The following is a 111,030-nucleotide window of genomic DNA, read 5'->3' as shown; positions in this document are numbered from 1 at the left end:
TGGCACTTTGAGCCACTGGGTCAAACTCCATCTGAGCTTGTTGTCCTCCATGATGACATCGGGGGAGGGACCAAGGGATTTGCCCCACTCCATCCATCCATTCGTCCATCTGTCCATCCGTCATGCACAATATCTCTGCATCATTTGGTGGTTTTTGTTTACTTGTTTTCTGAGAGTTTTTCAGTCTTTCCTCTAGATGCTGGCTGGTATCACAGGCAGGACCTCAGTAACTTGGAGTGTCTACTTCCATAGGCACCTGAGCCATGGAGCAAGTGGAGCAAATGCATCCCCATTATTCAATTAGGGGGAACAAAGTTATGGTTTTGCTATATGGGTTCAAATCAGAGCCAATATGTTTGAGTTGAAAAAGAAAAAGTTGTAAATGAAACAAAAATTATTGTAACCAAAAAGTAGTCATTGTAAGTTAAAATCAAGAACCAAAACCATGATGAACAAAATTATGAGTTGAGAGCAAAACAATCAATTCTAAACCTATAAAATATTAAGTTAATTAAAAATACTGTTGACCAAATACATAAATATTTTTATGTTGCTACCCCACTTTTTGTCTTTTTAAAAATAAACTTATCATCATACAGTCCCCGCAATCAGGTGATTATATTTAAGCAGCCTATATCAATGATCATTTTACTATTTTCAGCAACTGACAAAAACAAGTTATAAAAAAAATCACACATTTTTGGACCACCCTTTGAGTTGGTTCAGTCGAAGCCCGTCGCTCATCGTTTGCCACAGCATGCTTTGGCTGTCAATCACAGTCTGTCAGTGAATCCACACGGGAGTCTGTTACTAAGGTAAGAAACATGCCGTTTAGCTTAACTGCGATCATTGACTGAAAATAGAACATAGGAAAAGATAGGCTAGCGTATGTTGAATGAACCTGCTTGGCCCACTGACTCCAGCCAAACTTTAAACTAGCTAAAAGTAGGATTGTACCGTCGCCGAAATGCCGAACCGATTTGCGAGTCAACGTTAGCTAACTTTTCCAATCAAACATGTTTAATATTATCGGAAGGTAGGTGCGCTCTCTCCAGCACCAAACAGGAAGCAGCAAACCGGGTAGTCAGCTTCTGAACCTGTTATCTGAAAGAGCCTGTATGGTATAGTGGCTCTCAAAAAAAGAAAATAATTTAAAGTTAGAACTGGGGTTGTGGACTACAATCTCAGTCGGCTCTTGGAGCAGTTTATTCCTCTGAGCTGCTGAATGAAACTCCAGTTTACCTTTTCTGAGATCAATTCAATTTCCTCTTAGTGCTGGATCAAATATTTACACCAGGGGACTGAAACATACAATCTGCTGACTTCTGACTATTTGACTATAATGTCAAGAGATGGATTTTAAAGACAGAGTAAAAGTGCACATATATAAGTACTAGACATGGTCAGATCTATAACTAAATCCCATCCATTAATTAGCCAACAATGAGCTCTAATATCATCCTATGTAGAATTACTCCAATTTATTGTTTAGGAGCATGATAGGTGACTATGTTAGTAGTGTCAGTGTTTTACACCTCGAACCCACTGTGCAAATGGACGACCACTTTTATCAAATTCTTATAAAATTTGTATAGTGTGAAGCCTATAATGAACTGCAACTACTGATAGCAAATTCTGCAAAATGAGATGCAAAAAGATTATTGATTGATATAGCTGTAAATATTCCTTTTGGCAGCATTGTGTTTGCATCTGTGCACTGAAAATATTCCAAGTAACAGACCCAGAAAAAAAAACACAAGACACAAGTTTTGGGGTTTAAGCATCAATCCCTTCATGTGAGTGCACAGCACAGAACAATATCTTCAAATTTCAATACAAGAAAAAAAGCAATGTAAAGACAGTGTAGGCCACTCAAGACAGACCTGCCATAAATCAATGTTGAACCAATGGTGCCTTTTCCATGAAAAAGCAAGCAATTATCCACATTGATTTGATATAAATTTAATATTGAATTTTCAACCGCAACCAAAACAATGATTCTGATATAAATTGTGACATCTAATACAGTGTGCAATAATTTAAAAAAAAATGTGTGCTTGTGAAAGGATAGTAAGTAACTTAGGTCCTTGGCTGACAAAATTATACATTTTTACATAATTTATTGCTGACATGACATGACATAACATGACATAATTCATATATTATAAATTATATTTAATACATTTCAGTTATTAATGATGTTTTTTTCCAAAATGGTTATATAATCTTTTAGAGGAGAACTCTTCAATACTGTAGTGATTTTACAAAGTCACAAAGTACTATGAAATAAGCAACAAAACAAACAAAGAAACAATCACCTACAATAAAGGGAGGCATTGCTCTTCTGGCTCCGTTAAAACCAACAGAGCAGAAAGACCACAAGACCAAGTCATGGTAATACAAACATAAATAAGATAAAATAACACTATGGGCCACTTAGCAGATCAGGAACCACTAACTGCACCATCAAACTGAAAGCAGAAGGACAACTAATATTGCTGGCTCATTAATGCCCATTCAGCAAAATTAAGAAGCCATATTGGACTCCTGGAAAATAAATTAACAAACCTACTGCTGCATAAAGACAGCAATAAGAAAGTTTATGAAAATGAATTTCCACTTACACGGTAAAAGACTATACAGAGTTTGTTAATTATTCTTCCTTTAGCAGGTTGTTAGAAATATGTGTGTGTGTGTGTGTGTGTGTGTGTGTGTGTGTGTGTGTGTGTGTGTGTTACCCTCCAGCTCCCCCAGGTCAGTCCTAGGGTTCCCACAGATTTCCATTTTTAAATTCCATAATTTTGGTCGGTGCTCAGCATGAATTATAGTGGTAGTAGTGACATTCAGCTACAGTAAGTCATATCTCATATAACTGAAGATAAATCTTCATAACAACTAATATCAAGTGACAGCAGGTCTACATAAAACTCTATGTTTTATGTATCAGCACTAGACCAGTTTTACTTTCCAGACTTTTTGTCCAATTCCAAAAATTTTCAATTCTTCTTTCTGGAATTATCAGTCCTGTTTTCCATCATTTTGTGTTTTGCTTTGTGTAGGAACACTGCAGTTCAGTTTGGGATAAAATGGATCAATATTTCATATATGAAACCTCTCATCTTCAATACATACATACCCTACATACCCTAAAAGTCTGAACATCAATCAACGCACGGTAGGTGTCATGGTGCCATTTTGGGCCAATCAGTTTTGAAACATCAAAAATTAGATTCATTAAAATGAAATCATTAAAAAACTGATCAAGACATTGAACCAGCAACCTTCCTATATCAAAACCCTTACACCGACTTCAACACATTCACCATTCACCAAACACATACATGTGTTTGCCCCCGAAAGTTCACTGGTGACACACTGTATATGGAGTCCACTTCTTCTATTTGCCACTGACATAAAACAACACTCTGCTCACCTCTTCAGCTGCCGCGACACTGCTAGTGCAGGCCAACACATGAGGTAATGGAGACCAATAATGGATCTATACCCATGTATGGTTGCAAGCAAACAAAAACACACAACCATCCAACATACACACACCAAGCGGTGCCTTTGAGACCAAATTATGGCTTCTTACCAGAAAGCAAAACAAGCAGCTATTGTGGTTAATGGCTGTGAGGTGCGTCTCACTAGGAGCCTGTTCACACCTCCTGTATAGTGATTGTAAAAAATAACACTTCTAAACCACTGAGGCATCATGCCAAACAGAGGTGTTAAAAAAGATAAAATCTCCAGAGATAGCAACCCAAAACAAACAAGTCAAATGCAGCTTTTCATTCAGTAGAATTACTTTCAGCAGTTTTGAGAGTCTGCCCAGTGCTTTCCCAATCCATGCAGCTCTCTCTTTCTCTATTTGTGTCGTGGAGAAAATCTTTTCATCAGCTTTTGCATATAATAAATGCATTCCTTTGTAAAGACAGAATAGCGTGAATAAAGGCTAACCCAGAGTGTGAAATAGACAGCGTCTGGCAGTCCAATTGGTTTTACACTGCCAGACAGAAATCAATTCCACAAAATACAACAAAATTAATTCTAAGTGATCATTCAACCCAAGTCAGATATGAAAAGTCACTCTCAAGCAAATCATAATCAAAGCACAGACAAAGCACAGACTACGCCTCTTTCAGAGTTCCACTTTAAATCTTGACAGTAGTCAGGAAATGGGGAATTTCATCCATAATTTGTTTGAACTCTATTTGGTCCTAGATGGTGTAACGGATTGATGCGGAGAGATTTTTGTAACTTTGATTAATTGTGTTTGAAGCTCTTGTTGCATTTTACACGGTTTATTTTGATTCTCTTCTCCCATGCCAATTTACATAGAGGTAGAGAATGGGATGTTTTTTTGCCCCAAACTTACTACGTGGCATTCAGGGACTAGCCCATGTCAGATGAACACCACGGCCGACATTAAGTAATGAACTGGCAATAGTCCGTGGCATATCATAATATTGGTCATAACGCCAAGTTTTATAATCTTCAACAAATTTGGTCATTTAAAAAAAAAAAACGATGCCACAAATAATAAAAAGTCATATTTCTAAATCTGGATAACCAAGTGTCACAAAATCTGGGACAAAGGTTATAGTGGACCCGGCACCAGCCCAAATAACAGTCACAACACTCAGAAAAGTGTTGAAAACTATTCATTGTCCATTAAAAACACTCAGGGACAGAGGCTAAATAAATGGTTATAGCTCACTGGAGAACACCTGTATGTAACTCACTGCATTGTCAAAAAATAAATCCTCAAGTTGATTTTGGCTTCATCCAACTAAACACACTGTTTTACCTGAAGCTTTTATGTATTTTTTTTTTTTTTCTTAGTCAATTTGTCATTCCCACACAACAGTGATGCATAATTGTGACAGTTTATGGTAACAGCAAGAAAGCTGAGGTTCTCTTCTCTAAAAAAGAAAAATGCCACCTTGCACTTGATGCTTACTGTCAGAATGAGCTCACGATGAGCTGCTAAGCACAGCAATACACAGGCTGGCAGACTCAGGTGAACATTATGGATGATGTTACCATGGCATTCTGTAGGTGATGAGCCGAACATTCCTTCGCCAGGTTTTGTGCCCAAAGTTCAACTATATTGAACTTTGACCTCCAGATACGCTGACCTCTACGAGGCAGGTCCAGTGGCATTCGGCATTTACAGGAGACGGAGGTTTTGTTGGCCCCGGATCACCAAGGAGTTATAACTCCACATTAAAACTAGGGCTGGGCGATAAAACGATCTCGATAATTTTCATGATAAAATCTTCCACGATAACGATGATAAATTTATGAGATTTATTTTCGATACAGTTATTTTTGAGTCCGTTTTACTCTACCTACAAAACACTACACGAACAGCCAATCATACAGCAGAGAAACAAACGCATGTGGTCGACGCATGTTCCCGGCCCCTCCCACTCACAACAACTCAGAATGACCACCTGTGTGTAGCCTACTCAGAAGAAAATGAGCGGTCCGACTAGCGAAACCGAGTGCGATGAAACTGAGAAAGACGACGAAATTGTACCGAAGAAAGGTTATACCACTTCGGTTATTTGGAAATGGTTCGGCTACATGAAGTCTGACAAAGCACAGACCAGCATTAGGTGCAAACTATGTCGGCGACCAGTCCTCAGCAGAACGGGAAACACCACCAACCTCTTCCACCATCTCAAAAGGTACCATCCCAAAGAGCACTCTGAAAGCATGAGTTTGCGCTATCAAGCTAGCGCCAGCCTCCCCTCAAGTAGCCAACAGTCCAGCAGCCCTTCTACTTCCAGTCAAACTTCAGTTCGACAATCAACAATTGTGTCTGCTTTTTCAGCTATTACCCCATACGACAAGAAATCGAAGCGACACAAAGAAATAACCAGTGCAATTACGTACTGTATCGCCAAAGATATGATGCCTATAAGCACGGTTGAAAAACAGGGCTTCAAGAAGCTAATGACTGTCATGGATGCTAAGTACACGCTGCCTGGGCGAAAATATTTTTCCCGAACATCACTCCCTCAGCTCTACGCAGAGTGTAGAGGAAAGTTGGAAGAGCAGCTCAGAAATGTCACGCACTTCGCTACCACCACTGATATGTGGTCTAGTCGCACGTCCGAACCATACATGAGTCTCACGATACACTACGTGGACAAGGAATGGAATCTTCAAAGCAGATGCCTGCAAACGGCATATTTTCCAGACGACCACACCGCGGAGATAATTGCCCAGGGGCTTGTGGAGGCACTCGCGTCATGGGGACTCAGCGAGGACCGCCAGGTGTGCATTACAACTGACAGTGGTGCAAACATCGTGAAGGCCGCTTCATTAAACAACTGGACTCGACTGCAGTGTTTTGGCCACCGGCTCCATCTAGCCATTGGTAAGCTAAGCTATTAACTCAAACATTTGTACATGTATCTTATAATTATTTATGGTGTTGCACACTTTGAATGATGACACGGTTCAGGATTCAGGTGTCCATATTTTAATAAAAGATTCTGCAAGCAACAAATGGGATATTGTTTTAGGTGACCGTAGCCACAAGCAGTTGCTACTGTGCTAGCTATACTTTATTTCACACTGTCGCGGCTTACGTCTATGCAAGGCTTATGAATGATTTCCCTGTAAGGCTACTGCCACCTACTGGCTAAAATTGGTGTATCCAAAGAAGAGCAGTGAGCTTGCAGGCAATCTGTATAAGTCACAAAATACTGTTCAAATAACCAAAGAAATATTCAAATAACACCAAAAAATATATTATGGGGGGTGTCATAGATAGCAATACCAATTCTGAACAAAATGATAAACTGTACCACATCCATGGCGCCACAATGGCCTACTATCTTATTATTCATTAAGGTGTCAATAGGTTAAAGGATAACGCTGGTGTTATTTAATCTTTACCTTAATGACATTGTATGCATTTAGTAAGTGTCAACCAACCTGTTAATTGGCAGCATTCATCAGCTGTAATGGTAGATACCCAAGTCTGTGTTGTTTAGATTACAGATCCCATTGTGTTCAGAGTTTCAAAAGCCATTTCATGTTATCAACTATTTTACCTCTGCCCAGTATTCTAAAATGCTATTAGTTTTATTTAATTGTAGTGTTGGCTATTCTAGTGTAGTGTTGTGATATTTTTTTTTATTCATGTCACCAGTGACTGTTGCTGAGTCGTTTTTAACATATTTTCTATATTGCCTTTCTGTGTATCTTCAGAGAGAAGTGGGAGAGACAAGAGGATCGAAAGAGCAGTTGGAGTATGTAAAAGAGTGGTCAGTGCCTTCTCCTACTCATGGAAAAAGAAGAGAGACCTGGCAGCAGCTCAAGAGGAGCTCAAACTACCCCAGCACAAGATGGTCACAGAGTCGCCTACAAGATGGGGGTCACGTCAAAAGATGGTAGAGAGAGTGCTGGAACAAGAGAAGGCCATCGCACAGGTCTTGTCAGCTGACAAAAAGACCAGGCATTTGGTTCCCACGTGGCAGGATATTGATGTCCTTGAGTCATTCCACAAGGCACTGAATCCACTTCTAGACTTTACCGATGCCCTCTCTGGGGAAGAATATGTCAGTATATCTTACCTCAAACCAGTCCTGCAACTTTTCAATGAGGAGGTGTTAAAGCATGACAATGATGACAGTGAGCTAACCAAAACCATCAAGACAGCGGTCATTAAATATTTAAACGAGAAATATGATGACACGATCACTGATGACCTCCTGGACATGGCATCACTGGTAGATCCTAGATTCAAGACCAAGTACATAAAGCAGGAGAAGATTGACACCATAAAAGCCAGAGCCATGACTGAGATGTTGGAAGAGGGAGGAGCGGCAGGAGCCGCAGAAGCAGGAGCTGAGGGAGGAGCTGCTGCACCTACACCTACACCAGCAAAGAAGCAGAAGAAGACGACACTGGGTAGTTTTTTCAAAAAATCCTACACCAGCACCACATCAGGTCTTACAGAACAGCAGGCTATTGAAGCTGAACTGAACAACTACCTGCTAGCTCCCGATGCAGACAGTGAGACCAATCCCCTGGCATGGTGGAAGATCCATGTAACATCCTTTCCCAGAGTGAGCTGCCTGGCAAAACGCTACCTTTGCATACCTGCCACCAGTTCCCCCTCAGAGCGTGTTTTTAGCACAGGTGGCAACATTGTGTCCTGCCATAGGGCAACTTTAAAGCCTGAGACAGTTGACAGATTAGTCTTTCTTGCAAGAAACCTGCAGTGAAGTTGCCAAGACTGTGCAATATTCAAAGAATACAGTAGCATAATCATCCTCAACATTTAAGTTTTTCTTTTCTTTTCTTTAATCAATGTTCAGTTCAGTATACTACCTCTAAAATGTTTGAGAGATGTTTGAAACAAGGCACTTGATGTGCAATATTCAAAGAATACAGTAGCATAATCATCCTCAACATTTAAGTTTTTATTTTATTTAATCAATGTTCAGTTCAGTATACTACCTCTAAAATGTTTGAGAGATGTTTGAAACAAGGCACTTGATGTGCAATATTCAAAGAATACAGTAGCATAATCATCCTCAACATTTAAGTTTTTATTTTATTTAATCAATGTTCAGTTCAATATACTACCTCTAAAATGTTTGAGAGACGCTTGAAACAAGGCACTTGATGTGATGGGAATCGTTGTTTACATATTTATTATTTTATTTAATCAATGTTCAGTATACTATCTCTAAAATGTTTGAGAGACGTTTGAAACAAGGCATTTGTTTACATATTTATTATTTTATTATTTTATTTTATTTATTCAGTGTTAAACGTAAAGCCATGTTGGTTCTGTTGAATGTTTGTCACCTATTCGTTCTGATAATAAATAATTATATATTATAAACCATAATTGACCTCCTGGTTTCTTTAGGGTTCTGTCCTAAGGAGAACAATCTTAAAACTGTAAATTGAATATTATTATTATGAAATATATATCGTGATAATTATCGACATCGATCAATATAAAAAAACATATCGTGATAACATTTTTGGCCATATCGTCCAGCCCTAATTAAAACCTTTCAAAACCTTGCCAAAAAGTCACAGGCATGGCAGATAATATCCGAAAGGATGGGGATACCAGATTAGGAAAATGATATTGCGTTATTTACATATTCCACATTCTGATTCAAAAGAAGCCCGGATAGCATCATTGTTGAACCTGAAAGCATTAACTTAGCACTATTCATGCCATTATAAATGTATCTACACCATTTAAAACAGACTGTTTACAGAAAACTAACCGATAGGCTGTTGAAATGCTGCTGGTGACCCCGCTAGTGCATATCCATTCAGGCTCACATTTCTGGAAAGGTGGAATATGTTTCTGTAGCCTACCGAGATTCCAGCTTGCGCTTGCCTCACGCAAACTATGTGCACTGTCGCTTTTGGCTGCGTTCATATTCAAAACTCAAAACTCAACTTGAGCGGATAAGATCCGCCGCGTCATGCGAACATCTCAGCGCTACTTTGGTTGCCTGGCAACAAACTGAGCATTCTGCTCCGTTTGTGCCACTCTTTTCAAAAGCGAGGCGGACTTCAAGCCGTTCTGCGGTTTCTAGCTACTTGAAATCCGCGGTCGCCTCGCATTTAAAAAAAAGTGGCAGAAACAAAGCGGAGTGGTAACGTGTTGTTTGTTGCCAGGCAACCAAATCAGGGCTGAGTTGTTCTCCATGGAGGGTACGGTAGTTGTTCTCTTTCCTATAAGGGTGAAATAATGGTGTTTAGAGTGGAAACTGCTCCGCAATGTGAATGCAGCCAGGTGCGTTCAGACTACGGGCTACAAAGGCTACAGAACGGTCTGGCGTACCAACCACTGTTGCTAACGGAGCAGAAAATGTTGCCCGGGTGGCTGCTGACGGTTCATGTCGTCGTCACGCTGGGTGCACCAAAATGTCAGATTGTCATAGCGTTGCATTTGTCTCGTTTTTATTATATTTGGCAAATACTTGTTCTTCTAATTCATCAAGTAAACAATAATAACGTATAACTACCCTACAGTACCTTGATTTGTTCGCGCTTCACCGCATCATCAGAGAGTGGAAAAAAGTTGAAGCCAGCTGAACTTCAGTTTGTAGCCTAGCTCGTCCGACGCGCTGCTACATTTTACACTCTGGTGTTTGTAGCTTCGTGTCGCCGGCTTCTATTGAAAACGAATTCCTGTCGCTTTGTAGCCTGTAATCTGAATGCACCGTTATTTTGACTCAATTTTTTATAGACTTACTTACTGGTTATTTTTAGCTGTGTATACACAAAATCCTCATAGGCTAATGTGGGTTATTGATGTACACTAGTAATATAGGCTACTATCACATACAGTAATATAGCATTACAATATATACAGTACATGTTATGTTTGTGAGACATGGAGATGAAATGAAATGACAGTTAACCATTTCTCTTCTTCTGCTCTTCTCTTCTCCCAGATTATACTGAGCAAGGACTCCGTTTGGAGGGCCCTGAAAGGGGCGTTCTCACAGGAAGGTCACGGCCACCTATAAGAACGCAAGCTAGTTGGGAGCAGGCTAGCCAGTGTGATTGAAAACCTTAAGGTTACCAATCCATGACCATGATCTATGCTTCACCGACGACCCAAAAGAGGCCACACTGCGTCTCCATGTTGAGAATGCAGTCTGTATGTTGTGAGAGATGACAATACAGGAAATGCTGGACGGTGCCCCCAAGGCAACCGGTGCCCCCCAAGCCCCCCCGTGCCTCCCAGGTCTCCCGTACCCACCAGGCCTCCGGTAGCACCAAGGCCTCCCGTAACCTCCAGACCCCCCGTACCTCTCAGGCCCCCCGTACCACCCAGGTCCCCTGTAACCCCCAAGGCCTCCGGTACCCCCAAGGCCTCCGGTACCCCCCAGACTTCCCAGATGATACTGAGCAAGGACTCCATTAGAAGGGTCCTCAGAGGGGCAACCACATGTGAGAAGTCCCAATACGGCCGCCAATATCAACCGAGATATGACCCCAGAACGGTTGAGAGTTGCCTAGCAAATTTGGTTAAAGACTTAAAGTCACCAACCCGCGGCTACGCTGCACTGACGACCCAGAGAAGGCCACAGTGCTTCTCAATTTTGAGAATGCACTGTGGATGTTGGAAAATGAATCTATGACCATGCAGGATATGCTGCAGTATGCATCCAACACCACATCGGCACTTTGGGAGACACTGTTCACTGAGGTGTCTTCCTGTACCCCCCGGCCCTCCCAGCCCACCCTGAATGCCTGGTTACCAGCCGTTCGCCAGCCCATCCAAACAGCCCTGGCTGAAAATGTGGAGGTTCCCTCTGCTCAGGACGGAGGTGACTTGACTTCTTCTGCGGCTGTGGCAGAGGAGGCTTCTGTTACGGAGGATCTCGGTGTCAAATCCCACTGTGCCCCGGCTCCAGCTGACCTGACCGCTGAATGTCCAGCTTCTGCTTTGCAGACTGACATTGTTGTGGTTAAAGATGACCTGGCCCCAAAGGTGGAGGGCCCCTCTGATGCCATTGAAACAGCCACAGCCATTGCGGAACAGGACAATGAGTCCAAAATGAAGACTCACTGTGCCATAGACAGTGTGGATCAGCACCTTACTGCTGAGGAGTCCGCTCTTGATACTGCTCAGTGCAGCCTGGCCATAAATGAGTTGGTCAAAGCAGCACTGGCATTGGTTAATTTCACAAAGAGCAAATTGTGAAGGCCCACAGTGACTTGACTCCAGCTGACATGAACGCAGCACAGGAACATGGCACAGGTAAACCCACAAGGGAAGAGGAACCTGGTGAACTGGCTTCAGCTGACACCAGCAGCCTGGAGATGAAGATGGAGATGAAGTCACTTATGGCCTCAGCCAACTTGGCTCTAAATGAGGCAGCAGATGCGACCATGGACTGCAATCACCTGACTCACCCTAACCCAAGTGACGCAGTTCAAACTGTGCAAGCCTCCAGTGAGCTGGCTGAGTGTTCCCTGACTGTCAGTGAGGTTGTGGAGACCCAGAAGACATCAGATGTCTCCAAAATGACATCAAGTGTGTCTGCTACCCCCGACCTTCCTCCAAATACCACAAACTGCCTGGGCAAAACCAACAACAAGGCAGTAAGGTGGGATGACATCCTAGTGAAACCAAAGGCAAAAAAAGAGAAGAGGAGAAGATTTTCCAGAGGACGGTGGGACGTCACTGCGAAAAAGAAGAAGGAAGAGGATGATGCTGAAGTCCACAGCAAGAGGGCAAAAAAAAAAGCTGTATCAGAAGATTTTTCAGAGGCATCTGGAAATTTCTGTCGTGCAAGCCTGACAAACAGAAAGACGATAGTGACGTTTTCTTCACTGAGGACTTCGCTTGGGACGTCACTGTTAAAGCTCCCAGCCAGATGGAGACAAAAAAGACGTGCAAAGAGGAAGAGGACAGCAAGGAGGGGAAAAAAAGAAGAAGGGTATCAGAAGATACGGGGGGACTCTGTAAACTTCTGTCCTGCACGTCTGGCAAAGAATAAGAAGAGGATGATAACACCAACAGTGGACATTAACATCATAGAACCATCATATTTACGTCCACGTGTTTTCCTCTTCACAATAAAAAAAATTAAATATACATATTTTATTGGTTATTTATTGCTATTTGATGTTTAATTTACAATCTAGTGCACTATGACGTATCAATGAGACACCATCTTAAAGAGTGATGTTCTTATCTATGTCCTCTTCCAGGGAGGCAGGGAGGTCGATAAAAAGATGCCAGTGGTCAATGGCTACTGTATGTAAATGGTTGTTATGTTTGCATCGTATGTAAATAGTTACTTGTTTGCAATTATTACTGCCTGTTTGCACTTCTCGTTTATGTGTGCAATAGCCTAAACCAAGCATTGAATTTCAGAGGTTGTGTGGTTGTTTGCCTGTATAGTAAGATGCCCTTTGCCAAGGAGGCAGGGATGATAAAAATGGACCGAGGCTATATGTTAATGTATATGTTAATAGTTAGCCTACTTGCAATTATCACTGTTCCTATAGTTATTTTTTTGTTGTGTGAGTTAAGGATGGAGAGTCGACTCCAAAAGAGTTGATTCTCAATTCCATCACGTCGATTCTGAGAATCGATTCTACTAATAAACAGAATCGGAGTCGACTCCTGACTCTGGAATCGTAGAAACTGTTTCATTTAAATGAATTTGTAATGAATTAATTCTGATTTAGGCCTATCTATACTAATCTGTGTTCGACTGCCTTGGTCTGTTCCATTTCACAACAAGTGGGGAGGGGAGAGGGAGAAATTTAAGGCTCATTGGTTGAATGACAACCGGTGTAAAACCTAAATTTTTGTGTTGCTTTTCATTTGGAATTGGAATTGATTTAGAATCGTTTCCATCAATTCCAGGAGTCAGAATCGACTCCAAAAAATATAGAATCATCCATGCCTAGAAAACTGAATAAAATAAACTCAAAAAGTAACTATCCAACCAATAAACTTTGCTGTAGTAGTTTTATGTCTATCAGAAAATAAATTAACAGATCAATAAGAAAAAATTTTCACAGCACTGAAAAAACTCTAAATTAATCATCATGGCTGAAATATGCCATACTACTTAATATTATTAAGTAGTAAGTATTAAGAGTGAAAAGAAAAATCAAGATGAGGTGGAGGCAGCTGATTTGGATAACAGAAAGGAAGTGAGAGCAAAACACAACGTAGAGGAAAACTGTATACAAGCAAAATGCTTAAAAGATAATTCAGATAAATTAAATGTTAGGGAAGTGAGATTGTGGTCAGAGAGTCTATATGTCTTCAAATCAAAACATGGCAGTTATGTCTTATTATTATTTTTGTCTTACTGCTGTATTTTGTACTTGCTTTGTGAAGCACTTTGTAACACTGTTCAGAAAGGTGCTGTACAAATAAAGTTGATTATTATTATAGTTAGTTCTAGTTAGGCTCATTAACACGTGATAAAGAGCTATATATAAACTTGAACTTGACCCCTTATGTGTTCTCCTGCCTGCTCTCTGCCTCCATGGACAACTATAACTATATTGGTAGACCGCTATGTGGCTGCTGTGACCTGCTGCTCTACTCTTCTAGAGAGATCACCCAAACTAGAGTTAAAATCCTTATCTGTCTCTGTTGGCCCGGTTCTGTTGTCTACAACAGATTCATTCTAATGGGACACTTTCAAAGCAGCCGGACAGGTTCAGCTCCTGCCGTGGCGAGAGCATGGTCGTCATCAGCCACATCTCAGGAACAGTCGACCTCTTCTTCACCGGCATCAGACCCTGTATCGTCATGACGGCCCTCTATACGAGGGTGTTTGTGGCTGCCGTGTCTCAGTCGCACCTCACATCTTCTGTCCGTATTTCTATCCCTCTCCTGCAGGTCAGGACATCAACATCTTGTCCTACTTTTGGTCTGCTGTCTTGGATCGTGCTGATCAACTCCTGTGTGAACCTGCTGATCGATGCCCTGTTGTACTCCTGGTTTAGGAAAAGCCATCAAATACATCTTAACCCTCAGAATACTGCAGCTCTACTCCCGCAAGGTCAAGATACTGCAGACAGGGTGAAATTAATCTGTGAGCTTGGTCGTTTTTCAGGTTTTGGAATTTTAAGTCAGCCATTGTTATCACTTTCTCTACTTACTTTATTCTGTTATCTTTTCTATTTTTTCAGTGACAAACAGCAAACCACATCACCCCAGTGTCATGCACCCTAGGGACCGGCCCGGAGGCGAGGCTGAAGACGTCCAAACTTTGTCAGACTCTCCACTTGAAAACGGCCCTGCTCATGGCTACCAATACTCCTGTGCAAACACACCTCATTACTGAGGGAACAATATTAAGCATCGCTCCATGTGTCTGTATTAGTAAATCTGACCATTTCTTGAACCGGGAGTTCTCACACTTCTCAAATGCTTGTTAGCTGATTATTTGGTTACTGGTATGTACATTAAACATTGTGCGTCTGACAGCCAAATGATATAAGATTAAAGTCACATCTTGTTTCCCTGATTTAGAGAAATGTATCTTTTTAATTTGAATCATTGAATTTTAATGTATTTTTTTTCTTTGCTGCCTCATGCATGTCTTTGCCTCACTGTCATTAACACCATGAAATCATATCAAACAAACTAGGATGTTGTCGGGGCCGACAGCAAGGGTATATCCCCGAAATTCCCCAATCCTCGAAGGCCCCATTAAGTCAAATGTAATAAAAAGGCATTCAATAATCACACAATAAGACTCCAGGGTTAATCTTCCCAATTATATTGGTTGTATGTCCAAACTATTTTTATTTAGCCAAATAATAAAATTTTTCCTTCTGGGCTAATCTAAAGTTAATTATATTATTACTCATAAACACTCCAAAATGAATGGATATAATCCTCTAGGGGTTGTCTCCCCAATAATAAAGGATAGCCTATGTACTTTAACTATTTTTAACACTCAATAATAAATTTAACTAATTAAATATAGCAGAGTAAAGAGGCAGACGACAAGAGAGAGAATCATTAACATCTAGATTAGTAATAGTTAATTCAGGGGGCAAGTGCCGTAATTTTTTTTAATCAATGGAGCTGATTTGAGTAGTATTCTATCTTATGTTTTATGATAATATGCATATGTTAATAGCCCCCCACCCCCACTTCTATCCTTTGTATTATAATATTGTAAATCCTCAGTTCACACTCCAGATCAGTGGGCGGCGGTACTGCATCCGTAAATTATTTGCCAACCGTCAATAAAGCCAAAGAAGAAGAAGAAGGCGGAAGCCCTAACCCATTGGTTCTGAGATTATGTTCAACCTTCAAAATTAGATATATTTTAAACATTTAAAGTATGTTACGAACATTGTGTCGGGCCGGCGGTGCCCTTTTGAAGGTAAAGTGTTTTTACCTCAGGCAATATTGGCACCAACACAGGCTTTCTCAGCTAGTAGAACGCTAGCCGGCTAGCTAGCATATACTTGCTAACTTGCATGTTACTTAAGCTAGCTAGCTAGCTTAATTGGTAGCACTTGTCACTCAGGGAGAAGTTTCCTTGGTTTCCATCTATTAGCATTAGTGTGGTTATCATGTGTTCGTCACGTCCGCGACATAAGCCTTAAGCCTTATATTTGTATCAATTGCTATTTATTTCAAACATTACCAAGTAACTTTACACGAGGTAAAAGACAATGTAGCTAACATTAGCTATTGCTGTCAAGCTGGCCTTTCTGATTTCAATGCATGCGTTTTATTCATATCACAGAATTGATATAGGCTACCACCTACAATTACCTCATGATATACCCCGGTCATTTTATATTTGTGATAATGTCGGATATCCATATATGCATGGCTGTCGACATTGATGGTCCTTTTGATATATCATACCTATTCACGTGTAGTAATCATAACGCATACGTTTTTCAATGATACTCTTATGAAATGTTAACAAATGAATTCATTTCCCCTACACGCTTAAACCAATTCAGGGCTGGTGCCTATCCCAGCATGCATTCGCTGGAGACACCCTGGACAGGTCACCAGTCCACTGCAGATAGACAGTCACTTACATTCATACCTGTGGGCAATTTAGAGTCTCCAATCCACTTGCCATCGACTTGCATGTGTTTGGACATACAAACTCCACACAGACAGGGCTGGGGACTGAACCCAGGTGTTTCTTGCTGTGAGGCGACAGTGCTAACCAACGAGCCACTGTGCTGCGTCCTATATACTGATATGTAACTTATATACTGACTGACACATTGTATGTTTTCCTGTCTGTGTAGAATCCCCAGCGGACGGTGCCCAGGTTGTGGGTGACTCCCGCCCAGCAGCGATGGGCCTCCAGCTTACCCATGAACACTGTGGTTCTGTTTGTGCCACAACAGGAAGCCTGGGTGGTGGAGAGGATGGGTCGCTTTCACCGGATCTTAGAACCGGTAACGCCTTTTGTCCTAACAAGTTAGGATAGGAATTGGTTACTCTGTCTCACTATCTACATATCTATTTATCAATATGAAGATATAGAAAGATGGAGCAACACCCTCCTTCAGGTTCAGTTATACGTGTTTACGTCCCTTTTAACCCTTTTCGCCCTTTCACTTCTTGTAGGGATTGAACTTCCTCATTCCCATTCTGGACCGAATTCGTTACGTGCAAAGCCTTAAAGAGATTGTTATTGATGTCCCCGAACAGTCCGCAGTATCTCTAGGTGAGTGTTTCTTCCATTACATATCTCTGTTGGAATATATAAGTGAATGTTGTGAAAGTAAAATATTATGTATCTATTTTGGGGGGAAAATACTTGAAACATAGGTGATAGCATTCTCTAAAATATTACTGTTTTGTAAGTAAAAGGTCAGATAGGACAACCAATAACATAACATTAAAGTTTTACGTTCATTAATATTAAAGTAATGAATTGAACAGTCACTTATGATTATGCATTTTATAAATTTCCATATAAACACGCTCTTCTATTTCCCCTGTACACAGAAAGCACTAGTAAATTACATTTTCTCAGTATCTTGCTCTGTTTCAATAAAGGTTGAATGAATGACTCTGATGGCTGGACCAACTGATGTTTGTTTGTGCTTTACACAGATAACGTGACACTACAGATTGATGGAGTCCTTTATCTAAGGATCTTGGATCCTTTTAAGGTATGTGGTAAGAATGATAACTGCTTAAAATTCTGAATGTAATATGCTCTCTATTCTCCCATCAGTTATATAAGGGATGATGCAGAGTCATTATCTGCTTCGCATTGAGATCTTGAAACACTGTTGCGGCTTATTTTACAATAATGTCTAACTCGCTGTACATTATCCTGCCTATTACATGGCTACTTACCAAAGACATTCATCATTTGACACGCAATAATTATTTAAATTATTTTATTACAAGCTAAATTTGAAGGTTGCGCCAAAAAGTAGTTCAGCAGGACTGCAGCCATAGAAACCTTAACAAATCCGATAAGATTGCTGTTCATCCTTTAACCAGCAAAGTTTTGTGCTCTTTGAATATATTAGGAATAATATTGGAAAAATCCTCCATGTGTCTAACCTGGGTTAGCTGAGTTTTTGTCTGCAGTAACGTCTTTTTGCCACAAGGTAGCGCCAGTTAATTTGATTAGAAATCAATAAAATTGACCAGACTTCTTGACTGCAGACTGAAATGAATAAATGTGAAACAGCGGTCTGATATTCAGAATTAACAGACCTCACAATGCTTTCATGGGCCAATCAGAATTTAGTATTCAACAAAGCTGTGTAATAATTTGATGTAATGCAGTTAATAGAGACTGAACAGCTGTGTCTCTCTCCAGGCTAGTTACGGTGTTGAGGATCCAGAATATGCCGTGACACAGCTGGCACAGACCACAATGCGTTCAGAACTGGGCAAACTCACGCTGGATAAAGTCTTCAGGGTAAGAAACAACCATGCTGCTTAATGTGTATCACATTGCAACATACATAATAATGACAAGTACCTTAAACCTGCTGTCCTGCACCTCTCTGGTTTCCAAGGAAAGGGAGTCTCTTAATTCCAACATAGTCCACTCCATCAACCAGGCTTCAGACGAGTGGGGAATCCGCTGCCTGCGTTATGAAATCAAAGATATACAAGTTCCACCTCGTGTTAAAGAGTCAATGCAGATGCAGGTAAGATACATATGCCAGCTTTGTGTTTGGGATTGTCCCCCCAGTCCTCTGTTGGAAAAAGTCACTTAGAATCAAGATCACAGTCAGAACTTCAATAGCCACAATACTTTCTCTGTAACAGTCACAGTCTCCCCAATTTTTTTATTCTTGTAGTATCAAGTTCCCATTTGGTCCGTATGGTTCAGGAGTAATCGCTGTTGTTTTGGCTACAATCTTGTTTTCAGCTAACCTAAGTACTATTTGTACTGCTTGCAGAATTTGTATTTTCAGTGGTATATAACGGTAAATACAAACAGAAAGATCACTTTACGTAACAATTTCACCAGTTTATGAAAATAACAGCACACAACCTACAAGTGTTTTAGCATTTATTTAATTTTTTTATACCTGGAGGGGAAATGTGTCTTTGGCTTCCCCTCTCTATAGAGAGGTCAGAGGTCAGGGTCAGCTACAGAACACCTGTCCCTGGAGCTGGTAGGGATTCAGAGTCTTGCTAAAAAACACTTCAGCAGGGCGAATGCTAGCTGACACGAGGGCTTGAACCCAGGCTTTCCATAACAGCAACTGCCCGCCCTGCTGATGAAAAGATTAACACTACTCATTCACTGCATTGCCAATGATGTAGGTTGTAGTTTATCACACGGGGAAAGCTTTGTCAGTGTGTTTGCTCTTTATCGACTCTGTAGGTGGAGGCGGAGCGCAGGAAGAGAGCCACGGTGTTGGAGTCTGAAGGCACGAGGGAATCAGCCATCAATGTCGCTGAGGGCCGCAAGCAAGCTCAGATCCTGGCCTCCGAGGGAGAGAAGGCCGAGCAGATTAACAAAGCAGCCGGTAGGTGCATTGTTTTTCAGAAGCACATGATGTACAGAAAGAATGATTTTGAATTTGACTCAGTTGTATGCACGATTCATATGTTCAGATGATCATATATCTGATTGAAGGTCTTGTCCACTTACGCTCTCCCAGATCAGTGTTTCTGATCCACTCTGGGATTACACTACAATGGGATTACACTTAATCCACAAAGCATTTCATCATGTGTCTGCAGACTGTGCAGAATTCAACGCAAGGATCCCATTGCTCAAACATGAAACAATCATACATGGTTATTGATTGCAGTAATACATAACATACATTTTTGTCACAACTCAACTCTGAGTCTCTTAATTGTACGTTCAGACGGGAAGAGAGGCAAAAGGTGTCCTTAAGGGGCTTCACTTAATTGCACAAGCTTGTTGAATTGACTTGAAAAATAAGCAATTAGTGTGATGACATGCAAGCACGTTTGATCACACCACTTCACACAAGTCCTGCTTGAAGCTGATTGGCTTTTGCTCTACTGCATTAGGTATTTCTTGCTCAAGCTGAAAAATGTCAACTCATGCAAATGCTGATTCGCTTCAGTTCATGCTAATTTTAATTGCTAATTTCATTCCACCTAAAGCAAAGCTGTGTCCATTTCGCTTTCCCCCTGTGTTCGGTCTGAACGCACAGAGATTTAATACTGTCATGCACTGAAGGCACGTTAGTCAACTACAACAACCGTATTCATTACGCCTATGATGCAGCATGTGATGGTGCAAACAGTCAGTGCTCCCTCCAGTTGAGCTCTGTCTGTGCTGACAAAAAAAAGAATAGAGAATATAGCTAAAATAAAAATGTACTTGTGTGGCTGTTAATTTATAATATAATAAATATTGGAAAACCCTGGTGATCCTGGCCTGGCTGTGTTCCCTCTAGGTGAGGCCCAAGCTGTCTTGGCCAAAGCAGAAGCCAAAGCCAAGGCCATTCGTCTGCTGTCAGATGCTCTGGCCGAACAGGTAAAACAGATTTTATGGCTTCATTTATTATTATAGAATTACAATATTATCATAAGCCCTGTGTTATCTGGAAATGTTATCCAGAGTATTCAGAATAACAAGGACATTTTGACTGTGTTGTGGACAGAATGGAAACGCAGCGGCCTCGCTGAGTGTTGCCGAACAGTACGTCTCTGCTTTCTCCAACCTTGCCAAAGAGTCCAACACCGTCCTGCTGCCCTCCAACACTGGGGACGTTACCGGAATGGTCACACAGGTACGTGTGTTTATCTGCATGTGTATATGCATCTCCCTCTGCTTTGGGATCTATTTTAGGGATGGAACGGTTCACAAATGTCAGGGTACGTCATAGCACATGTCTCGGTATTGGGGCCATGGTTTGGTATGGTTTCAGTACAGTCAGAGAAAAACTGCAACTAGCATCTCTAAATTTGTGTTTTTGTGTGTTTGAGAAATCATATATATTGCATTTTCTTTTTACAGTTAGAATTAGGTGTTATGAAATCATTTCTGAATTTGTAAGCTAGCAATGAAGCTGGTTGCACTCAGATAACCTAGGTAACATACTGTATATACAGCTTACGGAATTATTTTTACTAGTTTATGAAGAAAATAATCACACAACCTACAAGTGCTTCAGCTCTTAGGCTCAAGTTACTGAAATGATTAATCCTACAGTTGTTTTATGTGCACATTGAACTAAAGATGGTGCGATGGAAATGTTATCTCCATACAAAAGCTTCTTTCAATACAGTTAACTACTGCTGCATATCTCAGCGGCTTTCCTCCTCTTGATCTACAATGATAACAGTTCCTATCCTGTTCTCCTGCACCTCAGGCCATGACTATTTACAGCACGTTGGCCAAGCCGAGGCCGAGAGCTGAGAGCGTGAAGATGGAGTCGGAGGAGGAAAAGAATGAAGAGCTTGAAGCCCAGTCAACGTTAACCCAATAGCGGAGGACACTGAACTGTAATAAGACACAGAAAACAGAGGAAGCAGTTTTTCAAAATCACAAGGTACAACGGCAGCGCTGTGTGAGCTCCGTCTGGTGCAAAGGACACACTTTATCTACTGCAGGGCACAGGATGTTGAGACAGAAGAAGAGGAAGAAATAACACTCTATAAACAGAGGGAATGCCTAGCCTTGGAGGGCTGGCAACAACATCTTCAAGAGAGGAACTGTACTATTCATGCCGTTTTTTTTTATGTCGGTCAGGTGTTGTCCCTGACCTAAATTCACTGTTATGAGTAATCACATCCGTGGTGAGTCATAATTGCTCTACAAATATGGCGTGATATGGTGTTAGAGTTACACACAGACAAAACAGGGGATCTGCAGCTTCTGAATTGCCTCTCCCGATTTGAATGGACGTTCTCTGTGAGTGAAATTACATACCAATGTGACGAAACATGTTTTCAGGTCCACATATGTTTTACATGAGTCAAATTTCAACGATGATTCACATGTTCTGGCTGGTGAAAAAACAGATCATGATTGAATAGAATTTCAAGAGCAGTTATTCCTGTTTATTTTGTATTTTTCTATTTTACATAAGACCCTTTAAAACTGAAGTGACTTTACCAGAGATATGGTTTGGAATATGGTTCAACTGAATCTCAAAGCACTTGTGTAAGTTGTGTGTATGGGGAACCTATTGTTTTAGGAAGATGGGATGAAACAAGATACTGCGAAGTAATGACGTATTTTGGGTGTTGACTGGGAAATAGGAAATGACTGGCTGAGGGAAAGATAGCCACATTGTAAGAAAAAGAGAAAAATAAAGTGGTTGTAAAAGGCGAGTTTCGTCTGTTAATGGGTCCGTTTTTTTTGGCCACCCAGTATTACTTGGGATATTACAGAGGAGCTGTAGTGAAGTAGATTTACCACATCTGCTTAAACAAGACTGCAGCACCATAAAACACAAGTGGTTGAAGCGGAGGGATTCAAAGAAAGAAAGAAGAAGAATCTGCATGACTCTTGCCCATTAAGTCCAATTATCAGAATAATACCTGGTTCAAAAACCACACAAAACAGAACAATGTTGTAGTAGTCAGTGGACTGGGGCCATTGTGGTCAAAACTACCACATGTTATGAGATCAAAGTGTTTGATTCCTGTCTTCTGCAAACTACAACTTCAAGCACCTACCGTTACAGACTTTTTTTATTGACTTTTTTTTTTTTTTGGACAAAACAAGAGCGCCCAGACAGTAGAAAGTAAAATTATTCCTGTATCCCTAGAATATTCATGCTTCATCAGTGAGGTGATGGCTTTCCAGACGGGCAAGAGTCATTCAATAGTTTAACTTATTTAAGTCAATTGTTTTCTTAGCTGAAAAAAAAAAAGACTCAACTCTATAATAGAAATGTTTACAGCACACTGAGTTCTGTACTGTGTTGTTTGTCTTCTCTACACATAGAGCCTCAGAGAGCAATAAGAACAAAGTTGGTTCCAAACATTGCAACAGTATGGTTTCTCCACTGTGTGAATTGTCATGTAGATGAGTTTATTTCCAGATAAAATGATATATATTTAAACAAGAGGAAAAACACAGTGTGAAAGCAAGATAAAACAAGGGACTTATCTTAAGTGAAGGGACGCATCTCACCCAAAAAAGAAGAGTCAAGATGACAAACCGGGACACCGGTGAATTGAATTAAGCTTCACAAGATCTCACTTAACTCTGAAATTTCTTCTGTGACCAGAGCAGCAATGTTATATGTGATCTTGGCTGTGTGAACAGGGGCCAGGAAAGGAGTGTTTTAGAAGCCAAATGTTGAGAAAAAAATCTTGATAGAGTATTTGGGATATTTGATTTTGGTGGCCTCGCCCAACACGCACTAATGCAAATCCAAACACTAATGTTCTAAGTTTTAAAATTCAGCTATAATCTGTACATTTGATCCTTTTGGGGGTTTAATGTTTCATTGTTTGAATTATATCCAATATTTCAAAACCATGCAGTGGACCATAATTCACTGTTTTTCCTGCCATCTTGGGCCAAACTAGCTGAGCCAGGATCATAAGCTAATATTTAATGGGTGCTGTGTGTGCCTAGTAATAGTAATAGAAATATTGGTAAAAATTACTTATAAGGTAAATAAACATTATGAACAATCATAGAATATTTTCCATTGCTAATTCACTCTTATAGCCTTTATCAACACAGTCATTGAGAAATCTGCAAAGATGAAATATAGAAAAATTAATTTGTAGGGTTGGTGCAATATGGCAGATTTGAGAAAACAATTATGTTGCTGTGATATTGAGGCACCTACATGACTTAATGTGAATTGGTAAATAAATTCACTACATTTTGGCTAAATGCTTATGCTGTTTAGCTCTGCGTTTTCTGTAGCATAATCTGACTAGTGGAGCTGAATACAAGGCTTGACTTCAGTGTTACGGTGCTTATGGTCGGCTCTTTGAGACTCACACACCCAAAATGCCACAAATGTCACAGGAACAAGGAAGAGCAGAGTGGCTTTGAGAACACGGAAAATAGTAAAGAAAATGTGTCTTTTGGAATCAACGACAGAATCTGCATTGATTTCTTTAGTGTGTGTGAACCCGAATACGACATTCTTTCAAAAATGGAGTGGTTCTGAATAAATCCTTTAAAGGAAACGCTGCAACTGTCTGGTGTCTCCCCAGAATTTAACCCTTAACATCTTGTTATAATTACTGCAATTGTCTGGTTTCCTTCTTTTATGAGGGAATGCTTGGCAATTTTCTATGATTCATGGAACACTTTAACACAAACTGTGCAGCTATTTGGTTTCACTGCTGTGTGGATTCTTATATGGGCCTTCATATGTCAACTGATTGGATCCTTTACCATAAATATTACAACTGTAACAGACCTGCCAACCCTGTACAACTTGTGAGATTCACAGCAGTAGCATAAGCCGGTTATGACCACAAACACGACTGCTGTGTGCACAAAACATTAAGTAACTAGTTGGGCATGTAAATACAAATCTATAAATAATAAAGAAGTAGAATTAATTTTATATATATATATATATATATATATATATATATATAATGTATATATAAATATAAAGCAATGTTGACCTAAAAAAACACATATTTAAACAGAAATTTACATTTTCTGACACAGCTCTGTGTGCTTCAAGTAATAGTCTACATTCTTCATAGCTGAAAAATTATACAGAATTGCTTCTTAGTTATGTAGTCTTTTTTAAAATCTTTAACGTAAAACTTTTAGCGATAATTGCATTAATATCACTAATTAGAAGTCTAATTTAAGATTTTTGTGTGCCCTTGAAATCACCTTCCATTCTGTTAGTTGTATTAATTCTCTTTTAAGAAAAGTAGCCTGCTCCTGTGTGACACCATGTTCATGGGAATGAAATAATTTTGTTATATTTTATTGTATTTTCCTAGCCTGATATTCAGACTGAATGGCCGTTTCTTTACCAATCCATTATTCAGGCTGAGATTTCCTCCTCGTTAGCCGTTTTCTTTGTGGGGGGGTTGATTTTCCCTGAACCAATCACTAGTGACTGACATAGCTCTGACGTTATTTTCAGTCACACTAACGCTGGACATATTTACTAACTTCACCAAGAATGACTTTCAACAAATCTATTCCGCCGAAACGTCAATGAAAACTTTAGTCCTGCCAACAAAGGCGTTGATTGGCTTGATTGTTTCTCTGAGTGAGAACAAGACATTGACTAGAGCAACACCAGACTGAATCGCTTGGCAAAATCTGAAGACAAGATGCAATTCAGAGCCTGGAACCAGGCTACATAATCTACTGTCATTGTAAAAGGAAACAGGGTCCAAGTGGGGTTCCACAGGTAGCACACGTTTCACATAATAACCATGAGTTTATAATTACTATTTTACTAAAGAATGTAATACAGAAAGTGATACTTGATATCTTAGAAGAAGTCTGTATATACAGTACAGTATATGTCTGTACTTGAATTAATTTTTGAGTTGTTGGGCAATGTACCTGATCAAACAGATGATGCAAGAGATGTGACTCCACCAACCATGATTCCTGTAAATGTGTGAAGTGTGTCTCACCCAACCTGCACTCAGGCATGTAACAATATAATGTAATATAATATCTCTAAGTGAGTGTAAGTTGGTGTGCTGGGGGGTTTTTTCCCAATAAAGTGTCTTTACAAAGTTCATCTTTGTCACAGATAAGCCTGCTGGCTACTTCAAAAAGTGCGTGATTCCAGTAAATCACAGCAAGTATGGTGGTAAAAAGCATATGACTACAATCATATTACACTGCTTCTTTGATTTTTATTTTTACCACATCCTCAATTAAAGTGTAATAAACTGCTGCTGTTGGGCATTTGGCTAGCACTCTCAGCGCAATGCATGGGAAAATGTTTTTTTTAAAGGTTGAACCTGTACTTTGTTTCCCAAAGGATAAGAGTTTCAAAAAGCACCGCATACCAGGAACGACTCATCCAATGACTATTTAAAGAGAAGAATGATATTTGATGCATCATGACAGTGAGGAATGCTACAGCCTTGTCATTTTGTGCAAAACACTGTATAACCTACAATTTATATACAGCCTACAGTTCTAAAAACAAAACATTTCTAAGAGGTGCACATGTGTTAGTAGACACTGTAATATTTCTTATTGGCTTGTGGCAGAATCATTTTATAAGATGAACACATTATGGGCTCTCTGTTTTGCAAAAACACTCACCAGACAGATTTTTTAAATATTCATCAAGTTCAGAGCAAGATGGATTTGTTAATGTTGCTAAATGAGGGTAATAACCAAAAAATTCTCATTCTCCCATACTATCATAGGTGATTTCACCAGCATTATGAGGCAGACCTGTTAGGCTGTTGGTACAAACTGGTGCAGGAATGTCTCATTTTCCCATTGTATTACTTTGATCCAAACCATGCTGTCAGGACATTTTGGTCTGGGGTGGGACCATTCAGTGTTTTTTTACATGACTTTACATGACTTGACTTTGGTTTTGGTTTGGTTTGTTTGTTGTAAGCCTTCAATTACAATGGAAAAGTATTTTTTGCATGAGGGTCACCAAAGGTTTTATCAGAGCGGTCCAAATTCTTCCTTATAAGGGAAAAAACTTTGTTCCTTTCCTCTGAGAGAGACAGATTTCAAAGGAAATGTCATTACACATTCGCTGGCGGAAATTTGTAGCAGCAGGTGAACTGGTTACTGTCACTTTTCTTCACTTATTGTCAACACTGACATTGGACCTCAAAACTCCTCCATCAGCAGGCCTCTGGGTTTGTAGGTTACTTGGTCGCTGCCATAGAATTCTAATGGCTAGAACAAAGCCTGATGTTATATATATATACTAATAAATGTTCTATCATCTCTAATTCTATGTTGGGAGCGTTCAGTTCACATGATGAAATGGAGAAAGCAATGACTGGAATGTGGAATTTGGTTGCACGGATTTCAACACATAAAGCATACTGCAAGCAGACACTTGCCACCGTGTGTGTGTGTGTGTGTGTGTGTGTGTGTGTGTGTGTGTGTGTCTTTAATCCTTGAAAAGCCTGGCAGTGATTGGCCCAAAAATCGGATGTTTTCTCATCCAAGCATTTCCCAGACACACCTCTCTGTCTCTCTCTCCCCCCCTCTCTCTCTCTCTCATTGTCTGTGTCTAACTCACCATCTCTGTCCTTTCTCTTCTTCTTCTTTTCCTGTCTCCTTCTCTGTCTGTCTGTCTGTCTGTCTGTCTGTCTGTCTGTCTGTCTGTCTGTCTGTCTGTCTGTCTGACTCCCCATAATTTATTTTACAGTTGTCGGTAATTGCTTTGCCCTAGGAGAAAAAAAAGAGATACCATAATTTAGACAAAGTCGTGTGTGTGTGTGTGTGTGTGTGTGTGTGTGTGTGTGTGTGTGTGTGTGTGTGTGTGTGTGCGCGCGCGCGCGCACGTGCATGCTCTTTCTTCTGTTCACCTCTCCTTAACCCCCCACCCCCCCCACATGACACACAGACACACATGCACGCCGCCCCGGGGCAGTATAGTTAAGGAGGTATGTAAAGTTTTCTCTTTTTTAGGACCTTGAACGGCAGGATCAGGAGGGACAGGAGGGGATAAAGCACAAGGGAGAGGGGGAGGGAAAAAGACGAAGAAGAAGAAGAAAGAGTTTTGTGTTTCTATTCTCCACACAGGCCACCCACACACACACACACACACACAGGGATACACAAAAAGGCATGTGATGGGGTGTAAAGGACTAGAGGTCGACCCCAAACTGTGGTAACTTTTAAGTTTCTTAATAAATTACATAGGTTTGTATTGGAGCTGCAGGTGTGAGACCAATTGTTTTGGTTTTATTCGAAACTTTCTATCTTTCTCTTACACACACACACACACACACACACACACAGACACACACACACACACACTCAGACTGGCCTTGGCATTGAAATAGTGCTCACTGAGGTGAACATTATTAACGGCAGAAAAAAGAAAGAAGTCAGCAGAGAGAGGTGTGTGTGTGTGTGTGTGTGGGACAGGGGGGCAGACATAAAGCAGAAACAGCAGAGACAGAGAGACAAAGAGAGTGAGAAAGAGAGAGCGAGAGACAGCAAAGGTATTAACAGCTCATAAAAAGGCACTTACAGCTGCAGTTAACGAACTCACACATTCATCACCAGTCGCTGCTACTGAACACACACACACACACACACACACACTTGCTTGCTTTTCTTCTCCCTCACATACACACACTCTTTCTCACACACTAATAGAGACACACACTTTCTCTCACAGACGCGCACACACACACACACACACACACACACACACACAGTTTAGAGTCTGAACGACAGCTCCTCCCATTAAGAGAGAGATTACAAAGAGGGAAGGATCAAGACGGCAAGATAAAGAATGTGCGAGAAAGCACGGGAAGAGAGAAAGAAAGGAGATAAGAGAGAGGGGGAGTATAATCTGATTTATTTTCTCTGGCAGTTGAACCTGTCCTCAAGTCTGACCTCAAGCCTGCTTTTTTTTTAAAGGAAAGGATACTTTTCATCTGAAAGTTATGAGATCAAAAAAACAAGAATGACCCATTTGGTGAATTTGAATCCCATATTCATGTTTCGGCAAACACACCGTTCAGCCTGCAATTTTAGGAAAAAGAAAAAAAAGGAGCATGCCAGTATAATCAGTTATCACGCACAAATCTCTCACAGATCCTAAGCTCCGCCCCCCCAAAAGACACAATCCTCCCCGTCTTCCAGTTTTCTCATTCACTCCAGCAGGACGTCTACAGCAGGACGCAGATCCTTCTTTCACTCTCTACTCTCTCTACCGGTTTTACATGCACTTAAGACCTTTTTTTCCCTCCCCCTGCTTTTCTTTTTCAACTCCATTTGGGAAAGAGCAGGATTTCGGAATAAGCTTTTCCACGCAGATCCCAGATAACTCTCTTTTTCATCTCTCTGATGCTTTGCAAAAGGATCAGACCGCTTGACAGATAAGTTGTGACAGATTTAGGAAAAAAAAGAAAGTGCTTCAGCCACGAGTCAAAGTCTTCCTCGAACGTTTGCTCCAGAGAGAGAGAGAGAACTGTGCCTGGAGGGGTGTGAGGAAGAAAGAAGAGAGAGATAAAGCAGCAGCGATCATCAGAGAGAGAGAGAGAGAGAGAGAGAGAGAGAAGAGAGACAGAGGGAGGGAAGAGGACAGCTGTGGTGTGAAAGGAAGAAAAATACAGATAAAGAGAGTCAGGAGGCGAGGGACTGTGTGAAGGGCGAGGAAAAGATAAAGAGAAGAGAGTAAGGAGGACAACTAGTGCTGAAAAGAGAGAAGCACTGAGAGATAAATGAGAGTCAGCAGGTAAGGAGAGAGAGATTGAAGGGAGATAAGAGTAAGAATCAGACAAAAGAGAGAGAGAGAGAGAGAAATAACAATATGAAGAGAAGTGAGCAGAGATTCAGCTAACATTTCTGCAAATGAAAGAAAACTCAATTACTACATTAAGAGTTCAGCTGACCAATGAAAGGACATTTGTCTGACTTTTTTTATGGATGATCTGTGACACTCTTCTCATCTTGTGGCTATTTATTTCTATCTTTATTGATCTATTCTCTCTCACGCAAAGGACACTTCCATCCCGATGCGCTCTCCACAAATTAAGACTTAACCGTTAAGCAACAGCAAGGATGGAGGCACCGGAGGACAGGAGGAAAGACAGCGTGTGAAGAAACAGAAAAGAGAGGGAGGGCTTTCTTTGGACACGAGCAGAAGAGAGGATTTCCCCATCATGTTTTGTTCAGCAGATTCCCCTAATTCAAACAACTCCTGCCCTATGAGCAAATTTGTTCCCGGATAGAATGAAGAGAGGACCAAAAAGTGACCAGCTCGTTCTGTGACATACCTCCTCATCCTCTTCTTCACCTCTCTCCTCTTCCCGTAATTCATCCACCTTGCCTCCCTTTCACTTTCAGCTTTACTTTTCCTTGCAGCTCTCCTCTCCTCTCCTCGCCTCTCCTTTCCCTCCCTGCCCTCTCACTTCTCCATCTCCTCTCTAATCCCCTCCTCCTCCTCTCATTTCCTCTCCTCTCCTCCTCCTCACCTCTTCTTTCCCCCACTATGAGGATACTAGCTGTGCTCCTATGGATTCTTAATATCAGTAATTTGTGCTTTGGACAAGACTATACAGACTATTACCCAGCTGGAGACATGGGCACTGAGGTAAGACTTCATTTTGTGTTGGAGATTCAAATCCATTTAATGTCTGTAATACTCTGTAAAACATCAATTAGAAGAATTAGTGCATCAATGTTTCCATAATCAATTCCACCTTTATTTTACTACGGTATAACTTCTCTTACAAGTAAACTCCTATTTGATTGTCCATTAAGATAATGCCAGTCAGTCCCATTTCGGCCCCAAAGTACATCAGTGTTTCTCAAATTTCTTTTGCCAGAATCCTAATTAAAATAAAACAATTCCTGTACTGTTATACGCCTGTTGTTGCTTAAGAGAGAGAGTTTCTGTGTAAACACGGTTTCAACACGGCAGTTCTAGTACCACACGGTGACATCATTTCATTCATTAGTAATGGTTTCGAATTGTTTTAGTGTATCGCGGTCTACTTTACTGTAAATGATGTTTCTGAAGCCGGTCGAGCGCGCCAGGAAACAAATAATGACGTCAGCATTTTTCGGTTGAAGTCTTTCTGTGGTTCAGTTCAAAGCCTCCAGCGTGTAAAAGTTGCGACACCGAGGGCCTTGTCCTCCAGTCATTCAGCTTCTAATTCATGCGACTAAAGTTTGTTGACTGATGCGAGCCAAAAAACTGACATCACCTCGCTGCCTGGAACTGTACTTGCTGTCAGACCGAAGATTGTATTCAGACACACTGGGAAGTGACAGCAGTATAATCCTTTCTAGGCAGAGGACTCTTGATAGATGAGTTTGTGTCAGTTGTGTTAAGACTCAACACATCCTCATTGACTTGAATGTATGAATGAATGAATGAATGAATGAGATCCAATATTTTATTTCTACGAAGCTGCTGTCAGTTTGCTAAAATGTGCTGGTCTCAAAAATGAAGAAAAAAAAAAGCATGAGTGAGAAAGAAAGACAGAAAAAAAGAAAGACAGAAAGAAAGAAAGAAAGTAAGTAAGAAAGAAAGTAAGAAGGAAAGAAAGAAAGAAAGAAAGAAAGAAAGAAAGAAAGAAAGAAAGAAAGAAAGCAGACATCACTTACAAGATAAGATTCCCATGTATGTGTCTACTTTAGTCTTTTATGTGTACGCATACTTCTGTGTGTGTGTGTGTGTGTGTGTGCGTGAGTGTGTGTACTTAAGATAGCTTCAGACATATGCTGTTTATACTGGCAGACAGACTAAGTGACAAATGAATGGGTGTGTGGGTGTGTGTGTGTGAGTGTGTGTGCCAGAAGTGTGTGATGATGGAGGCACACCCCAGAAGACTGGACGAAAGCTCAGTGCTGACCAGCTATTCGTCCATCATGACCTCATGGTCCCAAAGCGATGACCTCATGTCATGTGATCTCATGGCGGCCCACACAGACAGAGAGAGAGCAAAAGAAAAGCAGAAAGAAAGAAAGACCTTGCAAGAAAGATAGAAGAGGAGAGAAACGGAGATAGAAAAAAGAAAGAAAGAAAGACAGAAAGAAAGAACAAAGAGGGACACTGTTGCATAAATCTAAATCTTCCAAAACATTAAACACTGGCTAAGTGGATAATTAGGTTATCCATCAGTAATATATGATATGCCCTATTGCCACACCGTGTAAATAGAGGCTTTCAGTTGCAGCACAAATCTCCTCACATCCACATCTAGGAGGTCCAGTGGAGAAAAGATAAATATTTGAGTTAATATCTAAGTAAAAGTGAATAGTGTGATAAGGTGGATTTGTTTTCAAATGTAGGTTAGTGTGACACAGTAAACTGTCTCGTCTTCAGCCCTAGTCTCTACTCCAAAGCATTACAAGTCATAGCTTGAAATGCATCAGCTCAGTTAACCTGAACAAATTTGGTTTTTGGCTCTGATAGCTGGCTAACTAGCCTGCAGGCAAATGTTTGCAAAATATATCCAATGCTCATGTTAACATATGATTACTATCATTACTGTCTGCAACACACGTTAGCTAGTGTGCAAATTAGCTTGTGTTAACAACAAGACAGTGATGGTTAGCTGACCAGATACTTGACTAAACCCAAAACTGATCAGATGTATCAGTGTCAAAATGATCAGTTCCCAGTCACACTGTTGCCCAAGAGCTGTGGACCTAAAATATGGCCGCCAGAGGGTGTGTCCTCTATACCCAGGAGAATGAGAGAGGAAGAGGCAGGGGGAGACAGAGGAAAAGAAAAGATTAAAAAAAATGCATCTAATGTGCCAGTATTCAATGTACAGTGAATGAAGCATTTTGATCTTTAATGTGAGAGAGAGAGCAAAAGAGAGAAAGTGCAAAAGAAATAGGGACAAATAAAAACAATGAGTGGTGAGAAACAGAAATAGAGATGGGATGTCAAGGGAGACACTTAGAGAAAAAGACAGCGAGGCAGAAACAGAGATTGGAGGGAGAGCGTAATAGAGACAGAGAGAGAGAGAGCGATAACAAGAGAGAGAGATCTGGTTTCTGTACAGCCGGTGCCAGCTGTGCTAGTCTGCCGTTTCTCAGCCTGGGAAACAAAACTACAGCTCTCGTTCCCCGGGGGAAGAATTAATATGTGACACTCAGAAGACAAGCTCCCAGTTGACATTCAGTTCCCCACAGATGATACAGTCAGGGAAACACTTAACCTTTCTTTTATATGGATTGATGAGAGCTGAGTCATCAATCTGCTGGAAAATCATTATGGGATGACTCACATCAGACAGGGAATGGATTATTTAAGTACTAACCACTGTAAACTGAGATTTGCTGAGTGGGCCTATTTACAATTACAATTTAGTAAAACTCTCTCTGTAAAAAAAAAAAAAAAAAAGCATCCCTCACTTTCATAAAGTGGGTGTGGACTGAGCAGGAGAATCTCCAGTCTGTTCGGTCCGTTCATGCAGACCTAATGCTGCCTTCAAGTGCCCCTTGTAAACTCCTACTTCCACAACCATAAATACAACTTGTCGCACATTCAATTGCTTTTGGTCGGAAATAATAACAAAATGGAGCCCATGATAATAGTACTTTTTGGTGGCTGTTGTTTGACTTTAGGTATCAAATGGCACAGAGCAAGAAAATACATATATGGCATGTAACTTTTATTTTAATTTATTAAAAACAGAGAAAGAGATATAATCCCGCACATTGTTTACACTTGCATAAAACTTTATTGCAACGTTTTGGTCATAGGACCATCATCAGGCAAACATCTTCTTTTTTTTCTTTTTTACACCTCTTTCTCAGTATCTACTTTTTTTTTTTTTTTTTTTTTGTCACTCAAAGACTTTTAGGTGTGCAAAAATTTGTTTTTCTTAATTTATTAAAAACAAAAATGCATGAAAACTAAAGGTTAAACAATGAGAAACATTCAGCAATACAATTTTTTTTTTTACAATGGAATGCCAAACAATACCATGTAGTAATAACATACATCATTTTTACTATCAACTTCAGACACAGCTTCCATGATTCCCATGACATTTTGCCCCCCACGCGGCCCCTAAACGCCACATCTCGCCAACTCGGGTATCAGAGAAAATTCCAACTCTCCCAGATGTATTTCACACTTTATTGGCTTGTTCATGTTCACTCAACTCATAAAAAAAACCCAAACAAGAATTGATACAGCCAAAAAATATTTTGATTGCCGTAGGAAAGAAAGATATGAAGAGAGCAGAGAGATAAATGGAAAGACAGAGACTTCGCAGCTTGCATGTGTACATGAATGCTGCATCCACGTGCTTCACGTGTGTGTGTGTGTGTGTGTGGGTGAGGAGAGGACACACTAACCCATAATAACTGCAGTAGCCAGCAGCAACATGTTACAACACATTGGTAGCTGAGGTATTCCATGTTTATCCAGCTAGAACAAGCAAAGTTTACACTGTAAATTCTACAGTATCTAATAGTTTTTCCCCGGACCTTTTGAACAGGGCTAAGGCCGATTCACCCTCAGTTCTATCGGTTCAAAATGTAAACACTTCAAATCATTAATTAGCTTAATTAATGATCACACATGCATTCTCAATTACTTCTATGATACTTAATAGGTTCAATATGCCAAAAAACAGGTTATTGTTGAATTACACTTCTAAATATGAGCAAAATACCACTTTCTCTACGGATTAAATTGCAAGTGAAGCGAGTCCTAGTGAACAATATCATACCATCTACTGATTTCTCTGTGTTTTTTCCATCTTCTCCCATCCTCATATCTTTTTTCTTCTCTTCTCCTGTCCTTTGGAAGTTATCTATGTAACCAAAGTTTGGTCTGAACCAATATATTAAAGGCTAAAAGGTAGGAATTTGGAAGTAGGAATACCAAACAAATTTTGTCTTATAAAAGTCACTGTTGTGCAGCAGAATTGTAGTTGGATGCCTTTGTCTTCTCTCCTCCCCTTCTCTCCTCCTCTGTCTTCTTGCGTATTGTCTTCAATTCTCCTCTCCTGTCTTGTAGGCTCCGGTGTTGTCAGGCGACCAACCCAGTTTGGAGACGGTGACAAGCGTGGATCAGCTGTTACAGCTACTGTACCCGGAATACAATTTGCTTCAGCACTGCCTGAGGAAGAAGTCGCAGCTCGCCTCCTCTTCCTCTTCCTCCACCTCTTCGTCCTTTCTTCCACTCCACCACGCTGACGATGAGGATCTGTGGGGTCGGCCGAGGGAGGAGGCGCTCTTCAAAGCTGACGGGACGTTGGCAGGTAAAAAGATTAAGACGCTTTCCAAAACACAAAAGTTGAGTTGCTTTAAATAAAAAGGAGCATCACAAAAATATGAATTCCTCCAGTTTCCAGAGGTGTCGGGTCCACTGTGGGATAGTTTGAGTTAAAAATTGTGGATTGCTGGATGTGTGGGGTAAGTTTCATGTCAATCGGACTTATTGGAGTTAGGGCCTTTCAACGTTTGAAATTTTGATCTTTAATTATAGCTCCTCCATCAGGCCAATAAGTGTAATTTTTGTAAATAAACACAGTGCCACAAGCTCTCAGACCAGTGGTGTCTGAGATATTATGTTTGAGTTTAAAAATGTTACCTTTAATTACAGATTATTACTTTTAATTATAGACTGATTGGATTTTTTTAAATGCCAGAGTACAGTGCCAAAATGCATAATCTCTCCAGGTTCATCAAAATCACCTGAGATATCACATTTGATGGACAAGATCAAGAGCAATAAAATGAAGAGAGGAAGCCTAGTTGGAAAGAATAATGGAAAATGAGGGATCTATGATTAGATTCATCATTGGAGCAGCTGATGATTTGCATCCATCGCCCCAAAACCTCGAACAGCGGCTAGTTGAAGACCCCAAAAGCCTTCTGTAGTCAGACACAACTGAGTGTCAACAAACAGAAGCCATGTTACTTAACATTTGTGTGTGGGTTTGTGTTTTCAGTCATCCTTGAAGAGATCCAGCAAACCGCATGTCGGCCCAGAGAAGTGTGTGTCGAGGTCGCCAAGGAATACCCAGAATCCACCAGTCAATTCTACCTCCCTCGCTGCGTGTCGCTGCATCGGTGCGGCGGATGCTGCAACAACGAGGCTTATTATTGCACTAATACAAGTCACACGCTCGTCAACAAGACAGTAAGCGATACGGCTTCAGTCGCTTTGTGTTTTCTTTTAAATTACTTCTCAAAATGCGTTTTTACAGACAGAATTTATGTAATTTGTTCTTACCCATTTAATACTTGTATTTGCCTGCTTTACTCTCATGTTATTAATCCATGACATGGCATTTTTATTGTCTATCTTAGTTAACACTGCATAAAAAGCATAAGCATAAATTTAGAAACATAACTGTAACCCCATTATTTATAACGCAAATGATAGTTTATTGTTATTGTTATTCTTCTTGTTGTTTAGTACTTATAGTATTTTGAATTGAGCTCCATTACGCTACCATGCTGGTATTTTGTGCTATTGTACCTCAAAGTGCCTCAAGAAAAAGCACAGAAACCAATCTACCCAGTTATGCAACAAACTCATCTGTGTCTAAATCCACCCTACTGCTGTGGGACTTCTATTTGGCTGCAACTGGACATCAAGTCCATACACACACACTCTCACACAATCTTGCACAATCTTGCAACCATTACATAACCTTGTAAACTTATGGCGCTTAGCCATAAATTACACACTTGCTCAGAGCCACTAACAATGAGTGCAACAGTAGAATAACATTTCAACTGTTCAATTCCTAGAACACTGGCATTAAAAATAATCAATAGTAAGGAGCCTCAGCGCCCTGATATTAGATGTAACAAAATATTCCTGTGACCCTAAAATTATATATAATACAGAGGAGCTAGGCAAACAAAGTAAAAGCAAAGGCTCTTTTTGTTGACAAGACAGAGGTAAGAGTCCCAAAGTTTACTGTTTTAGTGATACAATCATTTTGTACACAATCTGCAGTGCATAATATACAATTATCTGAGAAAAGTATCATTAGCCACACTTCTACAGTTTGATCCATATGTCCGCACTACGATTCACAAGCCACACTATCTTTTCTGTTTGCTTTGACACTTTGCTGAGCATTACAGAGCACTCACACAGGCAAACATCTTGTACACACACACACACGCCCACCTCTAACCTTCATCTGTCTTCCTGCCAGTTGATGGAACTGTCCCCACCCAGGATGGATCGCTCTGTCGTCATGGTAACCTTCGTCAACCACACGTCCTGCGAGTGCCTGTCCAAACGACCGCTCCACTCCATTATAAGACGAGCTGCAACAGATCACTTGTGAGTGAGCATGAGAGCGAATGTGTGTGAGTTTTCATACATTTGTGTGTGTGTGTGTGTGTTTGTTCATATAATAACATGTTTTATGTGTTCACAATTACAATTTCCCATTTGGCAGACGCTTTTATCCAAAGCGACGTACACATGAGATATAAATACAACACAAGCAAGGGCACCTGTTTATACATTTATCATACATTTGTGTGTGTGTGTGTGTGTGTGTGTGTGTGTGTGTGTGTGTGTGCAGGTGTTCTCCTCCCCAAGTTCCCTGTGCGTCAGGACTATTATGGGATCCAGTCAACTGTCTGTGCGTCCCTGCTGACAGCAGTAACTACTCTGAGATGGGTAAGTGTGCATGTGTGATCTTATGTCATATATAAGAAGTTATAATTTGTTATTCCCTTTGTGCTGAGCAACCGTTCAGCAGCTCTTTCAGACTGGGCTCCATTTTGGGTCCCAGTCCATTATCAAAACAATTGAAAACTAGCTTAGCTCTAGTGACACACTTGCAAGCTATCAGCATCTTGGCAAATGAAAATAAAACAATGAAAAATCAAATCAAATAACCAATAATCGCTCACTACTACAACTTAACCACCGTCTCTGGTAACATACATTCAGCAAAGTCTACTATCTACTAACAAAGGATTAAGCCCACTAAAAGTCCAACAAACAATATACAAAACCTAAATAACCTAAAATGACATGATTTACCTCATGGGCAAAATAGTCCGTCACTCATTGAGGGGGATCAACCATGGAGGGCCGAGAGTCTGCAGGTTTTCATTCCAACCAAACACTACAGCAGGTGATTTCACTGATTAAGATGATTGCCAAACCTTCCAACAACTGCATAATCTGAGAGCTAAACACTTTGTAAGAAAGAGGTAGATAGATATACTTCCTCTGTCACCTCGCAAACACTAAACAGAACTGAACTGAAAAACCATGGCTCTGCACCAGAATCCACCCGGGAATGATCTTAAAATACCATTCAGATGTATTTAGGAGACGTGACAACAGCTTTGCTAGCATATAAAAGGATATCATGGCAATTTTGAAAAGAAAAATATTGCTTAAAACCCATAAGTGAGTTTCTTTTGTCCAATTTTACTCCGTCAGTCAGGATCAGGATAAACGACAGAATGTCATCCACAACTGAACAATGTATTTCAGTCTGTGGCTACACCTTTAAATCCCACTGAGCTACATTGAGGAGACTGGATATTAGCTTGTTAGGATATAAGCCAGATTTGGCAAGAGCAAATTTTAAACTCCTGCTCACAGCCTAATGATGGTGCCTGAGCAGCATATGATATGAAATGTTTTGCATGAAATGGCCCCCGAGGGAATTTTAATCCAATTGACACATGACATCTGAATACTTTCTGAATACTTACATTTTTCTGCCATTTTACTTCTGTGCCTGCATGAACACAACTTTGTTAGAAAAGTGTACTTAGCATATGTCTCTAATTGTTTGGCCTATAAAGGAATTAAAACTATGTAAAACAATCTAAACTTCTAAACTACAAAAAAACAGGAACTAATGTTCTTATTTACAATGAGAAGAAACATTTAGCTGTTTTTTAATAAAACCACACACAGTAGTAGGAGTAGCTTTGTGCAAGTGTGAATTGTACTCTGACTTATAGGAAAAGACTAAAGCCACTAAACCTTTATTTCCCCTGACATTATTTTCCAATACTTGAAAACGATCTGATAAGAGTAGGTCTATTTACCATAACGTTGGTATAGAACATATAACGGTGTACTACAATACCTACTAACGCCAACTACTGATTTTATTTTTCCTGTTACTTGCCATGTCATGGTAAAGCAAAGTCTCAAAATAGCCTACACTGGGAGGATGAATGATGATGGAAAGAAGAACAAATTACACAATAGTAAAGGAGACAAAGTTAGACAAACTGACAGAGATGCTCACAAACCTGAGTCTGCCAGTGTCACACACACTGTTGCGGTCCAGCTCTCTCTGGGAAAATGCAGTGTGGACCTTCAGAAGAAGCAATTTTGTATGAAGACACATGGAATGGGTTTGGGAAGCAGACAGGGCTATGATTTACCTTATACGGAAACCTGGGAACTTGAAATGAATTTCCTATTAGCTAGCCAAATGCCTCCACAAGCAATATAAACTGGAGAAAAATGTGAAACAGAAAAAACATTCTTCCAATGCAACTGCACTGAATTACCACAGGCAATTCAGACCTGCACAGCTCAACAAGGACCTAATGAAAATCCTACAGTCTCTCAGCAACTTGTACAGATGCTTGTCCTCCTGGCAACCATGAAAAAAACCCAAAATAAATGACTAAATAAACCTGAGAAGCCAGCTAAATTTAGAAGGCAACAAATTGACTATTTAAATGTCTTTGTTTTTTTCCTTCCTCTCCATGCATGGGCTCCAGAGGCTCTGGACTCGGGGCTGCTGGCTCTCTGTGGGCCCAACAGGGTTTTGGAGGAGTCAACCTGCGAGTGCGTCTGTCGCAACGGACTCACCGAGGCCAGCTGCGATCCAGGCTGGAGACTGGACCACAACACCTGTGAGGATGGTTTCAGTTGTTGGAAATATTTTTTAGAATATAGTTGTTAAAAATATAGAATTAAAATGTATCAGTGTTGTACAAGAAAACATGAAGGATGTCAGGAATCTTAGGAAGAAGTGAAAGAAGGAATGAACAGGAGATACAAGACTGCTTCCTTGGTATACCAAACCACTAAAGTCTGTTTGAAAAAAAAGGTGCTCATTGGAGTCAAGGGTAAAATAATACTTAAAAAAAGTAAGTCTCTTCTTTTGTGTGCAAGTTTAAAAAAAAGGCTTTATTTTTCTAAGCTACCTCTTGGCTTGTCTTCCTTTTTTCAAAGAAGAAATGAACAAGAAAAGCATTTCACAAGGACCAAGTATGGGAGTGCCAGTCTGAACGCACCAAAGAAAGATTATAAAACCAAGCCAGAAAAGACAAACGCAGATACGGAAAAGCACAGGGAACTTGGGCTTCCCACAAATATCCCACAAGTCAGAACCTGAACGCCAAATATTTAGCCCAACAAAATTCAGAGAAGTGTACAAAGCAGAAAGATCTGATGAAGTTTGGTTTTTACTCATAAAAGGAGAGTGGGCAGTCCAGTCAACTGTAGTGTTTTATTATTGATTTAGACAGAGGGGAATTAACCACTAAACTATCTGAGCATGATGAAGCTTCTTGTTGTTTGTTTTAAACTGAAATGTCCACCATACTGTAACATAAAAAGCATTCATGCTATTTTGCTGTGTCCTTCACTGTATTTTTATTCTCTCCTCTTGCAGGTGAATGCCAGTGTGAGGGCCAAGGAGAGGGGAAGTGGTGCCCCCCCGGCCAGCGCTGGGACGTGGAGCTGTGTGGCTGTGTGTGTGAGGCAGAATGCCCTGGGAATCAGCCCCTCAACCCTGACACCTGCCTGTGCCAGTGTAGAGAGAGTCCACAGTCTTGTCTGCGGCAAGGCAAGAGATTCAACCCCAATACCTGCAGGTAAGCTACAGAAAAGAATCAGAGTCGCTAGATTTAGTAATAAGAGAAAGAAGTCCTGCTGAAGTGTCCTTGAGCAAGACACTGAAAGCACGTATTTTGAGCTGTAATCATGGTTATACGACTTCTATATGGTGAATAGCATTAATCCTGTACTTAATGACATTTTTCAAATTATGTCCTCATTGTTGCACTGCTCTCTAAGGGCTGAAACTTTCAACTGTGTTGCACTTCTGGCCACACCTCAATCAGTGATGTCAACACAGGTATTTTGCCTTTGGCAACGTCAAATTGTTTGCAGATCAGAAAATTGTGAGATAGGTGGGAAAAATGGAGAGATGGGTGTTCCGTTATTACAGACACACTCCCCTATTCACTCTTGCTCCCCACCCCACTTTTTCCACATCTTTCAAAATTGTGTACAAGACAGAGATTGGCTGAAAACAGTGTGTATGCACTGGGGCAACAGTATCTAAGTCTAGTTTCCAAGCCCTAGTGAAAAAGTCACTCGAGTTACTGGTTCTTCTTTTACCAAATCTACAATTGCACAAAACAAAAATCCACAATCTGAGGTAAACCTCAAACCAGCATTTCCAGAAAGAAAGAATAAAAAGAAGATGCATTTCGCAAAAGTATTCCAGTATGCCAGTAATCGGTAAAGGCTCTCATTTTACTGCATAAAGGCGTTCACTGCAGTAAGTGGCCAAAGACATAACTGACTAGCCTGTTGTCTCAGCACACTCAGGCTCCTTAAAAAAACAAAAGAAAATTTTAAGCATGTCGGTGACAATATAGGGCTTGCAGGTGATGTAACACACCCTCTGGCGGCCATATTGGAGGTCCTCACCTCTTGGGCAGCAGCCGCTGTGACCAGTTGATGGTGTTTCTAAAAGCACAACTTGGCTGTCTCAACAGAATTCAATAGACATGGTTCATTTCTGTGCTGTTTTTGACTGGGAACTGATCATTTCATCACTGATAATTGTGTCTAGATAATCAGCTTGTTGGCTAGCTAACCATAGTATCTGGTCAGCTAACATTTATTTGATTTGCACACTAGCTAATGTATCTAGTAGAAGCTATCTCTAGAAGTGGTACATGTTAGCATAGTAGTTACTTTGCTAAATTAGCTGCTGGCTAGTTATCTACCAAACAATGCAAAAAAAACAAAAAACTGAGGTGACTTTTTACAAGCCACAACTCAGTGTTTTAGTGGAGTAGTGAGACAAGATGGTTTCCTGTCTTGTCTCACTACTCCTAAACCTAAATTTGGAAACAATTTTATCAGACTATTCAATTTCACTTATAACATTACTGAATCAGCCTACACCCGCACCACAACAATCTTTTCCAGGTATCTCTCTTCTTCTAGCCTGGTTGTTATAGATTTAGCCATTCCTCATGCACAGACATTTCTCCAATGGACCTCCATGATGGCACCAGACTTGGTTGCAAGGACATTTGTGATGTAATTGCAAAGCCTCTATAGGTGGAAACACAGGTGGAACACATCTATGGCAGCCCATCAGGGTAATACCTGACATTAGTTACCTGTCCCAGTGGCCTAAGGCGGGAGAACTGGCCCTCTGAAGGTGTCCTTTCAGGCCGGTGGGGCAACATTCAGACTTTAGGGTGCCACACGCCCCCCTCCTCCGTCCCCCCAGCTTCAAGCAGGGAGAGCTGCAAGAGAGGGATGAGGAAAGAGTGAGAGAGTAACCAGAGCCTTGAGAGAAAGGCATTTTAAGGGGGAGAAAGAGAGAGAAAGCGAGAGAGAGAACTCTCAATGGACATGTCATACATTCCACACTTGGAAAAAAGAACTCTTTCTTTCTCTCTTTTCTTTCGTTCACCCTCTGTCAGATGTTTCCATAACCTTTTATGGACATCAAGTGTCCTAAATGCCCTACCCTGTTCTCAGCTGCATGTGTATGTGCGTGCTTGCATGCGTGTCATGTTCCCACAACCAGCATGCAAGAGATCAGCCCTCCCTTGACCCTACACTAGAGGCCTAGAGAGAGGAGGAGAGATGGAGCGATGGGGGAGGAAATTAAAGACGAGGAGAGAGAGAGAGCTTGGAGAACTTGATGACAGCTAGCAGACCAGCTATCAGACAGACAGGCGGACAAATAAACAGAGCGACAGGCATGAAGAAAAACACAAGCATCCATAAGCTTTGACATGAGTACCATCCTAGTATTCTCACTATTCCTGTGAATTCTAATAAAGGTCGTGTTGTACAACCGTGTGGGAAACTTCAGTGAAATATATGCATGACCTTTCATACCAGAGGTTCTCAAACTTTCTCAGCCTGGGAGAGGCCCGACTGAGTAAGGTGGGGGTGAGTTACAACATTTTACAAACTGTTTCTTTATTTTGAAACAAATCAAATCTGTGATCGCTTTGTGTCCGTCCAAGTAGCCATTGGGTTGAATTCAATTTGGGGCACAAACAACTTTTCTAGCCTGGGATCCAAAATGAGAAAATGTAATCTGTTGTCCTGAGACCAATGCTAATGAATATGTAGTAACAAAGCGGCTAAGTCTGGGACTTTTTTGGCCCAGCTCTTTGAGATAGACAGCTCTAGGATAAGGCAGTGTTATTATTCCAGCATGCGGGAGACAAGGCAAACTCTTTTACTCTTTCTTTTCCATCATTCTTTTCATTGTTTTGTCCTTTTTTTTTAGTTTGATTCAACATCTGGTCACAGGAGGTGGTACACACACACACACACATGTACACACACAAAAACAGGAGATTGTACACCTACTGTGATTTTGAAGAGGCGAGTTCCTAGAATCGGCCATATTCCTCTCCACTCTTGGGAGGAAAACGCACACAGACACACAAAGAGACAGAAAGATATATACACACTCCCATGCACACACAAACAAAACTTGGATCGTGGCTTATCCAAAAGGGATGTGAAGATGTGGATAATCAATTGCATTCATGCCAACAGAATATAATCTTTTTTCCCCTTCTTTTCCCTTTCCCTCTCTGACCCCTTTGCTTCAACCACTTACTCTTCTGTCTTTAACCCTCTATTCCTCTCCCATCCTCCCCTTACACCACCTCAATCTCACCCTTTCTCTCCTTATGCCTCCCTCTTTCTGTCTTCTCCCTCATTACCTTTTGCTTTCCTTCTCCCTTTCTCGCTTCTCTCGCTCTTTCTCTGTATTTCCATCCTTGTCTCCAACCACTTTCTCTCCTTACCACATTTTCTGTCTGTCTCACTTCTGTCTATGTCTTCTTTCTACCTCTCCTTTCTCCTCTCTTCTCTCCCTCTTTATTTCTCCATCTCCCTCCCAACCTCCTGTTTTATTTCTGCTCCCCTGGCTTTCTCTCCTGTCACTCTCTCTCTTTCGCTCTAGTTGTTACAGGTTGCCTTGCAGAAAGCCCAGACGGCTGTGCCAGGCTGGGTTTTACTACAGCCACCATGTCTGCCAGTGCATTCCCAACTATATGAGGCCCGAGTGGAATTAACCAATCACAGGAGGACAGAGGGGTGGAACTGGTTGTCAGCGGACTGCAGACGGTGAACTGGGGTTGTGCTCGGAACGGCAATTTTCTGGCCTTCGTCCCAAGGCTAGAAACTCTTTGGCCCAATAACAAGGGTGCAGGATGGTGGAACTGCCCCTTCACAGGAGGGCAGGAAAGTGGAATGACACAATAACAAGTGGGTAGGTGAGTGGAATTGGATTTCAACGGACGACAAGCACCACACGGGGGGGTTACAGTGACAATGCCTGCGCTCTGACCCTCTTGCCAAAAACTAGAAACTCTTTGACCCAGTTGTCCAAGGGGATGACAGGAGAACGGAGCTGCCCACTGAAACCAAAAGACCAAAATGGCCACCCATATGCAGCAAGGTGGACTTGAGCGCTCACATAATGGTAGAAATTAAACTGCCAAATCACATGATGACACGATGACTAGTACAGACCAGTCATAAGGAGTGGGCAGAATGGTACTGACAAATGACAGGACCCGGGCAAAAGAGCGAAGCCTGATACTAAAACCCTAGAACCAGTGGAAACATCATCATGGAGCGACCTTAGCCAAAGAGAGTAAGTGAGGAGAGATACATGACTCTCTGGGACTCTTTTCAGAGGGGAAGAGCAGACTGAGCCGACCTGATTTGAGAGCTCACTGACTCAAGATATGACTACAATAGTGAATTGGCGTCATAGTGAGAATGGGCATGTCCAGGCCTTCTTCCCAAAGCCAATTACACAAGGCCTAACTGGAACTAATCAATCACAGCAGGAGACCGGCTAATGGAGTTGAGAGTGGAACGGAGTAATGACAGACTCAGTGTCAATGTTGCAGCCAGTGTCCATCCCTGCCATAATGTCTTTGACCAAGATATTCAACCACTCCCAAGTCCTGACTCCTCTGGTGAAACACACCCAAGTATGTGTGTGTGAACAGGAAAATGAACAAGACAATAACAGACCACAGTCCAGTCTTTTTAAACTAGATTAAAGCTGCACTAGGCAACTTCACACTTCACACAAAAACAGAATTTCTGAAAGTTTGAAGGACTTCATTGCCCAGAAATCATCATGTAATGTGACATCAGTAAACTACACACTGCTGGGACTTCAGTTTCTTCTCAGCAGCTAGTAGAGATTGAGATGGTGAGAATGAAAATACGTTACAGCCACACTTTGTGATTTAAGCTGAAAATATGAGTGTATTTTTACATAAACATTGTGGCTAGTGCAGCTTTAATCAACCTTTTCCTGTGAAGGGATGTGGCTACTCAGTAATCCCAGTCACATACTCATAATCACCTCCCTAAGGTTTCTGAGTGTATTGGGGTTTTATGGCAGATCCTGTTTTATAAAATACATTTTTTTAAACTCAAATACTCATGACAAGCTCCTGTTTGTAAAATGTTGACCTCTGTGGCACTACTCTATGCTGGTTTCATTCAGATATGACTAACAGATCCCAATTCATCACAGCAGATGGTACCACTTGTGCCTGTTTTGTTTGTTTTCGTATCCACCAGGATACAGTTCTGTTTCTTCTCTTAATTTCACTTTACATGCTCGCCCTAAGTAATATTATTTGTAAATATTTATAATTTTAATCATATTTAAAACATTGATATTTTGAAGATGAAATCATCTGTAGTTGTAAAATATTTAACAGTGAATATCATAACTTTTCCCAAAGCCCTTTACATGTCTTTATACTCCAGTCACTCACCCAGTTTCAATGTCTGTAAACTAAAGAGAATATTACCAATCAAAGAAAAGTGAAGGAGAATGGATGCTGAGTGTCTCCCCATATTTTTGTAGTATCAGTGGTGATCGGGAATGATTTTAGTTTCTGTTTCTGCTTTTATACTAAAATTGATCTTAGTGATTATCTTAAACATTTGTACTACTGTATATTTGTGTTTTGAACTGGAGGGAGATCAAGCTAAATAATGTTTGTTTGTTTTTTATTTCCCATTTTCCTAGTTGCAATGCTTTTTCTGTGGTGGTCCACCACTGCTTAATGGATGTTGGGAAACTGTTTCCAGAGACAATGTTTTTCTTTATTTTTATGCCATTACTGAGTATTTAAATAGTCTTGATTGATTCAAATTATTGATTAAAAACTTTGACGGACAGATGTGTACATGTGTTCCTGTGTTTTGTTAAAGTGGCATATTATTATAGTGCTTTCTTGGAAGGTATACTGACACCCAGGCAACTTCTAAGCAATATTAAAATCATCTATCATCTATCTACAGCACTCTTTGTGTGTTTCACCTGTATTGTAGAATGTCAACTATCCTCAACTCTGATTAACTGTGTTGAACTCAAACAATCAAATGCTGCTTTGAGTGAATGTGAGTCAAACTAGTAGAGTGTACACTCAGTAAAATTGTGAATTAAAATTAAAATTGAATTGTTTTTCCCAAGACCTTCGGTTTAAATTAATTAAGAGATTAAAGTTTGTGTCAGTACTCCTTTGGAATGTCTATTGCATGGAATTTTCTGGAAACTAAGGCATGTGAAATGTATGTTACATGTTCATAACGTCTCAAATGACCAAAAACAATCCACTGAAAACATCCCCCACCCATCAGCACGTACACAAACACTCATACACGCACCTGTGGGTGGGAACTTGACTCTTTTCTGTGGTCTCCTGTTCCTTCTCCCCCTTCTCTCCATCCCTCTCTCTGTCTGTGTCTACCACAATAAACAATATTGATTCAGGTGAAAAACAGAGATCGGCTTTCTGTTTGGCCCTAGTGTCTGTCTGCTTTCCTGCCTGTCTGTCTGACCCTTACGTCTGTCTGCATGATTAGTGAAGACAAAGGTTTAATAACCGTAAGCACGAACTTCAGGCACAGAAAGGCTTGGCCAAACTCAAGTTATATCTACGATCTCAGACTATTCTCTCAATACTTGAAAACATGAACAACTCTGCCAAACCAAGAAATTTGAGAACTACGACTCAGTGGTGTGAATATCCATTTTGGCTGCTCTACTGACAATGAAAGGCATATTCTTTTACACACAAAATGAGTTTTATTTCATAGTAGTGGTAAAAGGCATGCACCAGAAAATGTGCTCATGTCGCCGTAAAATTACCCAGGTATGTCCTCATAGTTCCAGGCAGAGGCTCAACCTGAGGCTACAGTCGATACAATAGGCATTCAGGTCTTTTGGGTACAGATGTGGGCTCAGTTCCTTTTCAATTCCCTCAATTTAGGAAATACATTTTTATGAGAACTCAAGTATTAAAATGAGAAGGTATATTATTCAACCTACTGAGAAATACACCTAAACTAAGGGGCCATGTATGTAGGAATTCATAATTTATTGATTTCATAGTATGTGACCAAGGCCATTTAATGACGACACTGTCAAATGAATATGAGAATGCTTTTAGCAGTTAGAATCAGTTATTTAATTTTCAAATTTCTAGTAATGGTAACAGTTTTACAGAAAGATCCAGATTAGCTCCAATTGAGAAATAAAAGATGGACTTGGTCTTGATTGGCACCCATCTCTTCAATCCCGCTAATCATCAAGATTCAGTGTTTTTGGCCCTACTGACTTTCACTGCCATCTTGAGCAAGTGCTGAGACCTTGCGGTTTAAAAATCGACGACCAGACACCGTTGGTGCATTTTGAATGGATTGCAGGGACTGACACTTCATGATGAAAAAATGTCTTCTTAAAAATCTGGACTACCTGTTCAAGCCAATAATTTATACATTGGCTAAAAGTACTGTTACCAGCCATTGCTGCACTTTACTCCTAAATTGAGTCCATATAATTGTATTTTATATGTTGGATCGCAAAATCATGTGTCGTCACCTTGGCATGACTTCTACTTTCATAAAATGTACCTGATGCACTGAGAGATTCCTCTTGTGTTCATCTGTTCATTCCTTTGAGAAAAACATACAAGGGTCTCCCATGTATTGGATACTAATGTGTTGTGAGGCAATTTGAAATAAGTTTTATTTTTTACTTCAAGAACATGATATAAACCCAGTTCCAACACCCATATATAATAAGCCATTCAAACTCTTCAAATATTTACAAAAGATAGAAAATAAAGCATATAAATAAATAAAACCTGCCGCTGCTCATGAAAGACTCACATTCTGGTGTGGCCTCCCTATAACACTTACACTGTAGTAGTTTCTGTCTACCAGCCCTGTTTCTCTCTGAAAGAATCCTTGAAGAGAACATCCACCCTAAAAGAGAAATCACAATGTTTCTATGGTCTTGGACATTTCAGTGAAGATATACCAACATGGACAAATCTCTGTTAAAGTGAGAAAATTAAAAAGCCCAAACTCGTTGTCAGTTGCTCCATTGACAGTGAAGGGGAGACAAAATAAAGAGTGACAGCATCCAGCTTGATTTGTATGGGTTTATGGGCACATTTTCTGGTTGATACTAGTTATTGCTAAATGAAATGTAGATCATTTGGATGTTTGAGTGAATAGATCAAAATATTTACTGAGTCCATAGAATGACTGATAAAGTGGAGCAGCTCTAATCCTCCCCCCCCTCTCCCCAAATTTGGCTCTCCCTCCTTGTTGCAGACAGAGCACACACTATATAGACTGTTATTACCTTTATATTTAGCAAGAGTTAAATCTGTTGACAGAATAAATAAGTTGAGAGCCATGGTGCACGCTGACCCCTACTGGTTACTCATGGTGAGGAATAAGTAATGCAATGTGTAAAGAAAAGCAGCACAGACCTACCCCATCAACCCCATTGGGAACTTTGAATAAGAAATAAAATTAGTCTTTTAACAGGAGAAATAAACAAAAAAAACTTCTCAAAGTACAATCTGATCCATCAATCTTATAACTTTCAAAAGTTTAGACTCCGTCTAAATTATGCACATGTAACTTTAGGATGTTAAAACAAGCATGACCTTTTTGATGCATAATTGTACATTTCAATCCCAATCATTTTGACATGTCAGAGTATAAGCAAAAACAACTGAGCGGAAATGATAGAGTGCAAAAAGCAAAAGTTATGATCTAATTTTATGGCTTACTGATGCAAAAAATACGTATCCTAGTAATAGCAGGAGCAGCCCTGTTGTGTCGATTTTTTTCACAGCTTTCGAGAGTCCAGTCTTTGAGCCAGAATGCTTAATCTCCGTACCAGGTGAAGTAGCTGGAAACAGCAAGATGGTTCCAGGGCAGGCACTTCAATAGGAGCTGTTCTGCTAACGGTCTGACTGGGATTCAGTTCAGTAGTCTTTTACTGATTGGCTATGTGTCATGTGTTCTGGCCGTTCCAGGGCCTTGCATTACAGGCACACACTGTAGCAGAAGTCAGGCAACCCTTTCAGTTCACAGTCTCTTCTTGCGACAACTCCAGGCGCACAAGTCTTTCCACACAAAAATGAACAAGTCGTTGAGAGAGCACTGGTCTTCATTAAGGTATGGTCCAACAAGAGGCTCCATGCAGGTCCATGGATCAGTCTACTATGCATCCGAAATATCAATTCTCTTCAAATTGAGTGGAAGTCTTCAAAAGTTGCCTGTAAGTGGAAAAAAACACAGGGAAAAAAACGTTGGTACAACTGCATAATAACTGCAAGTGCATTATAGTCTTATATTTCCATATATTGCTGGCTGTACACTGGTCCCGTCCTGCTGCACCTCTCCTGTGGCTCTGCAGTAATCATTGGTTCAGTCCTGATCCTCATCTAGTTGCAACAGAAGTCTAAACATTCCACCTTCAGTCAGATAGCACATGACTGTTGTACTGAACAAGCTTCATCCTCATTATTTCACAGGCCCCAATTTTCCCCTCTATCACCCATTATGCCAACAATCCAGCACATAAAATCAACTTTGGACAATTCTCTCTTGCTCTCCCTGCATAATTGTTGTGCCTGAATAATGTTGCACCATTTGTTCTGCTATCCTTTCTGTTCTGTGCTTATACTAGCTCTTTTTGTGTACTTCAGTGTAGACTGATTATTAACGTCTTTGTTCTCAATGTCTGTGTATGCAGTATCATGCCACTTCTATTTCATGAACTTTCCAATCAAAGAGAAATTACATGCACAAAGGCAAAATCATCATGACCACATACTCACCCTCATCATCAGAATCAAAGCCAAAGAGGTTCGAGCACTTCTTGAGTTGGAGATGAGCCTGTAGCTCCTCTGCACTGCTGAAAGAAACAAAACAGTTGGCACATCGTTGCCTCTGCGGAGGTGTGGCAGCAGAGGCCTGTTCAGCAGACAGATGTTTCTGAGAGGAGTGGTAAAACATCGACATCTCTTTCCTTCGTTTTGGCATGTTTGTGTATTTCTCATCAAGGTATGCTGTAGGCGGGAGGCGAATGTACGGCTTCTTCCCATACGCAGAAAGAGAGTCTGCAGGCGCTGGTTTAGCATTTTCAGCTTCAACATTTGCCACATCATCTTGAGGTTTTTGCGGTTCTTTCATGTCCTCCACTTGTCCATTCTGTATTAGAGAGTAACCAGGGCCGCTAATTGTAGAATCTGGGGTTTCCTCTTTCGCTTTTCCCACCTCACCTACAGGGCTCTCTACTACTGCTTTGGCCTCACTAATTTGTTGGACTATAGTTTTTGACTTGGCAGGCTTTTTTGAGGCTGAAGGGGTGCCTGGGTCTTTGCTTGGACGCTTTTTCTTGACGATCTTTGGGTCCCCCGTTTCTGATTTTGTATTTCTAACCTTGTGCTTCTTATTTGCCTTGCTCGAGTCTGAAGGAGTAGTTGATGTATTTTTTTCTTTAGGAACACGCCGTTTTTTCGTGACCTGCAATTTCTTAGATTTTTCTTCAGCTGTTAACTCCTGTGTTTCCTCTGCAGAGGTGGTGGGTGGAGTTATCGTTTCATTTAAATTGTTAGCAGTAACAGCAGGCATAGAGACACTATTTGAGACATCCTTTTGTTTAACAGGGTGCTTCTTAATCTGCTTCTTGGTAGATTTCTTTGATTTTGACTTGTCAGTTAATTTCAATGTGCTATTAGTGCAAGAAGTTTTGACTACATCTTGGTCCTGGACCTGCTGACTCATCTCTTCTTCTGTTTTTAAGTCATTGTTCACGTTTGATGTCTGTGCCGTTTCTGAAGGGCTGATAGGAAGCTGAACTGGGACAGGACTATTCTGACCCCTCAGCAGATCAGTTTTCTCTTCAACAGTTTCATCTTTTTGATCAGTGATTGTTTTCTCATCACAACCAGCTTTCTTCAACTTGGTTGATCCAGCAGGATGGCCCTTTCTGTTATGACCCTTTATGCTCACCTTTAGTTGCCTTTTCTTTAACTTATTCCGCATTTTTCCATTGGTTGTGACAGGGGAAGACGACGAGACTTTGAGAGTTTTGGGAACAGCCAGATTTTTCTTCTTTAGTTGCCCTTTTCTTAACTTCTTCTTAAATCTCGGAGTCGTGGGGTGTGCAGAGGTATCCTTGTTAGAGAGATTCTTCATGACATTTAAATCCTTGGACTCATTTCCCACTTTCAAACCCTCTGTCACCAGGGGAGTTCTGGCAGTTGCGAGAGGAGCAGCCTTATCAGACTTTCCTATGGATGAGATATCTGTAGCTTGCCCTCTTAACTTACGAGCAGCTTTTATACTTTGAGTCCAACTTACAGTGTTGACAGGCGGCACAGCAGTGGCATCCTTTGGTTTATGACCCTGTCCCTTCTTCACAACCTGTGTGTTATTACATTTGTTGCCCATTTGGAAAACTGTTTCCTTAACCGGTTTGGTGGGTTTGGAAGCATAGTGCTCTCTTTCATGAAGGTTCAGTGCCCAGAGACAAATAAATAGTTGAGAACATCCAGGGAGGCAGCACACTGCCTGCAGTGGACTGTGCCTCCTGGTGTGGCGTCTCATCTCCATTCCTGTTTTGAACCTTGCACTACAACCCTGATGAAGGCAAGGATGTCTGGGAGTGAGTCTATGTCTTTCAACATGGTGCTGGTAGTGTTGGAAGCTCCACAGAACCCTCATGCAAACACTACATCTGCTCTTTCCGACACGGAACGCCAGTTCTAGAGGTTTGACGTCACCATAGTGATCTTCCAGAGCATGGTGCAGGAGTGCAACACGGTTTCTAGATAGGTCTGTATACCAAGTGCATCCTTCCACAGGACAACAAACTTTCTCCTTCATCTCCACAGTATTCTCTTCACCAGCTCTCTCCTCCTGTTTTGTGGTTGCCTTCAGGACCTGAACAGATTCTGTCTCCTCCACTTTATCCTCCGTGGAAGAGCAAAACTCTTTCTCTACCTCAATTGGTGTTGTAGAGGAACCCCCCTCTAGCAGCACAAGCTTCTCAGTTCCATCATTTGTTCTTTCTTGATATGAGATCTCCTCCGGCTGTGTAAGTGTTTGCTTTGCTTCTATGTTCAAAGTATCCTGTGTGTCTCTCACAAGCTCATCTTGGCTTTTTCCAAAATGCCCATTTACCTTGTGAATAGGCGTTTTGCCAGTACAGCGCTTTGACATGTTTTGTTCCTTTTCATGTGAGACAAACTGACCATCTATTGGCTTACTATTAGATCTTAACTTCCTGGATTCAGATGGGCTTGAATCTGGAAGGTTCGGAGATTCAGGATGGACATCAGATTTCCTGGGTCTCCCTCTATGATGCACAGAAGACGAATGTGTGGTCTCAGTTTTGGCAGATGTCTTAGGTGTGCAGACCTCTTGGGTGTCAGAGACACAATTTTCTTGGGCTTTATTACCTGGTGACCCTTTGATTTTCTTTAGCTTCTCTATATGTTCAGATAGGTGCATCATGGCTAGGAGGTCATCTTTGAACATCGTCCCACAGAACATGCACTTATCTCTACGGTAATGGAACATTGCATGTACTACAACACGCTTACCCTTAAAGACCTTGTTACAGAGGGTACAACAGTACTCTAACTTGGATTCCTCCGATTCCTGTGGGGTTCCCATAGTCTCACTGTTCTCAGGCATTTCCACAGCAATATCCTCAGTTCTCTCCTCCTTTTGCTTCCCTTGCACATCAGCAATCACAGAGGCCCCCTGTTCTGTTACAGAGCAGCTGGAGGTAGTGAGTATTTTGAAAGGAACATTAGGCTTATTTTCAAGCATTGGAGTCACCTCCTCAGAGGCACCGTCCTCTTTTATTGGCTCTTTGGGAACCTCTGTATGAAATGCTTCCGGTGCAAGTTCAGTAACCACCTCTGTTACTAATGTAAGAGCACATATGTCTTCTTTACTGTGTAGCTCTATAGGTGCAGAAGTAGCTTCCGCCTCCGATGTCTCACTTGGAGTAACCATGTTATCATGTGGGATTGTTTCGTTTTGAACAGTAGTGATGGTGTCTGCATCTGCTGGGTCTCTACTGACACTGTCTTTGCAAGGCATGTGTACTTCTGAGTCTTTAGCAGACATTTCTGTGACAGCTGACTCAAAAATGTTACTGCTGATTGTAGTGATATTTGACTCTTTTATAGCATTAGAATTAGCAAAAGCCATAGGCCCTTTTAAATTATCAATGCTTGAAGTAGACAGTGTAGCAACAAATGCCTTTGGAGTGTCAGCTATACTTTGGGCTATAGGATTTTTGCCAGTTTCAGACGGAGTGGCGAGTGAGTTCAATTTTTGCTCGTCGTCTCCATCAAGGAGAGATTCCTCGTCTCTAGCAACAACATTCTGTGACTGGGGGCTCATCTGGACCACGGTTCCAATATCTGAGACCTTGGCTACAGTTGAGATTGGAGGGATCTCATCAGTAGCTACTGTCTGAGAGATGTCTGCAGTCGAGTTCTGTGAAACTTTAGCTGAAGCTATGGTTTGTGAGACCTTTTCTGTGGTTTGAACTTCAGAGACCATATCCAAAATTGGGGACTGCGTCACGTTAGCTGCTGGGGTTTGTGAGGCAATGGTAACTTTCATCTCAACAACAGGCTTTTCACAGAGCTCTCCTGAAGGAACTTTGGCTTGACTGCCTTGCACAGAGGAGCGAGTGATAGTCGAGACGGAGACTTGAATGTTTGACACAACGCCTTTTCCCTTCTGCCGTCGGGCATAACAGTGCATCTGCTGTACAAACGTACTTGCATCCCGTGCTCTAAGAATCACCTCTTTGCGATGCACAGCTTTCACAGGCTGTGATGTGACAGGAAGCTTCACTGTAGGTTTGTACAGAAGCATTTGTGGGTACCCTCTCTGTCTGTTGCAACTGTCCTCAGTAAAAGTACCCATCAGTTCATTTTCTGGTTGGGAGAGCTCAAGAATTACATGAGGGGAGGTTGGTGTGAGACTGTCCACAGAAAATCCTTTCTGATGCTTGGCTTCATTTTCCCTTGCTTTTAAATCAGAGTTTACTGAAGTTTTGTGTTTTGCATTGTTCTTGACCTGACCAGACGCAGACCTCTTCACCACGGAGGCTTGATGTGACTTTTGATGTTGAGGTTTCACCCCATGCTTTTTGACCTTTGGAGGAGCATTATTCTCTTCAAGAGTTCCTGAGTCTTCCAGAAGCCACCTGGGTTTTCTAATCCTCCGTTTTGGGGGGTTCTTCTCTGAGAGCCGTGTAATGCGCCTGTGTTCTCCATACCCAAACTGCCAGGACACGTTGTCCTGTGTTTTGTCTAGCTGCCAAAACGAACGCCTGAAAGATTCAGACGATGATTCCTTTATAGATCGCAACCCTTGGTTCCCTTTCTTCTTTACTTCATGGTCAACAGATAGCCGTGTTTTGCCTGGGCAAATCTTAGTTCTTTTGGATGCCATGTGAGTTGTGTCCTCTTTATGGTGCCCGTCCTCTTTATGGTGCCGCTTCTTTGTCCCTGCTTGGTGTGCCCCTTTTGTTCCTTTCCGACAGTTGGTTGCGTTTGAACGGAAAGTGGGCTCTTTGGTGCAATAGTTAGGGACCCACTTCTCCTCCATGATTTCTTCTAGGGCAGCACTCACCACCTTCTCACTCATCAGCTTCAAACAGTTGGTCCGCAAAGCAATGAGGTTCCAGAACTCTGGGTCAAAGTACAGACCTTTCTTCAGGACCTGAAGAGAGAGAGAGAAAAAAAATTAAGTCGCCTCTAAATTCAAAACTAGTCACCACTGAGTCTTAAAAAAAAAAATTCTACTATGCCTGCACAATTACGGTTAATTTTTATGGTTAGTTTCACCACAAAATTGATTATCAGTGGACACTGTGGACATCGTGTCGAGGAAAAGTAGATTCTTGAGGTCTGTGATTTCCCAAACCTTAATTGACTGCATTCTAAGCAGCTACTGGGACATTAATGAGAGAGCCCAAAGTGTTGGTGCAAGAGTGGGTGTATCAGGTATGTACATTACAATTCAGTAGTTATATATGGCTATGTAAACATATGCAAACGTTAGCTAGCTGGCTGTCGTTATAGCAGCGTCTTGTGGACTACACAGCTGTGCGCTGCGGCTGTTTCTATGGTTACCACACGTGGAGCACCAGCTTTTTTTTTCCTTCACATGAGGCGCGGTGAGTGGCGCGGAGAGGCAGTGCGAGTATGCATGCAGCTGTCGTGTCCCGTGTAAAAAGCCCTTTACTCTACAAGATCATTTTATTACACTTATTGCAGTTCACATCAATATCTTAATATTCAACTATAGAAGACACTCTAAATGAAATGTTTCAACATTGCCAATATTCTCACATTATTAATTATTGCAGCTAAAATTGTGATATGATTATGCACAATTCTGCAGCCCTATATTTAGCCACTAAACGATCCAGTGGCTATTGTATTTAGTGCTGAAAAGATTAGTCATTTAGTCAAGATTTGCTTGATCTTCTCCAGTTAATATCGTTATAAAATGAATAATGGCTGCTGGTCAGACTAAGTAAGCAATTTTAAGACTCTGGTCTCTGGTAACTTGATGATTAAAATTGGTTGCAGCTACAGAAAGGGAAGATGACATTAGATGAAAGAAGCTGTGCTCAGGGACTTATTATGGGCCCTACCCAGGAAAGATTAGACATTTCAAAATGTAGAATTTAAGCTACTGTAACTTTCATGTGGCAGATAGGCATACTTTATCAATAATTGAAAACATTTCTCAGTGACAGAAGCTGGGAGCTCTATCGGCACATCAAACAAAAATATTGGGTTTAAGGAATAGAGTTCCTCTCTTCCAACTGGGGGGAAAAAAAACCCTGGCACTCTGTGTGTGCGCATCTCTTCATTTCAGCTTTCCATTTGCCCAGTTCAGGTTGTTGCACAAGGCATGACTATTTCATCCTATGGATTTTTTGCTTTTCAGTATTTTTGGAGGGCATTTTGTGCTTTTATTAGATAGATGAAAGTGAAGAGACACAGGAACGTTCGGGAGAGAGAGGGATGACATGCGACAAAGGTCCTTACTGATGTCTTTTCATGTGGTTACATAAGCACATCACTGAGCACATCTATGTCTGAGGTACATTATGCATCTGCAGGAGAAAGGTATTTCACCCTCAGGTCACAAATACAAATGTATTTTGGTATGGTTTTCCTCTCGTGAAGCTAAACGCCAAGCAAGTAGATCCTCGATGGGGTTGAAGGCTTCCTCCAGCTAATATTACTCCTATTATAATTACTGCAATAATTCTGATTCTGAACTTACACTTCAGAATCCAGAAATAACAACTATGCATTTTCTTTGTCATGATATATTTAAATGGTGCTCTACCTGCAGGGTTTCAAAGCGAACATGATTGCCAATGGGGCTGGACTCTGCATGATACTCCTGATCCGGGTGTGTGTAGAGAAGGTAGACCATCTTGTAGGCCTCAACAGAGCGTTCCAGGAAGAAGACAAGGAGAGCACATGCCCGGCACACCTCCAGGTCGTTGGGCAGTATGCTGGCAATAGTTTTGTAGATTAGGGACTTGGTGACTACGTCGCATGGGAGGCAGGACTGCAGGGCATTAGCACAGAGCTCCACGCAGAACTGGAACCCATCTTCACCCAACTAAAAAGATATAAATAAAAGACACTTGTGAAATACTGAAATAAAGTTTAAAATCTTAACTGATTTTTGAGAAATCTTTATCCTACTAAAAAACTGTAATTGCAGTGGATTGCTTAAAAAAATTCCCAAGTTGTTACAGCCAAATTCAGACAACTCTACACTGCTGTGTAAATTCAGTACCACTGCAACTGAAAAATAAAAGCTTCTGTTAAGCTTCTACACTAAAACCTCTCAGTAGTTTACTTCACAGTCTAAGAAAAAGCACATTTTTACTCTTGTAACAAATCAAAAATGTCTATTAATGTCTAACCTCTTCCAGGATGACTCTGATGAATGGGAAGATTGAGTTGACGTTGGTGGCAGACAACATCAGCTGGTGACTCTCCTCAAGTAAAGCTTGTTTGGATGTATTCAGCCGACCGTGGAGTTTAGTCCATATGAAAACAAGGTCCCTGCAACACACATTTAAGATGACAAATGTTTTTACTGCTTATAAGACTGAATTACCTTTTTGTGAATTTTGCTAGGGTAAGATTAAACATACATGTCTAACAGGGTTCCTACACATTTTTGGTATAGAAATTCTTGGCTTTTTCCATATTTTGTTTAAATTGAAGATTCTGGCTGTTCAGCTTGATGTATACTGACAGTGGCTGGGCAATATAAACGTGTGCCAAATCACTCTACAATACAATAAATATTGCAATATATGTATGAAATATAAATGACAGTGTATCTGGAACTACGTAAAATTTGTAGTCATACTTTCTAGAGTTGGAAATTATCTACATTATACCCATAACTTTCCAGACCTGTGTTGGAACCCTCAAATAAAGTCAAATTACTGGTAATAATGAAGTGATTTATGAAGCCAAATACAGTTGGTAGGCCTTGGTTGGTGTTATATGTTGACTTCTTTTTACATTGAAATCATAGTTAAGTTTACCTACCACAAATAGTACATGTCTCCCCTGCAGAGCTGCTGGGAGAGGAAGGCTCTGCTGAGGGCTAGTAGCAACTCGTCCTTTTCCTCATTTTCCAAGCTACAGATGATATGCACTGCATCTTTGCCATTGAGGTCAACCACCTGAGAGGAAAAGCAGAAAAATCAGGCAGCATCAGTTTATGTCCAAATTGAGAAGATAGCTCTTGTAACTAAAATCTTGGTATAGCAGTGTGCGGGCGAAGCAGCAACAACAGATGCCCCAAAAAAACCTAAAGCCAGAAGTCACGCCATACATAACAAACAAACAACATGATCTCCAGGCCAAAATGTTAATTCAGTGAGTAACTTTTCTCCGAACAAAGCACATCCTCCCTGTACAACAGTCACTCTACCCACCTCTTTGTGTAGGTGGTCATGCTGGGAAGTTTTGTAAAGCCATGTGAGGTAGACCTGGAGGAAGAACAGGTGTTGCCCTGCTGTGGGATGCCGAGCACAACACTTAGCCAGGGCCATAGCCTCACTGACCCGCTCACAGGCAAAAAGGTAACGCACCCGCAGCTCGAAGAAAACTGGCAGCTCAGAGCTGATGTACCCGTCCACTGTGAGAGAGAGACAGGCATGGGAGACAGGTATTGCTTTAGCTTATTTTCATACTGCTAACACTGTAAGGAATTTGTAAGATAAAAACAGGAAAACAGAGTTGTGGTGATCTCCAGATATGACTTTTTCCCCACCCAAATTAAGTTTTTTGGAATCTGCTGATATTGATCTGTTGACATATGGTGGTATAGTTTTTAAGAATGTTCCCCCACCACACAATCAAATACGGGATTTAATTCCAAAATGATAAATATCCATTTTGGAAAAATGTCACTAACTGAAATTCATATGTGCAATATTATACTTATGCAATATTAAAAACACACACATGATTATAGCCATAAAAACAAACTGTTTTGTAAGCAAAGATAACTTAGAACTTCATTAATAATTCATAATGGGCTTTACTTCCATGTTTCCAATCATTTTATATGACTACGTGTCAAATTCTACAAACGGGGATATCTCATTTTAGAGCTAAACTCTTCAGCTTATGCTCTGCGCCACAATACGAGCTGTGTTTACCTTTGTAATGAGACTTGTCAGGTCAAGTACTGTGCAGTTTGCTGGAAGAATTATGACATGCTTACTTGGCACCGATATCCGAGTAAGGTAAATAAACAAGGCTGTGCACTGATAGTTGGTAGTGCATATGATGTTTTTCACTGAGACAAGGTGAAATGCAAAGCAACGCACTGAATGGTGGCTAACAACTAACAGAATTGGCTTACATTTACATGTGTGTGGCATGTTTCAGGGTCCAGAAGTGTGAAATGAACAGATTCACATACGCATTCAAAATACAACGCAGAGCAAACACTGAGGTTACAACTAATTTACTCCGTGGTTAGCTAGGCAGTTAATGACATCGGGAGCAGGCATGATAGAAATGCTGAACATTTTACCAACCTTCATTCTGAGGTAAATTGGATTCAGTGAGGACAGCCTGTAAGGCAGAGCTCGCCCATGGCCCGCCGTCCTGCACCAAATGCTTTACCTGAAGTAAATGAACATTCTGATGCCTGGCAAGGGCCAAGTGACATTCCTGAAAGAGAGCAGGGACAAGAATGGTGACTCTGCTGTGTTACACCAAGTGTTCTGAGGTGTTTTGAATCATATCTTGTTCTGAGATACACTCAATAGTGTTTAATTAGCACTATAGTTATCGTCAATGTTTCTAATCTGTAACATTATCAAAAGGCAATCCCGCAGCTGCTCCACTCATGGTTTTGTGTTTACACCCAAAAGAGGATTACTTGAATGTCTTAGCAACAGACAACAGAAATGTAAAGACAGTCATTTACTAATGTATGTTTGTTGTACTCACATAGGATACTCAAGACTGTAACAGAACATGAATTTGAGGAAATCTGCAAAATTGTAATAGACCGATTCAATCATTATGCCATTGGGCATTCTTGGCCTTGTAAGTGAGTTTCCGCTTTAATTAAAGCTGCACCACCATCTACACTACAGTGTGCTACAATGGTCCAATGGTCTGCACTTCATTCTCACCTGGAATGTAACAGTGAATTGTTTCAGTGGGTCCTGATGGAAGTCCTTCTGGTCAAAGAACAGCAAGAGCTCAAAAACACTCCTGTGAGGGGATGAAAAATTATTAATTTATCAGCCTGTGTTGATGTATTTTGTAAAAATGTTACAGAAATATTTTAAAAGATCTTGTGTATAGTCATGTGACTCCTGTCAACCAATAAACATTCTAAATCGCTGATTGGCTGATCGCCACTTCAAATGCCTAATAAAAATAAAGGTTAAATTGCCAAATCAGGAAAGCAGTTGAACATATGCCTTAAAAAATATGAGCCAATGTACGGCAGTCAGCAGAACTTTAGTAGCATAGGCATGTCATTCATACTGGACAGAAGGCAGAGCTTATGCTGCCGCAATGAAAAGCTTTTCATGCAATAACAGTGTCCATAAGCGAGTAAGCAACTCAGTCATCAAGCACACACCAACATGTAATTACTATGTTTGGACAAAACCTTATTTAGTTACAGATGGATAGGTCAGCAATGTCACGCAGCAATAAGAACAATCTGTTACAGACAGTGCTATATTTGAATTTAACAATTTCTGCCTGCTGTCCACTTTTACACGATGTGTTGTTGTTAGCAGAAAGTCTAGGTAAAATCAATCATTTCAAACGGCGATCGGCGATCTGCTGATCACACAGTTTAAATAAAGGCAACTGGAATAAGCCCCAGAAAATCTGATGGGTACATCGCAGGGTAACTGTATGAATACGATGCAAGACGGTGCTAAAATGCATGTTCACTCAACTCCCCCTGGATAAATTAAGGCAAAAAAGATCCTAAGAAGCATAACTACAGCACTGTGCTGGGCACACACTATGCACAAGCACTGTGCAACCGACATGCACAAGGTATCTGCAGGCTTCAGAAAGCCCAATTTAAGACTTTAAAATGCTACCTGGAAATTAATCTATGATCAAAACAAATTAACAAAGCTGGTAAGACCAACCGATTTCTGACTGAAAATAGCTGATGAAAGCTGTGCAAGTGTAAATGGAAAGATTAAGAAAAAGGACACCTGGGAATCAATTGTTAAAGGACATGAAGTTCAACTGTGGTTAGTAAAGCAGATATGATGCTAGGGCTGGGCGATATATCAATATTATATCGATATCGTGATATGAGACTAGATATCGTCTTAGATTTTGGATATCGTAATATCGTGATATGGCATAAGTGTTGTCTTTTCCTGGTTTTAAAGGCTGCATTACAATAAAGTGATGTCATTTTCTGAACTTAAGACTGTTCTAAAACAGGGAAGGAAACCCTGTCTTTGCATTTTATTTTGATCACAGTCTTGTTTTAATGAAAGTGCTTGTGACATCTCACATGTGGCTTTGACTTACAACTGAACATTTAGCCCACTTCGTAGAAAATACCGAGATATATATCGTGTATCGCCATTCAGCCTAAAAATACCGAGATATGATCTTTGGTCCATATCGCCCAGCCCTATATGATGCATATAGCCGTGTGTACTTACAAGGCCAGACTACTGAGTGTGTAGAGCACATGGTCACAGTTTGATGAGAAGAAGGGAGAGGCTTGAACAAAGTAGCAGAGAGCCATCTCAAGGATCCTGAGCTGAGGCAGCGGCACCTGCCAGCGAGAGGTATACTCCTCCACCAGCTACAAAGAAAGCAAAAGAGATCAAAGACAAAATTAATATCATTTAGCATATTTAGCTCACTATGTCAATAATAGCCGCAACGGTGTACTTGAATGTGATTATGGGTACCACTTTGATGCAACAGGTACCAGGCATGGTCGAGGGGATGACATTTAGACAGTGGTTATCAACGCATTTGTACTGTCTTAAGTTTTCTTCAGAGTCTTATCGTAAGAACAACAAAAAACTGGAGAAAACAACAGACTGCTAACTAGAGTTTCCAGAGCAGGCAATAAAGCACAACTAGTCCTCCTTTGTGTGAATTGTCAGCAGGACTGGACCACATCTTTGATCAATCAGATTGCTGAAACTACCCACTGTATAAAGAATGAAGACTAGGCACAGCTGCCCTCTTAACTCGAACAGCTACATCTTTGTCTAGCCCTTCACATGGACTGTATCACTGCAGTCCACAAGGATACAGACTGTAGTCAGTTGCCTGTCCACAGCTAACCTAGTGTGGTGTGGCACAGCTTTACAAACTTCTCAGGGTTGAACTCTCAATTTCTTGAAACCTAGTGCTCCAATGTTGCCCTCTAATGGTGGAGGATCCAGAAATCTCACTCTTGTGCCCTACTGAAAACTGTCTGGATGTTAGCTGTGGTCAAGTTGCTGCCAGGCCTCAGCCCATTCAGTACAACCAATAGCTTCCTACAGAATGAAACTACAGCATGTCATGCATCATAGCAATTTAGGTTTGACACCTTGTTTGGGAAAAAAAAGCTGATGGAAAATGATCAACTGTGCCTTAAGAATTTCATGATTAGTGCCCCAGCTGTCAGTTTTCACATTCAGCTCAAACTGCAAGTCAAAGTTCAAAGGCTATGCTAATAGATAGATATCTTAGATTTGCCAGTATTAACGGCAACCGTTTGAGATGTAGGCCCCTGCAGCCTTGAAAGCTGCAGTCTGCAATAATGATCCAATTGTTATCTTCTGTTACTGTTAAAGTGATAGTCTATCACTTTAACGGCCTTGTTTGATATACGACCTGTATTTCTACAAAGTCATGCTATCACAGATGTTTATGTATTTTTTATTTTCATCTGTAACAGTGGAAGACATTTTACAATGATCACAGACGGTTGATGTTAAAATCCACATCTCAGTGAGATGTATTATGCAGTTAGCTGCGTTAATAACTAACATTTAGAAAATGTCAGTATCTCAAAAGGCACGTTTTTGTAGACTAACTTATTTACGAAGTTCTGCTATCGATCACTGCAACACATAGCGTTACATCAAAGTGCCCTGTTGCTGTTGAGGAAAAGATTTGTGAAAGGCAGTAAGCCTGATTTCGAAGTTAGAATAGCTGGCAAATGTTTGCCAATGTTAACTTATTCATCACATGGCAGTCTTAGACAATAGGCACTTAACAACTTCTCTACTAAGTAGTCTTCTAAACGTTTGCCATTACGGTTGTCCAGACAGAAAAAGTTATCAAAACATTCGGTGGTTTCGTAAACATGGAGCAAGCTAACTAGGCTAACTTGGAAGCTAATTTTAGGCTAGCTGGCTAAAGCAATTAGCTAAGCTAGCTAGCTATACAGTGGCCCGTCTCGCTGTCGAAATATGACTAGTTTAAATCATTTTTTGGCTGAGACGTGTCGTTAACGTCACATGTAACTGAGCCCGGGGTATCAGTCATAACGTTAGATAAATGTTGTGATACTACATTTGTTTCTTGCAGCGACTACAGCTCATTCTTTCTAGATGCTAGCGAGCCCCGCTTAGCAAGCAGTTGCTAACGCTAACCATGTAACGTTACTGCGTTCAGCTGGCCAGTTCTGGGGGAGGGGAACTGGCTGACATGCCCGTATCTTCGACAACAAGCCAGTGAGCAAGTTCAAGTCTGGTTCCTTACCTTGCAGAAATCTGAGCAGAACGGGTTACTATCAACTTGCAATTCATCACTTGAATAACGGCTAAACAAACTCACTAATTGTTTTTCAAACCCCTCTAACTCGAACACTCTGCCCTCTTCCGCCATACTGCTAGTCTAGCCTTGCGCGTAGCTACCACACAACACATACATCGCGACGGTCAAGCCTGCGTATTGCATTGAAAGCACTGATTGGATATTGCCAAACGTAAATGGGTTCGCTCCTTTAGGACGCCAGCGTACGCCGGAGGTGAGCTGGGTAGGCGGGGTCCGGATGCCTCTGATGCCCGGCGCATATGCCGGATGCTCCACAGGAATGCTGCCTCGCGAGCGACATTACATGCGCCACGAACCACATGGCTAATACAAACAAACACAACAGGCTAATTGATACCCATGTTCCACACCGCAAACTGGAAAGGCAAGTCATCAGCCACAAGGGTCGTCGTTGCTTTTATAAAACGACGGCAAAAATAGCTGTATTTAAAAATAACGCAAATATTCAATATTTTTGTTTATATTTTTATATTTTTCAGGGACTAGTTCATTATTAGTTATAACCCAACTATTTTTAATATTGAGGACTAATTTAGGCCATGTCCTTCATCATCTCAGGTCATGATGGATTAATAGTCCAAAAACATACAATTATATGCTGAATTCCAGTTCCCCGCCCATCTTCATTTATGGTCTAAGTATAATGCACACAGCTACATTTGGTCTGTTTAGTTGCAGTAAATGAAAGAATGGACTAGAGGGTGCAGGTTTCTCTTCTCTCCAGCATCCTGAAACCAACTACACCCTAAAACCCCATTAAAAGCTTTAGAACAAAAATCCCACATAAATGTATTTGAGCCAAGTGTGTAGAACCAGAAAATATACAAAAGGTCAAGAGGTGTGAATATGTTTTATACCCACTGTATGTATGTGGCACACCTTCAAAAGTGTTTTATTGACTTTAATCTGGTGGATTAATCATTCATTCAACACGGTATCATACAAAGACAAGCAGTGAGTAATGTGCTGTAGGCAAATTTTATTTAAATAAGCCAAATGTAGCTTTCCCACTCAGCACTGAAGGGAAAGTATGGAAATGAGGTTTTAATGCCGTTATGATTATCATTGCGGTGTGCCATTTACCCCACGTTAACTAGGCTAAACATTCACAGGCTTTTCTTGAACCTTTATTTAACATCCATTAGGGAAAAAAATATGCATTTTAAAGTGTTTCATACATGTTTTCATACATGTGTTTCATACATGTTTCATACATGTTTCATACATCTAAGGTAAAATAGTCAAATGGCCTCACAGTTATATTACTGGCATAAAAACAAGGTGAAACACAGCAAGCAAGAGAGGGACAGCAAAACTGCTAACACGCAATTGTTTTAAAGTATATTCCACATGTATTTATTTTCCGTATACACAAAGAAAAGACAGCATACACTGAGCAACATTGTAAAGACAATATATATTTATATACATGTCCGCCTCTCTAACCTTCATAAATCACCATTATAATATCCCATCTCTAATCATTTCGGAAGTTCCATTATTACACAAGTCAGAAAGTAGACTTACAGTCAAACAATGATGCACTTATCAGATCAATAAACATAATAACACCACAACTTTTTAGATAATCAAGAGTCAAATACAAAAAAAGGAAAGCTTTCTACGGGTTAAAAACGGACAACAGATTTGTTTTTTTTACCATATATATATACACATGATAAGCAATAACAAACTTTAAAACACTTAAAGTAATCACAAGTCGACTGAGCTGAACATATCTTGCTTTTACCTACAGACTTCAATCAAAGCCTCCCCCCAAAAAATTTCATTAAAAAAATGTATTGATTATTTTAAGTGGGGAAAAACAGAACTTACCTCAATCAAAAATATTTTTGTTGGCATTTGTTTTGCCATGGCACTACTAAAACTTGTCCTTGTGTGTTTATGAGTCAAGAAATGCACAGGCATGTACTGTCTGTGTGTCATTCTGCAGGTCAGAAGTCATCGTTGCTCTCGGACATGGAGCGCTCTCTCTTTTCCCGGGCCGTGACGAAGTTGAGCAGGTCGATGGCCGTCACCACTCCGAAAACCATCTGCTTCAGACTGGGAGAGCCGTCCGTCAAGTCTAGAGGAAGGACAGAGAGAAAGAGAGAGTGTGATGGAGAGATGAAAACGAGAGAAGGGAGCAGCAGGGGTATTGCAGAGTATTGTAAGCGCATATGAACCTTTCTTTCCCTTTTGCAAAAGCGTTGCAGCCTGAAATTCAATATTTAAAATAATCATCCAGGACGTTTTCATCTAAATAAGAGTCAGGTTTGCTGTCCTGTATTGCTGATTTCAGGAAAGCTTGTTTGTTATAAACAGAAGAAGAACTGGGCATGAGCAGCGATAGCCACCATGGCTGAGCAGAGAAAGAGAAGAGAGACAAACAGAAAACAGAAAAACCAAGCTCCGCCCACACTGTTTGAGTGACAGGTGATCCCTGGGGAGTGCAGTGCAGAAACACCACAGCAATGAGCTCTTAGCACCAAAGATATCACCAAAATAAAAAATAAAAAATAAATAAAAAAACAAGGATCTTACGGATTACCACATCAAAACTTACCAGCTAAAGCCAAATTTTGCCTGCATTTGACTGCTGGTTAATGTTCATTTCAAACCGTATTTATATATGTAGCATGGACAACGTCGAAGTTTGCGGGCGAAAAGCAGTTACACAATATTCACAGGTGCTGGTCAGCCAGCAGAGTACATTGGTGTTCTTGTTTGTTTGTGTGCACAGCTGCCAAATACTCCTGCAGACTCCGCTGTGTCCAAAATCCATATCCGTTTGGGCAACCTCACTTTGAACCTGGACTATGATACTCGTGTGTATCGGAGTGCCAGTGGGCGGCGGCCACTCAGCCCACTCCGCTAGACCAATGCTCTCTGAAAGTATGTGGGTGCGGCCGGGTCACGGGTTCAACAGCAGGCACTGTGTGTCCATCAGCAGCCTTGTGTCCTTGAGCTAGACACTGAACCTGCCCACCCAATGCAAGCTGTTCAAGATAAGGACGTTGTTTGGTTGCCTGAATGTGAACACGTGGCATGTCCAGCACCACAATGTCATGAATAAAAAATATTTACCCCCAAGAACCCCTTTACACATTTTTCTTGATGTTTGCTGTCTGTTGTAAAATAGCAGCAAACAGACTTAGCCTTAGCCTTTCTCCGCCTACCGCACGATTTTGAATAATCCAGAAGAAGTGGGTGAGAGAAGCAAGGTAGACAGCATTTCAACTGCTAGTTGGCGATACAAAGCCATGATTTTTCCACACAAAATCTAGAAAACAAACTTTATGCAGTGCAATGCATAAAGTTTGTGAGCAAGATGTATGCGTTTCATTTTAAGATGGCAATGAACAGAGTAACAGATGATGAAAGTGATTTTAAGGTGCCCTGTCCCTTTAAACTGTGCCTCATAGTAAAAGGATCAGCCTCCATGTAGTCAGGGCAGAATAACTTCAATAAGTCAGTCCGTGTGCTGAGATTTCCGCAGACATGGGTGCAAAAAAGGGATCAAGTGCAAAAGAATGACATGAGAAAGCAGAAAATCTTTCACTCTATTAGACTATCATGGTTTATCTCAGCATTTAGACTGACTTATTGAGACTATTTTGGCCTGACTACGTGAAGCGGTTTGCTTTACCCTTGATCCTTGATATTTCATTTAACAATTACTTACCGTTTGTGTCCTCCTTATCAGGTGATACTATGGGTAGAAGATAGAATGGGAGCTCAGGATGAAGAGAACACGTCAACGAAGGACATGTGTGTGTGTGTGTGTGTGTGTGTGTGTGTGTGTGTGTGTGTGTGTGTTGGGGTGGTGGCAGGGGAAGGCTCTTACATTGGATCTGTTCATGTACCACCAGGGCAAAGTGGTCAATCTCCAGGATGCGGGACAACTTCCCCAGGTTATCAGTAAGACGGATCTGAGAACGAGAATAACAGAGTGTGCAGAGCGTGAGGGAGAAGGGAGAGTCCAATATGTAGTATGGCAATCAATATTAATATCAAAATATACAGAAATACTGTAAGTTACATACTGTGCACTAGGGCCGGTCTTGGTTTTGTATTATTTGTGCAGTAGTGTTAAATATTGGTCTTTTACTCCATTTGACTAAACCAGATAAGTAAATAACTAATACTTAACACTAGTGCATAACGTAAAACCAAAAGCGCAATCAAGCGGCTTTTCCCCTCCCTCCCTCTATTTAACTTTGCTAAATCAGATAAGTAAATAACTAATATTAACTACTGCATTAATTATACAAAACCAACAGCGCAGTCAAACTATATATCCTCTACTCCTCTCTAGGGGATAATCGATTCTGCATCACAATTTATTCTTGAGCGAAACTAGTTTTCACATGAACCGGGGCATGTGCACATAAACCAGGATATGTGGGAATTTTTGGCAAGCTATTTGTAAATGTACAAACTGACCAGTTCATATATACATGTAGCACGCTGTCGGTAAATATACAAATTGACATAGTGCATTGGCTGTTTTTCCACATAAACTGTATAACACAATCAATCAGGGTCCAGTATTGTGACTGTTCTGCCTTTGAGGACCTCATCTTCAAATTCATTAAATTTAACTAATTCAATTCAACCTTTAATTAAATCTATTTGCAAAACATGAAGAACATTATTCTTACCCCGAGCCAAAGGATATTTGAAAACAAAATTAAACATTAAAAAGGGAATAATATAAGCCTCATATTTGCCCATGCAGCCTGAGACACGCACACATACACACTTATTCCTTACATATTTCATTGTATTCGAGAGTGTAAGTTACTGCCTGACCTGTTTGAACTGCTTGTATAGCACCTTGCTGACCGGGTCTGACAGCTTCACCTTCCCCGCCAGCACAGACGCCAGCATGTTCCCTAAGGTCACCATGCCCAGGATTAGCCTGCACACACACACAAGGGAAAGGGAGAGAGAAAGAGAGAGAGATGTTATTGTTGTTGCAGTACAGCAGACTAGAAACTAGTGATTTCTATGGCAGGACACTCACCCTGCCTCGTCCACCACAGGCGCCTGGTCGAAGCCCTTCTCCTTGAGGATCTTGATGGTCTTCTGACAGGTGACGGTCGGCAGGACGGTGAGGGGGGCCGACAGGTTCAGGCCCTGCAGCTTCAGGTTCCACCACCTGAGAGAGAGACACAGGGGGGGATTTGTAACATAAATAAACACATAATCATACATGGAGGAGACATGCATAAAGATCCCAAGAAATAGCATCGGTACTTCCTGGATTTCCTGTTGTTAGGCAGGACATAATGCAGCGAGGGATCATTCAAAAGTCTAAACCGATGGATTATGAGTCAGGGAGAGAAAGGCCTTTTTACTTGATGGGAGGGGTGCGGAGGAGTGGGATTGTTAAAAAATCTGATGGTTTTATTGTATGCATGTAAACCTTTATTTATACAGGGAGGGCCATTGAGAGCAAGCTCTTTTTCAAGGATGCCCTGATTCGTTCTTCGTTATTGGTTAGAAATGTATATTTACGTCTACGAGTGCAGCATGAGTTTCACCATGAAAGATACTGTGATTTCCAGAAAGTAAAGGTAATAGGAGTTCATTTCATGGGGACTTTAAGAAGGGGATGTGCACTTTCATGGAGGAATAAAAACAAAAAACACTGTTATATATATATATATATATATATATATATATATATATATACACACACACACACACTCACCAGGGTTTGGTGACCATGATGTCCTCCTCCCTCAGGAAGCCTTTCTGGAACATCCATTTGTCACTCAGGAACTTGGACCTTGAGGGAGAGAGAGGTAGAATTCATTCAGATTTACTGCATCTTTATTTATATACTGATAAAGTAAAAATTATAAACAAGTGGCGCCGGCTGCATTTTTAGAGAAATCAAACCAAATAGTGAGGTCAAGCAAAAAGGTATCAGGCTAAGAAAATTACCTTGATTGGCCAGATGGGGGAACTATAATGAAAGTTCAAACTTAAATTTAAAGGCCATATCTTCCACTCCACAACTTGGCACACCTATCCAGCTATCTGCATCTGTAAATATGCTTCTACGACCATCAAGGTCCACCAGATGGGATTTTCCCACCATTTAAAATGTTTTGAAAACCCTTAAGACTAATCAACACATACAGTAAACTTCCCGCACATACTATTGGGACTGAGATATACAAATGGTCTATAAACTGGCCCAATTGCATCAAATATGGATGCAAAGATAGATGCACATAACAGATAATAACAGATGGATTTTCTATAACTATGATAGAATGTGTGAATGTCAAAAACTAATCCCATCTGAATATTCCCATAAACTTTGTAACCCATCAGTCTTTTACATATGCACACTTTCAGCTATGGGAATGGTCTCTCTAACCATTATGGTTTTTTTTATTTTACTTTGATTTACACAGCATGATAATGTGTGCCCTTTTTCTTTTTGAACCAGAGAACAGCATTGTCTGGTTATTGGCTGTGTAGGGTTTCTCACATGTAGTTGCGGATGGAGTCTGGCAGGATGACCACACAGCGCTGGCCCTCCTTCAGGTCTTTGGCGACCCTCACCGCCGCTGCCATGGCAGTCCCAGAGCTGCCTCCTGTTCAAGAGGCAGGCGGGTCAGGTCCAGCTCACACATAGAAAATCAAACCCATGAAACAGGCAGAATCCACTTCATAACTTCACACAGACGACTTACCACACAGGAGGCCCTCTTCTCTGATCAGCATACGAGACATGTTGAAGGAGTCCTCATCGTTGGACTTGTACCAGGTATCTATTACCTGGAGAGATACAATAAAGAAATACAGCAGTGAGTGTGTGTCAGTCAGTGAGAGAAAGACAGAGATGAAGTCAAGAGAAAGAACAAGAAAGTGCGGGTCGGGCCGCGACAGCAGACGCAAACATAGAAATGTGTTTGACCCTCAACAGACAAGACGGCAGATGGCCTGAACATGGTGACTGATAAAGAACTGAGAAAATCCTTGACAAGATACACACAGGAAAAGGCAGTCATGTACAGACAGGGAAGATAGGCTGAAGAGAGGTGGAGACAAAATATTATGTATTCATTTTGAAAAGCTTTCCCCAAATGGAAAAAATACTATATATTCTAAGAGAAAATAAAACGTTTGCCATACTTGCAGCAAAATACAAACAACAAAATGCATATTGTATGTCCTTTGATAAATTTGTCTAATGATTTAGTCATTGATTCCTATGATATTATTGAACCATTTGTTGTAGTTTTTTGCCACGTTGTCATGGTTGCAATCTGAATCCGGTCCATTATTTGATATTTTTGCGTTGGCACTGTATTCCTTTGTATTTCATGCAAATAAAGTGTGAAATCAAGTGAAAAAAAAAACTGAATTGAGAGAGACACAATAAAAAGGGAATTAAAAAAAAGTAGAAAAACAAGACTGCCACTCACTGATCTGTCTAGCACGGTGGGGATGAAGTCGTACCCGATGCCCTCCACCTCGTACTGGGTCTTATCAGTCCTGTTCAGCTCCTCAGGCTCAGCCAGGATGGAGCCTTCTGGGTCGACACCAACAATCTGCACAATACACGGCATTCATAAACAAAGAGCAGCACAGATATCAACTGCTGCTTGCCATTCCACTTCAATTGTATTTGCAACTAATTATTCAGGTTTAACCTGTTTGGAGTAGCAGATGTGTGCGGTTTAAAATATAAGTGTCTGGTAAACTCACTTATTCAAATACTTTCCTCTGATGGTTTTGACTTCCCAGCACATTGTATTGTCCTATGTGGGAAACCGTAGTGTTTTGGCAAGTACATAGGCTAACTGAAAGTATTTAGTATTCCCTTCACATCTCAGCAGAAGTTCAAAAGTAGAAAAGGGAGATTTGTTCCATCTGACTCCTGGACAGAGAGCCGACTTGCCTTGATGTTGGGGCATCGTTCCTTCAGTTTGCGGGCGATTCCGGTGATGGTGCCGCCTGTGCCCGCTCCTGCCACCAGCATGTCCACTTTACCTGTGAGGAGGGGAGGGTAGATGAGTTTACAGTGGAAAATGATTTACTTGAATTTAGTTGGAGAGAGGCAACAAAATCCAAACACTACATCAGCATCAAAATGTATAAAATATTGGAATATCTTCCTGATATTGAGTTGCAGCCCCTTTTGCACAATCCACATCTCAATTGTCTCAAATTCCTTCTCCATTCCATCTCCTCCTTTGTGATTTAGATTTAATAAGGGAAATCAATAAGGGATGTACTTGATGAAAAGAGTAAGTGTCCCTGATACTTTTTACATTCAGTGTAGCTAGCTAACTAAAAATCCATTTCAAAACATAGTAAAACTGTGAATGTCAGCCATACTTCATGTCAGACAGAGTTGTGAACCATGAAAGTCCCATCATTTGGGTGGCATGCATTTCCAGATAGATAAAAACAAGGCTAAGAGTCTAACAGTGTTCCTGTGGGGAATTGAACTCGGGTCTCCTGATTGAGATTCTGCAACCTAACTCCCTGCAGCACACTTTCACCCACGTGACCAAAAGCGGTGAACAGAGCGACCAACCAAATGACCCACATTGCGATCCATAGAGCACCTGCTGCCACGGGGCTAAAAAACAAGATTTTCCTCAACTCCCAGTTTACATAAATACTCAAACAATAGCCTGAAAGTATAATGGAGCCAAGTCAGGTCTAATTTGCCACTGGCGACAGCTCCTCACCGTCACACTGCTCCAGTATCTCCTCAGCCGTGGTGTCGTAGTGAGCCAGGGGGTTGCTCGGGTTGCGGTACTGGTCCAGGATGTGCGAGTTGGGGATCTCGTTCTTAAGGCGCCAGGCCACGCCCACGTGAGACTCCGGTGAGTCGAAGCGAGCGCTGGTGGGCGTACGGACGATCTCGGCTCCGAGAGCTCTCAAGACATCCACCTAGGGAAATGTTTACCATGAAATATTAGCACATTAAAACCACTTCCTCCTACAAATATTTATCTTTAAACTACATATACCTGTTTCTTATAAGTTGTATATAACTGTCAGATAACTTTCTTGCAGAGCTAATAAGGGGAAGGAAGCACACAGGAAGCCTTGTGCCGAACTCTGCATCACTGCAACGCTGCAGAGAGTAGAGTCAACTCCGCCAGTGGAAATGAATAGTCATCGGATGCTTTTATATGCAAGTTATTTTCTTAGCTCAGTTTGTCATGTGTACTGATTTTGGGTCAGTGCATGGATGCGTTACACTGGGTCAGAATAACACTGTTAAGCTCATACTCCAATTACTAAGCTCATACTTGCAGAAACCCGATGGCGTTAAGATTCCAGGCTTACTGCCACGTTGAACAGGTTGCTGTGGCATGTAAACATCTTACTTTGGGGACATTTTGATGTGAACAACAAACACAGCAGCGAGCGTTACTATTACTGTTATCGGGATCATCATGCATTTTCCCTGCATTACGCCTGGTTCACGCTTTCTGTGTGGTTAGACGCACACAATCTCCATATCAATGCATGTATGAACGCAGATGTGCCGCCCACGAACTTTGGCATTTAATATACTATATCTTACAGCAACACCCTATAATTACACTAGTGTTCCCAGAAGGGTAAAACACTTGTTGTTACTTTTGTTTAGCATTCCGTGTGAGAACTGGTTCTTCTCACGGCAGAATTTCCCAATATTCCACACCAGGTGGAAAGACACAACACAGGAACTCACCTTCTCCATGCTCATTTTCTCAGGCATGACGATGATGCAGCGATAGCCTTTCACAGCTGCAGCCAGGGCCAATCCAATACCTAAAACAAGAGCGCAAACATTTTTTTAATCCACTACTGATCATACCTCACCTTCAAACACCTTTAAATTTGTTTTTTAGACAAATATAAATAGTGAAGTTGACGCCTGTGTATGAATTTCCTTCCAATGCCTTTGCCTTTCCATCAAGGCAAAGGGCGGCTACTTTAAAGAATCTAAAATATAAGATAGTTTTGATTTTTTGGTCACTGCGTAATTCCATTTGTGTTATTTCATAGTTTTGATGTCTTTACTGTTATTCTAAAATGTGGAAAATAGTAAAAATAAAGAAAAATGTGTGTGTCTAAAACTTTGACTGGTAGTGTACATGCACGAACACAAACACACAGTTTTTTACCTGTGTTTCCTGAGGTGGGCTCGATAATGGTGTCTCCAGGCTTGAGGATCCCAGCTCTCTCAGCGTCCTCCACCATCCGCAAACTGATCCTGTCCTTGACACTGCCGCCGGCATTGAAGAACTCACACTTTGCCACTATACACACCCAGAAAATACAAATACATACATGATTCAGAGAGCAAAAGAGATGCAATCAGCCCTAAACCTGCTTCATCTGTTCCAACTGTAATCCCAGGCAAAATGAAATATACTTTCTGAACTACTGAATATGTTACTCAATCTGTGTACTGGCTACTGAAACACTGTCATCCCACCACAGGCTTTGTTTACATGGTGATTTATTGAAGGTATTTCACTCTGATACACCTGTATTTTCATATATTAAAAAAAGCAATGAATGACTCGATCTAGTCACACCTTCCAATATGAGAATGTCATTGGTTTAAAATTTGGGCGACTCACGTATTTCACATTTGAGGCCGAACACCTTTGGGATCTTGTTGATGCGCACCAAGGGAGTGTCCCCAATCCTACGCAGGATGTTGGGAAGAATGTTTGGGACAGTAGTTCTGCAGAGAGAAAGTCATGTATAGTATATTTCAGCAAAGACAAATGGATTCAAGAGCACCGTAGATTCATATAATATACTAATTTCTTGATATAGATACACTCAACTCCTTTCCGATATGTCTGTCAGTGAAGTGATTGAAGTAATTCCACTTTTTTCCAACGCATTTTAACTGGTTTCGAGGAATCTTCTACAAACTGGTTGAGGAATCTTCTACAAACTGGTTTGAGGAATCTTCTACACACTGGTTTGAGGAATCTTCTACAAACTGGTTTGAGGAATCTTCTACAAACTGGTTTCGAGGAATCTTCTACAAACTGGTTTGAGGAATCTTCTACACACTGGTTTGAGGAATCTTCTACAAACTGGTTTGAGGAATCTTCCTAAACAAGTGTCTGTACCTTGAAGTAAAAGGGAGATCACTCCACAATTATCAAGTAAATGACTCTATTCAAGAAATTCTTCAAACAAGTTGATTTGCATTGGAAACAAGTGAAAATATCTCCCCATTTACAATTTTTCACTTGTTTTTAGAAAAAGAACAGTACAGTGGATTAAACGACGTCTTAACATGGATACTGTTTGCAGTGTAATTCTCTAGATTTCAGACCGGTGGCTAACCTGCACATTCAAGTGTACCTTTGGTCAAGCAAATATCACCTTCGATAACACTTAGAGCACCTTCGATAACACTTAGAGCACCTTCGATAACACTTAGAGCACCTTCGATAACACTTAAGGCACATGCAAAGGGTCTACGAGGGAGAGGAACAGAAACATGAACACGGCGCCCCAGTCTTACTTCAGAGGGTGTGTATGGGGGGAGTCGGCGTTGGAGGCCTCCAGGCTCCATGTGCATCGGCTGGGCAGGTCAGGCCGGATCCACTTCCTCTCCACGGTGGTGGTCTTTGCGTTCAGCTGAATGGGTCCCTCCCCCTCCTCTGGCTCCTCCGCCTCAGGCAGCTTGCCTACCCCGTTGAGGGGGAAGGGTCCCTCCCGGAGCTTGGCGTCTCCGTTGGTGTGGGTGAGCAGCTTGGCAGCGTGCGGGCACATGGGGCCTTTGGTCTCTTTGGGGGAGGGAACTGAGGGCATGGCTCACCTGGCAAAACCAGAGGGAGCGGGGTTAAAGTTAGAATCCATGACATTTTCATATAAACAAGTTTTGCTACTCTCCATCCCCGATTGACATAACACAATGGTGATTCAACTGATACCCAGTTCATGAAAGCTTTTCCATTGAACAACAGCAATGACCGCTTAGCACCAAAGATATCACCAAAATAAAAAAAGGGACTCGTGGATTACCCAAGCGGCCAAAACCACAGCAGGCGGCAGTTCCTCTACCGTCCGCAAGATGCTGGCTCCAAAAAGACTCCCAACTCCCCAACTCCATGCAAGTCAATGGGACCACAATCTAAATTCTCACTCAAAATATAAAGTCAATACATATTTTCGACAAGAGGTTATGGTCTCAGTAGCTAATTTCACTTCTTCTAATGTGTGTCCATCTGGTGATTTTCAAAATAATTGCATCATTAACGGGATGTAACGGTTATAAAACGGGATGGTTTTCCTAGTTATTGACAGGTCGCAGATTCTGAGCAAATAGCAGGCGGAGCAGCAGCTCTGTGGACAACCCTCGGCTTCGCTCTGGCTGCACTGGCTCCAAAAAAATGTCAACATGGCGGTGATCGTAAACCCAATCCTTTGGCTTCAAAACGGCCCTAACTACGTCACGCTCACTACTTTTTTTTACAGTCTATGGGATTACCACTTTAAGGCTACCATCTCATCACTGCAGACATATGTGAAAGAAGGTTGAGCTTAGTTCCCTGCATTACCATGTCTGAGCAGGAATTGTAACAACTAAACCAATAAAAACCACTCCCTCTTCCTCCCATTATCATTCCACACAACTATGCAGCACCCAAAAAACAAACATAACACTCCAACCTGCTTGAACAAGCTTTACGAGTTCATTAGAGGCCAACTTTACAGACAGTGCCATGTTGTTGTTTGTTCCTTCACCTCCTTTGCCCTTCTCCACGGTTTAATTTCTGTAGGCTACTTGTTTATTATTTAATAAGGTTTAATTTTTATCTGTGTTTATGGTAAGCTCTCATGCCATTTCAGTTTTCAACATCGGCAGTTGGGAACCCAGAACTGGGGGCAAGGGAAATGCTGGGCCGATGTTTGACGAGGCTTTTCTTCATATTGCACCATCCATTCTCTCACACTCTCACATAGAAGTTCACCTTTTGAAATAAGTGACACCTACTCTTACAAAATTATTTATAAAACAAAAGTAAAACTAATTATTGCACTATTTAAGAGTTTAGTAGGGTTAGGGTTAGTTAACTAAATATTCACAGACTCTATAATTTAGAGATGTTTTTTTTTTTTCCCCAAAAATGAATATATAGTGTTTTGGTGTGGAACCCTTCCATTCTTATGCGCCCAAAGGTAACAAGAGAACACAAAAGTGAAGAAATGACAGATGTAAGTTTCTTATGTTGTTTATATTACGAGTCAACAGTCCAGATTAAAAAAAAAAAAACATGCATTATACTACTTAAGATAAGTTTGAGGCCATGTACTTGTATGAATCCATCTAGAGAGCATTACATTCTCAGGCTCACATTTACACATTTAGATTGCCTCTGTGTTTGTATAATGTGAAGACCGTGGCTAACGTGAGCCCAAAGGCAAATCAATAATCTGTCATCACCACATATGATTATTCAGAAATAATACAAATGGACTGCAGGGTGATAAATATTAGAAGTTTGAGAGGAAATAATGAAGAGTCGATTCAAAATGGGACATATAATTATAATTGTGACCCTGAAATTTACTTTATCTGACTGAAAAAAGTCAGATAAAGTACATTTTAGGGTCACTACTTAAGTTACAAATCTTCACTCCTGTGTTTAAAAATGTTTAGGTTATGAGGATAGAAACATTTTGTGAGCTTGGAATTACAAGGTTCTATCTGACTTTTTTTAATCAAAATTGAGTTATCCACATATTCTTACTTTTTGAATCTTACTTTATGCTTGTGTGGTGTTATTTTTATTTTTTTAAAAGAACCTTTTGGGGGTTAAATATTTAAAACGATAGAAAGTACATCACAATTATGCCAGCTGGTACGTCAAATCGGTAACACTTTACAATAAGGGTACATTAGTTAAGGGTTAGCTCATGCTTAATAAGCATTAACTAACCCTTAATTAACAGTTAACTAATGTGTCTGGTAATCATTTACTAATGGTGTTCATGTTGTTAACTAAGGTATTAATTTATACATTATTTAATAGTCATCTTTATAAACTATTAAATCATGTATAAATTAATACCTTAGTTAACAACATGAACACCATTAGTAAATTATTACCAGCCACATTAGTTAACTGTTAATTAAGGGTTAGTTAATGCTTATTAAGCATTAACTAACCCTCATTAAGCATTAACTAACCCTTAATTAATGTACCCTTATTGTAAAGTGTTACCGTCAAATCTTATATCAGTTACAACCGTATAATTCCACGTTCACCATTTGTGCTTCTTGAAATATTGTCTGATGAATTTCAAAATATATAGGGCCTAAATAATTAATAATATATCTTATGTTTTGGAACGAAACTGTTCATATAGAAAAAGCCCCTTTCCAAGAACAGGACTGGCCACTTAGTAATTCTTGTTGTTGTCAGACCTGAACCTTGTAAGACGACAACATTAGAGAGATGAGACCGACCCTTCAGCCCCTCAAGACCTTGACACACACTCTACTCAACTTAATAAGTAACAGATTCTTCTTCTCCATACACATAGGATCCATTAGGTTTCCCCCCTATTGTCCACTTAAAACAGCAGCAGATGAACCCTCACTAATATGCAGTGCACACACCAAGGCCAACTGCTCACATGGGCCTCTCTCTCTGACTTGGACAGAGTCAACAAGCTACGGCTGACCGCCTCGACTCCAGATGACCACAACTAAACCAACTGCATCACATCTGCCTCTTTATAAAAGCAGCTTTGCATGGGAGAGAAGAGCGAAGGGAAATGTTTGCCTTAAGACCAGTGAAGTAGTAAATAAAAAGCTGGGCAAACTGTGACTCCCATTATATTTTCAGAACAGCATGAATTTATGCTTTCGTCCTCAAAAAGACTCACACATCCTCATATACCTGTCATCAGTCTAATACCACTTACTATCATGTATGCTCTGGATTTCTGTCATTAAAGTGGTAATCAGCCTGATCTGCACTTCCCTGAGATCACCTGTCAATCAAACAGTATGTCCAGTACTGTGACACCTTTTTCCTTTGGATTTTATGCCGATGACATTTGACTTTCTGCAGGTGAAGTTTCAGTTTCTATCGCTGCTCATGCCAACCACCCAGTTCTTCTTCTATTGATTCCAAACAAACTGCTGTTGCTGCTGCCGGAAACCTAAAAACACATCACTTCCTGTGAGTCAGAGGATTTTTCCCAAGAAATAGCTACCAGACACCGGGTGTGTAGAACAGCAAAAGTAAAAGCTTGCATAAACTGGGTATAGGTTGAATCACTATTGTGTTAATCAACAATAGAGAGTAGCAAAACTGATATGTAGTCATATGAAAATGCCACGGATTACTTAATGAGTAAAGGCAGGCAAACTGTTCTGCAAATGAAACGGCAGACAGACTGCATTTAGTTGGGTTTCCCCTCCTCTACTTCTCTGGTTATGAGGAACTTGAATTCTCAGTATCACATCTAGGCAGCTACTACTCCGCTAAGGTTACATCAGCTACAACTGCTATGGCAAATATGGGACTGACTAGGGCGGTGTCACGTGTGGCCCGAGGCAGGGTTCAACGTGGCAATATGATCCTGTGGGAAACTGAGCCGGGTCATGAGGCAGAAGAGGGTCGCAACAAGGTGGCATGCAGAGAAATTTAGATTTGTCAGTCCTGCTAGAGCCCGACCGATATATCGGTTGGCCGATTTTATCGTCCGATATGGGCCTATCACAAATATATATGTATCGGCGTATATGTTTTCCGATATGCGCCGATATGAAAACTTTTTTTACAGAACATATAATGCAGAAAACGATGCTTGGGGTGATTTAGAAATGGTGTCATCACGTAGTTTGTCCAGCAGAGCGCGCTCCGACTCCATTGGTTACACTCTCAGCACTGTCTGCAGCTAGCCTGGTATCCAGAATCGTTATCTTCATAAATATGAATTCATTCTTATGAATCGCCATGCAAATTCGAAGAGTGCTGAAAACTGCGATTCATAGGGGCTGGACACCAGGCTAGTTTTGTTCAGCGCTCACAGTTTTGGTACACCCTCAACAGCGAAACATTGCTAAAGATGACATGTTTTGATAAGCAAGAAAAAAGCGTTTCTGATTGGAGTTCAATCCATTGAAATAATGGTTCGGAACAAAGCTGTAGATGAATCTCATAGCTAGCCTGATAGGGTAGAGAACACCTGGTTTAGTAGAGAGCAGTGGTGGAAAGTAACTAAGTGTACGATAAGTGGGTGTAACATAAGTACATTTACTTAAGTACTGTACTTAAATACAATTTAGAGGTACTTTACTTGAGTATTTCCATGGCATTTTCTGCTACTTTATACTTCCACTCCACTACATTTCAGAGGGAAATATTGTACTTTTTACTCCACTGCATTTATTTCACAGCTATCATTACTAGTTACTTTTCAGATCAATATTTTATACGTAAAATATTACGTATTGCAGAGGAGGGAGCTCTGGTTGACATGATCTGGGAGCTCTAGTTGACATGATCAGTTTGTTATATATACAGTATCATGTATTGAAATGAGCTCTACCATGACAACATTAAAATGCTGCTCACATGTACATGTCAATGAAGCAATATTCCAATAATTTATATATGATAAATATAACACTCTAAATAGGGCCATTTTGCATATTGAGTACTTTTACTTTTGATACTTTAGTACATATATACTTTAGTATATATAAAGAATATCGGCCGATATATCGATATCGGGATTTTATTTTTTTACTCCCTAATATCGGTATCGGCTCCAAAAATCCAGTATCGGTCGGGCTGTAGTCCTGACACCGGCCAAGCTTCCCAACTAGTGTGTCTGGCTGAGGAAGAGCTGTGCGATATAACCTGATGAGAGTCAGGCAACACCAAACACAACCTAATGAAAACTCCCTATGGTTTTCCTGAGGTATTGAATACTTACCTTAACAGACTTAATGCTATCTCCTATAATATTCTTAAAATATTCCTACAGAGACTAATAATGTATCTGTGGTGCTCAATAGTGATTTTATAGTGGCCTTATGGTACTCTGTGGTATTTTCATATCCTCTATGGTATCACTATTTGGTATCACTTTTTGGAAATAGCAAAATTCTTATCAGGCTCAGTCAACAACAACAACATCATCCCCCAACAAAGTATCAGGTCTATAGGGCAGAATATCAGACTATAGCTATTCACTCAGCCATGACAAAAGATAGGCCAAATGTGAACAGCAGGAATGCTGGCCATAGACACACAATATAAAACTGCAGACATGTCCATCTTAAACTGAAAATCAAACACATGGCCAGGAAGCCATGGGTTCAATAATGTGAAAATTCATACATACCAACAACCAAATATGAACCTTTTTGAACTGAAGATTACAGTTCAACATTTAATTACTGTGTATTCTTACGAAAAAGACCAATAGCAATCCTGTAATACATTTTAGTAGGATACTATACAACTATCACAGCACATCATTCACTATTATGTATAATATCCTATAGGAATACTATAGGGAAACCATAGGAAAATACCATAGACTAGGATAAAGACACTATAAACTCACTATTGATTAGCGGTCTCTATGGGAATATTATAGTGATTTTTCGTTATGGTAAGGGTTAAAAACCTGACGGAAAACATACGCAATCTCGTAAATTTCCACTTTAAAAAATGTGTTGACTGGTACATTGAACGTGACGATTAACCAAACTTCATGTTTGGCAAGTCTACTGCCACGCAGACAGGTTCACAAATAATTAGCTGACAAATGATCCAACAAAAATTTTTTTATCTGACGTTATCTGACGTTAAAAATGTTGTGTAAGTTGACAAAAGTCATCGTAGCACAGCAGCAAGTGCCGTCTGGAAACTAGTGAATACATAAATATCGAAGACCACGTGCGTATTTGTATTTTTTATACCTTTAAATTCAGCTACTTGGCAGTTTTCACTCACCTGATAACTTAACTGTCTCCAAAAACTCTAAAAATGATGCCTCCAATCGTAATACTGGAACAAAACTTAGAGTAACTTCACAGAAAGAAAACAGGTTGCAATGATGACTAGCCACATTGAGCTATGGGTACTGGGTAGGAAATGGGCAAAGTTTTAGGGCGCGCTCTGATTGGCTGCAGTAAGGGCGTCCATTTGTTTTCCTTGACCAATCAGAGGACGGGAGATTTCTCAATAAGGTTTTGGAAAAGCACTGTGTAAACACTATTAAAACACCAACTGCTTAAGCTTTTCATTAACACCACACACACCCCAGGGACTTTGAGGCATGTGACAGTAACATGCCGTCTAATACCTTGAGACTTTTCCAAAACTTTTGCCAAATCCTTGAGGTTTATGGATTATGGAAAACTAAGCTATAAAGCAGATTTTTAAAAATGGGCCAATTCGAGTAGGGTGATGAAAGAGAAAAACACTAAGCATAAAGTTACCTTTGACACCATTGGGGCAAAAATATTGTCAACATATTGTTGTTGTCATGTGAACCTCGTAACTCCAATTTTGGTGATTTTCATGTTTTCACTTCATTTGAAGGATTCCATTATGCTCTATGGGCTGAGAAATTTCCCCAGTGTCTTGGGTTTATAAAACCCTTTAAAAACCTATTGGATAAACTGAAAAAGGCATTGTCATCAAGTTAAAGGCAATTGCATCAATGTCAAATTCAGTTTAAAAGCCATATATTTACCTCATCACCTCCTTTTCCTCACTGACCACACTCTGTTCGAGTGACTGTTGCCCGGCTTGACAACCAAGCATCGTCAGTGCGGAAAATCTAGGAGGTAAATATTAGGCTTTGACCCACAGTGCAGTCATTTGGCTACAAAACACTTCAATTATGCTGCATGAGCTGTTTGGAGAAGCAATTGTTTGGACAATTTATGCTTGATGGCTTCGTTAACGTTTAACAGTTTGGGAGAAGGCTCAGATGGAACTACACTACAAACTTCAGTCTCCACTGACATGGGGATGAGCAGATAACGACCGAATTTTGGGGTGATCAATTCTTTCAATTTCTTGATTTGATTCGAAGACTTAGAGAAAGTCATCTTGCCACTACCATGACGTGTCACACTATAGATGGATCGAAAACCACATACAAGTGTGTAGTCCTATGTAAATAAGGCCAGTAAAATATTTTTTCACTTTTCCATGTTTTTGTTCAATTTTGAAACTTATCAAAACCTGGAAATTACCAAATTAATTTTTCATACCTTTCCAGACCTGTGTGAAAAACCCTGCACACATCCAGTTTACCACTACTCCAGAGCATATTCCTTACACACAAGTCTTCTGAATTTTAATGTTACTTCGGAAATGACACTCAAACAAGTACTACAGAAGAAAAGACTTGATGTTGACATATGCAAGTGGACCCAGTACAGAGTAACAAATTTGTTTTATTGCGAAAGCGACACAAGCTTGTCTTAAAAAAAGGGAATAAAAGAAAACAAATTAAACACTTCCAACAATTCACCAAAAAACAGAAAAAAAACATCATGATGACTGGTAGGGGCAGGAGGGGAGGGGAGGGGAGGGGAGGGGGGTTTTGGTAGGACATTGGCTTCATTTAGAATCTTCCAGAGCGTTCCCGGTCCCTTGACCTCCGCCTCTCGCGGTCCCGCCCGCCTCCGCCTCCTCCTCCTCCTCCGCCTCCTCCTCCACCTCCACGTCCACGATCACGATCCCTGGAGCGAGAGCGCCGTTCCCGGGAACGCGAGCGAGAGCGGTGCCTGGCGGGAGGAGGAGAGGGAACATTTCTAGACAGGGCAGTTTTACGCAACTTCAAAATATACCACAAGTCAAAAGTTTGGACAGACCTGATTGAATGTACTATGAAGCCATTTTGATCTAAAGGCTTATGCTTGAAATGCTTGAAATTTGTTTTTTTTTTAGACATGTATAGAAATATAAATAGTGAAGTTGATGCCCATGTATGAATTTTTTTCCAAAACCTTTGTCTTTCCATCAAGGCAAAGGGGCGGCTTCTTTAAATAATCTAAAATATAAGATAGTTTTGATTTGTTTAACACTTTTTTGGGTAACTGCATAATTCCATTGAATCTCAAATCATGGACTGTTGGGTACAGGGAGATCTTGAAATACAAATACAAATCCTTCACTTTCCGGATTTTCGTACCTTTTCCTGCGGCGGCCATACAGCTCCCTACGCAGTTCCCGGGATATAGGTTTCAGGTGCATGAAGTTGCAGAAGCCTCCTCGGGTGCACTCTCTGTGGGCGAACGGGACACGAAGGGTTAAAAACTAGGCCGGGCTTGTGTTTGTAGATCAACGTCATGAGAAAAAGTTCACTTGTAGCCACTTTCACATGCCGGAAAGCATGCCAGCACACCGGCCTTCACGGCTGAGGAACATCTGAACATTATCTCCCTTTGGAACAAGTTAGTCCAGCCGCTGACAAAGCAAACAACACCCAGTCTAATGGAAAAACCACTGAGGGATTCATGCTGGAGAGGATCATACCTTTACCTTACACGTTTATAAATTTTACCTTTGCATTTTAACAAGAGTAATAATAATGACAATGTCATAGTTTATACAGCATCCCTACAGCTGGTAGGGATTCAGTGTCTTGCTCAAGGACCCTTCAGCAGGCTGGATGCTTGCCAAAAGTAGGGTTTGAACTCTGACCCCCTGGTTGAAGTCTTCCTACTCACTACACCACCCTGCTGCCTTTTCCCTTAACAAAAATGACTTATAATCAGTAATATACCAACATGCCAACTCCAGACGCCAAATTCGCACACACACACACTTTGATGATGATTTTTATTTTATTTTAGCTTCTCAAATATTTATCATTTCGCACCACTTGCCTTTCACCAGGAAACTCTTCAAAAAATGGCCTAAAAGACTAGAAACCACATCAAAGAGTGTGTCTGGAATTGGCCCCCGGGGCATTATAGAGAAAACAACAGCAGCCATGTGTACAGGACACATGGCTGCTGTGATGGACACACTGGTTGTTCTTGGGGTTGTAGCAACTGATAATGTAATATCTGCTGGAAAATGGAACAACTTGTCGAAATGTAATAAAATGTCCCTCGAAATGGGAACATAATAATGTGACGTTATTACATTATCCAGGAATCTATTACATTAAGGGTTTATTACATTTTCAACTTGTTTAAAGGAACATTATATCACATTTTGACAATTTATTACAATATCAGGTAGTTACTAATGTTATCAGTTGTTAACGGCACTACCAGATCTACCAGATGAGGCCTTAGACCAAATGATACTCACCCCATTTCGTACTGGCGGCAGCAGGCTTCCCTGAAGTCGGTGACGGGGGAGAGCTCTGCGTGGATTGGCTGGCCGTTGAACCAGCGGTTGTTCAGGTCCATGACTGCTTTCTCTGCGTCCTCCTCACGACGAAACTACACACAGGAAGCACATACTTCAGCAACTACTGGTGGTGGTAGCAACACATTTACATGATAAAAAATAAAAAAACGAGATGAAAATCCATGCGAATTGAAAAACTGAGTGATAAATTGTAATGTGATTTGATAGATCTACACAGCAGAAAAGTCAATGATTGTGGTTTTTGACTGACATACATGATGAAACCTCTGATCAATCATCAACCACCTGACAATTTATCATTCCATTCACATGGATTTTTTTACTCTAATTCACAAGCATTTTCATCATATCTATTTTTATCCTTTCATTTTTTTACTTGTGCCCCCCATAGCTACGTTCAGATCCCTCACCAACCTTGACGTAGACGTTGCCCACGAGGTGGTCGCCCAAATTGTCACATACGTTCATCTCCTCCACCTCTCCATACTTCTCCTCCATCTCTGTGAACACTTCCTGTGGGCAAAGATCAAAAAAACAATACTGAATTATGTTGAGCCTACTTAGCTATAAGTTATAAAGTCTTTCACTGGCTCTGAGATTTCCATTATTCATCGGATTAGAGGTTATGTTTATACGTGGGCTGAGTATCCAAAGTTTGCCTCGTGATTCAATGCATTCCTTTCTAGCATAACCGCATTTCAAAAGCAGCTGGGAAGTGCTCAGCCTCTCTATATAAAATTAGTTCAAAAACATATTGAGAACCTCAGATTATTAGTGATTTTAGCCTCTTATTTGAGGCCTATTGACAAGATCACAGTAGAGTTAAGAGGGAATAAAAGTAAGAAAATTGCTACATCTTCTCACCTAGGCCAATTTTGTTTAAACTCTGAAATTTAGCCCGTGCTTTCCATGTGTTAGAGCAGTTACAGCGGACAGCATGTGGTGTTTTCCTGCTGTGTAAATATTAGCTCTTAAACTAATAAATGATTCTTACATCAGCGAAACATGGGTCAATAATGAGTCAATGTCAGTTTGTTCCCGTTTGGTCATTTGGACATTACAAACACAGCTGACAAACTTGTGAGTGGCCACGTTGCGTAGAGTTATGTAGAATTAAGCCACGTCAGAAGCACAAAATGTCGCTCACCTCAAAGAACTCGTCATAATGCTCCTGCATCTCCACATCGCTGACGGCACCTACAAAATTTCAACATAACTAGTCAAGGCACAGCTAGACGAGCAGCGCTGGAAAAGGAAAAGTCTTCAAATCTGCTGTGTTACACTTTAACTTTTAAGAGACAAAACTACATGTAGCAGCTTAGCATGATGCTTCGCTGTAACTGCTAAAGTTAGAGATTATAGAATTTACTCAGCATGCATAAACAAATGAGTATCATGTTTCCAATCGTGTATGTGTATATTACTAGATGCTATAATGAACATCTTCCCCCTCCAATGCCTTTCTCAGTCTATTCAACTTATTTCACAGATGCAATATAAAAGCTAGAGCTGTCCCTTCTTAGTCATCCGTTTGGTTGATTGGGTTTTCCTCAACTATGACTTGTTATCATAACAAGTTCAGAACAACGTTTACAAATATATATATCGGTATTCTGTGATAAAAAAAACTGTAATTGCATGCATTTGCAGTAGGAAGATAATGATTAAGTTGACTATACAACTAGTTCATGAAATTCTTGACTATTGGATGACTGAGAATTTCCTAAGTTTGGGACAGCCCTAGTAGAAACCTGGCCTCACTGAATTGAAAGCAAAAACTGTGTACTTTAATGTGAAGCAGTAACTGGTAAGTGTAAAGCAAAATAACACACCAAGAGTGAGTAAATTAAAGCTTTTAAGTCTATCACATCTGTTTCACATCAGCAAAACTCAAAGAATGAAGGGTCTAAGCCAATGCTGTGTACATTATTGCACCACATTTACTCAAGTACTTTGAGTTAGGCCAGCAAAACACGCAAAACAGCATGTGGCCAGTTAACATTTAGGCCAAATAAAGACAAACGTTTTTTGAGGGGGGAAAATATCAAAGACTTAGTTGTTTTATATACAGGAAAAGATGGGATGAGTCAGAGGAGCCTAGAGTACATGTTCCTACTCTGGGTCAAATTAGCCTTTATCAATGTGGGGAGGTGTGATGTAGTAAATTAAGTGCAGTCAGTGCCGCAGGGTCCTGCATATGAAGGGAGAACTTACAGTGTAAACCATCAGCAGACTGGGCAGAGTTTTGAGGGTTACGGTAAATGTTCAAGAGGGCAATGGTCTGAAATACAAAACGTACACTTTTGTGACACAAATCAAGCAAAATATGGAGATGGGGAGGGAAAAAGTTGTGATTAGATATTTTAAGTCAGTTCTTTTGCGGTCCTTAGTCACTACAGCTCCTGGGGGGAGAGCTAATTGTGTGTTGGGTGCTTGAAAAATCAAGACGTGCACAACCGCTGAAAGAGAAGGGAATTTCTTTCAGGTGAATTCTGCCAGGGCATCGGATGAAGCTGCAAACACAAGGATCTCAGAACCAGCCATTTTTTTTTTATCTTTGGGGAGATGAATTAGCAAATTAATTCATTAAGGAGTTCATGGATGTTTGCTGAATTTCACAATAACTGAATTTGACACCTATGTCTTTTTTAAATCAAGCCTCTCAGAATGACGGTGCTGATAAAGGACATCTGACCAGTTCTCACCGGTCAGATGAAATCCTACACCAACACTCATTTTCCAAGAGCCTTAATATACAAGACAATGGTATGATGAATCCAATCCTTTCAAATCCAACGGATGCATAGTTTAATAAATATAGGCCCCAAAGGGAAACAGCCTGGCCAATTCTAAAATCCCTGTTTGGAAACAGAAATCAAATGTCAGCACAACAGAGCAGAACAGTGCCACAGTCAGTGAGTCGGACCGAAGGCTCCATAACCCATCACACACACACACACACACCTACCTGTACAAGAGGCTGTGCGTCAGCTCTGCTAGACTGGGCTCAACATCGTTACTGTTCACGCCTACGACACACAGGTCTACGTAGCCTACAGCCTAAATCATCTGAGCGCTCAGCTAAACCGTCCTAAACTTCTGCTCTTCTAATGCAAATTTAGGTGGAAAAACAGATAGAGCAAGGATTAGCGGTCAAGCGTTTGTTTTGTCTATGCTTTTTGTTGGTAGTAGGTGACCGAAGAGGTGCGTGAGGCCAGAGAAATAAACCCTGAAGTAGACAACTACAACTAGCCATAACTGACCGATAGGGGTGCAACGGATCACAAAACTCACGGTTCGGATCGTATCACGGTTTTGAGTCACGGATCGGATCATTTTTCGGATCAGCAAAAAAAAAAAGGGTTAGGGTTAAATGCATTTTAAAAGTAGGTAGGTAGCAGCACAAAGCAACAAGCACTTTAAAACGAATGTAGCACTTTAGGACTTTATCATATTATGGATGTTTGAATGTATAAATGTGATAACTGTTTTTGCTGTTCTTATTTTATATATTTTATTTACTTATGTGTGTTTTTGTGTCTGTTCTTAAGAGCTGCAGAGGCAAATTCCTATCAACTGTGTTGACATGGCAATAAAGTACTGAATTGAATTAATTTACAAATGTGCTACTTTGGCTCTGATGCAGCCGCCTCTCTCCGTCTGTAGTCACCACTCTGTAGTCTCGCTCAATGTCCCGCCCACAGCACTATCTGATTGGTTACACGTCTCGAGTAATAGCCTATCAACACTGAAGGCTATACCACAGACAGGTAAAGAGACTGGAGCTTCTCTGAGCGGAGCTGTGTGTGAAGGGAAGGCAGCATATTGCCGAAGTTGAAATAAACATCACAATCTTGTGATCTATTTCAATGATGACAAGCATGCCCAGTTTCCCAGTTACACCACTGAAAATGCCCGAAGTCACAGCCGACGGGATTTCACTCAATGGAGGCGAAAGCGACGGCTTTTAAATCAGTCGCTCTTCCTTTTTTTTTCTTCCTTAACGCAATCATTGCACTTCAGAGTAAAACACAGCACGCATCTGTCTTGTCTTTTCACTGCAACTCTGCATCGAGATTTAGGGAATTATTACTTTAAAAAGTAACCGCGGCAGTAAAACTGTATTTCACACTATGATGGTTAAACTTTGCAATTAACTCTGCAATTAATCCGCGGTTCACATGCGTGCCGAACCGTGGGGGGGGATCCGTACGGATCACGGATCAACTACGGTCCGTTACACCACTACTGACCGAGCATATTTGCTTTGGGATATTTGGACGATAATGGGGTCATGTTGTGTTGAAACAAAGTTGGGTCTCCCGCTAACAGGGCTGAGGCAGTCCCTCACACCCAGCCTGCTGTAATGTGGGCTATTTTTTTTAGGAACCGGGGAGGGAGAAAGGAGGGACTTCTGCACCTCAGAGGCTAACAAATCTTTGGACTTACAGCGAGAGGCGTCGGCCGTCTGTGCACTGTTTTGGGGATTACGGTAGATGTTTTGAATCAAGATGGTCTGCAGAGGGAAAAATAAAAAGATACATGGTCAGAGAGGATTGTTTGATGAATGCCTAAGTCTGTACTAGTTCTGGTGTAAATTTGGCTGCGCTATATGCCCAACTAGCTTCTGTAGATCTTGAAATAGTGCAAGATCTATAGAAGCTGTTTGCAAATAAGAGGAACAAAAGAGAGTGAAGATCCAGGGGTCTCTGGTTACTTGTGGTCCACCTAGGGGTTAAGCTCAGCCTCACACCCTGACATTCTCTTAAAACCAAAGTCGAGTTATATCGGCCTGTGAAATGGGTTCCAGGAAGTCTGCATTAGTGTGCGTATATAGATGGTAGGATGTGCCACATTTTTACCACTTGAACATTCTTTTTCAGAAAAACTTTCAGTCTTTCAACAACTAAAATGTGCAGTAAACCACCCCCGCCCCTCTTCGCAGGCTGCTTAAAAGTGTGACTTCGCTGAAAAAGAACAAAACACAAAATTAAGGGAGTTCATAACTGCAAAACATGGGACCTGAAATACAACTACTAGAATTAGAAGATGACAATGCAAATTAGGAAAGGACTGACAGAGTTTGGGTCTTTTCACAAGTAATTAGTGACATGTTAACAAAACAATTCACATGGGCTTGGAGCATAACAATCATGTATACACAGCACTAATATTTGGCCTGACTTCGCATACATGAACACAATCATATTCTTTACATTCAACACAAATAAAGCTGCATTCAGTTAAGTAAAGGTTACCGATTGGCTTCACATTCTGTCCTAAAATTGAATATAACAAACTTTTAAAGAACATCTCAGTGCAGATAAACACTCCTACATTGAGACAAACCTTTTGATTGATTTTTGTTGTGCTTTATATATTTGTAATCTTTTGTTTTAATTTAAATAGCAAATTTCAATACTAGATTCTTCCCTCTGTGAAACTTTCTATCATGTGAATTTTACGTTTCACAAAACATCAAAGTACTCCACTTATCGCTTAGAGGAAAATATCAGACTCACTGACTGCTAGCTCTTATGCCAAATTAAATTTGGATATCTCTGAGAGATGAAATATGATAAATAATATTTTTATATTTTGTTTAAATACACCTTTGAGAAATGTAACAATTAGGTCAATAGGGCATATCCTTCTAAAATAGAGCATCTCTATATAAAGTGTTCATAACAAGTATACTGGTTAGATCATGAAATGTGATAATGTGGCTGGTGGTCAAAACATTTCATCAACAGTGATATAATTTTAAACGTTTTGACATAGTCCCCATAGAGAAACACTCTCATTGAAAAGAATAACATTGGTGGGATACTCACCTGGCTGAAGGTGGGCTTGTTGTGCAATCTAGAGCAGCGATCCCCATGTCGACACGCTCCGATTTTGAAATAGAAAGAACAATTGACCCTGAAAGAAACGTATAAGATCAATGTGTGAAGATGACAACAAAGTTTGCATTTATTTAACACATTGGCCCAGGTGCTGTGAGCACTCGTTCACTGCCTAATGAGCTGAAAATATAAAGGATGCCTTCTGCTGCACTCCGGCGGCCACTGGAAACAAAACAAACCGCCCGCCTGGGATAGCCAGTTTGCTAACAAGCTAATTAACAAACTTAGGAGTTACTTGACTGATTTATGAATGGTAAAGAGGAGCATGTAGCCAGATTTTAAGTTTGTACACACAGATTGGAGGACTACTTAAATAAAACCACTCGATAGTTGGTTAGGCGCAAACTGACTCCACATTGTAGCAGCGGGCTAGCTAGGATGCCTTCCTGGATTTCATTCAATGCGTTAGCTATCTCTCGCTAGCTTGACTGGGACATTCAAGGCTGCTACCACTACAAACAAAGCCTCAGAGAAGCCACGGCTGGCAGCAAAGCCGCACTACCACGTGTGCACTTTGTACCCAACGCACTGTTTACATGAACACAGAAATAAAACACTAAAATTAAACTTACTTGTCTTTCTCTGTACCGAAAATGGACGCCAGGTATTCCGCCATTTTCGGCTCGTCGGGGGGGACGTTGTGGCGTACGTCATACGTAAAGCGACGGAGGTTGCGCAGACGTTAATGTTTGACCTGCTACGTCATAGCCCGACTACTTGCACTGGTGCTGAACTCCGCATACGTGCGCTGTTTCTCAAGTCTCGGGGTTCATCAATTGGTTTTTCAATCCCCGGGTTATGTTAATTTCCAGCACGTTCTTTCATCTACTTGTCTCCTAGCTTAATAACATTCTTATTCTTGGAAAATTTTGTATACACAAATCAAAGTATATGAAAGTGAAACCTAAGTTTAGTGTAGTTTCATAATGAGTTTCTTTCTTACATAAAAGCCCCTAAAGTCATGGAAAATAAAAATGCAACTTTTTTAGTATAACAGAAGAATATAATTTACAAAATGCCCTAGCCCTTTAAGTTATTATTTTTCCTTTTGTTATATTTAATATTATTTCAATCTCTTGCCTGTTTTGAATTGTCTTTTTTCTGTCTTTTTGGTATGCACATGATCCTATTGGTATATTGTGAAGATTTCTAAGCCATGATGTTTGTACATGGAAATTGTTCAATAAAAAAAAAAAAAAAAAAAAAAACTTGTCTCCTAGCTCGAATGGCCACAAGATGTCGCTGTAGTTCTGAATTTACTTGCATTTACTTGAGGCTACTAACTTTGATCTCCTCTCCCCTCCCTTCGCATCCTCATCTCCTCTCCTCTCCTCTCCTCTCCTCTCCAGAGATCAGAGAAAGCTAAACATCACATAGTCGGATGGTGTTCACTGATAACAACCACAGAAACACTGGTGGAGTCATGAGTGGGCTATAAACAGACAAAACACACAGTGCAGGTGACAGACAGCCTCCTCTCTCCCCAGCATACTTATCAATACAGTCCCTTATACACTAAGTGACTTATCAGTTCTGTTGATTACGGGACGGTGGGTTGACAGCATACCCACCTTCACTTCAGCATACTGTACCTAAGTCCTCTACTGTGCAGAAAGCCACACAAACTTGCAGAAGATAGAGATGGTTAAGATGAAAGGAAGAAAGGCTGAGGAGAAAGGAAGTCGACTGAAGACGGTGAACCACAAACACTGCCAAGAAGTGACAAGGACATGATGCAGACTTCGATACAGAGTGTGGCAGCGAGGAAGAGAGTGAGAGAAGGTGTGTCTGTGAGAGAGAGAAAGAGAGAGAGAGAGAGAGAGAGAGAGTTACTAACACTTTGGATCTTGCTAAAGCTGCATCTTAGCAGGGTATAAGCACTTGAAACTTGGCTTGGCTGTTAGAGAATAAGATGGAGTGACTTTAGGGATGTGGGACGTTTCGTTGCATTAGGCCCACAAGGCACAGCAGTAACATTTTCCCATCCCAGAACCCCCCCCCCTTTACCTCCTCCATCTCTATACCACCCATCAGCCTACACACTGCATTTGCTGCGCCTACTTTAAGGAGAGAGAGGCAGAGCGAGTAAGAGAAACAGAAGCAGAGAGAGAGAGAGAGAAAGAGGAAGCGTGTTGTCGTTGAGAAGCATCATCCAAGACGACTGCACTTCTCTATTCTGTGTTCCAGGCAGAATGATGCAGTCTGAGGAACATTTACTGCTTGGTTTGTCTGTGTCTGGCCGGCTGGTGTCCGGTCCTGTCGTCATCCGCTGAAGGAAGATGACCGGTGGTTTTCAGAGCGCTTCCACCATGAGGCCTAACCGCTGCTGGACCGTCCTGCATGTGTCCGTCTTAGCGGCGCTCCTTCTCACCCTGGACGCTGATAGTAAGTTGTTGTTGTGTAATGAATTGACTGAAGCCCTCAGATAAAGAATAGTGTCAGGTTGTTTCAGTTTTTCAGATGAGTGATGCTTTGAAATGTTATCTACAGGGTTTCTACACAGGTCTGGAAAGTCTGGAAATTTATAGTAAAATAATTTGGTAATTTCCAGGTCTTGAAAAGTCTATAAATTGCACAAAAAAGTTGTCCCAATATACATACGGATACAGTTTGTGGTTTTAGACCCCTCGCATCTGACATATTCTGATATTATCTGTAGAGTGATATGGCAGAGTTAGTCGGAGCAAGACGACTGTCAGGCTGCCAAAATCTTAATCTTAACAAATTAAGGTCTGGGAAAAGTCTGATACTTTGTAATTGAAACTGTGCAGGAACCCTGTATCTAAATGCTCTGTGCTGCAATCTTGCAAAGGTTGTAGGCCTGAATTCTGAAAAAGTTGTGTGCTTTCAGTTGATGCGATTTGGACTGAGTGTACAACTGCAAGTACGTTGGCAGTTCATAAAGTCTTAAATGGGACAGAGCAGGCTTACAGTCGTCTTCCATACACAACCACTGGCTCAGTCTGGCGTATTTACTTGCTGATCAAGTACCAGTGTCACACAACATTAAAAGTCAGAATCAGAATAAGCTTTATTGGCCAAGTATGTACACATACAAGGAATTTGACTCCGGTTTTTTCGTTGCTCACAATGTACTTACACAGAATAAATACACAGCTAAAAACAAGGACAACAAAATGGACAGAGGTAAACCTAAACATCTAACTACTATGTACAAATATTCATATATATAAAAAAAAGTAAAAAAAAATGATTCTGCATTTGATTCCTAGGTGTATCAGGCAGGAAAAAACAATCAGATTTGGTCAAGCCTGATGTCACAGCATACCATATAATAATGTACAGCCTTACTTGGCTTTAAAATGAAGGAAGGTCTATCATGCATGGCTGTTAAACTGGCGAAACCAAAAGCTGTAAGATGTCTGTCTCGGACGCTAAGAATGCAAATTTCTGTTCATTTCTTCCACAAAAGGAGGATGTTTTCAGAGTGTGTGTGTGGAAGCTCGATGGAAATGATTAGAGATATGTTTTCTAAAAACATAAAAGAGGCAGAAGTAATTCTAAAAGCGAGGCATAGGAAAATCCGTTTGTTCTGGGTAAATCACTCATTAGCCTTATCAGTGGTCTGTCTACTTGCTTTTCCACTTCTTTTTCCTTGTATTGGTAAAACACAATTACAAAGGTAGATTTCATTGATACTTATAAACATAAAAAATAGCTTTTTTCCCACCATAAACACCCTCTAAATTTCAATACCCAAATGTAATCCATTTTTCGAAAGTATTTCCAAAACAAGGCGAGTGACACACACGTTCCACCTGTTATTTGATTAATGGTGTGGGTGATTTTAACCCCCTGACATTAACCACGTGTCATTCATATATTTATCTGGTAAGGTCTGAGAGTCTGCACTGTGGTTTCCTTGTATGTTTCTTTGTGTGGTCTAAGGGTAAAATGGGTAACAATTAATGGTGACTCAATGTGCCACAACTGCATTCGTTTTTTTTTTTAAATTTTTTATTCAGCCAAGCGTTTCTCTCTTGAGACAATACATTTTAGGTGGGGTTGAATCTCAGTTCCTTTAGCCTATTATGCAAATTGTGTTTCCACACATCACAAAGTGAAATGTCACCAAATTAGGGATTTTTCTCAATGTGTGTAATCAATCTTATTTTTTTTTGTTATTCATTTACATACTGTATCACTTTTGCTTAAGATGAGGGAAAATGTGACTTGTTGTTTACTTGTCTCTCAGTCTGGCATATTTGCATATCACGGTACTTTTCCCTTCCCATGTGACTTGTACAGTGTTAAGAAGGCACTGGGCTTCAAATGTATCCTTCAATTATTTGTGTGATTTTCTCAATAAAAGGTTTGGCATCATGTGACGTTTAAAGAAACTAACAAACAACTCCTTCAACCTTTCGCTACAACAAATGTTCTTTTTTGTATCATTACTGAGTTTTACAGTCTAGTTTTAAAGATGTTATGTCATTGTTCACTGGTTTCAAAATCTAATTTCATATTCTGTCATCATTAACTGGTATCATATTCACTTACTATGCTATATACTGTAGGTACCAGGTGAGAATATTTTGACCGGTCATTTATACTCTGTATGTGTTTGTTGTCATTTCTCTTCAGGTCAAGAGGTTTCAGGTGAAGATTCTGACTGTGACCTGGAAATTAAAGTACGCCGCAACACAGGTTACAACGCTTCACTTGGAGAAAACCTCAGGATTCACTGCACAGTTGTTTTCTGCAACAATTCACCACCAACAATCTCCTGGTATAAACTTTATCCAAGTTTTACCCCCGTCCATTTCAACAGTTCCACTCACATCACAACAGAGTGGAAAATTTCAGGAAATTTGGAAGGAATATCATATCTGGATTTCACAAACATACTCACAAGCGACTCAGGTGTATATCAGTGTCATGGTGGAGGGCAAGTGAGTCATTCTATCAACGTCTCTGTCTCTGGTAAGTATGACAGCAGGACTTATCCACCTACACTGTAATGTACTGGTCCAGGAAATTCCTGTTCACATTGCACAGCCGACATTTCTAACTGCTGGTGAATGACAAACCGACAAAATGCAGTGTTTCATTCTGGTTTCATTTCAAAGTATAAAAAGTCTGTGATATTAAATTCCCCTCATGTTTTACCCAATCTGATCTAGGATATATAAGCAATATTTAATATTTTTCAGATAGTGTTGTTGAGCTCACCACAGTTACAGTTACATCGAAGAATGACACAAGTAAGAAAAGTTCACACACTTTCTCACAGTGATATTGATGTTCCTCATGCCCTGTATTGCTCACATGCAGTAGAGGTGTTATTGTATTGTTCTTTTCAAATTTTGTAGCCCAGTATTTAAATTTTAATACAGCAACTCTGCATTCATTTTGAGTCAAACATGCTCTTGCTCTTGCAGACACCACAATAAATCAGGATCGTAACTCTATGGAGGCACTGTGGCCGTATGTGTACATCGTTGCTGGGATCACGGCGCTTGTCATCATAGTGATAATTATATCTGTCCTATCAATGCGAGGGTGTAAAGGTGAGATTTTTGACATACTTCTTTGATTCCTTCGGGGAAATTATCTTTTCTCAGATAAAATGCCTTAAGGTAAGGTGACCAGATTTTTGGGAGCAAATCTGGGGACATTTGTGGTTCTGGTAATACAGATGGCAATGCGGTAATGGCAGTTGTATGAAACACCAAATGTCAATCCAGATGGGATTAAAATGACCCCAGGATGTCAGAGTTCACTCATACAATAAAGTAGGTAGGTAATTTCAGCCAGAAATTTTACCTGGCTAGCCAGGAGAAAATCACTGACAATTAATATTAGGCTACTAGGAGGCTGGTAACTGGAGTGAATCAGTGATTTCAAAACTGTGCTCATCAATGTTAATAATCTATTGTTTTCCAGCGAACTGAGAACCCCCTTAGTAATTTATAGGAGAAACAAAGTTTTGTCCAGATTGCACTAAAGTCATAATGTACTAGACTTCATTACCAGTGTGGTCCTGCAATGCTAATCCCCTTTAGACAGCCAGACAGGATAAAATCCCTGTGGTCCTGAGGTAAAAATGACAATCAGCAGATAGTAATGCCGTCCACCGAGGGGGAAATCTGGGGACATTTCCCGGGGACAGTGCCAGCTGGGGACAAAGCACCAAATCCAGGGACTGTCTTAGAAAATGGGGACATCTGGTCACCCTACCTTAAAGTAATAAGAATAAATATGCCATGCAGTGCAGATTCATGATCATGATCCTGAAAACAGTAATTGATTTTGCCTGATGATAATCCGATTTGTCCATCTTACAGGGGAATCCAAGAAAGAGAGGCAATCAGAAAATCAGGTAAAACAGAGATACAGTCCAAACCTGCACAGCGATTTCATCCAGTTTTTATTCCTGTGAACATTTTTCTGTAACATATTTTTTATGTATGTTTAAGTACATGGCAATTCCCATGACCGAACAACCATCCGCACACCCCTGCCTCCAACCTCCCCCAAGAGTAAGCCCCACTTCCCATCATGCCCTGCCCAGCAGAGGTCCTGAATGTATCTACGACAACACGCCACCTCGCCCACCCGACCGGAAAAACGCCGCATGCTTGGAGCCCAATCAGACGACAGTCTCGGGAGACAATGACCACATCTACAGCAAGACGAAAAAGGAAGGAGAAAGAAAGAGGAAGAAAGGAAGAAAGGGGGCGGAGGAGGAAGAGGAGAGTCCCGTCGTGTACGCTGCTCTCAACCACCAGATTCCACCAGGGGCTTCTGTTCGGCCTCCGAGGCCGATGGAGGAGAGTTCAGAGTATGCAGCTATCCGCGTGCCTTAAAGATGCGCTAGGCAAGATTTGTATGTAAAAATACACCCCTCTTATCACAAAGTGCCTGTCCTTTCCCCTCCGAATAACTATTCAATGCAATGCTATGGAACTCTTAATAATTTGAATGTAGACAACACAGTCAGGACGAGATGAGAAGTAATTTAGGGAAGTCGCGACTTTTTTACTATTGTAGTCCGCTTTCCCCAATCATTAGCATTTTGTTAGCAAAAATCTAGCCTATATTAAAAGTAACAAAAAGATCAAAATTCACAAAGCTGATAGTAGTGGATGTATTGTCACCCATGGAACGAAATATAGCATACCTTGTGGGTATCCATTCAAGACAGCCCTTATTTTAGCATTTTTCATAAAGCCCATTCATATTTTCCATAAGGATTTTGGACTAGGCTACACGGTGGAGATGCTAATCTATGGCATACAAGACGGTGTAAAAAATAACGACTTCCAATTACTTACTATGTCACAATCTGGGGGAAAATCTACCAAAGTCCCTTTAAGAGTCCAGTACAATACTGTCTCTACCCAGATGAGCAATTACAGCTCCAGTCTACTGTTGTGTACCAAGATGCACGTCAAACGTCAGGAATCTGACAAACATTTATCATTTTACAAATTCCCCACTGAACAACATATTACAAATGAATAGATCTCAAGAATCTGGAGGGATACAGTATATGTTCACATTTTAAAATTATGTTTGGTCCAAGCTACTGGAATCTAGCCTCAGTACCTAGTAGCTAATTAGCTAGTAAGCTAGCTAACTTCCCTACTAAATTCAAGCAGTTGTTCCTGAGATTGCTAGCTAATTTGATAACTGTCAGGCCTATCTTAAGTCCTCATGTATGTGTTGAAATGACGCTCGTTTTATATAGCCTATGCTACTCAGTGAGTTCCCACCACCCCTTGTGTGACATATAATTTCAAAAACGGCCACCATGGAAATGAGGTCACTCTGCTTAAACAGGAAAACCATTTAGTTAGTAAGACCCACAGTCACACTAGACCCGACATCTTCCCAGCACTGTCTCCACCCAACCTTCTGACTGTCTCAAATAAGTTTGAGGAACTAATTTGGATTTCTTTTTGAGCTTTTGATTTGAATGTTTATTGTGTCAGGTAGGCCAGTAAAACCCGCACTCACCTTAAAACTGTGACTTTGTGCTGTTGCACACCCATGACTTGAATTGACTCTGTTGAGTTCCATCATATTATATTAGCCTATGATCAATATCAGTAGCCTACTATTTTTTATAGTAATTGTTTCAGGAGCTCATAATCAGTACCATACTATCTCTAACTCATTCGCCTTTTGACTGATTTGAGTGAGAAATTAGTCAGTTGATGCCAATCTTCATTATCATTTCCTTTTGTATTTGAATGTAATAACCTTTGAGAATATATTGATTGTTTAGCCATAACTGGAAATCAAATGTGACAATAATCATTTTGTGCAATCAAACAACATTATTGTTAATTTATCTGTAAGTGTGATTACTGTATATAAGATCATATGTGTTATGAATGATTGTAATGCTGTCATTGTTGACTCCCTTTTGTACTTTTTCCTGTAAATCAATCTGTGATACTATAAAAGTGAAAATTCTTATTTGAAACCCCCCATGGTGTAGAAGTTAAAAAAAAAAAGGTGTGTGTGTGTGTGTCTGTGTGTGCGTGTACGTTAATTTGTGCTGCACAGGTTGAAACCCACGTGTCACATCCTGTTTAGAACTGATACCTGTATTTGTGTGTAAGTGTGTGTGTAACACAGTATTGGCTGTCTATAATATCAACACTACACAAGTTTGAATTATCTAACTAGCACAAACATACCAATGGCAACTTGTCTTTCAAGATATTTAACCAATACTGTCGCTAGCTAGGATAACGATCTATGCAATTTTCCTTTGATCAGGTTTGCCAGCCAACTGTCCTAAAATTCCATCACTATGGAAACATAATGTTTATTGCTCTGGCATGCAGGGGGTAAATGCCACTTGCTGTTGCTTGAACTCATGCACTTATAGCAGCGTATTTAAATTACCATGATAAATCGCCAAATTGTACCATTTCTTTGGTAATACCAGTTGTAGTAATGGTGAAATCCATTGGTACGCCTCATATCCAAGCCCTGTGCTCAATTAATGATGTAGGCCTACTAAAACATAGCAAAAAATACCATTCATTTTGACTAACTCCTCCATGGCATGAGACATTAAGTTTACTTAGCCATGTTAGACAGTATTGTCACCATCTATTTCTTGCTATCCATACCTCACAGACAACAACTCTCTCTACCTGAAGTATCTAATGTGAGCTAGCTTGTAGATACACAGTTACCGTAGCTAACTCCAGCTATTGTTAGCAAACGCCAATAGCAAGCACAACGCACTGACAGGGGGAGATGACAACCATCATCCATGCATTTATATATTTATTCAATTTGAGAGGTTGTAATCACTGAGTTGTGGTTGCACTGGACTCAAGTAAAAAGTAAATATGAGTAAATGTTGTATCACAAGTTGCAGCCATTGTATTTATCTAAGTATCACTTTACACATTTGTGATTTTTTTTGTCTGAGACTTCAAATTCAGAACACGGGTGTGTGAATATTTTCTGAGTGAAAATTTCAACATACAAGTTCTTTTATACATTTATTCTACAAGTTCTCACATCGAGTCTACAGGCTCTCGGGTTTTGCAACATAAAGAACTTCATAGAGAGTGAGAGGAGGTGTGTGTGTGTGTGAGACAGAGAGAAAGAGTTTTCCTAACATTTTGGATGTTGCTATAGTGCCATCTTAGCAGGGATGTAAGCACCTGAAACTTGGCTTGGCTGTTGGAGGAAAAGACTTTGGGGTTATCAAGTGGGAACCCTCGGGTGTTTCACTGCATTAGGCCCCACGAGGCACAGCAGTAACATTTTCCCATCCCAGAACCCCCCCTCACCTCCTCCATCTCTATACCACCCATCAATCTACACACTTCATTTGCTGCACCTACTTCAAGGAGAGAGAGGCAGAGCGAGCAAGAGAAACAGAAGCAGAGAGAGAGAGAGAAAGAGGAAGCGTGTTGTCGTTGAGAAGCATCATCCAAGACGACTGCACTTCTCTATTCTGTGTTCCAGGCAGAATGATGCAGTCTGAGGAACATTTACTGCTTGGTTTGTCTGTGTCTGGCCGGCTGGTGTCCGGTCCTGTCGTCATCCGCTGAAGGAAGATGACCGGTGGTTTTCAGAGCGCTTCCACCATGAGGCCTAACCGCTGCTGGACCGTCCTGCATGTGTCCGTCTTAGCGGCGCTCCTTCTCACCCTGGACGCTGATAGTAAGTTATTGTTAATTACAAATTTGTCTTATAAAACAGGAGGTCACTGTTATGTGCAACGTCTCCTCCCTTCCTCTGTAGGTCAATAATGTATTAACTGAAGCCTTCAGATAAAGAATCATGTCAGGTTTGTTTTTTTTCAGATGAATGTTGAAAAATGTTTGAAATGCTACTATCTACAGGGTTTCTACACAGGTCTGGAAAGTCTGGAAATGTATAGTAAAATAATTTGGTCATTTCCAGGTCTTGAAAAGTCTGGACAATTATAGAAAAAATATTGTACTGTCCCAATATACATACAGATACAGTTTGTGGTTTTAGACCCCTCTCATCTGACATATTCTGATATTTATATTCTGAGTTAGTTGGAGCTAGACGAAAGTCAGACTGAACACCAACCAAAATCTTTATATCAACAAATTAAGGTCTGGAAAAAGTCTGGAATTTTGTAATTGAAACTGCAAAATACTCTGTGTTGCAATATTGCAAGGGGAAAAGGTTGTGTACTTTCAGGTGATGTGTACCCATTTACACTCAAAATGATTTGGACTGGGTGTACAACTGCAAGTATGTTGCCATAAAAGTTCATAACATTTTAAAAGGGACAGAGCAGGCACACTGTCGTCTCCCATACACAACTTTTCCCTTCCCATGTCACTTGAACAATGTTGTTAAGAAGGCACTGGGCTTCAAATGTATCCTTCAAATATTTGTGTGATTTTCTCAATAAAAGCTTTGGCACCATGTGACGTTTAAAGAAATGAACAAACAACTACTTTCAACCTTTTGCTACAACAAACTCGAGTTTTACAGTTTTACAGTAAAGCTAGACTGTAAAACAAGTTTTACTAGTTTTGTCTAGCTCTAAAGATGTTATTATGTCATTGTTCACTGGTTTCAAAACCTAATTTCATATTCTCTCATCATTAGCTGTGGTATCAAGGTTTTAAGTGAGAATGTATTGACCACTCATTTATACTCTGTGTTTGTTTTCATTTCTCTTCAGGTCAAGAGTTTGCAGGTCATATGTTCACATTTTAAAATTAAATTTGGTCCAAGCTACTGGAATCTAGCCTCAGTGGCTAGTAGCTAATTGGCTAGTAAGCTAGCTAACTTCCCTACTAAATTTAAGCAGTTGTTCCTGAGATTGCTAGCTAATTTGATAACTGTCAGGCCTATCTTAAGTCCTCATGTGACATATAGTTTCGAAAACAGCCACCACTCTGCCTAAACAGGAAAACCATATAGTTAGTAAGACCCACAGTCACACTAGACCCGACATCTTCCCAGCACTGTCTCCACCCAACCTTCTGACTGTCTCAAATAAGTTTGAAGAACTAATTTAGATTTCTTTTTGAGCTCTTGATTTGAATGTTTATTGTGTCAGGTAGGCCAGTAAAATCTAATTACTGAGTTTTACAGTCTAGCTCTAAAGATGTCATTATGTCATTGTTCACTGGTTTCAAAACCTAATTTCATATTCTCTCATCATTAGCTGTGGTATCAAGGTTTCAAGTGAGAATGTATTGACCACTCATTTATACTCTGTGTTTGTTGTCATTTCTCTTCAGGTCAAGAGGTTGCAGATCAAGATTATGACTGTGATCCAGGAATTAAAGTACGCCGCAACACAGTTTACGACGCTTTACTTGGAGAAAACCTCAGGATTCACTGCACAGTTGTTTTCTGCAACAATTCACCACCAACAATCTCCTGGTATAAACTTGATCAAAGTTTTACCCCCATCCATTTCAACAGTTCCACTCACATCACAACAGAGTGGGAAATTTCAGGAAATTTTGAAGGAATATCATATCTGGTTTTCACAAACATACTCACAAGCGACTCAGGTGTATATCGCTGTCATGGTGTAGGGCAAGTGAGTCATTCTATCAACGTCTATGTCTCTGGTAAGTATGACAGTAGGACTTATTACACTGTACTGTACTGGTCCAGGAAATTATTGTTCACATTGCACAGCTGACATTTCTAACTGCTGGCGGATAATGACACGCAATGCTTCATTCTGGTTTCATTTGAAAGTGTAAAAAGTCTGATAGTTGTGTGCAATTTTTTACCTAATCAGATTTAGGATAGGCTATATAAGCAATTTTAATATTTTTCAGATAGTGTTGAGCTCACCACAGTTACAGTTACATGGAAGAATGAAACAAGGAAGAAAAGTTCACACACTTTCTCACAGTGATATTGGTGTTCCTCATGCCCTGTATTGCTCTCACGCAGTAGATGTTATATGAATCCTACATTTTATCGTTATCTATCGCCCTTTATCACAAGCATGTCTCAAAGGACTTTACAGAGAATGAGCCTAACTAGATCTAACTGATCAACAATCAACCATAGAACAGAATGATATAGGACAAACACAAGGAAGCAGAACAAAGCACAGGACACACAATAGCAGATTTTAGCAAGACATAACAGTCTGCCTATTCTACACAGCCTAACCTACCTGGCACCACCAGCCTTAGACCCTCGAAGCAAACTGGGAAAAACTCCCAAGAAAACCTTATTAGGAAAAAAAAATGGAAGAAACCTTGGGGGGGGCGGAGTCAAAGAGGGATCCTCCACCGGGACGGCTGAGCGTGCAATAGATGCCGGGGCAAACTGTGACAAGAACATGGACAATGAGAGAAACAGATGAGGCAGAGAGAGGCACAATTATTCATATTTAAATTCAGCAGCCCTGCATTTGTATTCATGTTGAGTCAAACATGCTCTTCCTCTTGCAGACACAAGTCAGGATCATGACTTTATGGAGACACTGTGGCTGTATGTGTACATCGCTGCTGGGATCATGGCACTTGTCATCATAGTGATAATTATATCTGTCCTATCAGTGCGAGGGTGTAAAGGTAAGGTGTTTTGATTTATTTTATTCCCCGGGGAAAATTCTCTTTTCCCAAATAAAATGCCACATATTTATAAGAATAAGTATGCCATGCAGTACATATTTATGACCATGACTCTGAAAACATTAAATGATTTTGCGTGATGATAATTCGATTTGTCCATCAGGGGAATCCAAGAACGAGAGGGAATCAGAAAATCAGGTAAAACAGATATACAGTCCAAACCTGCATAGCGATTTCATCCAGTTTTTATTCCTTTAAACATTTTTCTGTAAAATATTTTTATGTACAGTATATATTTTATGTATGTTTACAGTACATGTCAATTCACATGACCGAACAACAATCCCCGTACTCCACCCTCCATCCTCCCCCAAGAGGAAGCCCCACTTCCCATCATGCCCTGCCCAGCACAGGTCCTGAATGTATCTATGAGAACGTGTCGCCCCGACCGTAAAAACACAGCATGCTTGGAGCCCAACCAGTCTCAGGCAGAGGTGGGGACTCACGCATGACTTGAGCCACTTTATAGTCATTTTAAATGCTTGAGACATGACTTGATGCATGAAGAAAATACTTGAGACTTGGGTTCTGGTGACCTGGGACTTGACTTTGACTTGTACTTTGATGACTTGAAAAGGTTTCTAAAGTCTTGACTTGAGATCTTGTGTTTGTGTAAATGACTTAGAAAGTGATGAGATTTGTTCCAGCAGACGACTGAATTTAAATTGTTTTCTGAATTTGTATGGAATGATTGAATTTATTGAAGTTGAAACTGATTATAGAAATCAAACTCATGATGCTCTTACCAAGTTTTTATCCTATTAAAACCATGTTGCATTGAAAAGTCCTAGATATTTAGTTTTCTTTAAGATATTAAATCGAGTACTTTTGCTTTTGCTGTTTTTTCTTATGCTCTTTCTTTTATGTGCGTAATGTGTGTGTTCCTTACTGTCATTTTTCTTTTATATAGTAAAAAATTCTAAAATGTACACCCATATGCTCATTGTTATGTCGTTTAATACTGTTTTCAATAAAAATATTCTGCAAAAAAAAAAAAAAGATATTAAATCGATACTGGACTCTTGATTTGTTCTGACTTGACTTGCTGTTCTTCATTTAGACTTGAGACTTGACATTAATGACATGGACTTGACTTGGTAATCTACATGACTTGACTCGACTTGAGACTTGTGCCTCAAGACTTGAGACTGACTTTGAGTAAAGATGACTTGGTCACACCTCTGGTCTCAGGATACAATAACCACTATGATACTAACTGGATCCGCCACTAACACAAATCAAAATTGTAACAACCCTGAACACACCCATAGTACAGGCGACCCGAAATGGGTAGCGCCAAAACCAATCTGTCACACACTGCAAAGCCTGATAGGCTCAACTCAACCCAAACCATACGTACAAGAAATTTATGGAGGAAAACAAAACATAGACAGCACAGAAAATCCTTGAAACAAAATGTTTGCAGAAGCAACAAAGGCCCAGCTGATGAAATAGTAAACCAATTAGCTGAGTTGACAGTGTCAATTAAAAGTTAAAATGGTTAAACATAAGGAAAACTCCTACTGATCACTGTGACTATGATTGTTATTGCCTCCATGTAGTTATGCAGATATACAATGTAACTAAGGATTGTTATAACCGTTATGTTAAGATAGGAATTAGCATTAGTAAGGATTTATATAAGACTGTTATAGCCATATGTTATGTTATGCTATGTTCTGATTTACATCGGCTTCATTGCAACATGCTTAAGAAAGATAAAATCTTGTCAGCGACTTTATATTTTGTGTAAGAAGTTGGGCTGTGGTCCCGTTCACTTGCATGGAGTTCAACAATCACCTGAGGTTTTGGCTGCTTGCTCTCAACCACCAGATGCCACCAGGGGCTTCTGCTCGGCCTCCGAGACGGAAGGAGGAGAGTTCAGAGTACGCAGCTATCCGTGAGTCTTAAAGTGGTATTAGGCAAGATTTGTATGTAAAAATACACCCCTCTTATCACAAAGTGACCCCCCCCCCCCCTTTCCCACGGATAACTATTCAATGCAACACTATGAAAATCATAATAATTTGAACAGTCAGGAAGAGACGAGAAGTAATTAAGGGAAATCGGGAAAACTTTCCCGAGCACTATATTTTTCTTTTAGCAAAAATGTATATTAAAAGTTTTATTGACAATCAAAATTCACAAAGCTGATGCTATGGATGTATTTTCACCCATGGAACAAAATATATTAGGATATCTCCTGGGTATCCATTCAAGATGGCCCTTATTTTGGCATTTTTCAAAAAGCCCATTTTCCATAGGGATTTTGGACTACACTCCAATTAAATAGTGGTGCTAATCTATGGCAAGATGGCACAAAGTAAAGACTTCCACTTACTTCCCATGTCAGCCATTTTGAACTGACGTCACAATCGGGGGGGGGACTCTACCAAAGTCAGTTTAAGAGTCCAATATGATAACCCTAACCCTAACCCTACGGGCCGGTTTTTAAACATTTGCGCATTGTGTGCAGTTTACTGACATCATTTTCAATCATGACTTATGGCCCATTGGTAGCCTGTGAAGGTGTGTGTCTGCAGAGAGCCTGCCTTCTGCCTGTATTTTCTTATTTCTGAATATTCGGGACGTTTCTGGGAGTCAACCTTTTGGCAGTGGGTGTGTCCGCCTGCAACCAAAACCACTGCTGAATCATTTTATATCTAAAAGGCTGCTGTAGCAGTCCTGAACTCTAATGAGTTCTGGTCAGAGCTAGTGTGTGTCGTTACCTGGCAGCTAGCTACCGTTGTTAGCGTAGCTTCATTATAGTAGAAAAGCTGATAGCTAAGCTAACCAGTATGGAGGACCAGAACTGTCATTTAAGAAATGAATGAATGAATGAATAAATAAATAAATGCAATAACAAATAATAACAATATAACAGTAACAAATAACCAGCACCTACCTGTCCAACAGAAAACAGGCCAACTCCGCATCGCTCTTCATCCCCATCCTCTCCTTCAATACTCGCCAACAGGGGAAAAAACAACCCCAGATTCACTCTCCTTTTGGAACAAGCCTTGTCTGCTTGGTGTTTCTCCTCGCTCAGCTGTACTTTTTTTTTTTTTAGCATTCTGGAAACCGCAGGGAGGAGGGGTCAACTTTGAAAGTTGTGTTTACAAGCCACAACCAGCAAAATCCTACTCAGTGTGCCTTTAAAACTGTGGCTTTGTGCTGTTGCACACTCATGACTTGAATTTACTCTGTTGAGTCTTCATATATATATTAGCCTATGATCAATAGCAGTATTTTTTATAGTAATTGTTTCAGGAGCTCATAATCAGTACCATACTATCTCTAACTCATTCGCCTTTTGACTGATTTGAGTGAGAAATGAGTCAGCTGATGCCGATCTTCATTATCATTTCCTTTTGTATTTGAATGTAATAACCTTTGAGAATATATTGATTGTTTAGCCATAACTGGAAATCAAATGTGACAATAATCATTTTGTACAATCAAACAACATTATTGTTAATTTATCTGTAAGTGTGATTACTAAGATCATATGTGTTATGAATGACTGTAATGCTGTCATTGTTGTCTCCCTTTTGTACCTTTTCCTGTAAATCAATCTGTGATACCATAAAAGCTGATACTATAAAAGTGAAAATTATTACTTGAAAACCCCCATGGTTTTGATGTAGTAACAGTGTTAAAAGGACTTGTGTGTGTGTGTGTGTGCGTGCGTGCGTGCGTGCGTGCGTGCGTGCGTGCGTGCGTGTGTGTGTGCGTGTGTGTGTGTGTGTGTGTGTATACGTGCATTTGAATACCAGAATGGAAAAAGGAGTTTCCTGTGCTGTCACACATCCTGTGTAGAAGTGATACCTGTATGTGTTTGTGTGTAAGTGTGTGTGTAAGTGTTTGTCCTTGCACAATTCTGTGTTTTTTTCAATGTGCTCTGTTTATGTTAAGTTAGTTTGTTTTTATTCCACAGTTTTCTGTTTTAGTTAGTTTGTTTTTATTATTAGTATGTGCATTTAGCAGGAAACAGAACTAACCACAAGTCACATCAACTTGGCCTATGTGAAAATATAGCAGTTGTTTTCTAGCAAAAGGTAAACAAAACAAAAACCTGAGACTCCACTCATCATCAGACTCAAAGGTCTGATTTTCATTGTGACTGTCGAGTCACTGATTTTGGTGCTTTGGTGTGAAAAAAATTCACGTAGCAGTACCAGAGAGTCCTGTAGTTTCAAAAGTTACCTCTGGAGCTGAAACAGATTGAAAATACTGTTTGCAGCTGTGTCACAAATCTCCTAGCAACCTTGACCGGCGCCATCTTGGAGGTCCAAGGGAGCATTTATGCACAAATAATAGTGAAATATATAACAACCAGGCTAGAAAAAGAGAGGTTTCTTAAAAGGAAGTGTATGTTGTCAGTGTAGGTCATAGACTGTAAAAAAAAAAAAAAAAAAAAAAAAAAAAGAGTAGTAGTGGTGTAGGTCAGTAGAGTCTGGTGAGGTAGACTTGATTCCAGTTGCTGTGACACAGGAACCTGTTTTGTTTTTAGCCCTTTTTCATTTTCCAAAGCGCTACAAGTTAGCTTAAAAAGAGTCAGCTGAGTTAATCTAAACAGTTGTTCTTTGGTAAATAAGCTTGCTAATATCAGCAGACTAATTTATCAAAGCCACTATATCCTAGCTTCTATTTGATATGCTAGCTAGTGTGCAAATCAAGACAGTGATGTTTAGCTGACCAGAAACACAATCACAACATTTGCCCAATAGCTGTGGACCTCCAATATGGCTGCCAAAGGGTGTGTTGCATCACCCTCATTCACATGTGTTAGCCCAATCCAGTGCGTTTATGGATTAGTGTAAATCCCAACATGATGCATGCCATATTTCAGTGTCAGTTACCTACATGTCTTGATATTGTGTGACAAGAAAATCAGCCCAGACAGGGAAACCTTTCAATTGTTCTATTTTAGTTCCTCATAAGGCCAGCTTTCTCCCATTCGATATCCCACCTGAATCCAGGAAATGAGACCTTTCAGTTCAGACTGAAACCAGCTAGCCTACAAGAATGAAAAAACAAAACCACATTTTTCTACGGCTCTCGTGATTCTGATGTTCCCAACTCTTAAAAAAGCAGAATAGATCATGTTTAGCAGAACTCAGCAGACTCATCTTACTTCTGCAGTAGGAACCACTGATGGAGGAACAAAATCCACATCCAAAACATAAGCAATTAGAAAAGAAAATCTACTTTACAAGGAAACTGATAAGGTCTGAGATGAATTGTCATGCTTTTAAAAGATATCGTAAATGAAAGTTGGTGCTTAGCAACTCCATAGGCTGGCAACAACAAAAAACTTGACTGCACCTAATTTTATGTTCACTCGTCACTCAAATGGAGCTGCAATGCAAATAGAGGCACTCACAACATAGGAAGCTATTGATTTTATTTCATATTTCACACAGAGATGGTGACTTTGGAATACAGCATGCAATACCACGGCATTTAGATTTTACATTGTAGGCATTCCCATCCAGAGAGACTTAGAGTGACTAGTTCTGCGTTTTTCTAAAGGACACTTGGACACACTAATCGACACATATTGGCTTCTGAGGGCATCGAACCTGTGATCGTTTGGCAACGCATTGAATGGCTGATGCATTTGTTGTGAATATGTGTCAATCACAAGACTTATATATAATCACTGGACAGCTTAGGGGACAGAAACCCATGTCTTGCCTTTGCAGCTTCTATGTCAAATCTATGAAAGACAGTAACTAGCGACTACAACTATCTACTGACTGCAACAGATTGGCAGCTAAATTTCTAGATATGATCATAAATTCATTGATGTAAAACTGACTTGTTGAATCAGCTCACTGAGGGAGAGTCAAGCGATGAAAAGGGGGGTTTTGGCTGTACAGTGCTGGGTTGCATGAGGTCAGACAGACAGCGTGGCCTGTGGGATGTGTTACATCTGTGGTTTGAACGTGCTAAACCCTGCAATTAAATCGCTGCAGTGCCTGCACACTGGCACAGGCACTCTCACACACACACACACACACACACACACACACACACACACACACACACACGTACACCAACACACTCGCTCACACATAAACACTCCATTCACATATGTAGAGCCATGTATTTACACACACTTCAGTGCGGCTTGCCACTTTAGAGGAGATGAGAATGATTTAGGGGACGTCAACATGTGTGAACGTGTGTGCATAAACAAATGTTTTCAGCAATAGTTTTAGCTGTCCCAGGCTTTTAGGGCCGTACAAGTTTCCTCTTTACCTTGTTTTGCTTCCCTGGAGTGGCACTGAGCAGAGGAAGGTGTTTCTTGAATAAATATGAGTGGCGAGACTTCAGTGGTGGTTTATAAAAGCATGGATGGAGTATAATGTGCTCAGTGGTCAGCATGAAACTTAGGTCTTGATGGGAAGAGCATGTAAAACAGCCACTTGAGGAAAGCTTCTCCAGACATTCATTTTTAAGCAGATTGATCAAGATCGCCATCTAGTGGAATAAAGGCAATACTCAGCGTTCAGCAGTTGAAGGCAATTAGCCAGCTGATACTGCTAGATATTAAGTCAAAAATAGATTTTTTTCCATACACTACTTTTTCCACGGGACATTGAAAACCCCTAATCTAAAAAAAACAAATTAGGTACGAATCATTATTTCCTACCAGTGTGACTCAATAAATATTAAAGGCCATTAAGGGACCAAAGCAAAACCCACTTGAGACTTTATTATGAAGTTCATTCAAGGTTAGCAGTCAGTTTCCTTTAGATAAGCCACTGCATTTCGTTATGAATCAAATTATTTGCTTTAATAACATCATTGTTATTGATAGCAATCAAAATCATAAGTATGTTAAATGCCACCCACTGCCTCCAAGGAACTAGTTTCCCTTTCCTGTCTTTGTGGGTTTTCTGAAAACTTGAGGCCAAAAAATTTGTTTATTGCTGTCAAAAGCATTTAGAGAACACATAGGAAGCATCCAATTCAGACTGTAGAGTTCTTTCCAAAATGGTAAAAATGCATTTTGGGGGGGAAAAATCATTAATATTCAACAATTTTGAAATATAGATTGTCTATCAATTTGGTTACCTATTTT

General features: G+C 40.5%; 7 protein-coding genes across 12 annotated transcripts; 4 read left to right on the top strand and 3 right to left on the bottom strand.

Annotated features, from left to right (window-relative positions):
- The first annotated feature begins 15,759 nt into the window (after positions 1–15,759).
- Positions 15,760–22,276, top strand: LOC139655037 (stomatin-like protein 2, mitochondrial). The gene is made up of 10 exons (XM_071532339.1): positions 15,760–15,887; positions 16,783–16,935; positions 17,108–17,207; positions 17,600–17,658; positions 18,324–18,425; positions 18,526–18,660; positions 19,347–19,491; positions 20,401–20,480; positions 20,608–20,736; positions 21,319–22,276. The coding sequence occupies exons 1-10, from the start codon at positions 15,846–15,848 to the stop codon at positions 21,433–21,435; spliced, it is 1,062 nt and encodes a 353-aa protein (XP_071388440.1). The 5' UTR covers positions 15,760–15,845; the 3' UTR covers positions 21,436–22,276.
- Positions 22,277–28,797: 6,521 nt separating this feature from the next.
- On the top strand, positions 28,798–46,610 carry LOC139655038 (vascular endothelial growth factor C-like). 2 transcript variants are annotated; one of them, XM_071532342.1, is made up of 9 exons: positions 28,798–29,316; positions 29,582–30,174; positions 34,573–34,816; positions 35,510–35,700; positions 36,734–36,864; positions 37,112–37,209; positions 39,297–39,431; positions 40,196–40,397; positions 43,766–46,610. In XM_071532342.1, the coding sequence occupies exons 2-9, from the start codon at positions 30,073–30,075 to the stop codon at positions 43,875–43,877; spliced, it is 1,215 nt and encodes a 404-aa protein (XP_071388443.1). In that variant the 5' UTR covers positions 28,798–29,316; positions 29,582–30,072; the 3' UTR covers positions 43,878–46,610. The 2 variants fall into 2 exon arrangements, with proteins under 2 accessions (XP_071388443.1, XP_071388441.1); XM_071532340.1 differs by having other exon boundaries at positions 28,798–30,174.
- A 1,093-nt stretch (positions 46,611–47,703) lies between these two features.
- Positions 47,704–63,588, bottom strand: LOC139655043 (uncharacterized). The gene is made up of 10 exons (XM_071532346.1): positions 63,471–63,588; positions 61,421–61,566; positions 59,900–59,981; positions 59,294–59,429; positions 58,181–58,383; positions 57,789–57,925; positions 57,149–57,290; positions 56,557–56,838; positions 49,989–54,909; positions 47,704–49,424 (listed from the first exon to the last, which is right to left on the bottom strand). The coding sequence occupies exons 2-10, from the start codon at positions 61,504–61,506 to the stop codon at positions 49,414–49,416; spliced, it is 6,000 nt and encodes a 1,999-aa protein (XP_071388447.1). The 5' UTR covers positions 61,507–61,566; positions 63,471–63,588; the 3' UTR covers positions 47,704–49,413.
- A 917-nt stretch (positions 63,589–64,505) lies between these two features.
- Positions 64,506–81,667, bottom strand: cbsa (cystathionine beta-synthase a). 2 transcript variants are annotated; one of them, XM_071532326.1, is made up of 16 exons: positions 81,542–81,667; positions 75,076–75,372; positions 74,168–74,274; positions 73,706–73,840; positions 73,270–73,349; positions 72,272–72,476; positions 71,473–71,564; positions 70,997–71,122; positions 70,262–70,346; positions 70,057–70,162; positions 69,265–69,342; positions 68,575–68,709; positions 68,361–68,469; positions 67,393–67,477; positions 67,231–67,257; positions 64,506–65,631 (listed from the first exon to the last, which is right to left on the bottom strand). In XM_071532326.1, the coding sequence occupies exons 2-16, from the start codon at positions 75,363–75,365 to the stop codon at positions 65,501–65,503; spliced, it is 1,791 nt and encodes a 596-aa protein (XP_071388427.1). In that variant the 5' UTR covers positions 75,366–75,372; positions 81,542–81,667; the 3' UTR covers positions 64,506–65,500. The 2 variants fall into 2 exon arrangements, with proteins under 2 accessions (XP_071388427.1, XP_071388428.1); XM_071532327.1 differs by lacking the exon at positions 67,231–67,257.
- Positions 81,668–82,984: 1,317 nt separating this feature from the next.
- LOC139655024 (splicing factor U2AF 35 kDa subunit-like protein) lies at positions 82,985–91,508 on the bottom strand. 3 transcript variants are annotated; one of them, XM_071532322.1, is made up of 8 exons: positions 91,410–91,508; positions 90,766–90,853; positions 89,381–89,447; positions 86,079–86,128; positions 85,346–85,444; positions 84,869–85,002; positions 83,739–83,831; positions 82,985–83,331 (listed from the first exon to the last, which is right to left on the bottom strand). In XM_071532322.1, exons 1-8 carry the CDS (start codon positions 91,451–91,453, stop codon positions 83,169–83,171), a joined length of 738 nt encoding a protein of 245 aa, XP_071388423.1. In that variant the 5' UTR covers positions 91,454–91,508; the 3' UTR covers positions 82,985–83,168. The 3 variants fall into 3 exon arrangements, with proteins under 3 accessions (XP_071388423.1, XP_071388422.1, XP_071388424.1); XM_071532321.1 differs by lacking the exon at positions 89,381–89,447 and adding an exon at positions 87,146–87,212; XM_071532323.1 differs by lacking the exons at positions 90,766–90,853; positions 91,410–91,508 and adding an exon at positions 87,146–87,212 and having other exon boundaries at positions 89,381–90,747.
- A 1,446-nt stretch (positions 91,509–92,954) lies between these two features.
- Positions 92,955–99,248, top strand: LOC139655036 (B- and T-lymphocyte attenuator-like). The gene is made up of 6 exons (XM_071532338.1): positions 92,955–93,222; positions 95,443–95,781; positions 96,012–96,062; positions 96,240–96,368; positions 97,146–97,180; positions 97,278–99,248. The coding sequence occupies exons 1-6, from the start codon at positions 93,117–93,119 to the stop codon at positions 97,665–97,667; spliced, it is 1,050 nt and encodes a 349-aa protein (XP_071388439.1). The 5' UTR covers positions 92,955–93,116; the 3' UTR covers positions 97,668–99,248.
- A 1,642-nt stretch (positions 99,249–100,890) lies between these two features.
- LOC139655047 (B- and T-lymphocyte attenuator-like) lies at positions 100,891–104,681 on the top strand. Of its 2 annotated transcripts, none has more exons than XM_071532351.1 (5): positions 100,891–101,001; positions 102,573–102,911; positions 103,755–103,877; positions 104,041–104,075; positions 104,191–104,681. In XM_071532351.1, exons 1-5 carry the CDS (start codon positions 100,896–100,898, stop codon positions 104,329–104,331), a joined length of 744 nt encoding a protein of 247 aa, XP_071388452.1. In that variant the 5' UTR covers positions 100,891–100,895; the 3' UTR covers positions 104,332–104,681. The 2 variants fall into 2 exon arrangements, with proteins under 2 accessions (XP_071388452.1, XP_071388453.1); XM_071532352.1 differs by having other exon boundaries at positions 100,896–101,001; positions 102,588–102,911.
- The last annotated feature ends 6,349 nt before the right edge of the window (positions 104,682–111,030 follow it).

The sequence above is a fragment of the Centroberyx affinis genome, unplaced genomic scaffold, assembly GCF_046629955.1.
Source record: "Centroberyx affinis isolate AG114_WGS23_722 - 3 ecotype Tasmania unplaced genomic scaffold, CSIRO-AGI_Caff_v1 ptg002185l_1, whole genome shotgun sequence".
Lineage (NCBI taxonomy): Eukaryota > Metazoa > Chordata > Actinopteri > Beryciformes > Berycidae > Centroberyx > Centroberyx affinis.
Note: the sequence above shows the minus strand (reverse complement) of the source record. Positions and strands in the feature narration are given on the sequence as shown.

What these genes read in the sequence shown, in the direction of transcription:
- LOC139655037 (XM_071532339.1), top strand. Translation starts at nt 15,846, where the DNA reads ATGTTACGAACATTGTGTCGGGCCGGCGGTGCCCTTTTGAAG. An exon ending in CAGATGCTCTGGCCGAACAG is followed by an intron (nt 20,481 to 20,607) that starts GTAAAACAGATT and finishes TGTTGTGGACAG; the next exon opens with AATGGAAACGCAGCGGCCTC. An exon ending in TTACCGGAATGGTCACACAG is followed by an intron (nt 20,737 to 21,318) that starts GTACGTGTGTTT and finishes CCTGCACCTCAG; the next exon opens with GCCATGACTATTTACAGCAC.
- LOC139655038 (XM_071532342.1), top strand. Translation starts at nt 30,073, where the DNA reads ATGAGGATACTAGCTGTGCTCCTATGGATTCTTAATATCAGTAATTTG. An exon ending in ACACGCTCGTCAACAAGACA is followed by an intron (nt 35,701 to 36,733) that starts GTAAGCGATACG and finishes TCTTCCTGCCAG; the next exon opens with TTGATGGAACTGTCCCCACC. An exon ending in CGAGCTGCAACAGATCACTT is followed by an intron (nt 36,865 to 37,111) that starts GTGAGTGAGCAT and finishes GTGTGTGTGCAG; the next exon opens with GTGTTCTCCTCCCCAAGTTC.
- LOC139655043 (XM_071532346.1), bottom strand. Translation starts at nt 61,506, where the DNA reads ATGGCTCTCTGCTACTTTGTTCAAGCCTCTCCCTTCTTCTCATCAAAC. An exon ending in ACACTCAGTAGTCTGGCCTT is followed by an intron (nt 59,982 to 61,420) that starts GTAAGTACACAC and finishes ATCCCCTCACAG; the next exon opens with GAGTGTTTTTGAGCTCTTGC. An exon ending in GGAGACATGTACTATTTGTG is followed by an intron (nt 57,291 to 57,788) that starts GTAGGTAAACTT and finishes TGTGTGTTGCAG; the next exon opens with GGACCTTGTTTTCATATGGA.
- cbsa (XM_071532326.1), bottom strand. Translation starts at nt 75,365, where the DNA reads ATGCCCTCAGTTCCCTCCCCCAAAGAGACCAAAGGCCCCATGTGCCCG. An exon ending in AGAAGAGGGCCTCCTGTGTG is followed by an intron (nt 70,163 to 70,261) that starts GTAAGTCGTCTG and finishes CCTCTTGAACAG; the next exon opens with GAGGCAGCTCTGGGACTGCC. An exon ending in ATCATGGTCACCAAACCCTG is followed by an intron (nt 68,710 to 69,264) that starts GTGAGTGTGTGT and finishes TCTCTCTCTCAG; the next exon opens with GTGGTGGAACCTGAAGCTGC.
- LOC139655024 (XM_071532322.1), bottom strand. Translation starts at nt 91,453, where the DNA reads ATGGCGGAATACCTGGCGTCCATTTTCGGTACAGAGAAAGACAA. An exon ending in GACGGCCGACGCCTCTCGCT is followed by an intron (nt 86,129 to 89,380) that starts GTAAGTCCAAAG and finishes GAAATTTTGTAG; the next exon opens with GTGCCGTCAGCGATGTGGAG. An exon ending in TGGGCAACGTCTACGTCAAG is followed by an intron (nt 85,003 to 85,345) that starts GTTGGTGAGGGA and finishes TCCTGTGTGTAG; the next exon opens with TTTCGTCGTGAGGAGGACGC.
- LOC139655036 (XM_071532338.1), top strand. Translation starts at nt 93,117, where the DNA reads ATGACCGGTGGTTTTCAGAGCGCTTCCACCATGAGGCCTAACCGCTGC. An exon ending in TCTCACCCTGGACGCTGATA is followed by an intron (nt 93,223 to 95,442) that starts GTAAGTTGTTGT and finishes ATTTCTCTTCAG; the next exon opens with GTCAAGAGGTTTCAGGTGAA. An exon ending in AGAGGCAATCAGAAAATCAG is followed by an intron (nt 97,181 to 97,277) that starts GTAAAACAGAGA and finishes TGTATGTTTAAG; the next exon opens with TACATGGCAATTCCCATGAC.
- LOC139655047 (XM_071532351.1), top strand. Translation starts at nt 100,896, where the DNA reads ATGACCGGTGGTTTTCAGAGCGCTTCCACCATGAGGCCTAACCGCTGC. An exon ending in ATCAGTGCGAGGGTGTAAAG is followed by an intron (nt 103,878 to 104,040) that starts GTAAGGTGTTTT and finishes TTTGTCCATCAG; the next exon opens with GGGAATCCAAGAACGAGAGG. An exon ending in AGAGGGAATCAGAAAATCAG is followed by an intron (nt 104,076 to 104,190) that starts GTAAAACAGATA and finishes GTATGTTTACAG; the next exon opens with TACATGTCAATTCACATGAC.